General features: G+C 44.3%; 2 protein-coding genes across 3 annotated transcripts; both read right to left on the bottom strand.

Moving 5' to 3' along the window:
- Positions 1 to 3208: 3208 nt before the first annotated feature.
- NT5DC3 (5'-nucleotidase domain containing 3) lies at positions 3209 to 54641 on the bottom strand. 2 transcript variants are annotated; one of them, XM_029206265.1, is made up of 14 exons: positions 54393 to 54641; positions 36193 to 36377; positions 30220 to 30294; positions 29717 to 29772; positions 24045 to 24135; positions 22959 to 23096; positions 21156 to 21216; positions 20633 to 20735; positions 20387 to 20488; positions 17878 to 17959; positions 16525 to 16611; positions 11550 to 11690; positions 6269 to 6333; positions 3209 to 3517 (listed from the first exon to the last, which is right to left on the bottom strand). In XM_029206265.1, exons 1-14 carry the CDS (start codon positions 54592 to 54594, stop codon positions 3265 to 3267), a joined length of 1641 nt encoding a protein of 546 aa, XP_029062098.1. In that variant the 5' UTR covers positions 54595 to 54641; the 3' UTR covers positions 3209 to 3264. The 2 variants fall into 2 exon arrangements, with proteins under 2 accessions (XP_029062098.1, XP_029062099.1); XM_029206266.1 differs by lacking the exon at positions 16525 to 16611 and having other exon boundaries at positions 54393 to 54437.
- Positions 54642 to 56832: 2191 nt separating this feature from the next.
- LOC114885260 (putative tetratricopeptide repeat protein 41) lies at positions 56833 to 119647 on the bottom strand. Its single transcript, XM_029204891.1, is given in 8 exon segments — positions 56833 to 57779; positions 80476 to 80915; positions 81043 to 81191; positions 88752 to 88891; positions 96393 to 96591; positions 113089 to 113266; positions 117150 to 117219; positions 117221 to 119647. Coding segments are annotated over 4 exon segments (1164 nt in total). The 5' UTR covers positions 117938 to 119647; the 3' UTR covers positions 56833 to 57779; positions 80476 to 80915; positions 81043 to 81191; positions 88752 to 88891.
- Positions 119648 to 123314: the final 3667 nt, after the last annotated feature.

Genomic DNA, 123314 nt, shown 5'->3' on the forward strand with positions numbered 1-123314 from the left:
CTGCAGCCTGTTTTCATAAGCCACGCTGCACTGGACCACAGGCAGGCCCAGTCCTAGAGAGGGGCCGCAGAAAATGGCCCGCAAAGCTGAAAGTATTTACTGCCTGGCCCTTTACAGGAAAAGTTTGCTGAACCTTGCATTAGGGAAACTTCACTTCCTTTCTTTTCCTCAATCCACTAGGGTATTAAAGGTTAGCTGAACTTGGAGCCAAGCTCCCATATGCTAACGCAGAGAACTGGTACAAAAGGAAATCAATACTAAGAGGGCAGATCATCGGTTGGCTCCCTAGTAGTTGAAGAGAGCAATCAAGGAACCCTGCCTCTGGCCAAATTTAGCCTGAGAGCACATTCGAGACAAGGGCTCCCAAGTGCGTGCAGCAGGCGAGCATTCGGCTGAGTGGAATCCAGTTCCAGTATTTAGCACACACTCTACCGCTTTAGAGGCCTTTGGGGACAAAAAGAGAGGGAACGCTATTTAGGTCACCCAAAGCTAAATTAGCTAGGAAGAAAGATTACTTTTCATTTCTCCTTTGCACTAATTAAGAGGCCCAATGCCTTCAAAGCGACTAGGAATTTAGTCTGAGATGTGCCTGAATCAGTGACATGTGGTTTATGTTGGATGGCATTAACGGAGCTGAAGAGAATTTTTGAAAGGGGGAAAAAAAAAAAAGAGGCCATGCTAGGAGGAAAGTGGGAGCTCTAAGACAAACTCCTAAAATATATTAAAAGCCAGGTTTCATCTATTAAAAACAACTCTGGAAAAACGAGTTGTGCAGGTTCCTTCCAGGGCAACCAGCTACAGGGACGTGAGCCTTGGGGGGCAAGGACTGCCCCTGGACTGTGAATTTTTGCTCACATCATTCAGAGAAAATCAGTCTAACTGATGCTAAAAACAGAAAATATTTTTTTAATGTGCAAACTAATTTTATTCCGTTCACTTTCCAAACTGATGTTTTAAGTGGTAGAAAATAGACTCCCTTCCCTTGTACCCACATGCCTTCGTAAGTGCGCGCACCAGAGGACAAACCGGGAAGAACAAAATGCAGTGCGTCGTGCTGAAAACCAGCTGAGTCACAACAGTGACAAGTTAAGACTGAGCACAGACAAGAATGCCTCTGTCCTGGCCCCAGCGCGGGTTCACATCTGCCAGGCGCATGCTCAGTTGGGCCCTGCGCAGAGAGAGCTCAATACCGCCACGTACCATGGCCCACAGACCGAAACCTTAATTGGTAAAAAGTCGTAAAACTCATTATTCACACCCAGAAAATCTATTTCTTCCCCCCAGGCTTGGGTCACCTAACCTAGATGTACATGAAAGCAGGTTGTAAGAATAGTTGTACTGCATTCTTGAGTAAACAAGACACCCTTATCGCTGGCACCTAGGAGCTATCTAATGAATACCTGATAAAAACTAAGAAAATGTTTTAAAATAATACCTACTTCCTCACTCAGCTTCTCCAAAGCAGAAACTAGCAGCCCAAAGCACCAGTGTATCCTCTGAGGACCCCAACACTGAACATTTCTGGGCACCACCTGCACCCCCGAAACGCCAGTCTTCCAATGCACTCGGATGCGTAAAACCCCTGAGCGCTAACAAACAGCAAACAAAACGCCTCCTGCTGTCTGAAAAAGGAATGGACTCTACTGCATTTCAAATAAAATTTAGAAGGGAAAAACGGGGGCTAATTGGGCCTATTGGGTCTAGAGAATCACCTTCACTATTTTAGTTAAATACAAGAAAATATCACAAGCACACTCCCATTATAACAAGCAGCATTACAATGCGTGCTGTGGGACTCATCTAATTTCCACACTGGGGCAGGTATCCTGTGGAAGGCCAAGCGAGCATTTCATCAACAACTGGCTCCATACACGAATCCATTAAAAACGCTGAATACGCGAGCCCTCTCTCCACAAGCCCCCTTCCTCCTGTACCTGCATCCTTTAGGTTTAAGGATGCGTGTCCCTTGCCTTGTCCTCAGAAGGAAATGGGAACACTCAGCCAGCTAGGTCATTTCCAACTCTGTTTCTCTTAGCTTCAGCGTCCTTTATCCTCGCCCACCTTTAACACAGACACCTAAAGAAAACCACCCAAACTCCCCAAACAGACATACAAACATGGCAGGAAAGCAATCTAAGAGGAGGAGAGGGTGGAAGATGGCTAAGAGGAGAGGGCCACCTCCCTCCCCTCCTGCTAGATTCAAGCCCCTCTCCTCGGCTGACAAGTCAGGAGAGACAGGCATCTGCTCGTTTCCCTCCAACAAGGACGGTTTCTGGTAATACACGTTAATAAGACTGCAACACAGCCAGTAGGGGTCACGGCGTGGCTCTTCATTACAAGGACATTTTTTTTGTTTCATTTTCCATCCTCCAACGATCACATTCAAGCAATATACCGGTAGCAGTTTCAGCTAAAATAAATTCCTTGGAGACCCAACACAAATGCACTGGCATTTGTCTTCTGACCTGTTTATTTCTCACAGCCTCATTCTACAAAGTCTGTTCTGCTGGCTGGAAATTTAACCAGAAGCTCTTCTCTCTTTGCCCACCTCTTCTGGGGAAAAGAGTGAACCTGCCCATCACTTGGGGCACAATGGTCCTTCCCCAGCAGGGGGCAGGACACGGGACACGGATACTGAGGACAATCAAGGCCAAGGACTTGCAACTCCCCTTGTTCTTTCTCACGAAAGACTTCCAGAGAGGCTGAGCCTGCTTTCAAGTGAGGCACCAGAGTGCCAAAGCCCTAGTACCAGAAGATATCTGGGAACCGGCTGCCGTCTGGGGACCAGCTCTGCCACTGACACAGTGGTATGCTATCGCAGCGCTCGCTCAAGCACCAGCTTTCTGTGAGCAGTTCACCGGTGCACACCACTGGGCCCCTGCACTGCCTGTGAATGTTCACTTTTTCCATGCGTTTTGCATGGAAGAATCAAGAGTTTCAAAACGTCACCTGCTGGAATCCAGAGATGGTATCAAGAAGCCTCCCCGTCCCAGAAAATCTGACGCCGGTCGCGGTACCTTAGTAAACAAGAAGGGCGATCACAGGGTGTTGACAGGAAGCCAGCCGCTGTCCCCACATGTACAGGAAGGCAGTCCCTCTGGGCTGCGAGCTCCTGTCTTCACGAGCTGGGGGGTATCCTCCGTAATGTACAAAATAGGTATCACAAGGCATGTCCGTAAGCACAGTCACGTCCATGCAAAGTCTGCCCGGTGCGGGGCCGCCGCCGGTCCTGGCTTTTCGCGCCCAGGGTGCCTGGGCCGCTGGCTACTTGGCCTGGGCCTCCTGCAGGAGCGGCAGCCTGGTGGCCGGGGGCCTGTCAGACCAGGCAGGAAGCTCGTGCTGCAGCGGGGTTCTCCGGGGGTAGAACGTGTGGCTGACATCATAGCTCAGGAGGCAGCTCAGGGACGCCATGTAGATGTCGGCAAACCGCGACAGGCGCCGCAGGAAGTACGTGGGGTTCTGGTCTGTGCGGAACAAGCTTCCGAACTGGGTGTTGAAGGAACCTTTGGTCATTTCTCTGAAGAGGCAAGAGACAGTGATTCCCAAAAGGTCTGCTTTTAGCTACCGAAATCGAATAAAATCAAAATCACTGTTTCCCAAAGAACAGACACATGTATACGTATAACTGAATCACTCTGCTGTACACCTGAAACCAACACAACATTGTTAATCAACTCTACCCCAATGTAAAATAAAAAGTTTAAAATAAATAAATAAGCTACAAGGATATATTGCACAGCACGGGAAATATAGCTAATATTTTATAATAACTATAAATGGAGTACAATCTATAAAAAATGTGAATCCCTATGTTGTATACCTGAAACTGATGTAATATTGTACATCAACCACACGTCAATAAAAAGATTTTTTTTTTTTAAATCACTCTTTCACACGTACAGGACTCAAATTAGCCTAGAGCAGCTCCGATTTCTAATCGAGAAAACAGTCTGTCCATTCATCCATCAACCGGCTCTGATCACATTCCCCACTTAGGCCAGCCAGAGAGAACACTGCCGAAGGCTCCAGCGGCAACGCGTGAGCCTCTAAACCTGCACACCCCATTTCCCAAACAAAAACAGAGGGTGCGGGAGCTGCTTCTGAAGGTCCACAGAGATGCAGAATGTTCTCAGAGTCTCCAAACTTCCTTTGTCTACGGAATGGGACAAAGGCCCCCTTTTCATCAGGTTATATTGAGAACTAAGTAAGGAAAGAGAAATAAAAGCATATCATAAACTCAAAAGTACTTTATGTCTGAGAGATTAAGGATTATTTTATAGTGATGTAAACACATCTCTACCATCCATTACAGAGCTTCAAGCACCTCCTTAAAGCCTGGATTACAGGCATCTTGCAAGACTGGTCACCCTACCCCAGGCTCTAAGCCCCTGCAGGTGTGCAGACACGTGTCTGTGTGTAAAACAACACCCCGTCACACATACATGGGATATGCACACCATCCAATCCAATGGCCAGGACCCCTACACACAGACTGTTCCAGCAAACTGGATAAATGCCATTTGACTGTTAAAAAATCAGTTATAAACACAGCAAAAAACATAATCCTTTACACAACTGTGTGATAAAAGCCACTAGTTGGTAGAGGCCTTCCTTCGTCATATGGTGACAGCAGATGCTACAACAATAAAGAAGAAAATTGAAAGACCTCAATTAGGTCTGCAGGTGGAGCAACATAAATGGTTTTTATACTTTCACTGAAAAATCTCATTGAGATGTGAGGTTGTTAGAGATGCGAATTCAAAACAAAATCTCTGCTGGGTGAAACGATTCTTTTCTTTAATAATTTGAGGTCCCTGGAGTGTAGGACTCAGGTCTGGCCTTGAGGGGCAAGGGTCCCAGAGTCAAATGACATTATATGCCCATCACCCTCTCACCCAACATTTTAGACCAATCATCACGATGGAATAAGCCCCCGACAGCCAGCACGCTGAGAGGGAAGAGGAAGGATTGATTCAATACAGCCGTGGCTTCTGCTGCCCAGAGGGATGGACTCTGCCCCTCTCCACGCACACCACAGCGCCCCCCAGGCTGCCCACTGCTCAGAGGCCAGAACCCAGGAAGTGAGCACTACTAACAAACCTTAGGGACAGCTGTGCCCGGGAGGGGGGTGTGGAGGGAACCACAAGAGCAGAAATGGTCACATCAACAGTGTTTACATGCACAGCGTCCATCCTCTTCTACAGGAAAGCACAACTGTCCACAGGGTCTCTTAAGAATAATCGTTCCCTTAAAATCAACCTAAATGTCCATTGACAGATGAATGGATGAAGAAGATGTGGTACATATGTACAGTGGAGTATTACTCAGCCATAAAAAAAGAATGAAATAATGCCATCTGCGGCAACATGGATGCAACTAGAGATTATCATACTAAGTGAAGTAGGTCAGACAGAGAAAGACAAATATTATATGGTATCACTTATATGTGGAATCTAAAAAGATAATACAAATGAACTTATTTACAAAACTGAAACAGACTCACAGACAGAGAAAACAAGCGAAAAGGAGAGGGGAGGGGATAAATTAGGAGTGTGGGGTTAATGGATACACACTACTATATATAAAACATATAAACAACAAGGATGGAGAGCACATGTAGAGCACATGGGACTATATTCAGTATCTTGTAATAACCTATAATGGAAAAGAATCTGAAGCTGTACACCTGAAGACTAACACAATACTGTAAATCAACAAGTTTAATAATAAAAAAAAAAAATCAAGAATAACTGTTCGCTTAAGACACACACCCACCAAACTTTTCTGACAGCAGATGGGTTTTCTTCACCAACAGACATCATGATACTGAGTGACTGCACGTTCCTAAAACAGCAGTGTTACAAATAAGCACCAGGGTTGTAGAAGCCCCAAGAATTAATTGTGGCTCGGTGGCTACTGTCCCACTAGCCACGCTGGGCCACCGGCATTGCCAACAACTGGACCAATGGCTGCCCAAACGGGGAAGTTAAGTGCGCTGGAAGGAGGGATGGATGGGAGGAGGGATGGACAGACAACAAACTCGAGGGCAGGCAGCAGGTGTGAGGGAGCTCACTGCTGCCTCGAGGAAATGTCACTCATCACTAATGGCAGCTGGCTCGTTCTGGATGCTGGGGGGTCACAGTCACCCCGGGCAGCTGAGAAAGACTGTTTCGAAGCCTGCTTCAGGCAGGCCTTGTGCCAGGCATGTGGGCTGAGTGAGCGTGGCCAGGGTGGGGGATTTACTCTATTCAAAACAGGCCCCTCTTACCTCATCTCCTTCCTCTCCTTTTTCCACTCCTGCAAAACCAGCTGTGACTCCGCATCTCTGTGAACCTGCAGGACACAAGCCAATTATTGAGAAGGTTCTGGGTATGAATAAACCTATTAGGTCCTGAGAATTTTCTAATGGGCAGCTCTTCTGGGAGGAATTTTATTCAGCTCTAAGAGACAGGCACCTGCAGGACAAAATACACGTTCAGACTTCCCAGCTGCCGCCTGCCCTTCTCCACCAAGTGCACGGGGCGTATTACGATGCCATTAAGCAAGGCTCCCATCAAACTAGAGATATTAAAGTATTATTAAAGGCTTTGTATAAGCACAATGCACATGCATCCACATAAAATATACGTGTATTATACGTGCGTAACGTATCCATTACACACGGATTATCCATTACACACATAAACATATACTTAATACAGGCTACCTAATACACATTTATATATATCATAAATATACGTATTATACACACACACAAACGGCAGTTAAGTGGAAACAGCAGGTGTAACAGTACATCCACAAGTTACAAGCATGTAAAAAACATGTGCATATATTTGGAAATTAACAGGGAAATTTTTCTTTAATTTGTGCAAGGGTAGTTGAATTATAGTTGGCTTTAATCTTTTTCCTTAATATTATCTTTTAAAGTGTTTAAGGAAAAAAAAAATTGTTTTTATAAAAGGCAAGAAGGCAGAGCACCTCACCCAGACAGAGAAGCAGAGAATTTTCTGGGTGGGCTGAAATGTGAGCAAAAGGCAAAAAGAAAATGACAACCGTACACACCCTAACACACGGATTCTCACAAGTCTCTCTCCAAGGCTCCTGAGGCTGAACGGGAACCCTCGAGCGCAGCCAGAGGTGCACGTGACCACAGGGGCCAGATGGGGCTCCCTGGAGTCCATGGTCACAGGGGCAGCCTCAGGACCCGGAGGAAAACACCGAACACGCAAACCATCTGCTTCTGACGTGGCAGCCAAGGCCCTTCTGTTTATCACGTACGCCCGGGTCAACAGCTTGACTAAGTCACCTGCTACAGGCCTCTGCCACTCAGACAAAACCCTGAGCTTGTCATCTGGACTTCCGGCCCAGCACCGCTGCCCACACCAGCCGGAAGCAGCCACCACTGAATGACCACTGGCCGTGTGTTACTGGAGCACCTCTGGTCCAGCACATCTGGAGGTGTTGAGGTAGGTCCTACGAGTGTGGTTTCAATCAGCGCTCACATTTTAGATCAACAAATTACTCACTATAGAACTCAGGCACTACAAAGCATGAGACTAGGTCAAAACTCTGTAGGGTGCCACAAGGAATTTATTTATATAGATAGATACATGCAGATATACACACACATGCACACATTCATATACACACTTGTACACAGATATACACGTACACACACGTGTCCATACACATATTCAGCACTGACTATGTGGCAAGCACTGTGCTATCTACTGAAGATGTAAGAGAGGAAAAGATGGAGCCCTGGCGGGGGGTACACAGATCAGGACAAAACAATGTGACAGCACACAGGATGGGCTATCAGCCTGTGGGCGGGGATTTTCCCTCCCACCTCTGCCCATACACCCCTCTGGGCCCATGAACTGCACTTGTGTCCAGTATGAAGGAGAAGCTTCTCCCGTACTTGCAGGAGGGGAGAATTCTCTGACTAGTGACCAGAAGAAAGATGACCGAAGTGAGTCTACTTGCTCCCTCCTTTTGGAAACTAGCTGCCACAGGCCATGTGAATGCCTCTCTCCACTCTCCACAGACATGAAGAGGCTCCACAGACATGAAGGCTCCACAGACATGAAGAGGCTCCAAGTCCAAGGCACTTTCTCCAGCACAGCTTTTCCAGAATGGGGGGCAGCCAAGGATGACAGATCATCTCCAGCGAAGCCCAAGGTTCCCAGAGGGACATGCTAAGGAGGAACGCCCCAGAGATCTGAGCTAGGAGCATCCCCAGAGGAGAGGGCATATGAGCTCTGGGGGTGTGCGCCTTAACCCAGCCTCCCCTTGCACCCTCCCATCCAAGGCCTACCCGCACCCACCTGCCCTTTCTCTAGCATTTATCATCTCTCCCACGTGATCCACCTCCTTGGATTGATCCATCAGCACTGGATCCTTCCCATCAGCGTTTAAACACACCCAAGGCTCTCCCATTAAAAGAAAACAATTTCTCCTGAGCCACACATTTCTCCAGCTCTGATCCCCCTACAAGGCCAAGCTCTGTAAAATAGCAATCTCAGGTGTCCGAAATCTACTTGAAAAGACTTCAAAGACTGGGTATTCATTAGTTATAATTAACCCTTAAGTGATACCATGTACTCAAGGGTGGGTAGTTAGCACGGGAAAAGACTAAGCAGAAGCCCACACCAGAGGCTCATCCTACAGTCAGCTCAGCCATCTTTAGCCTCACTCATTAGTTAGCATACTCAGCCCTTCATGACTTCAATCTACAAAAATGTACTGTACAGGCCGGCCCAGCCCTGTGAGAGCAGGATATCGCAATCTAGCCAGCAGCCTGACAGCCTGTGCCAGGGGAGGCCAAATCCAGCCCAGCACCCACTTTTCTATTGGCCTAATGAGCTTAAGAAAGGATTTTCCTCTTGAAACTGTTGGAAAAAAATCAAAAGAAAAATAATTTCATGATGCGTGAAAATGACATGAAATTCAAATTTCAGTGTCCACCAATACAGTTATAGGGATACAGCTACAACCGGTTGTTTACATACTGCCTAAGGCTGCTTTGGTGCTACAAGCACAGCTGAGTAGCTGCAACAGAGACCGTAGGACCCGCACAGCCTAACACGGTGACTAGCTGGCTCTTTGCAGAAGCCTGTCCACCCTGGGTTAATCGTGGCTCCGACGTGGTTACCTGGGAAGCCTCTACACTATACACCACGCCATCCACCGGCACTACCACCATGAGCCATACCACTTGAGAGTGCACCTCAAGGCTAGTGAACAAAAATTATTCTTCATAGCTACTTTTTTAAAACCAAAATTTCAACACTGGCATTTAATTCATCAGACTGGGCTCCAAACAACACTGCTGGCTTCCAAAAAAAAAAAAAAAAATCACAGCCAACCTCAGAGGACAAATTTCTCTCCTCAGAAAACAGTCCAGATAACATGCTATGTGCATACTATCGGAAAAAGGGGAGCTACAGAAACATCTGACACGGGATCACTGGAATAATGTATAGTTTTCCAGGTGAACACAGAGGCAGAGGAGAGAGGAGATAGGGAACAGGGAGAAGTGATGCTCATTTGGATATTGTTCCAATTATCAGCCACCCTCCTCTATGTCCTAGTGAATCCACCCTGACGGAAGTGTTCCAGACACCGAGGTGACACAGCACGGAGATGAGGGCTCTGGGGCCAGACAGCCTGGTCTAAGCCCAGCAACTTAGTTTCTCCTCTCTGCCTCCGGTTCTTCATCTGTAAAATGGGGGTGATGTCAGTGCCCGCTTCCAAAAGCTGTTGTTGAATGAAATGCCCATAAAGCCCTTGGAGTCTGGAGCATAGTAAGTCCTTACTTCTATATCGCTTGATTCTGCTGTCACTAACTTTGAGATTCTGGAAAAGTTACTTATCTCTCAGCCTGTTTCCTCACCTGTAAAATGGGGCGGCAGCATGAATGTCAATTCCCTTTTCTTCCTTCCCTAACCCCACGCCTTATACAATTAACTCTATAAATCACAGAAATCTTCCCAGCACTTCCGTTCTCTAAAACACACACTCCTTATTCATCAAACTTTTTATACAGGTCAGAGACAGGAAAACAAGAAATAAATTTGTCCTCAAAGCTAAAATGCAGCGACACCATCTACCTGCAGGCTGCACCTGTGTAGCTGACCAGCTTACCTGCGTCACAGAGAGACCGCACCTAAGGCAAGGGGTCTGGCTACACCCAAGAGCTCTAAACCGCACAGCAAAGAAGCACTTCAGTGCAGCGCTTGAAAGCAGGGACTTGGGCACCACGCAGCCTAGGTTCAAGTTCTTGCTCTGTCATTTTATGACCTTTGACATATTACCCAACCTCTCAGACACTCAGTTTCCTTCTTCTAAGGTGGAAAATCGTACACTGGACAGCTGGGACGAGTTATAAGTAATGTCGCAGAGCAAGCATTCAGCACAATGCCCGGCATCTGAAGAGTAGCTATTATTACTGTATGACCTACGCGCAGACTTAAAGCTACGTTAACCCAGAACTGATGCCTTTTATTTTTGGACGGTCACCTCACAGACAAGCACAGGAAGGAAAACAGAACCAGTCCTCATGAGAGATGAGCCAAGGAGCAACGCAGCCAGAGCGCGCTGGAAGCGAGGCCTGGGCGACGTGTGAGGCCCCACGCCCTGCAAGGGTGCACCCTGGAGTGAGGACCTGCCACTCCCCGCAGCCCTGCCCGGGTCTGCTGCCAGCTGGGCCAGGCAAGGCGGCTCCCGGCCCATTTCCAAAGCAGGCCGGCAGGCCGTGGGCACCAGGCCATGGCCAGAGGCCGCAGCCAAGAGAGCAAGCATCCATGCCCCTTAACCTACAGGAGTCGGCACTCACTCACCCCGAGACCGCTGCGGGCCAGGCCAGCTGAACCGGGGGGAAAGCAAGGTGCGTCGTGAGACTGGGGAGGGGTCGCAGCTGCAACACAGGGCAGCTTCCACGGGCCAGGAAATCACTGCTGAAACAACCTTCCTCACTAACTGCCCCAAACTGGCTATGTAACTTACAGAAAGAAAAACACACCACTGAACTCCAGTGCGCCAGCCAACTGTAGGTGTTATCTTCAAAATCAGATGGAGGCTGCACACAGGGATCTTGACTCTTGCTTTGGGACTCTTCCCAGTAAGCCGTGGTGCCCAGCCTGAAGTGTTCATTCCATTTTACAGACGGGGAAACGGAGGCCCTGAACGGATAAGTCCCACCGCAGGCTAAAGACAGAAGCAGGACTGGACCCAAACACTGGCGGAGGTTCCTGAGTCCCACTGGTCTCCCGATGGGGCTTTAGTGGGGAAGTAAGGACACCAGATTTCCCACACGGGCCCCACAAAACTTTTCTCCAAATGGCTATGGGAGCCATCTTAAAAATTCTCTTTAGGGAAAATGGCAAGGCTCTTTTAGGGGCAAAATCACCCCAGTGGTTATTCTGCAGGATAATTTATGCCTCATACTTCAGGACCACAATTCAATATAAAAGTACCTGAAAATAACTTTGACCAGTGGACTAACCTCAGCCTTAAAGAAAAAGTAGGAGAGAAAAAAAATCCCAAACCTGCATCTGCTCCAGTAACCCAGTCAAGGTCTGTAGCCAGGTCATAGTTTGAATGTACTGCTCCGTGTTCATAATTCTGAGCTCAGATCTTAACTCTGGGATAATTGCACCCGTTCGCCAGCCATGCTTCAGGGTCAAGTCCTGAATGCAAAGATCACAAGAAGTCAACATTAATCTCAACAGAATTTAAACCATTTCATGACCTTTCCCCGACGCAACAGACATTCATTGAATTACGTTTTAATTTGGGAGAGCTAGCAGCTCTCCAGCAGCTTCCGGAACACAGTTCTGGCCAATGCAGCATGCCATGGACTTCTTTCTGCCTCACTGCCCTTGTCTGAGCTGTACTGAGAAAATCCCTCTGCTTTGCATTATTTCTAGGACCTCATACCTGAAGTCACCGTACCGCCAGGAGAAATTGTGTAATGTTAGTTATTAACCAAGCTGAATTCAATGAATTACACTTAATTAAAACAAATTTAGCCTCAGGCTTTGACCATTTCACCCCAAGAAAGTTTCTGCTCCGGAAATAATTGCGGCGGATCACAGACCCCACAGAAACACAGGATCTGGAATCATTAACCATGGTCTATAAAACCACATTTAGGTCAGGGGCAGAAAGAGGGTCAACTGAAATGCTACTGAAGGTCTTCATTCAATTCATCCACAGACCACTGGGGAGCACCCACCGCATGCCAAGCCTCCGGGTTATGGGGAATCTCAGACTTGGAATGATCACACAATACCAACATATATGATCACGTTTTCATTCCAAATATTGTAATCCCATGATATGACATTAATAAGCCAGAATATCTAAGTTATGTCCTGGAAAATCTAAGATACACAATCACCATAATGCATGGCTGTTAATTTTCTCATTTGACAGTTACTAAACATTACAGTTTGCCAGACCCTGTTCTAGATACTGACAATAAAGTAATGAACAAAACTAACAATTCCCTGCTCTCATGGGAAATAGAGACAAAAAATAAGCAAGTAAATACACAGTGGCAGCTGGTGAGAAATACAATGGACAAAAATCAAGCAGAATAAGAGGGAAAAGGAGTTACCATTTTATATAGAGTGATTAGGAAGACAAGGCTAATACATCTGAAGGTAAGGAGAGTCAAAGTATGCAAATATGCGGGAGAAGAAAAATTCTGCCTGGAAAAAGAGCAAGTGCAAAGGCTCTGGGGCAAGAACAGGCTGGGAGCAAGGTGTGTTAAGAAACAGCAAGGCAGGTAGCCTAGAGCAGAGTAGGAGAGAGGGCAGAGGCAGGAGGTGCCTTCATAGAGGGAGGCTGGGGAAGGAGAGATCAAGCAGGGCCTTGAGGGCAATTATAGGAAATCAGGCTTTTACTCTGAGGAAGAAAGGGGCGCTTTTAAGGAGAGAGCTTTTAAGGGTTTTAAGGAGAGAAGTGGTATGTGGCTTACTGTTTTGAAAATTCACTCTGCTATTCACCTAAAGCTAGAATCTCTGCTCTGTATGTCCTAAGGATGCCTACCTTCTTCAATGGTTGAATTTCTTTAAACCTTTCAATAGTTCTCTTTCTCCTATATGAGACCCTACATACAGCACATTCTTTTAAATATTCCCAGTGGTGACAAACTTTTGAAGGTGGATCTTATTTCTGAAAATAGGTAAAAAAAATCATTTGGAACATTCCTAAGACTAAAGTACATGATAATAAATTAGTAATAATGAAACTAATTTTCTCCTACGCCTCAAATTGGCTCTCAAATATAATCCAAAAGGGGCATCTAAATGTATTTGGAAAAACGGCAGCAATATTAAAGGATCTACATTCTCAAGAGATTCCTTTGAAGGGTAATGTTCATTGCCCACATAACTTCTGACATGTTAATGAACTGGTCTGATCACTTTAAAACAGTGGTTTTCCAACTTTAGCATGAATCTAACTATATGTTGTCTACAAGACATTTATTTTTGATCTAAGGACACACATAGGTTGAAAGTGAAAAGATTAAAAAAGATATTCCAAGCAAATAGTAACCAAAAGGAAACAGGAGTGGCTATCCTCATATCAGGCAAAATAGACTTTAGATCAAAAACTGTTACAAGACACAAAGAATGACATTATGTCATGATAAAAGGGTCAATTCACCAAAAATATATAACAATTCTAAGCACATATCAACCAAACATCAGAGGTCCAAAATATATGAAGGAAACATTAACAGAACTGAAGGGAACAAGAGACAGCTTTACGATAATAGCAGGAAACTCAATAGCTCACTTTCTACAATGGATAAAATAAGCAGACAGAAGATCAAACAGGAAACAGAGGACCTGAACAACACTAGAGATCGATTAGACCTAACAGACAAATACAGAACACTCCACCCAACAAAGGCAGAATACACATTTTTCTCAAGTGTACATGGAGAATTCTCCAGGAGCAACTGTATTTTAGACCACAAAACAAGTCTTAATTAATTTTAAAAGACGAAATCATACAAAGTATCTTTTCTGATCACTAGGAATGAGACCAGACATCAACAGCAAAAGGAAAAAGTGAAAAATTCCGAAATACGTGGAAATTAAACAACACACTCTTCAACAACCAAAGGGTCAAAGAAGTCACAAGGGAAATTAGAAAATACCTTGAAACAAATTAAAATGCAAACACAACATACTCAAATTTATGGGATGCAACAAATGCAATACTAAAAAGGAAAATTAATAGCAATGCCATTTACATTAAAAAAAAGATGTCAAAACAACCTAACTATATACCTTAAAGGAACTAGAAAAAGAACAAACTAAACTGAAAGCTAGCAGGACAAAGGAAATAATAAAGATGAGAGCAGAGATAAATAGAATAGAAAAACAATAGAGAAAAATCAACAAAACCAAGAATTGGTTCTTCAAAAAAAAAGCAAAAAAAACCCAAATTGCCAAACCTTTAATAAGATAAAAAGAAGACTCAAATTACTAAAATCAGAAATGTAAGTGGTGACATTACCAGCAATTCTACGGGGGGCGGGGGAAGGACTATAAAAGAGTACTGCGAACTGAGTACCGTATGCCAACAACCTGGACAACCTAGATGAAACAGACAAACTCCTAGAAACACACAACCTACCAAGACTGAATTATGAAGAAACAGTAAATCTGAATAGACCTCTAACTAGGAAGGAGATTGAATTGAGAATGAAAAGCCTTCCAACAGTGAAAAGCCCAGGACCAGATGGCTCCACTACCAAACATGTAAAGAAGAATTAACACCAATCCTTCTCAAACTCTTCCAAAAACTGAAGAAGAGGAAACGCTTCCTAACTCATTCTATGGGCCAGCATTATCTTGATATCAAATTTTAGTGTGGAAAGCTGTGTAGAACATAGATGGCTGGGCCCTACCCCAAGAGTTTTTAACTCAGGAGGTCTGGGGTGAAGCTGAGAATCTGCAGTTCCAACAAGTTCCCAGGTGATGCCGATGTCATGGGGACCACATTTGACAAACTACTGCATTCTTGACAAACTACTTCTCATAGTGCTAAGGCGTGTCTGTGTGTGTGTCACCTCATGGGGCCATGTACCTACATGCCTCCGGGGTAGCACACAGTTAGTAATATCCTCAAGGCCCACAGGCCACACGGCAAGAGGTACATGCTGTGATACCACGTCACCTGGCCGGGCATTCTGGGAGTGCCAACATCCTGAAGGGGGCACTTTGTTTCTACTTTACTAAGCACTTTTGTATATATTAGCTTATCTCACTCTTCTTACAAATGAAGACATCCAGGCTTGAGGGATGTGCCCATGGTCACACAGCTAATAAAGAGCAGAGATCGGATGAAAACCTCAGTTTTCCAATTCTCCCACGATTCCTGCCACTAGACCTCAACCCACTGGACAGACATGATTATGCAGCACGTGTACTGGAGTCACCTGGGAAGGGTGTCACTACACACAGACACTGGAATCAACCTTCTACCTCCACCACCTCTAGAAAGTTTGACTCCATACACCTCAGTGGGGCTCAGGCACGTGTGCTTTGAAATGCTTCCCAGATGGTCCTACTGCTCAGCCATTAAAGGTCACCGTTTCGATAGTACAAGAGCGACACAGACGTGCACACGTGTGAGGCCAATCCAGTGTGGGCCAAAATACTCAGAAATATCAAAATACTCAGAAATATCAGAGGAGTTTGACAGCCGGCCATGACCTACTCTTGTTACCTCCTGGACACTGAGCTTCATTCAGACTTTGCAAAATGTGCGCTGTGCAACCTCGCCTGGAATCACTTAACAAACATAAATTCATTCCACGAGGAACCAAGTGTGGTAATAGATGTGATTCACTCAATCCTGCGCTAATTATACATTAAATCATAATTCAAGTCCTGAGACACTCTAGTCATTCCGAGGGGCATGAAAAGCCTCATTTTCACATAATAGCTATTTCCTGGAAATGTCAGTTTTGTACTCTTTCAAAATGACTGGCTGGCAAAAGAAACCCTGACTGGGCTTCCCTGGTGGCGCAGTGGTTGAGAGTCTGCCTGCCGATGCAGGGGACACGGGTTCGTGCCCCAGTCCGGGAAGATCCCACATGCCGCAGAGCGGCTGGGCCCGTGAGCCCCCCCCCAAAAAAAAGAAACCCTGACTGATGTTTATGAGATTTTACGAAGCATTTGTATGTTTCTGACGCTTAATAATAAAAGGGAAAGGAAAGAACACGGACATTTATTTCTTACCATTACCTAAATGGAAAGATTTTTTTCTGATAAACTGAGTAAATTGCTAATTTCCATCATTTTCCAAAAAAAATAATCTATTTCATGACTCTGATCCATCCTGTTGCATAAAATATGGGACTTTAAAAAAAAAAGAAAACGTGGCCCACTCCTCACTTTTATGAAAGTATGAAAATGGTCTTAAACAAAGATAAATTCCTCAATAAGTGGGCCTAACACTGTCCCCAACAAAGAAACAGGAAAAAAGGTTCCTCACCGCCAGGTCACTGTATATATGGTCACCAAAATACAACACTTTGGATCCCCTCCATCCAGTAAGCTTCAAAAATTCATATAAATTACCCTGCAATAACAGAAAAATATAGGTGTTATATTGTATGACAAATAAGAGACCTGTATAACCCATGGCCCAATATACCTACTTTGTTTTTTAATTTCTATTTATAGTATTTATTTATTTTTTAGGCCGCGCCATGCGGCATGCAGGATCTTAGTTCTCCAACCAGGGATCAAACACGTGCCCTCTGCATTGGGAGCACGGCGTCTTAACCACTGGACTGCTAGGGAAAGTCCCGATATCTACCTTTTAAAACTTAAAAAAATGTTTTTGCTTTTACAATTTATTTTAAATATCAAAAGATAAAGATAAAGAACATTTTTATGTGAAATCTTTTAGACCTTTCTTCTAAGTCAAATGTACTTTTCAGAAGGGCTTCATACTGAGTATCTTTGTAATGATCTTTTTTTTTTCACGCTTAACGTTCTGTGACCATGTCAATAAATATTTGCCTGCCATGTAGTTTTAGCAGCTGAGACCTACCATGATTCGTTTTACCAATTATCTGAGGCTGGACATTTACCTTGTTATCTATTTTGTAAGTAACTTCATGATAAACATTCTTGTAGCAAAGCTTTAGCTACATCTTAACAATTTTCTTAGGCTCACTTCCTAGACGTGGAGGGCTGTTCAAAGCTAATCTTTCAGGCCTAAAAAATATACTTAGGGCCACATACAGCAGTTTGTTACATAGCCAACAGGAATGTATCAGTACTTTAAAAAAAAAAAAACCTGTATAGTACTGTATAGTACTGTTCTGTAATTTTATGTTATAAATATTACACACATATAAAAACGTTTAAAGATAAGATAAAAAAACCTAATTTCAGTAACACAAAACTGGACAGCAATTCAATCATTTACTCAAACGCGGGAGAGCTTTATATGATACTGAAATACATCAAAACTGTACATAAAACACAGTTCATCAGGAAATAATTACCAATTTGGGTGCGATGCCATGTGATTAAACACTTACTAAAGAGAAATTTCCAAGGTTTACTACTGGCATCTTAAATTTTATATCCTATGGAAAAAATGCTTTAAAATTTTTTTTTCAAAAACTGTTCAATTCTGAGCTAATTTACACACAGCACATTGAAAATGTATGGACTTAAGATTAAATTCTGCCACTAAGTTATAAACAGTCCATTGAAGCAAAGCCCTCGGGACTGTGCCTGGCACATGGCAAGCCTCAGCAAATGTCAGCTGTTATCATTATAACCGATCACAAAGCACAGCAACAAAAAGGACAGATGGGTCACGAGATACCTGTTTATAAATCTGGCCTTTCTGCAACTTGTAGATTTTATCCCAGAGTAAGACGCCTTTCTCATTCACCTTCCGGAAAGGTCTAACAACAGAAACAGGAAACATTATGACGTGTGGTACCAGTGCAGGCTGTGTGCTATATGAGAAACTCCACGGTTAGCCCCTGAGAACAGAAAGGAGCCAGCCGAAACCAAGACCCCACCATCACGTTCCCGGGCCTCGTGCAATACACCCCAAACTTCGGACCCCGGTATCCAAAGAAGGTTAGTGAAAAAACAGAACTCCAGGGTCAAATATATTTGGAAAACACTATCCACTATCCACTATCCCCGTTCCTCCTTAAAAGTTACCGATGGCTCTGAAAAGCCCTCCTATAAAGAAACTCTCTTTAGCCCAGATTTTCTAAACGTATCCAACCGTGGAGAAAACTTTTCACACACACAAAAAAAGCTTATAGAAATACTGCTTAGTATATTTATCCAGCTTTGTACTTGAAATGCAACCACTCTAGATACAAAATACATCAGAGATCAGAGAACTGGGCATATTATTTTATGATGGAAAAATAGGAAAAAAAGAATAAAGGCCTCATTCCTCACCCTGGGGGTGCTAGTCCAAAAAACACAAGGTTTGTTTGTCCTTTTTCTTTTTTTTTTAGGTAACACTTATTTGGATTGCTTTCCTGGTTATAAAAATACAAACTCACTGCAAAAAACTCTGGAAAAATGCAGAAAAATACAATGAAGAAAAGGAAAAACATAATGCCAGTACCCAGGTAGAAACACACCATTTCAGTGGATATCTTTCAGTCTTTATGTATCTGTTATCTTTCTCTTTTTTATGAACATAAAATGAGCATCATTTGCGGATACTAATACGTATCTTTTTCTCTCCAAGGCTGTGAGCAATCTCCCATGTGATTATGTAACCTTCATACATCATTTTTTTCAGTTGTAAAACATGTTCGCTGCCATTTAAAAAAAAAAAAAAACCTCATTTCTAATGGCTGCATAATATCCCCTCATATGGACGTTCCTTTAGGTTGTTTCTAACCTTCAACATTATAAATAACATGGGGATGAACAGGGGTAGAGAATTCTTAATCCAGGCACCCAGAGTAAGGAAGAGCGCTGTGCTGAGAAAATCTAATCCAAGACAGGGTCCTGCCACTGAGTATAAACATGACAAAGGAGGGAGGTGAAAGGAGATATGGGGCCCTTCCCCTGACCACTCCACCCCGCTGGATCTAATAAGAAAATGCAGGAGAGTGTTTTATCACTGACCAAACAGCAAGCCAGTGTTTACAGCTGTTTTTTTTGTTTGTTTGTTTTTGTTTTTGTTTTGTGCGGGTAAGCGGGCCTCTCACTGGTGCGGCCTCTCCCGTTGCGGAGCACAGGCTCCGGACACGCAGGCTCAGCGGCCATGGCTCACGGGCCCAGCCGCTCCGCGGCATGTGGGATCTTTCCGGACCGGGGCTCGAACCCGCGTCCCCTGCATCGGCAGGCGGACTCCCAACCACTGTGCCATCAGGGAAGCCCTACAGCTGTTTTTGATCAACACTCTTGTTTTTCCTACATTCTCTTGATTTCTCAGTCTCTGCACATGGTTCTTGGGTGTGCCTCTTCTTCCAGGAGTCACTGTGACACTTGAAAAAGTGGAATTTAGCATCATAAGAGGAATTTAATCCACTCAACACTAACTACAGGGCACCGGATTATTATGCTTTAAATCACCTAGCAGAGAGGGAAAGGCTGCATGGTTACCCACTGCAGAACAGAGAAATGTGGGTAAAAGTGTTTCAAAAGTAGGTCACTGTTATACAAATAGGAATTATTTTTATAATCCTAGTGCAGTTACTCTCAACACTACTGACATTTGTGCGGGATGACTCTTGGTGAACCGGTCTGCCCCGCACGTTAAATCACCTTTTAGGACCCCCGACCCTCAGTCACAAAACGCGAAGAGCACACCCCTGTCACCTTCACAACCCAAACTTTCCCATTCCTCTATTGCTCAAGGATTCTGCGGCAGAAAGACTTTAAGTTTTGGTCTAGATTTACTCCACTTGATGCAAAACCTGTATTGCAGAGAAGTTCTGCAAAATCTAAGTGCAATTGTCAGTGAACCATTTAGAGCTCTATTTAAAGAGATACCCACCAGGTGGTTTGCTGTTGCTGTTTTGTTATGCTTCACAAGGCATCTGCATCGAGAGATCTAATTTACTATGTGATGCTAAATTTGGAATTTTCATTGTTGTCAATTGTTCTCTTAAAGCCTGACTCAGAGGACTGAAGTAGCCCGAACTGAATTGAGAACCGTTTCAAGAGGTGTCAGCTGTCTGCTATGTACTCATCCCACCTTCCTTGCAATTACTTGCTAGAGGTTAAAAATCAAAAGCTATGATGTTAGATGCTTGTGATTTTCCAACTGGATTTCACCAAGACACATTACGTAAGTATTCGCAGCAGCAAATGAATAAAATCTAGTCCCTAAAAAGACAGACACTTACCTCCGCTTATCATTAAAGAAGTTTGGCTTCTCCGCCTGAACAATGACCACATCAAACAGGTCCCTCCAGTCTTTTCCAACAATATACCTCATCCCTTTGTCCCTAGAACAACATTTCAGCCAGGTTAGTCTAACACTGCAGGGATTAACTATTCTTGCAACTTTTTCTTTCGAATTTCCAGCTATCAAAATACAGGGAGTACAGGAAGTGAGCCAGAAAGTAGCCAGGAATCACAGAAGAACTTACACAAAGCTACTGGGGCTATTGGTGATGAGAAACATCTTCTTGCCGTGATCAGCCAGTTTGGCCAACACTGCACGGGTCTGCTCAGGGTAGCAGATGTACTTTTCTAAAGAGCAAGAGAAAAATGCACACAGAGTTTCAGGGTGAAGTCAGTTAATCTGCAAGCACTTCCTAAATGGGGTCCAGCACTGTCTAGGGCACTTGAGGGGAGAAAAGCCTTCAGGAAGCTTGGTTCGAGGCAGTATATCGGTACCCGGTGCATCAGTAACCAACACCCTGCCTCTTCAGTCTAAGTGGAAAAACCTAAGTGGCTGCAGCTACCAGCTCCTCTCCTTTCCAGTCGGGATTATGTCAAGTTCTGAGACAAAGGGGAGGGAGACATCTAAGGCGCCAGGATGCAAGGTCCCTGCACTGCACTCAGAAGAGGTACTACAGCCCCTGCTCAGCACCTGGAGTGAGAGTAAAATGCCTGCGTAATTACATAGCAAAGGGGAGGCTGATCTTCACGATAGCGTCCGGTACGTACCAACATCTGCTTCAATTGCTCTGTACATGATTCCTTTGGTGTGCACGTCCCGAATCGAATCCTGCCAAAAGATACGTTTTTAATCAGTCAGAGTATAACTGAGACAGTCTGAGTAAGAGGCCAAGCGAAATGGCCTTCAGGATAATGTCTGTCTGCAGAAGCCTGGCAACCTAAGCACTAAATGAAATCTAAATTCTGGTCCATTTATCACAGGTGGCCCCTGGGAAGAAACTTAAGTTGCCATGGTGATAGCAGCAGTTTCCAGTGCAATTTTCAAAAAAGCCACTTGGAGGAGGTAATTTGTATGAACAATTCTGAATGAAGTCCCACAGGATAAACAGTCATTTATATGCAGTATCGTGATCAAATAATTCCAGGTCATCTGAACAAAAGGGAATTATTGCTCTTTCCATCTTTGCACCCTTCCCTGGACCCCAGCAGCAGGTTCTGTTGGGCAGAGAACAATGATAGGATCCTCCTCTCTTCAGTGCTACCAAAGAGGCAAGGAACTGTCAAGGATCTTGGAACTCGGGCAGAGATGTGGTCCAGCCGGCAGACGTGAGGAAAAGCCACTGGCAGGTGTCATGCCTGGCAGGTCTCAGAGCACAGCCCCGTTCTCAGGTAGCTCTAAGCAAGTCTACTACATAGATGGGCACTCCTGGAGGCACATGGAAACTTTCTGGAGTCTGTAGCAGGGGACTGGGCTGAAGAAAAACTGGGCCATAAGACTTAGAAAATTGGTAGGTGCTTAACGTCAGGAATGAGCACCTCTGGACTGTAAACTCAACCTCACTTATCTTCCACCACAGGCCTGTTTCAACTGCGCATCGGCAGAAGGCAGTGGTTAAGAGCAAGCCGGAGCCCAGCCTCCTGGCCTGAAATGCAGGCTCTGCTACTTACTAGCTGGATGTCCTTGGGCAAGTTACTCAACCTCTCTGTGCCTCAATTTCTCTATCTGTAAAAGGAAGGTGATAAGAGCTCAGGGCATTCTTCTGAGGATTTAATTCGTTAATATGCATAAAGCATTCAGAAAAATAGTGCCTGGAACACAGTAAACTCTACATGTGTGTTCACTATTAGTGGTAGTAATACTTCATAGTAAAAACTGAACTTTCTAGTAAACATCTTTCCTCATGAATGCTAAGGGTTACATAACTACCAGTGATTCTTAAAGATGAAGTATTCGTGTGAGCAAAACAGAGAACCAAAACTAAATATTTAAATTTAGTTCAAATAACACCAGACTGATATTGAGAAACTGTTCATTCATCCTATATCTTCTTAAAACCCATGATTCAGGGCAGTCAATACTTAAAATTAGTCATGAACACATAATAAAAACACTGTAGTATGTACATATGGATCTTTTAAAAATACAGATATTTAAATAATAGATGCTTAGAAATATGTATTAAAAATATATATTAAATAAGCAATATATAAACATATTTTTAAGTACTGAAAAAAGTTCAGACAGCTTAAAGAATATATCTATAGACACATGTGAATATGAATGTAAATTAAAATACATAAACACAAAGTCATGTAAATGATGTGTGTATGTACGCACATGGAAATCCAGATAGCAAGTACCCTCTTCTTTTAACAACCAATTTGACTCACTTCCAATTCTCCTAACATAACATCTTTCTTAGGATTTTTCAGGGTTAAACCACAAATAAAAGAGATCCCAAGCAAAGGATGATTTCAAAGACCCAGCCGACAGGGGAGGCCAGGGATTCTGTTACTTCTGCTGCGCAGCTAGAAGAGCTGCAGCGTCATGGCACCCCACGTCCACACCACCTTGACGTCTTTGTACAGGTGCACGGGCTCATAGTCAATGTTGTTCTTCAGAAAGTACTCGTTCACACAGGACAGCAGGGTCATCTCGGGCAGGGAGAAGATGTCCATGAACTGCTTCATGGTGTTTCCGTGGGAACTCTGCAGGCAGGGAGGAAGGCTTCAGCAAGGGAGCCAACACCACAGTAGACTTTACATTCACCCAGGGGATTCTGGTCGTCAACATCTGGCTCCCTCCCCACAAGGAAAGGAAAATTCTAATAATGAAAAAGTAAAAACATTCACCTTGTTTCTTGTCATTCACAGCAGAGCTGACGTCTCACTCTAAGTGTAAGTGGGATTTCCAAGGAAATGCCCTGATTTCCCCCCAAAAGTCTAACCACCCTTCCCTTTCCTCTCCTTTGGCTCCATCCATCTTAAAGCTCACACGCTTTCATCCCCACACACAGGGGAAAGCCAGCAAATTGATTCTTGCCCATGGAATGGCATAAAAAGCCACTAACTCTCCTAAATTTGAGCACCACAGCCCACATGGGGGTTTGGAAAAGAGCCTTTCTCTGAACACCTGTGATTTATAAGACTAAGTTTACCAGGTGATTGGACATCTTCACTGCATTTTGATCATGCAAATAAGAGCGCATCTAATAGTACAAGAAGCAGAAATTCGGAGAGCAAAGAGGACCACAAAAGTTAGAAAAGCAGAGGTTTCCCTTTGGCACAAAGTGACGTGCTGCCCTTAATCTCAGGGGAGGCAACAGCTGCTGTACAATAGCCCCCAGTGACTTAATCCAGAAAGTGGGGACACACACGGGGAGATGGTGGCAAGCGAGGGGGTACAAGGAAGGTATACAGAGCCTTCACCAGGTAGGGGGGAAAGGGCTGAGAAAGGAGAAGCATGGAAGAACCCAGGAGAGACCCTAACATACCCATCTCTCTCAAATCGAGGGTCTCTCAAAACACAACCCCAAATGTCCTTGCTGATTCCCTATAAGCAGAGAGCCTAGTAGGTCAAGATCCTAAAGTTACCAGGCCACGTTTCGAAAAGGAAAAAGACAGGCTGCTTGAAGTAAATAAATAATTTCTCGTTACCTTCCCATAAAAGTCGCTCATCTGTTCCAAAGGCACGTGGGAGCCCTCGTACATTTCAATGACTTCCTCGTCAGGGACCACGCTGAGGCCTCTGGGAAAATCACAGGCGGCAGTGATTTTGATCAGTGAAATAATGACTCCATTATTTGTTCTTAATTCTCTCAATGTTTTTGCATTCACAAAGTTACTGGAGAATAACTGGCTCAGTAAGCATATAGCACTCTCAATAATAAAAATACAGCCATGGTAAAACAGATGACTTTGTGGCATTAAGACTAGGGAGTTAACACAAAAGATTATGGAACCTGTGTTCAGAAAAAACTGTCACACATTTACAAACTGCCTGTAACACAGGCAGTTAGCATCAGCTAGAGAGAGCAACAGTTTTCAGACCTCTGACAACTGCTGGCATTTTTCAACTGAAACGCAAGACGCTGCTGTCACAAAGAGGCAGGAGGTGCCACCGGTAGCTGCTATAAATAACAGGCATGATGCTGCTACTATAACTACTACCATTCTACTGGTAATGAGAGCAGGAAAAATAATAGCTAATACCACATGGCCCCTGCTGAATGCCAGAAATGAATTCCACGTAGTCATTCACTTAGTTCTCAGCAATCTTAGGAGGGAGGCACTATTATTCTTCCCATTTTCCAGCAGAAGCCACCAAGGCACAGAAAGGTCACAGACCTTGCCCAAGGTCACCAAAGTAGAAAGTGGTGGGTCAGGACTGGGTCCCAGGCTCTTCAAGCACCACATCACACGGCTTCCCTCAACAAGGTACATGGCCTCCTAATGACCTGCTTTGGGGTGAGTCTTGGGGTTTTTTTTTTAAAAATGTTTTTAATACATTAAGGAGAGAGAGGCTGGTCTGTCCCCATCATCCTCCTGCCCTCTGATACCCTACCTTAAGAAGGTGAGCGCTGAGGCAGAAAAAGTCATACACCAGGCTCCAGTGGACAATACGCCACGTCAGGATGCCTGACACCACCTCCGGGAGGAATGACCCCAAATGCTGCAACACACTGAAGGCCAGTTTCCCCATGTGTAAAAAGTCAAGGTAACGTCCCCCATCTGCCTGCTTCCAGGAGCTGCAACAGAATCTGTAAATGAATCCAACTCCTCCAAAGAGAGGGAAAAAAAGATTGTGGAGTCTGACTGGCCGGGATTCCACCCCTGTCTCTGGTACCCATGCTGTGGGCAGGTGGTTTCACGTGGGGTTTAATGGTCTCAGACTTCCTCACCTGGAATAGCCCCTCTAGAGAACTGTGAAGGGAAATATCTGTCCCCCACCCCCTGCTCTAGAGGAGAAGGCACCTGAGAAACAGACACCAATGGTGAGGAAACCACAGAGTGAATGATGGAAACACCAGTTACTAATACACACAGGTCGCTTATCACACTTGGCCAATATTAAACTACGCATAAAACATAATTTACATGTCACGTGTAACTTTAATGGAAATATCACTTCAGCCTCTTTCCTCCATTCTCTACCCTTATCTTAATTTTAAAAATAGCCAAGGGGATTCACTGATATTTTGCTTCTGATCTTGATTAACCTGAAACAACTACTGGCCTTTGAAAACAAAAGAGCACTGGACTTCCCTTTATCTTTGCTCCAGAAATCAGATAAGACACTGGGACTAAACCAGATCATTCTAGACAGTGACCTTGGAAGACAGCTCTGGCTGCCACAGCAGCAGTCAGCAGTGAGCACCCCTAAGGCTCTGACACCTAGAAAGGGAATAGACAAAGTAAAGGGATTCTGCCGGGGGAGTTATTTTTCTGTCCCCACCCTAGGGGCTGCCTGGTCCTTCGGAAGCCACTGCCGCCTCTAAGACACGTTCACGGGCCCGTGGCCACAGAAGCTGCATCTTTAAGGCCCACGTAGCCAAATGCCAGCTCAAAACATGCAGACAGAGCAGCACACAGACCTGCCGCACCCGAATGCGGCCTAAACCAGCACTGAAATCAGAATAAAACTTTACGTGGCCCTGTGTGCGTCAGAGAAATAGAAAGGGTAGGAGCACAGACCTGAAAGAGTCTGCCCTGGGTTCAAATCCCAGCTCCCTCACCTGCTGGGGGGATGACCTAGACCAGGAACAAGTAATTTAACCTCTTTGGGTGTCAGTGTCATTTTTTAAAAGGGGGGCAGGGGCAACAGCAGTACCCACCTCCTGGTGGTACCTACTGAGAAGATTAAATGAGTTGCTATAAACAGAACGGCACCCGGTATATGGTAAGTACTATCCAAGTTCTGCTGCTGTGACTACGATGGGAACAATCCTAGCTTTTCACAAGGTTCCCAGTTAAAATCTGAAAACATGGGTATGAAACAGGACTGCGGCGGGGAGCCAGCCCGCCCCCTGGCCCAGCGGTGCTCAGGCACACAGCCCACACAAAGTGGGAAAGCCGGCCCGACGCAGCGACCCTGCGGGGATCAGAGAGGGACAAGGCTGAGACACAAGCATTCTTCCCCGCCATCTGCTCATTCGTTACCCCTTTGGAGGGTAGAGAGGAGAGAAGTGACATTTTTGCCTGCCTATGCTGTTCCAAGCATGCTCTAGTCCAAATGACCAGCCGCCCTGGAGGTGGGTGCTGGAATCATGCCCATTTTACAGAGGAGTAAACACCAAGACTTTGAGCAGGTCGATAACTGGCTCGAGGCCGCACACACGTGAGCAGTGGGGCTGGGGTTCACACTCAGGAAGTGGGACTCCAGAGCCACACACACACCCCTGCTGCTTTGGCTACCACACCCCCTCTCAGCCCCGAGGCCCCAGCGACCTTCCCAGGACCTCAACCTGAGCACTCCTTCCCCTTTAAATGTCTCAGAAGCTCCTCCAGCCTAGCCCTGTCCACACCCCTAATACGACGGATGATTTATCCACAAAAGAAGGAACAAGATAATTAGGAGCCACAGGATGGGGCGGACCACAGGAGAGGAAGACCCTGTCAGGCTGAGAGGGTGAGGAGAGGCCTCAACACCAGTCAGCCATGCAGAAGGATGGGTGAGATTTCAAGAAGCAGAGGAGAAGGAAAACCACATCCTGGGAGAACACCAGCCTGAACAGATGCCGAGCAGTGCGAAAGGAGAACTCGGAGGAAAGGAATATTTGTGTTGTTGCACCTGCCCGGCATCCACTCCCTGAGACTGGCTGAAACTGCTGGGAAGAGAAACTCCCCTTCCCCCCTTGACCTGGAGCTGGGGCTGGAAGCCTGGTACTGCCAGGGGTCACCACGCGGAGGGGCCTGCTGTGAGCTAAGCCGGAGAGAAGGAACGCCAAGAGACGGAAAGAGTACTGACAACAACTACCTGGCCCCCTGGAGCCAGCTACACCTGCAACAAGCTCTGTCCCTAGACTACACAACTAGTGAGCCCAAACCGGGGTTTTTTAAAAGCCAGTTTGAGTTGGGTGTCAGTCACTTGCAACCAAGAGTCTTAACCAATCCAGGAAGTAAAGGAGGTGTGTACGGCAGAAGAGGAAGCTAAGGGTTTTAGAGAAGGTTGATGGAAAATTTAAGAGATCTGGGCTCTATCCTTCAGACAGTGGGGAGCCATCCAGGATTTCAGAAGAGAGAGGGGTTGTTGAAGGCAACGCTTTAGGTAGATCAGTCTAGCAACTACGTCCAGGATGGACTGCACTGCAGAACACCACAGAGCCCGGGAGAGATGGGATAAGCGACTGAGTCCAGGAGCAGAGGGTAGAAACATAATTGGAGGGACAGATTTGAAAGATCTGCCGAGGACTTCCAGTTAACCCTCATACATTCAGAAATGCCTGCTGTACACAGGCCAAGAGCACAGACTCTGGAGCCAGACTGTCTGGGTCTGAATTCTACTTCTGTGTGGCCTTGGGCAAGTTACCTATTAACATCTCTGGGACCAATAATAGTACCTACCTTATAAGATTATTTGGAAGATCATATGAGTTAACTCAAAACCTTTATGACAGTATCTGTCTCACTGCAAAACTCAATATTTGTTAGTTGCTATTTATTATTACTAATATTATTATTCTCGTCACCACCACCACCTCTTCTCCCTCTCGAAACACCATTAAAATGACAGCAAAAGAACAAACTGCTCAAAATCAAAGGAAATGAGTGCAAAGACATCAGCAGATAAGACATTTCAACATGGTTTTGGAAAACAAACAGTTGGTGAGAAGGAGGCACCTGACTGAGCAACATTGAGAACGGGGCCTGCAAGGGGACACCAACGAGAGGAACTGATGAACGAACACAGATCCCCAGAATCAGCCGTATCCAGCACCAAGAAGCTACTGGAGGATGTGCTCCAGCAAAATGAGGGAGTAAAGCCAGAAAGAGGAAGAGGTGGGAACCAGGAAACAAGGAAAGTAGCAAATGGAAGTCCCAGAATGAACAATCAGAGTAGATGAGAGCAGGAGGAGGTAGTCAAAAAAAAAAGTAACTGAGACATTATGTAACACATGTGAATTGCGAGGAAATAAGTAGATGCTGGATATCTGTGATGGAACATTAAGGAAAAAACTAGAGATGCCTAACTAGAAAACTAAGCAAATAAAAAATGAGGTTATTAGTAAACCTAAAAACCAAGCACTGTAAAAGAAAACGATCTCAGTGCACTACTTGGCTTAAGAATGAACAAGACCTACAGAGTCATAATGCAAACGGTGAAACAATCAGAGAGAGATCTCAACAGGGTTAGGAGGATGAGGCTGGAGAAGGGGGTGCGTGCGCAGGAGAGCCAAATCCTCAGCCCTCACAGCAGGGACAATGTCCAGAATTAATAAATTAGGAAACAGAAGTGTAAGCACATTTAGAAACAGAAAGACAAATACCAAATATATATATAAATACAAACCACACTCCTAAATCCCACCCACAAATTTAAGAATTAGAAAAGGCAAAACCCTTCATTTCAAAGTTACAAAGATTTCTCACTGAGCTCAGTACTTCTACTAATTCTATCAATAATAAACAGGAGGGCTTCCGTGGTGGCGCAGTGGTTGAGAGTCCGCCTGCCGATGCAGGGGACACGGGTTCGTGCCCCGGTTTGGGAAGATCCCGCATGCCGCGGAGCGGCTGGGCCCGTGAGCCATGGCCGCTGGGCCTGCGCGTCCGGAGCCTGTGCTCCGCAACGGGAGAGGCCACAACAGTGAGTGAGAGGCCCGCGTACCGCACAAAATAAATAAATAAATAAATAAATAAACAGGAGGAAAAGAGTCTTAATATCCAAACTACTCAATTACCATGGTGGGAACAACCACCTGCCCCCACCATCCCTCCACATCCACACCTCCTCTGCAGGACCCGCACTCAGGTGGCCACCATCGCCTTTGGAGAGCCCGTCCTCCCCAGAGTCCTCCAAAGTGCTCCATAATGGCTGAGCACACGTCCATCATCACCTGGGTCACCGTGGACTGCACTCATTGGTCTACCTGTGTGGCTTCCAACCTACATACCGAGCTCCTTGAAGACATCCTCGCAAGCCAAACCATTAGCATCTAACATGGTAGTGGCCTGATCAATGTTTCTGAAGGAGGGAGGGAGTGGGGGAATGAGTGAATGATTCACAGGTACACACACTGCAGCCCTCCCATCACTAAACACTCAGGGGGTCTTGAAACCCAAAGCCACATGGTTACTTCGGGTAAATTAAATTAACTTCCTCTCCCGCTTACCTGTAGACAGTTCCCAGCTGTATGTAATGAAAAGCATCGATCTTCATCAAGACTGCCTTCAAAAACACAAGCACACACACAGGTAAATGATGCACAAGACTTTGCGTATTTAATGAAAATGCCAGGTGTCATTATAAATCCTATCAACATCAAGTTGTCTTAAACAAAGAAGCATCCTGTATGTTTCTTTGCTTGCCGAGTTCCTCATTAAGGAAACGGCCTGTCTGCAAAAAAAGATATGACAACCACCTTGTCCTCATAATGTTGAAAATGAATGACTATTGGAAATAAGCAAGTATCTCCCAGTGGCTAAATGCATTCATGCTCTTCCAATACAGTCTCTTGAAAAAGACTTCATCCAAAGATGTTTTGGATAATTTAGTTCTTCAGCCCCAAAGAACAAAATTTAAAATCAATTTACACGTTCAGCAAAGAAAAGCATCAAGAGTACATTTGACTCCCGAGCACGTGTAACTGTAGAAAAGGATGAGAATTCAACCTACCCGCTGCACGTCATAATGCAGTCCACGGATTGCAAAGTTTGGGTCATACTCATACTTCCTGATTTCCGCGGGATACTAAGAAGGAAGAAAGGAACCGGTTTTAGCTAGTGACGTACTAAGTTCAAGACAGCATCCACCCTTGGCCCCTGTACGAAGGCTGAGACGGCTCGTGCACTTGGGTGGGAAGCTGGGGTCAGAAGGGACAGGCCACAGCTTGCCCTCTGCTTCCAGACCAAGCGCTGCCAGGCCACGGAGCACCCCTTCTGCCCTGCTTCTCTGGCCTTAACTCTCCCCTGTCCTCAGCTGCAGGGACCCCCGGTACAGCCTTCCTCCCACTCGGGCCAGAGACACCCTCTCTCGGCACCCGGCTCCCGGGTACAGCTCCAACCCTGGTTCAGAACACACGGCCTGGCTCCCCTGCTATTTCCTAATCATTAACCTGTCCCTCCTACTACACAGAAGTCCCAGTCCCCTCCTTATCCACTGCACCCGGCATCCAAGTCCTTCCCTCTCTCCCGAGATCTCAGAATTGGAACACCAGTTACCTCGCTGGTAGCACCGACGTACCGAGCACACTGTCTGCTGCTCTGCACAGCTGGCCCCACCATGCCCATTTGACAGATGGGACCTCAGAGGCTCCGGATGAAACAACCTGGCCTGGGCCAAACAGCACGGAGCGTGGTGAGGCGGGGGGTCAGGCTCTCCCCACTGCCCCTGCCCTCAGAGCGTGCACCTGCGGGCCAGAATATCGACTTCTGAGACTAGGGAGGCTGTGTCCCCAGGATCTCCCAATCACGATGCGAACTGCTTACGTAAAAAACCTACACAACTGTCAACGGGCACAGGAAACCCCTCTACATGGCTGCACAGCTACCTCCCAGTGCACGGCCAGGGTCACGCGTGTGCAAGAACATCTCCTGGAACCACCAGGCTGACCCGCATGCGGCAAGTTTCCCGGCCAAGCTGCACAAAGCGCTGAGTCAAATGTCACATTCGGGCTCGTTTATCTAACACCTGCCACGTGTGCCAAGGAATCACTCAGTGCTATTTCCCTCCTGCGCAGAAGGGTATAGAAACAAAGTTCTCCAAAATCCACACAAAACATGAAGCCAAGGCAAAATGACCTGCATCAGGCGATTCCACACCAAGCACTATACACTCTCACTTAACGGTGGAGTCCAATGAATGCGTCAAGTATTTACTGAGCGCGTACTTTGTACCAGGGCCTAGGAGTGTGGCAGTGAACAAAACTGACACTGTCAGGACTTCCCTGGTGGACCAGTGGTTAAGACTCCACGTTTCCACTGCAGGGGGCCCGGGTTCGATCCCTGGTTGGGGAACTAAGATCCCGCATGCCACGGGCGCAGCTAAAAAAACCAAAAAAACAACTGACACCGCCTCTGCCCCTAAGAAGTTTCCATTCTGTGGTGGGCAGGCGAACCATAAACATATCAACACATGGTACAGTGCCTCATAGTGATAAGTACTACAGAAAGAATGCAGTACAAGGGTTCAGAGATCTAGGGGAAAAAAAAAAAAAAAATGAGAAGCAAGGCTTCGGGTTGCCCGGAGTCAGGCAGGAGGTCCCACCAGAGGAACTGGCAGGTGCAAGGGCCCGAAGGTAGAGCAGAGCGAGGGCAGGGGGAGAGGAGAGGAGGCTGGTGAGGAAGCCTGGAGCCCAGGAGCACTAGAGGCCTCTGCTGTCACTCCAAGTGTGATGGGAAGGCTCGAGGGGGCCTTGAGTCCAGGACCGAGATGACTCACGTCTGAAGGTTCACTCTCGCTGCCGAATGGAGAACAGACTAAGGGGCAAGAACAGAAGCCAGGGGACCAGTCAGGGGGCTACCGCACCATCGGGCGGGAGGTGATGGCGGCTTGGACCAGGGTGCAGGCAGCGGGGGAGGGGAGAAGTGGATAGAGGCAGGCAGGACACATTCTGAAGGAGTGAAAAGAGAGCTCACAGCTGTAGCGACTGACTTCCTCCCAAACGTACAGTATGCGAAGGGAGATAAGAGTAATTTTGTAGTGGAGAGACCTGGTAAACACTGCCTTAGCCGGGTGGTCAAGGCCAGCATCGTCGGTGGTAAGTCATGTTGACAGGATGTGATGAGAATGGAACTCTACCTCCATGGTCTTCCTCCCCAGATCCACAAGCCCAGTCTAACCATGAGAAAACAGGGGACAACGCCCAAGAGAAGGGCATGCTAAAATGTACTGACCAGGACTCTTCACAACCATCAAAGTCAACGACGGGTCACCAAAACTAAGGAACTTGTAAGAAACTGTCAGAGCCAAGAGAAACCTAAGGAGACGTGACACCTAAATGCAATGTGGTGTCCTGGACGGGATCCTGGACCAGGAAAAGGACGTGAGGTTAAAAACTAAGGAAACCTGAAGCAAGTACAGACTTTCATCAATAACAATTCATTCACATCAGTTCTTCAGCTGTGATAAGTGCACCGAGGTAATGTACAATGTCGACATTAGGGGAAACCAGCCATGGGGTGTACCCTCTGTATTACCTTTGCAACTTTTCTGTAACCCTAATACTCTTCTAAAAGGAAAAGTTTATTATAAAAAAGAGACAGCATGTGCTGAGAGATCGGAGGTGGGACAGAGGCGAACTGAGGAGTAGAGGCTGCTGTTAGGCTTTGGATCTGAAAAACCGGGTGAACGTCGGTAACCATTAATAATCAGGAACACTGATGAGGGTGCAAATCTGGGAGGTGAAATTAAGAACTCTTCTAACACTGTCTTTCTATATCCCTTGGGGCAGACGTACCGAATGAAAATATAGATACAGTTATTACCCAATATTTATTTCAATTTTTGTAAAAACTTATTCTCGTGAAAAAAAAAAGAGAAAGGGTAATTACGAAAGGGATGGAACATTTACATTTGCTTTTGGGGAAGACGCTGAAGTGCAAACTTACTGCTCTATTACTATGCATCTCAAAAGCAGATGTCTTTCATCTCCACAAGTACTTTTAGCCTTTGGCAGGAAAAAACGGCACCAAACTCAATGCTTCCAACAGCGTCTTGGAAGAATTATTTTCCAATCCAAAACAAGAGAAAAACCTGCGTTAGCATAACTGCCTCTATTAATATGTTAGATATAATTAGTGTTAGGACATACTTCTTTTATCAAAGCAACAAACAGACATAATGGGAATGAAATAAGTATCTTAAATCTAGAAGCTTTTCTAATCATAATGATTGTGCCTTTTTCCCATCTATTTCATCTCCCTTTTCTCTCCAAAGTTCATAAATTTTTAATCTTCATGAATATTTTATTTTCATATGAACAACAAACCCACAGGGTAAAAGAAAAGGTGTTATTAATCCCACAAAAGGCAACATGAACAAACAAGAGAGCATCTCTGCCTTGGAAATACACAAATCTAAGTTCAAATTCTGGTTCTGCCTCCAGTGGTCTTGTGGCCTTGAACTACTAGCTGAACTCCGTAAGCCTCTGTAATACAGAGTGAATATCCATTTGCAGGGCTGTCACGCCGATCAGAAATAACAGTAGTAATAGCTAACCTGTACTGAGTGTGTTCTATGTGCCAGGCATTTTACAGAAATTAACTCCTTTAATTATCACAATAACATGTGAGAAAAGTACTGTGCCCATTTGATAGAGGAGGAAACTGAGGCTCAGAGACATTAGGTCAGTTACTCGAGATTACCTAAGAAATAAGTGGTAAAAGCCAGGATTCAAACTCCAGCAGTCAGGCTCCAGAACCCGTGCTTTCGGCACTAAGCAGACCACCAACAGTTGGTGCTGTTAGTTAGTATAATGACCTTCGTTTTGTAAGTGGCATCAGTCACAGCAAACGTTGCAGATGACCTGGGATTAGAATGCCAGCACCAGTGCAAGAGCCCTTCCGCTCGCTCTCCAATGGGGTGGTGGGGAGATGGGATAAGCCGCCATATAGGAGGGCAAGAGCAGGACCACCTTGCCCTTATCCTGCTTCCATCCTCAAAGTGAAGGGAAAGGACCGTGGGTTAGACCGAAGAGAAGAGAGTCTCTTGAACAAATGGAGAAATGCAGCTGGATGGCAAGTGGCTAGATGGGTTTACATCTGATCAAGTGGCCATAACTAAAGAAAGCTCGGTGGCTGAAGGGAATGTTATTTTTGGCAAGTGCCATTTCTGCATTTTGAATAAGGACAAATGAGTTTCTTAGTAAATCCACTGATAACCAAAAGCTGAGGGGATCAGGAAATACACTGCACCAAACGGTGAGGATCCAAACAGCATTTATAAAGGTACGACACGCAGAACCAGGAGGGTGATGGGCTCCCTCTGCTCCACACTGGTCAGACCCCACCTGCAGTAACATCTTTAGTTCAGAGCCTCACATTTGAGAGGGATAAACCAGAGCACACACAAGGGAGGGAGACCGAGACGACGAAAAGACGAGAAAAGACGCCAAACGAGAATGGTCGGAAAAACTAAGAATGATCCAACAGGTCAAAGAAGTCTTAGAGGGCATAATGGTCCCTATAACACCCAGCCCATTACTCAAATAGTCAAGTATAAAGCATCAGTTTTCATGATTTAGGTTTCTAGGTTACTCACACCCAACCTCCCCCACCCCCAGCCCACCTCTGTGGATAAACTCTTTCCAGATTCCACTGAAATATCACCTCCTTCGTTGTTTCCCCAATTCCCTCGGGCAGAGAAAGTCGTTCCAACCATCCTCTGCACACGCCTAGCTCTCTGTTCAGATGTCTGTAGGGCTCCACCAGGCAGAGGCTTCCTAATTTACCTGCCTACAGGATGGACTCCCCCACTAGACTGTTGGTTCTCCAAGGACAGCACCTGTATCCTACTCACCTTCATCCTCCCTGCTTCTATGACAGAGCTTAGCACAGAAGAGGACTGAGTAAAGGGAGAATGAACGCGTGAAGGGATGAATGAAGAGGAGGGATCAGTGGTAAAAGCTGCATGAAGGCAGAACTGTTCAACCCGTGGAAGAATCTCCCCAAATTCAGAACACCTGCACTCCAGGCACACTCCTCGGGATGCTGTCAGGGGTTCTCAAAGGGGACTGGTCCAGACGACCTCTGAGGATGCTTCTCATCCCGGTTCCTGAAACATGTACTCAAACTAGACTAGAGGAAACCACGTTTGGTTTTGAGTGTTTTTCTTCCTTCCTTATTATAAGCTCTCAACAAGACTACACATCAAAAGACAGTCAAATATTCTTTAAGAACGCGATTCCGTTCAGTGATGAGAGGAAAACATTGCCCATGATTTCAAGAATTCCTTCCAACCAGAACTCAACAGTCTGCCACTGCATCAGGCTCTGGGAGAGCCTATGTCACTGCTCCATGAGAAAGGAGAGGGCAAACGTCCGCGGCTGAAATCTCCACTAATGAGTAACTTGGGACAGTCTCTTTGTCAGAGACATCTAAAGACTCTTTATTAAACAAACCACTATCTTCCAGGTACAAAGTTTCAGTTAGGCAAGATAAATGAGTTCTGGAGATCTATTATATAGCATAGTACCTATAGCTAACAATATTGTATTGTATACTCAAAATTTGCTAAGTGGGTAGATCTTATGTTAAGCGTTCTTACCACACACACACACACACACACACACACACACACACACAAATAACAATAATGATAATAAAGGGGACAGGAGGAAACTTTGGGAGGCGATGGATAGCTTATGACCTTGATGATGGTTTCACACACTTATCCTGAACCTCAGTGAGTTATACACATTAAATACATATAGCCTTTCACATGTCAATCATATCTCAATAAAGTGGTTTTTTTAAAAAAACTATCTTCCAGATGGAGTCATTTGGAACGGAACCAAATCCACTCATTCATTCAGCAACAATTTACTAAGGGATGTCTATTGTGCCATGCACGAGGCCAGGTCAGCTCACTGCTAGTCTTCAAACGCCAAGGGGGAAGGGGAGGAGGTCTGTGATGTCCCCACGCTCTTACCCTGTGTTCATTGATGAGAAGGTCCCGAGCGGCATTAAATATCAGTGTGTGGAGGTGCCTGGAATAAAACACCAGCGTGTAATCATAATCAAAGCCATAGATTTCAATGTCCGACAGGCTCATCTCATTGTTTGAGAAGATGGCATCTGGATTCAACAAGTTGCTCATAATCGAAGGAACCAATTCTAGAAGTAAAGGGAAAAAATACGTTATACCCTATGATAAATAAAGGTTAGTATGATTTCGAAACAAAATGAGTAAATTAAAGTGCAAGTGTGATTAGCCTTCCCTTGAAAACGTTATGCTAAGTGGAAGAAGCCAGTCACGAAGGACCACATATTGTATGATTCAATTTACATGCTATGTCTAGACTAGGCAAATCCACTGAGTCAGAAAGTATCAATAGACTGGTGGTTGCCTAGAACTGGCGGATGGGGAGAAAGGGAATGACTGCTAATGGGCACAGAATTTCTTTTGGGGGTGATGAAAATGTTCTAAAATTGATTGTGGTGATGGCTGAACAGTTGTTTTGATTACACTAAAACCCACTGAATGGGAAACTTTAAGTGGGTGAATTGTATGGTATGTACATAACATCCTAATAAGACTGTTATAAAAAAAAATTTGCTTCAACATCACGAAAAGATTTGTTTTTGTTTAAAAAAGAATACACGCCAGTTAGAGATTTTAGTAGAGAAACATGTAGATAATTAAATATCACCCACTGTAACATCAGCCAGAAAAAAACTATTAACATTTCCTGTATTTGCCGCCCATATTGTTCTGTGTATGTAGTCTACATAGTTGACCTCACACAATATACACAGCTTTGTGCTCCACTCTAAATTTAATACCCTATCATAATGTGTTCTATCATTACAGACTTTCTAAGAATATAAATTTAAATCATTATATAGGGCTTCCCTGGTGGCACAGTGGTTAAGAATCTACCTGCCAATGCAGGGGACGTGGGTTTGAGCCATGGTCCGGGAAGATCCCACATGCCGTGGAGCAACTGAGCCCGTGCGCCACAACTACCGAGCCTGCGCTCTAGAGCCCGCAAGCTACAACTACTGAGCCCGCGCACCTAGAGCCCGTGTTCCACAAGAGAAGCCACCGCAAAGAGAAGCCCGCGCACCGCAACGAAGAGTAGCCCCCGCTCGCCGCAACTAGAGAAAGTCCATGGGCAGCAACGAAGACCCGACACCGCCAAAAATAAATAAATAAACTGATTTTTTTAAAAAACCCATTATATAAGATTCTGGTATATTGTGCCACATCAACCTTTTACTCTATGTTACACACATAGGTATTTTTCCTGTTTAAAAAAGAAAAAAAAAAACAGCATTAAGTACCTTCAGATGTTCATCTTTGCCTTTCAGATGATTTCCTTCAGATGGTTTGTTAGAAATGTGATTATCCCCAGGATACCATCAGGGTCCCCTGGATCCTATGTTAGTTTTGAACTTCTTTTTTGAGCAGTTCTGACTATTTGTGAGGATTGCTATTTTCATGATTTTTATTCTTTCTTGGAGGTTTTCCAAAAACTCATCCTACCTTACAACTTCCATGAGCCCACTGGATCCTTTTAAAAATCTAAGATGCAATATGGGAGGTCAGTGATCTTAGTTTCCAACATCTTGAAACATTTTGCTATTTTATCATTGCAGGCATTATTTCATCATTATCTAGCAATTATTCTCACCTATGATTTTAAAAAAAGACTAAATAAAGAAAGCAGGATATGACAGGAGATTGCCCAAGATGTTGCAATAGTGAAACAAATCATCGCTACAACGTCATCCTTCAGCTTCCTCATTGCCCTGCCCGAACTATCACATCATTTTCAGGAAGGTATATCAAAGAAGTCTGAAGATACCATCTCTGCAGTCATTTCTTTAGCTTTCATGGAACACAGTTGAGAATTCATAATTTTCTATTTTCCAGCATAAAACTGACAGAAGAAGACATTTCACAATTACTAGATGAGTCAGAAGATGAATGCTAAGAGATAGAAGGCAGCTCTCTAGAGTCAGGTAATGACAGAGATTGCACAATATATTTCTAAAGACAAAAAGGAAGTACAATATTCTCAACCAGTCATTTCACAGGTAGTCATTTAACACAAAGAATCTCATCGTGCAACATTTTGCAACAAGAACACAGACCTTCCCATTTTGCTAAGAGGATATGTAACAGCATTCTCTCACCCTTTATGATGTTTGTGCACCAAAATTTACCTGAAACAACTCATCAGTAAACAAATACTGAAGGCAGGTGACTTCCTGGAGATAGGTACAAAACGTCCTGTAACGCACGCACACGAAAAGTGAACTGTCCACATCTTACTACTAAAATTGAGCTATCTGTATTTTACTACTCTTCACGTTACTAAGGGCCACCTCCTGGCTCTGTCGTAAGAGCTAATATTTATTAAGCACTTACCACGTACTATATGCTCAGAAGCGCTTTCTATCACCTCATTTAATCCTTACGACAACCTCATGAGGCGAAGGCTCTACTATCCCCACGTGATGTATGAGGACACTAGAAGCACACAAATTATACAATTTGCTGAAGGACACACAACCACTAAACAGCAGAGCTGGGATTTGAACCTGGTAAGTCTGGCTTCAGAATCTGCGCTCTTAATGCTCTTCTCCAGGACTATGGGAATCAACAAGCATTTGAGACGGGGGCACTTATTTTCTCAATAAAATGGAGTCAATCCTTCCTCATTTCAGTGCTTACCATAGAGTCTACAGTGCTTCCTCCTTACCTTCTGCTCTCTTCTTTCTCACATTATCCACTTCTCAGGGGCCACCTGAAATACCCAAAAAGTACTACTTTCACAAGGTGACAACTCCAATCGGGGCACCATGCCAGCCACAAAGACGTATTCTGAGGCTTTCAGAAGGCTCCTTATAGCTGTGAGGCTTGGATCCCTTTGAGAACCTAACAGAAGCCATAGAATCCTCTCCCCACAGAAAAACACAAATAAAATTTTGTGGAAAACTTCAGGAAGGCTGACCCCTGAAGCCTATTCATGGTCACCAGGTAAGATGCCAAGTTTCTCTCCCACTGACAACCTAGATATGACCAAGTCTACTGAAAATCCAAATAGCCAAGATTCACCAACAATTCCATTTCTTCTTAGTTTCCTTTGTCAAAATCAATGAGATGGTAACCTTGGGCTTTTTTTTTTTTTTTTTTTTTTTTTTGCAACTAAGATCCATCTGAGGATAAGAAAGACAGTAACATTTCAAGAAACTTGAAGGCAGACAGTTCACAAGAACTAGTCCTCAGGAAGGGAGAAGCCAGTGGTCCTAAGCTCTTCAGCATCCAACACTGAAGACCATCTGGCCTTACATCATCAACGGGCCACCGAAGAGGATGTCATTTTCCGAATAGGACCACATGGCATTGTCTGTACGAAGTGAAGCGGGATCGCTTACAGAGTGACCAAAAGCTCTTCTTTCACAAATGACCTTTCCAAGGAAGTTCTCATGGCCTGTTGACCTTAGAAGTTTCTATTTAGAAAGGTGCTGACAGTGAAGTCTACGTCCCTTTCTGCTACCTGAGAAGTTGTGAAGCCCTCAAGAAACACGACTGTGCTGGAACATGGTGCTGACAGTCAGCACATCTCCAGAAGCTGCCCAGGAGTGTACTCCCCACTGGAGGGAAAGCTCAAGGTGTATCAGTCACGTGAACATCATCACCGGAAAGCGTGCATGTTTAATTTGTCATCACTCGAAATAAACACAAGGAACACCAGCAGCTTAAAAGGATCTCAACATCCCACGCAATCACTTCAAAAAAGTGCTAAGGATAAACGCGAGTCATTACAAGGCAAAAGGAAAGAACGCCAACCATTCAGGGAAATACGGTCTGTCTAAACTGAGGACTCCAAGTATAAACAGAAGGGCCCTTGACTAGTCAGTTATGTACTTCCCCAAAGCAGACACAAGAGTGGGTACAAATTTAGAGAGCGAATTCCTTTTGCTCCTAACGGATGATGGCAGCAAGATTACACGAGGACAAAGACATGGAGAGACAGCTCTGCCGCTCTGCCCAAAGCTCCGACCAGAGCTGGGTTCCAAGGCGGCCACCCTGAGCTGGGAGGTGAGCGCCCTTCCTGGGATCAGGCGGCAGACTGGGCGCCCCCTGCGCTCGCACCAGCTTCCGGTTACCTGCTCATCCCACAGAGCACTAGGACACGCAGTGGACCCCTTACAGGAGACATCTGTAAGCTTCCTGGGATTCTGTGCTTGCTTATTTTTATTGTGGTAAAACACGCATAACACAAAATTTACCCATCTTAACCATTTTAAGTGTGCGGTGCAGTGGTATCAAGGTGATTCACACTGCTGTACGACCATCCCCACCGTCCAGCTTCAGAACTCCTTCCATCTTGCGAAAGTGCAACTCCACACCCATTCCATTAAACACCAGCTCCCCATTCCTCCTCCCCCAGGCCCTGGCAACCACCCTTCTATGTTCTGTCTCTAGGAATGTGACTCCTCTAGGTACCTCGTATAAGGAGAATCATACAGTATTTGTCTTTTGTGAGTGGCTCATTTTATTTAGCATAGCATCTTCAAGATTCATTCATGTTGGAGCACGTGTCAGAAGTTCACTCCTTCTAAAGGCTAAAGAATATTCCACTGTATGTATGTCCACATTTTGTTTATCCGTTCATCTGTGATGACACATGGACACTTCGGTTGCTCTCACCTGTTGGCTATTGTGAATAAAACTGCTATGCACGTGGATGGACAAATACCTCTTTGAGCCCCTGCTTTCACTTCTTCAGGGTATATACCCAGAAGTGGACTTGCTAGATCATATAGTAACCTGATTTTTAATTTTTTTTTTTTGCGGTACGCGGGCCTCTCACTGCTGTGGCCTCTCCCGTTGCGGAGCACAGGCTCCGGACGCGCAGGCTCAGCGGCCATGGCTCACGGGCCCAGCCGCTCCGCGGCACGTGGGATCTTCCCGGACCGGGGCACGAACCCACGTCCCCTGCATCGGCAGGCGGACTCTCAACCACTGCGCCACCAGGGAAGCCCCTGATTTTTAATTTTTTGAGGACCCACCATACTGTTTTCCATAGCCACTACACCATTTTCTGTTATGTTGGTTTTTCGGTGAGTTTGTTTTTGTTTTTGTAAGGTCACCACAGAAGAATTCCTTCCTTGCCTTAACTTTATCTTTACTTCTGAGTATGAATGAAATCAGAACTTAGGTATAGAAGTCAGACATTTTTCCACCTATTCAAGGAAAGATTTTTAAACCATGTAAAGATCTGAGTTTGGGAAATACAATTTTTGATAAGTACTGTGTTCCCTGTAATGTTCAGAAATGCACAATGACTCTCCCTTAATAAAGGCCCCCAGACTAACGGAGCAGTGTGCGGGGACAGTGCCGAGTAGAAATCCATGGCCTGAGTCATGTCAAGGAATACTCCTAATGTCCTCAGAAAGGCAACATGACTGTCCCTCGGCCCTTGGGGACACCACACTGGGAAGCTCTAAAGGGATACATGCCCTACTCTCAGCACCATTCCAGGAGCAGGTCAGATAGTCAGGAGGAGAGGCATAAGGGATGAGTCAGACCAACTGAGGTCCTCGAGGGAGCCTGTGGTAGGCAGTGACTGTGGGCCCTGGGCGTGTGTGCTACCCAGTGTGGCTGGGTCACCTCGTGCTGACTCACATTCTCTCCTTCCAGGCACATGGGGAAGATTACGACCCCTGCTTCACCCCTAACCACCCCCAGTCCCGCTCTGGCCAGCTCTGGCCAACAGATTGTGGGCAGAAGTGACACGAGTCACTTCCAGACCAGAGCACACTCCCTCCCCTGCTGTATCAACCATGGACACATGTGCTATGCAGACACCACAAGATGGAGAAGACTGGAAGGCTAGGCCACCACATTGAGGGCAACTGCCCTGGAGAAGTGCCTGAGGCCCCAGGAAACTGCAGGAGTGAGAAGTAAACTGTGGTTATAGCTGCTAATCCTAAAGCACTGGGGTTGTTGGCGTCGCTTGTCACTGCGGCATAAGCTAGCCTAACCTGACTGACACACCGTCTGTTTCTCCAGTGTGCTCGACTGCTCTGGGAAACCGCCCCTCCCTACCACTCAGACTATGTGGTCCTGGGGAGGTTCTACTCCTGACTCTGGGAGGAGATCATGTGACCCAAGCCTGGCCAAAGAGCACCCCTGAATTCCCTCACCAACACGATTCATTTGGGGCAGGCACCTCCAGCCAATTATTCTCATATGTCCCCTGTAGCCACAGAGAACCAATGAGGCCAATCAAGGAAATTTCTGGATTTATAAGAGAATTTCAAGAAAGAGACATTCGTTTCTTCCAAACATGGACCTAAGAGGATATAAATCTGGAGATATGAGGGACCACCTCTAGCAACCTAAAAAAGAGGCCAGTGGGGAGGAGGGCAAGGTCAAGAGACGGAAAGGAGCCACCCAACAACATCAACTGAACTTGGATCAAGGCAAGCTTGAAGCTGGTACTACCTCTGGATTTTTCAACTGCACAAGCCCATAAAATATCTTTTCAATTTTTTGCTTAAATTAAATCAGTTTGACTCAGGCTTTTTTATTTTTATTGCTTGCAGCTGAAGGACTCCTCACTAAAAGTTCATTTCAAGGATATTCAGCCACTCAAAATTCTCACTGCCTACAAATTTCAACTTTTAACATGGCATCAAAGGCAGTCCCCACGCAGACTTCAGTCTGTCTTCCCAATCTCAAATCCTCCTTCATATGCCCTATTTTCAACAAGGTGGGCAATCTACGACTCTGTGTTCTCCAGAATATACTGTAATTGAATACTGATGAATAAAATTCACCTGGAATAGTCTATCTCTAACTAAACACTGCTTAGCTATATGGAAAGGGTGTCAAGTGAGATGTTCCTTCAAACTATGCTGCAAAACAAACACCATGTGAATCAAAGAGTTCAGCTTTATTTCTAAATATTAAAAAGGTGGGAAAATATAGACTACTATTTACTTCATCTCAGGATAGAACATAACTTTCCAAATGTAAAAGCAATAGAATAAATCAAAACAGAAAAATATCAACAGATTTACAATATAAAAATTTTAAACATCTGTGTATCAAAAAGTATCACAAATTTGGGGGGAAGGGTTATATTAGACAAAATTAAAAGATAAACAGCAAAGACTAATATCCTTAATGTAAAAAAAGAAAAAGCCGGGGCTTCCCTGGTGGCGCAGTGGTTGAGAGTCTGCCTGCCGATGCGGGGGACACGGGTTCGTGCCCCGGTCCGGGAAGATCCCACATGCTGTGGAGCAGCTGGGCCCGTGAGCCATGGCCGCTGAGCCTGCGCGTCCGGAGCCTGTGCTCCGCAACGGGAGGGGCCACAACAGTGAGAGGCCTGCGTACCGCAAAAAATAAACAGAAAAAGCCATACAAACGCAATAAACAAAAAGATAAAGACTATATCTCACAAGAAAGGAAATTAAATGGCTAATAAACGTTCAACCATTCCAATTATTTTTTAAAAAATCAAACTAAAACAATTAGACAGGGACTTCCCTGGTTGCACAGTGGTTAAGAATCCGCCTGCCAATGCAGGGGAAAATGGGTTCTATCCCTGGTCCGGGAAGATCCCACAAGCCATGGAGCAACTAAGCCCGTGCACCACGATTACTGAGCCTGTGCTTTAGAGCCCGCGAGCCACAACTACTGAGCCCGCGTGCCACAACTACTGCAGCCCGCACGCCTAGACCCCGTGCTCCGCAACAAGAGAAGCCACCGCGATGAGAAGCCCACGCACCACAACGAAGAGTAGCCCCCCCTCGCCGCAACTAGAGAAAAGCCTGCATGCAGCAACAAAGACCCAATGCAGCCAAAAGCAAATAAATAAATAAATTCATTTTTTAAAAAACAAGACAATTAGACAGTTAAGAGTAGCTCTCTCTGAAAGGTGGGATTATCAATGGTTTTACTGTTTTTATTTCAGTTACACTTTTTTCTATTATAAGCTTGTGTCACTTGGCTAAGAAAAGACACCATTTTTGTCCAATGAGACTACAGTGGTGTCTTCGTTGCTGTTGTTGCTGTTATTTGTATGCGGTTTTCTTTGGGGGGTGGGGTTTCTACCCTTTTTGTTTTTAATGATAGAACATAGAGTGGGTGTTGGTGCTGGGAATGGGCAGCCTCACTCCTTGCTGTTTAATAAGAGTATAAATCAGTTCGAACTTTCCAGAAAGCAGGTGGCAATAAGTACCAAGAGATGCAGGTAAAGATTTATACCCAAAGATTTCACTGCAGCTATATTAAAAAGCAAAACCTGGGGGAAAACATGCTCCATGTGGAGGCCCAAACATACGCATCTCAGATATCTGAACTCAGGAACCAAACATGTTAACAGGAAAATGTTCAAACAGAAAAGCTGAAATGCACTTGAAAATCACTGAAGTTCAATTTTTTGGTAATGGAAAAGCCACAGTCCCAGAGACATTAAGATGTCGTTCTTCCTTAATTAATTAGACTTTTTCTTTTTGGAATATGCCGTAGACATCAAGCTGTTCTCCTAGAAAAAGAATATAAAGATATGAAGCCCCTGAAGAAGAAAAGGAAGAAGAGAAAAATGGGAAAAAAACCTTTTTCCCAGAGAATTTTAGAGCTTCAAAAAACAGAAGAAAAGCCTCCTTTTTGCCCCGTTTACAGTCAGCCCTCCATATCCTTGGGTTCCACATTCACGAATTCAACCAACTGCAGAATGAAAACACTCCCCCCCCAAATTTTTTTTCCAGAAAGTTCCAAAAAGTAAAACTTTCCCACATGCCAGCAACTATTTACACAGCCTTTACACTGTACTTACAACTATTCACACAGCATTTACATTTATTATTATAAGTAATCTAGAGGTGATTTAATGTATATGGGAGGATATGCTTAGGTTCTAAGCAAATACTATGCCATTTTATATAAGGGACTTGAGCACCCGTGGATTTTGGTGTCCTCGGGGTCCTAGGAATGACTATGCTACCACAAAGCTTTCTTTGAATCTTCCCAGTTCTCAGTGGACCAACAAGTTACCCTAGTGGCTAATAATTATGTGCATCTGCAATGTGCCAGGCGCCATATGAAGCAATGTGAATGGACCCCACTTAGCATGAGACACTAGTTATTATCCCCACTTTACAGGAGAAAAATGAAGATGAGACAAGGTTACCAGCTCAAGGTCACATTTCTTAGCTCGTGACATATTTCTACGTTCCTACATCAACAAAAGTTAGAGCAGATTTCAAATATTTATTTTCCATAATTTGATCAAATCTTAACTTCTGCTTATATTTCATAACACTCCTATATTTCATGAATATTAATATTCAAAATATTTTATGAATTAGTTCATATTCACTTAACACAGATTCAAATTCTCTTTTTAAAGGTCACATGTAGATTGAAAACAAGGTTCAAGATTTCTTTTAGAAGTATACATATAGGGGCTTCCCTGGTGGAGCAGTGGTTAAGAATCCGCCTGCCAAGGCACGGGACATGGGTTAAAGCCCTGGTCTGGGAAGATCCCACATGCCATGGAGCAACTAAGCCCATGTGCCACAACTACTGAGCCTGCACTCTAGAGCCCGCGAGCCATAACTACTGAGCCCTGTGCCACAACTACTGAAGCCCGCGTGCCTAGAGCCCGTGCTCTGCAACAAGAGAAGCCACCGCAATGAGAAGCCCACACACCTCAACAAAGAGTAGTCCCAGCTCGCTGCAACCAGAGACAGCCCATGCAGCAACGAAGACCCAACGCAGCCAAAAATAAATAAATAAAATAATTTTTTTTTTTAAAAGTATATAGACTGAAAGTACATGAAAAATAAAAGTGTAGGGACTCGTATCTAAGGTGAAGCAGTATTTACATCTCCCCGACTGTTTCCACAAGTGAACTCAAGATTCCACAGCCAAATTTTAAACCTTAAACTTCTCATCTATAACTATCAATTAAAAAAATAACAAGAAAAAGACAAACCCCACTATAGGCGATTTCTCTCTTAGCAAACTTCACCACGTTACAACTTCCTTCTGTGAAGTAACACTTGGGCAAAGGCCAGTCAGTTCTGCCACTGACAATTTCACATTCTCTGAAAAATGTGAATTTGTTTTGGCGCAACTGATATGTTAGGGAACAATCTGACCATAACACAAGTTTCACGTGTATATTTAGACTGTTGTTTCGTGCAAACAAATGTTATTGGATATGATTATGTCCACGTAATACTCTTTCTGCTGATAATTAGTTACAGTCAGGGAAAGAAAACTGAGGAGCAAGTGTGACTTGGGATCAGACAATTCATAAGAGCATACTACTATCAGACCTTACAGATTTTAAGACAGCTCTTTTTATACAGATGGCCAATAGGCACACGAAAAGATGCTCAACGTCGCTAAGTATCAGAGAAATGCAAATCAAAATTACAATGAGGTACCACCTTACATCAGTCAGAATGGCCATCATCAAAAAGTCTACAAATAATAAATGCTGGAGAGGGTGTGGAGAGAAGGGAACCCTCCTACACTGTTGGTGGGAATGTAAATTGGTGCAGCCACTATGCAGAAAAGTACAGAGGTTCCTTAAAAAACTAAAAATAGAATTACCATATGACCCAGCAATCCCACTCTTAGGCATATATCAGGAGAAAACCATAATTCAAACAGATACATGCACCCCAATGTTCACTGCAGCACTATTTACAATAGCCAAGACATGAAAAAACCTGAAGGTCCATCAAGAGATGAATGATAAAGATGTGGTACATATATACAAGGAAATACTACCCAGCCATAAAAAAGAATGAAATAACGCCATCTGCAGCAACATGATGCAACTAGAGATGGTCATACTAAGTGAAGTGAGTCAGAGATAAATACCACTTACATGAGGAATCTAAGCTATGACACAAATGAACTTATCTATGAAACAGAAACAGACTCACACAGATAGAGAACAGACCTCTGGTTGCCAAGCAGCGAGAGAGGTGGGGGAGGGATGGAGTGGGAGGCTGGGGTGAGCAGATGTAAGCAACTATACATAGAATGGATGAGCAACAAGGTCCTACTGTACAGCACAGGGAACCATATTCATTATCCTGTAATAAACCATGATGGAAAAGAATGTTGAAAAAAACAATGTGTGTGTGTGTGTGTGTGTGTGTGTGTGTGTGTGTGTATATAGAGAGAGAGATGGATATATAGATAGATAATTGAATCGCTTTGCTGTACAGCAGAAATTAACATAACATTGTAAAACAACTATACTTCAATTAAAAAGAATTTTTTAAAAAAATAAAAGCAACTAAAAAAATAAAATAAAATAAAAGCAACTATTTTTAGCCAGAAACTGTTTTCCCCAGTATCTCCAAAACCCGTTCAGTTGTTACCCACTTTTACTTCTGCAACAACCCAATGAAAGATGCCAAGATGAAACCAAGTATCTAAGGCATCCTATCCTTTTCTCCACGAAGGTGAACATCTATGGCGTTCCCTGCCCAGCACGCCCCAACCCTCAGATAAGCAATGGCCCTTCCCCATCTCTGAACACACACATTCTGGGCTCTTCCAGGACACTGCCCCACCCCTCCAGCCACAGCTGTTCAGACTAGAACACCTGACTTGCACTGGGCCACTTCCAGGGTCCCACCTCAAGCCAGGATAAACCAGAGTCCTTCCCTCATTTCTTTGTCTTTACTATATAGCTTTATTGAGGTACAAATGATACATAATAAATTGCACACAGAGCATACAGTTTGATGAGGTTCGACATACATACACACCTACAAAGCCATCATCAAAATAAAGATAACAAGAGTACATCTAACGTCTCCAAACATTTCCTCACACCTTTTTTGAATCCCACCTCTCCCTCAGTCCCTCGATCCCCACTCATCCCCAGGCAACCGCTGTTCTTCTTTCAGTCAGATTCTTTTGCATTTTCTAGAACTTTATATAAATGGGAAGCATACAATGTGTAATATGTTTGTAAATTGATTTTCCCACTTACTAAACCCTCAGGAATTTTTTCAATAAGCACCCACTATGTGCCAGACACTGTACAGAGGCTTGTACAGGGATTATTAAAAAATAATAATAATAAAGCAAAGGCAGGCAGTGGGGAAGACCAAGAAATATCACTCTGACAGTTGGAGACAAGAGAAACTTAACACCGGGCTGGGCGGAAGTCATTCTACTGCGTTTATTCATCTCAAAAGAAGCTTTCATTTTTCCCAGACTTTAGATATTTTGCACCATCTCCAGGGAAAAGCAATCTATGACAAATAGAATTAGTCATCCAAATAATTAATAATACACATGACATTTATACTACTCCCACTAAAAGTTAAACTTATATCTTACTACTTTGTAACATCTGTAATTCTGACTGCTGCATAGAGATCCATCAGGCTTCCTAAAGTTCCAAACATAAAATTATATGCAACTGCACTTGAAATAAAATTATATACGGTAATGGTTTAATGACACCCTAATCTTAAGTCATTTAATAAAAAACAACCGTTCAAAAGAAAAGTACATTTGTTTCAAGGGAAAATCTTAGAAAATTTAGTCATATCAAAAGATCAAATACTAGGCAAAACTATCACAATTTTTCATCAAAGCATAGAGGAAATAGAGAAGAACAAATATCAGTGCCTTCCATATGCCATGCACTGCTTCCCTCCACTTTGAACCAGCAGAACCACGTGTGGCCTCCTGTGGTCAGGACCAAGTACCAACAAGGGATATCAACAAACACGAGTGAATGTAAAAGCGAGCTTCCAAAAATAATGAAGTCAAAGGGGAGAGCTGGGATGACACACCATCACCATCTTCTTGGAATTACCTACTCTGTGACTCAGGCCATCCAAAATAAAAACTGGCAGCCTTGTTATCACATGGCAAACTCAAGCAGATGCCAGGTGGCCACTAGCAAGGGCTATGGAAAAGGGATTCCTTCTCCAAGCAGAGGACTGGACTCCATGACCTCTAGAGGCCCCTCTGGTTCTCCATTTTAGGAACTTCTCTCCTACGTGAAAATTATTATGTGGCATGTTTCTCCCTTATGCCCTTTTGCTATTTTTTCCTATAGCCATGGATCATCAATACCACACACCTAAACAAAAGATTTCTAAAGAATGTGTCAGGCTACTGTTCTAAGATACACAGAAAGGAATAAAAATAATACAAACAACACCCACAGCCCCACCATGCAGCTTAGGAACTAAACCCTCTAAGATGTCACCTGCATTCTCCTCCTGCAGGGGGCGGGGGTAACCACTACCCTGATTTGGGTGTATAACATTCTTCCTGCATTTCTTTAGACTTTGACCACATGCATGTGTATCCCTACAAGTGATCTACAGTATGTTCTGTGTTTTCAAATATTTTATAATTAGCATATGTCTGCAACTTGCTTTTTTCCACTCAGTCTTGCTTTTGTCAGACTCATCCATGTTGACTGATATATAAGCACAGCTTAAGTTCAGAAGTCAACATACATCCTCTATGAAGGCCCAGTTAGTAAACACTGTGGGCTGTGCGAGCCATACAGTCTCTGTTGCACCTGCTCAACTCTGACATCATAGCACAAAAGGAGCCAAAAAATATATACATGGAAACGAATGAGTGTGGCTGTGTTCCGATAAAACCTAACTAGAGGCTAGATTTGGTCCGTGGACTGTAATTTGCAACTCTTCCCACAGTAAACATTATTTCCTTTCAATGCCATTTCGGTACCTGTCTGATACTCATACTTGCTGGTTTTCTTTGGTTTGCATTTGCCCGAGACGCCTTCTCCCATTCTGTTAACTTCAACCTTTTCTACATCTTTGTTTTGGGGTGTATCTCTTTAAACAGCACCTAGCTAGACTGTGTTTCTTATATCTGATCTGACGATCTTTTAATCTGAGTTTATCATGATCACTGATATATTTGGAATTATTTCCACCATCATCCTTCATGATATTTCCTGCTTTTTCTCAGTTTCTTTTACCTCCTCTCCTGCTCTCTTTCGGACTGATTTCTATATTGTCAATGTATGTTTAGATTTACTCACAGGTCTACCAATTTCTTTGCTCTCCCTTTGGGGCTAGGTTGAAGGTCTATTCATCCAGGAGGAGTTTGCATTTGCTTCTATCAGGAATCCCTGGATGCTATCACCAGATACATAAATATTACATGAAATCTCAAGTTAAAAAAAAAAAAGGAACAAATTCCAAGTGAGGGACATTCTACGTAGTATGTGAGCAATACGCCTCAAAACTGTCAAGGTGGGCTTCCCTGGTAGTGCAGTGGTTGAGAATCTGCCTGCTAGTGCAGGGGACATGGGTTTGGGCCCTGGTCCAGGAAGATCCCACATGCCGCAGAGCAACTAAGCCCGTGCACCACAACTACTGAGGCTGCGTTCTAGAGCCTTCAAGCCACAACTACTGAGCCTGCGTGCCACAACTACTGAAGTCCGAGCACCTAGAGCCTGTGCTCTGCAACGAGAAGCCACCGTGATGAGAAGCCTGCGCAACGCAACGAAGGGTAGCCCCTGCTTGCCGCAACTATAGAAAGCCCACATGCAGCAACAAAGACCCAACACAGCCAAAAATAAATAAAATTTAAAAATTAAAAAAAGAATTGTTTTAAAAAAGGAAAAAACTGTCAAGGTCATGGTAAATAGGGAAACTCTAAGACACTGTCACAGCCAAGAGAAGCCCAAGGAGACATGATAACTAAAGGCAATGTGCTATTCTGGATGGGACCTTGGAGTAGAAAAGGACACTAGGTTAAACACTAAGGAATTCTGAATTAAATATGGACTTTGGTTAATACTGATACATACCAACAATGTATCAATATTGGTTAACTGGGACAAATGTACCTAAAGGGTTCAGCACCCAATTCCGATGTGAGTTTTTTCCCCAGGCCACCAATTCTTCGACACAGCAGGGTGTCCTACAACACAACTCACTTCTGACACCTCCTGGGGAGAACATCAGATCCTACAGTCTACAGGCTCAGTCCCACAAGACTGCCCCCTGCCCAACTTCAGTTCCAAGTCCAGCTGGTCACCTGTGCCTCTGACAGACCGGCTACAGACTGGAGGTTCCACTGACCCCCCTCCACGGGGTCAATTAATTTACTAGAGTGGCTCACAGAACTCAGGGAAACATTTTACTTTCTAGATCACTGGTTTACTATAAAAGGATACAACTCAGGAAGAGCCAGATGGAAGAGATGCAGAAGGCACAGTACACGGACAGGGCAAGGAATTTCCATGCCCTCTCTGGGTGTACCACTCTCCCCAAATCAGTCTCCACGTGTTCACCAACACAGAAGCCCTCAGAACCCCATCCTTCTGGGTTTTTATGGAGTCATTTACGGAATCTTCATTACACAGGGAAAGATTAAATCATTGGCCATCGGCAATCGATTCAATCTCCAGCCCCTCTCCCCTCCCCGAGGGGTGCGGGTCAGAAGACACGAAGTGCCAACTCTCTAATCACGGGGCTGGGTTCCCTGGCATCCAGGCCCCACCCTGTGGTTGCCCTGAGGTATTCCGAAAGTCACCTAATTAAAATAACAAAAGACACCTTTATCATCTCTGTACTGTACTTAGGAAATTCCAAGGGTTTTAGGAGCTCTCTGCAGTATTTCTGATTATAAATCTCAATATCACAGTCCCATAGTCATGAGAGAGGAAAAACTGCATATGGGGTTTAGAGAAACATGCAATTTTCCTGTAAATCTAAAACTGATCTAAAAAATACAGTTGATTTTAAAAAACTTTTTTAAATTTTGAAAAAAAAAAAAAAAAAAAGAGGGTGGGAGAGAAAGGGTAAAACAAAGAGCAAAAGTCATCCCTTTCCTGAGCAGGCTTCATTCCGGGAACCTCTTCACAGAGAAGACACCTGAAGGGCTTGTTTAGCTTAAGGCAAGAGATCAAACACCAGGAAGCAATAATCAGGAAGGGAGAAAACAAAATTCTTTTGTCCTCTAGTAAACTGGAAAAAAAACCTGTATATTTTTTTATGAGCATCAGTACTTCTGAGCCCTCACTCCTACGAACACAGTGTCAAGCATTTCCTGCATCCCCTGGGACCGTTATTTATCTTCCCCAAGCTGGACTGTCACTTATCTGTTTACCAGCCTCCCCATCCGTGCAACTCGGGTCCCTCTTGCTTGGCCTGGGCAGGCGCTCAGCCACTGTGGGCCCCTCCCTCTCACATGCGTCCATCTGTGAATCAACAGCTTTTAAGCCCACTGGTACGTGCTTAATAAATGCTTGGTGAATGAAGGCAAGTTGGGCATGTGTACAGACTTCAGCTAAAGGAGGGTAGGGGTGGTGCAGCCCCAGACAGGGTGAAGGAAAAAAGTCCCTGAGTTCTCAGGGGTGAAACAGGGACTACGTGGGCATGTGCTGGGGGCGTGGAGACAGGATGGGGCACCCCGGCATACTGATTCTCAGACCCGTAACACTTGAAAAGGCTCACATATTATTTAGTTCAGTGGCTTCACTCTACAGAAAGAAGACTAAAGAGATTAGGTGGCTTGTTCAGCACCACATGTGGCACTGCCCTAAGCTAAAGGAGACCTAGACCCTAGTGCTAACTAACTCACCTCCACCGTTACTAAGCGTGTCTTTATTTAATAACCAGCCGCAATAGCTACTGTCTCCTGAGCATCTGCTGGATGCTGAGCCCACACTAAAAATCCTCACTTTATCCCCACATTACAGTTGGAAAACTCAGGTCAGAGAAGAGTAACTTGCCACCAAAGTCACAGAGCTAACAAATCTCAAAATCTCCCTCAAGCGGTCCTACTCCAAAATCCCCCTGGGATTATCCCACACCAAAGGCCAACTCTGGCCTGAAGCTGATCTTTATCACCCAACCCTTCAACTGTCTCCTTTGCCAGGCACTGTTCTAAACACCTTTCATGGATGGACTCGCTCATTCCTCGCCACAACCCTATGATGTTGGTATCACCAGTATCCATTCCCATTTTACAGATGAGTAAACTGGAGCTCTGTGATGTTCCCAGAGTCTCACAACCTGCAGCAGCAAACCTTGTCTGTAAAATGTGATTCTACCAAATGTTCTCTCCACCAAATATTCTCTCCCTATCTCTCCACGCCACCTCTACCACCACCACCCCCCCAAAAAATATATCAGTATAAAAATTTCTATTCTAAATCTTCCCTGAAAAAAGCACCACCAATGGACTATCACTGGCCCTTTACACCAGTTCCCAAACGGTCAGCTGCTACTGCAAGGCAGTGCAGGAAACAGGACAATGGGTTAGGGGCTGAGACAGACCCGAGGTCAAAGTGTGACCTTGGCCAGGCTTCTTAAACTTGAGTTTGGCCTGTCTCATCTCTAAGATGGGCATGTGGCACTTCCTTCCTAGGTATGGGGAAGAATTCAGGGAGACAATTTATGTGTCTGACATTAGTATTTACTGGGTCCTCTTTGCGTCCCTCCCTGTTTCCCTAACCAACAATCAAACCAAGCTCATTTTATGTTCATCTGACCACTAAGTGGTCACTCCCTGGAATCACCTCCTCGCTGAGGTTAGTAGATAACTCAGAACACTCCCAACCGAACCCCTCCAATTTCAAGAGCAGCAAATCCTACCCCATCCCCTAAAACAAAGAAAGAAGATAAATCAGCCTCCGGACACTGCCACCTGCCCAGCAGCGGAATCCACGGTAACCCGCCGCCTGCCGGACTCCGGCGGTTACTATTATTGTTGTTTATTAATAACAATACCGAACGGTGCCTGGGGGTGACCGTCTCCCAAGTGATGTCCGTGGAACCCCCAGGAGAGCCCAAAGCGCTTCCGATGCAGATTTCTGGCTAAAAATCCCAGGAATTTATAAAACGGCTTTCCCGACAGGAGAAAGGCAAGAGTTGTAAAGTTTCTGGAGGCGCATTTTTCCGCGTTTCCCGGAAATCGCACTGCAGAGGCGATGTCGCCCGTGGTTGGGGACAACCGCGGGTCACGATGGGGGGGCTCTGGAGGTCAGCAGCGGACCCACGCGGGTCCGAGGGTGCCGGCTTCCCCGATGGCCATATGGGACGGGACCTGGCGCCCCAGCCCGGCGGGGAGGGGCCTCCCCACGTACCGAGGGTGCGAGAGGGCGCAGCCTCACTCACCTGCCGTGCTCCTCTTCGCCTCCCGGTAGCGCTCCCAAAGGTAGCGCTTCATGTCCGGGGCGGTCCCAGGTGCTGTGCATAAGGACCGTGCGGGGCCCGCGCGCGACCGCCCCCGAGCCGCAGTCCGGCAGCCGCTCCGCAGGGCCGCCACCGCCCTTGCACCAGCCCCACGAGCCGCCGCCGCCGCCGCCGCCGTAGCCATGCCTGCCGCCGCCCGCCACTACAGTCGCCTGCAGGTAGGTGCTCTGCCAGCGTTCTGCCCGCTCGGCGGGACGTCCCTACGTAGGAGCACGTGGGAGCGCGGCCCGCCCCCCTCCGGCCGCTTCGGGGGCGGGGCCTTGGCGGGGCGGGGTCCTGGCGGGGAGGAGTCTTGGATGGGCGGGGCCTTGGAGGGGCGGGGCCTAGGCCGGGCCCGGTGTGGGCGGGGCAGCAAGGGCCTGGGCACCCCGGGCAGTCGCGGCCACGCGCGGAGCCTGCTACAGCCGCTTCTTGACCGTGTGGCGCGCCAAGGTGGCTGTGCGGTGGCGCGAACGTCCCGTCAGCAGAGGTCACATGGAATAGGATGACTCTGCTGGCCCTGGACCATGAGACTTGACCCTGGGGCCGCCCGCCGAGCTCCGCAGCACCTTCCTCCCGCCGTCTGTGACCGTCCCCCCACCCTGGCTGTACTGACATGGTGTTTGTGACTCCGGCTCCAGGAGGCGACCTCTCCGCATTAATGGCCTCAGCAGTCTGCACCTCCCCTTGATCGCGGGGTCGGGTCTGGGACGTCCCCCAGCCCCTGGCTTGGATCCTTCCAGTCCCACGGATGAGCCAGCAGCTGGGACCAGGACCCACACGTGGTCTGATGTGCCTGAAGGGCACCCCGACTGCACAGCCTGGAAGGCCAGTGACCCTCCCGAGATTTCTGCCTCGCGAGGGAGGCCCTCGGGACAGCACTCCCCCTGCTCATGCCCAAGCTGACCAGCACGGTGCACCTGTCTTCTCTCAGACCTGCGAGGCTGCACCCGTTCTGAGCGTTGTGATTCCACCAAAGCCAAATAAACAGCAACCCCCAGCACGCGACATTTCTGTGTGGACTAAGTCAGACTTGGCTCCTGCGGGAAAGTCTGATGCGGCCCGCCCAGAACCCGTCTGGGAATCATTGGACTGCGAGAGCTTGCCGAGCTACCCCGTGGTTACGGTGGAGCAGGGCGCTGGTGGAGTGCAATGAATAACCCTCAAGGCTGGTTGTCTGCCTGGGAGACCACACTGCCATCTGTGAAATAGGTGGGGCACGATTTAAGACAAATAACTCAAAGCATTAGTGTATGCTTAAGTTGTGGGCTGGAGGGATCAGGAGATGTTTTCATGGAAAAAGGTGGGCTCTGGGTTAGACCATGACAGACAGTAACTACTATTTATTGAAGGCTTGCAATGTGCATTTTCTCATGCAGTCCTCTCAGTAATCCTAAAAAGTAAGCACCATAATTTCTCCCATTTTATAAGTGATGGAACTAAAGCTAAGAGAAGTGACATAGCATTCATATATATAGATAGATAGATGGATATAAAAATTTATTTTATTTTATTAATTTTTGGCCGCATTGGGCCTTCGTTGCTGCGCGGGGGCTTTCTCTAGTTGCGGCGAGCAGGGGCTACTCTTTGTTGTTGTGCGCAGGCTTCTTATTGCGGTGGCTTCTCTTGTTGCAGATCCCAGGCTCTAGGCGCACAGGCTTCAGTAGTTGTGGCACGTGGGCTCAGTAGTTGTGGTTCACGGGCTTAGTTGCTCCACGGCATGTGGGATCTTCCCAGACCAGGGCTTAAACCCGTGTCCCCTGCATTGACAGGCAGATTCTTGACCACTGTGCCACCAGGGAAGCCCAACATAGCATTCTTAAAGTCACACAGCTGAGCCCATTCTTCCACTTGGATTCCTAAAGTAATAGGTTGGATTTAGTTGGTGATAAGAGAGAAAGAAGCCAGTAAGTAATCCTCAACAGTTAATAGGTAATATCTTACAAATCACTGACAAAAGAGAGGCAATTACAATGTTTAAAACAGATATGGTATCAAATCCATGGACTCTAGTACTTTAAACTTACTTTATAGTTTTAGTACCACAGAAATATGAATCACTTAAAAATTGTTCTTTTTAGCTATAATCCGTTAAAATATTTTAAGTGGCTAAAAAATAAATAAAATCCCAATAACCTTGATTATCACCTTGATTATTTTCTTGATTAGAAAATATCTCATCAAAGAGTTCTAAATAGGGCTTCCCTGGTGGCGCAGTGGTTGAGAGTCCGCCTGCCGATGCAGGGGACATGGGTTCGTGCCCCGGTCCGGGAAGATCCCACATTCCGCGGAGCGGCTGGGCCCGTGAGCCATGGCTGCTGAGCCTGCGCCTCCGGAGCCTGTGCTCCGCAACGGGAGAGGCCACAACAGTGAGAGGCCCGTGTACCGAAAAAAAAAAAAAAAGAGTTCTAAATAAAGACAAGTAGAAAAAAATTACTGACACAGAAGAGCCCGTGATAATTTTTATTCTTTATTAGTATCATTTGAGGACTTCATCAATTTGTTTCAAACTGAGATCTTCTCTGCAAAAAACACTTCTGAGAAATTGAACTGTAATCTGGGCTATGAAAAAGCCACTTCTCTGAGATGAGCTCAGATAAGGATTCCCAGGGATTATTTGTGCTAAGAGACCTTAGCAGGGGATGCTGGTAAACTGCGGTAATTTGGCGTTTTTCACTCTCGCTTTTAGCTGACAAAATCCTTTGCCATGAAAGCTTTACTGCACCATCCATTTTACCCAAAGATAAAATCTTAGAGGAACAATCTTTCATGCCATATTGCAACATTACTTTGTGTCTTCAGTCAGGTCTTTTCCTCAGCAGAAACGGAAATAATGGGTCTCAAGAACTTTTTCCCTTGTCCTGAAGCATATTTTGATTTATCTGAAATTGTATGAGGCACCAAGTCCAAGCTTTTAGCCCCCTGTAGCTTATCTGCCCTGGTGCACACTGCCGAGCTCACTGTGTCGGAACTCTGAGCGCTGTGATAGTTTAACTTAATCAAGTGCTCCCATAATGAGGCGCCATTCCTGGGACCCTCAGAATATTGCTGGCTCATGCCTTGAGGCCAACATCTCCTACCCCGGATCCACTCAGTGTCCCTCAGGAGGCTGCAAAGGATCAAAAGTTGTCAAGAGGTCATTTATAGAACATGAATAACCTGAAGCCTATTTCTTGTTGAGACATAGAATAGAAACTCACTGCAGGATCCCACTGATCGATGAATGAGCAGATCCCAGGTAGGTGGCCCTTGAATCAAGCGATCTGTACAAATAGCCCACAGCCTCCATCATGACTTGATGACAAGAGTCACTTATCAATAATTGACCTGCTGGATATTTGAAAATAAGAATATTAGAAATTTTTAAATGACTCCTGGCTTCACACATTTAAAAGGATAAAAAACATTTATAAAAGGTGGCATTGGAACATCACCTGTTGTAGTATTCCTGCCAAAAACAATTAACCTGAGTCTAATTATCAAAAAACAGATACAGGGCTTCCCTGGTGGCGCAGTGGTTGAAAGTCCGCTTGCTGTTGCAGGGGACACGGGTTCGTGCCCTGGTCCGGGAAGATCCCACATGCCGCGGAGCAGCTGGGCCCGTGAACCATGGCCGCTGAGCCTGTGCGTCCGGAGCCTGTGCTCCGCAACGGGAGAGATCACAACAGTGAGAGGCCCGCGTACCGCAAAAAAAAAAAAAAAAAAAAAAACAACAGATACAAACTGAAGCACATTGGGGCAGGGAGGGTAGGGTAGAAACTGACTTAGGCTCTTCAAAACTGTGTCATGAAAGGCAAAACAAGCCCTACTTAAATGTTCTAGACTAAAGGAGACGACCAAATGCAGTGGAAGATCCTCAACAGAATTCTGGATCAAAAAGCAAACAGCTATAAAGAACATTTACTGGGAGGGACACTTGGGAACATTTGCATATGGATTGTACATTAGATAATACTCTTATGTAATGGTTAAATTTCCTGGGTTTGATCATTGTACTGTGGTTATGTAGGGGAATGTCCTGTTCTCAGAAGACACATGCTGAAGTATTTAGAGATAAAAGTGTCACATCTGCAACTAACTTTCAAATAGTCCAGAAAAAAAATATATATGTATGCATGTGTATGTGTGTGTATATGAAAGAAAACATAAGTATGACCAAAGTGTTAACAGCTGGTGACTAAAGATAAAGGGTATATAGGTGTTCATTATACAGTGCCATGTGCCATTGTCAATAATTTAATGTAATTCTCTAAAATGTGTGAAAAGTAAAAAAAAAAAAAAAATTACAGTCAATTTGCAAGTGGCACTCATTTACTCATTTTACCCATTTACAAGACTGCTTTTTTAAAAATATTTATTTATTCATTCATTCATTCATTCTTCACTGCCACGTGCCAGATCTTTTAGTTGCTGGACCTTTAGTTGCCGCATGTGGATCTAGTTCCCTGACCAGGGATCAAACCCGGGTCCCCTGCATTGGGAGTGTGGAGTCTTAACCACTGGACCTCCAGGGAAGTCGGTACATTACTACTTTTAAGGGGCTAAATTTATACCATTGATTATAAACATAATGTAAGGCCGGTGCATGTAGGGCATCAATCTGGATACATGATAAGGGACTGCTGGGTATTTAAAGGTAAAAAACACTGGCAGATGACCCAGCCAGCATCCCTGTATTAATATTAATAATAATAAACACTGCAAATTGGTTGAGTACTATCTATCAGGCTTGTGTTATCCTGCAAGGTATAAACTATCATCACTTGTCTTTTATTTTTGTCATTTATTCTTTTTAATAGGATGCATATCCACATGATTCAAAAATGAAAATGTATAAAGGTATGAAGTAAAAACTGTCTCTCCCATCTTGGTCTTCATCTGTGCAGTCTTCTCCTAAAACGTGTATCCTTCCAGAGAATTTTTTGTGCACGTTCATTGACTTTTAAAGATGAGAAAACTGAAAGAGGTCAAGTAAGTCACTCCAGTTTGTGGTAGAACGATCCTGGGTCAGCCTCATCCACAAGCCCATGCCCTTTACTGCTATGCTAGGCTGCCTCTTCACCCCATACCGGATTGTCCTTCTGAGGATCCACGCTACGGCTTCTGTTTGCAGAGATGTTCTCTCTTGTAGCTCTGCTTCATGGGTCATAGCACAGATCTCACATTGCCCACAGCTCCTGCTGAAAATCTGAAGGGGAGTTCCAGCTGTTGGCTCCACTTAGCAATCAGGGGCTATTTTTCTTCTGTGTGAATTATTTTCATGACTCTCTATGAGGTTCTCAGTTGCCCCAACATAACTCAGCAGAAAGCACTTGTGAATTACCCAGCTTGGGATGACCATGTAGCATTGGCCTTAACAGGCCTTAAAAGGTAAAGTGGGGAAGAATAGAGTCGGAATGTCTCAGGTCTGGCTAGGCAGGAACTCATTCTCAGAGTTCCTCTGGATGCCAGTAACCAGGCCTGCAGACTGTTCGTTCTGCCTGAAGGCCCTTTAAGAGGCTCTGACTTGCTGGGAGATTGAGACTGTCACCCAGACCAGCTGCTGATGCCCTTGACAGACACTATTTCATGCCTGTGCTCCCCACACTACCTCTTGGCCACACACCGTGGCACCCTCATGAACCATCTGGACCTGTACTGATAGCTTTGACCTCAGCACTTTCTTGAACACAACCTATCTCTTTCTGGCAGCAAAAGCACAGTAGTTGCCAGGAAAGGACACTCTTAGCTCAGGCCAACCCCAGCCCACCCCATCTTCCCTCAGGGTCGGTACCAGCTGGACAGCACTACCCAGCCAGGTCAGTCCTTTCAACCCAGAGAAGAGGAAAGTCCAGGATGAGTTCATTTCCACAGGAAAGAGGTCACTGAACCTTCTTCCCACTTCAAATCTTCATTCTGGACGAGGAGAGAACCTAATATTTAATTGCAGAGTCTGTTGGTTGTTTTGTATATAACACCTCATTAAATCTTCAGAATAACCCTAGAGGCAGAGATTATTATCCCCTTTTGGCTACCAAGAAACTTGAGACTCAGAGAGTTTATGTCCACAAGCCCAGAAAATAGCAGAACTGAGATTTAAACCCAGGTCCCTAGATCCAAGGACCATAAGTTCTAGAGGTGGGAAACGAGAACACTGTTCTCTCTCTCACGTTGGTTCCTTAGGAGATTTTTCTATAAAACCACAGCTAGACAGGAACCATCTGTTATCTTTTCCATTTTCTACATCTGGACAGCCATACCTACCCTATTTCCAAGGTAGTGTGAATTGGGAATGAGACTGAGGGAAGGTCCCACTAACTAACTTCCTTAAAAAATCTATTCCCAGATTTTAAATGGTAAGTTTTCCTAGTCTCCCCCTTTTTTTAGTGCTTTATATTAAAAAATAAAGGAGTATCTTTATTATTTCCTCTGGAAAAAGAAAGATATTTTATCCAAAGACAGTCCACTGCCTTTTTAAGTAATCTTCTAAAGTACAACTTTTTCTAATCTTTATTCTACTGAAATTTAAGCCTATTCCTCTTGCTTTGTATTATATTTGCTGTCAACTAACAGGTAGATTTTTACAATGCCAGTCCTGTGTTCATTTCCTCCCCGGGGCCCACAACTATAATTCAGGTTGTTGTCACCAGGTAACAAGGAAAATCGCAGGTGTTGGTGGAGAGCCTCAGGAAGTGTCCCTGAATGAGTCCAGAGTCTGTGGACCCTGCCCAACAATGAGCTTCCCCACTGTGCTGGGAGCAAATGGGTAAAGAAGTGGAGATAATCACAGCCTACATTCTCCATCCAGAAGACAGGCTGCCAATGTGTAATCAGGAAGGAGGATTATGCAGGATTTAAAGGTTCTCTGTTGAAAGTTTCTTTTTCTTTGATAAATATGCCATGTCTAAAGTTTGTCAGAAGTCCTTCAGTTTGAGAAATTAAGCTTGTTTGCTCGTTCTTTCAATAAATGTGTGTCTATAAATAGACTGGGGAGGGAGAAAGTTGTCAATCATTGTCCCAAATGGAGTAAAAGTTTGCAGTGGGATGTTTCCATGCGTCTTCAATTTCTGCCCTACAGAAAATAAAAGGTTATGGGGGGGTAGGGAATGGCTCTTTCCCTTCACCCTCTTCACTGAGACCATCGGCTAGTCTGCTCAGAGGGACCTGCCGGCAGATGACCTCTGTCATCGTCCCCAGTACTGCATGAGCTCACTCTACCAATTCAAGGGGCTGAGCCGTTGCAGACCCCACCTTTGGGTAGAGGGAACAGATTCATTGTTCTCTCTTACACAGGCTGTTTTCCCTACCATTCCACCAAAATTGATAGTTCCCTGTGACCGATATGTTGCTAAATGCAATCGTCTGTTCTAGATCTGGTGGTCAGCTCTCAGCCCTCTCCATTTTTTTTAAATCAATTTTTACTGGAGTATAGTTGCTTTACAATGTTGTGTTAGCTTTTACTGCACAGCAAAATGAATCAGCCATACATATACATATATCTCCTCCCTTTGGGATTTCCCTCTCTTTTAGGACACTACAGTGCATGAAGTAGAGCTCCTTGTGCTATACAATATGTTCCCCTCAGTTGCCTAATTTATACCTAGTATCAATAGTGTATATGTGTCAATCCCAGTCTCCCATTTCCTCCCAACCCACCCCTTTCCCCCTTGGTATCCATACATTTGTTCTCTACACTTGCGTCTCTATTTCTGCTTTGCAAATAAGGTCATCTATACCATTTTTCTAGATTCCACACATATGCATTAATATACGATATTTGTTTTTCTCTTTCTGACTTACTTCACTCTGTATGACACTCTCTGGGTCCATCCACATCTCTACAAATGACACAGTTTCGTTCCTTTTCATGGCTGAGTAATAGTCCATTGTAAATATACCACATATTCTTTATTACTCTGTTGATGGACATTTAGGTTGCTTCCATGTCCTGGCTATTGTAAATAGTGCTGTTATGAACACTGAGGTGCATGTGTCTTTTTGAATTATGGTTTTCCCTGGGTATATGCCCAGTAGTGGGAATGCTGTGCCATATGGTAGTTCTATCTTTAATTTTTTAAGGAAACTCCATACTGTTTTCCATAGTGGCTATATCAATTTACATCCCAGTGTTAAGAGGGTTCCCTTTTCTCCACACCATCTCCATCATTTATCGTTTGTAGATTTTTTTCTTTTTTTGGCTGTGTTGGGTCTTTGTTGCTGCGTGTGGGCTTTCTCTAGTTGCGGCGAGCGGGGACTACTCTTTGTTGCGGTGCACGCGCTTCTTATGGTGATGGCTTCTCTTGTTGCAGAGCACGGGCTCTAGGCGCACGGACTTCAGTAGTTGTGGCACACAGGCTCAGTAGTTGTGGCTCACGGGCTCTAGAGCGCAGGCTCAGTAGTTGTGGCACACGGGCTTTGGTGCTCCATGGCATATGGGAGCTTCTCAGACCAGGGCTCAAACCTGTGTCCCCTGCATTGGCAGGCAGATTCTTAACCACTGCACCACCAGGGAAGTCCCAAGAGTTTTTGATGATGTCCATTCTGACCTGTGTGAGGTGGTACCTCATTGTAGTTTTGATTTGCATTTCTCTAATAATTAGTGATGTTGAGCATCTTTTCATGTGTTTGTTGGCCATCTGTATGTCTTCTTTGAAGAAATGTCTATTTAGGTCTTCCGCCCATTTTTTGATTGGGTTATTTTTTGATATTGAGCTGCATAAGCTGCTTATATATTGTGGACATTAATCCCTTGTCAGTTGCTTCGTTTGCAAATATTTTCCTCCATTCTGAGGGTTGTCTTTTCATCTTATTTAAGGTTTCCTTTGCTGTGCAAAAGCTTTTAATTTTAATTAGGCCCCGTTTGTTTACTTTTGTTTTTATTTTCATTACTCTAGGATGTGGGTCAAAAAAGATCTTACTGCAATTTATATCAACGAGTGTTCTGCCTATGTTTTCCTCTAAGAGTTTTATAGTGTCTGGCCTTACATTTAGGTCTCTAATCCATTTTGAGTTTATTTTTGTGTATGGTGTTAGGGAGTGTTCTGATTTCATTCTTTTACATGTAGCTGTCCAGTTTTCCCAGCACCGCTTACTGAAGAGGCTGTCTTTGCTCCATTGTATATTCTGGCCTCCTCTGTCATAGATGAGGTGACCATAGGTACATGGAGTTTAGCCCTGGGCAGCCGTCTCCTTTCTTAGCTTCCATGATTTTACTGATATTCTGCCTACTTCTAGAACCATTCCTCATCTCTTGCTACAACTTTTTCCTCTGCTCATCCCTTAAATACTGTACAGCATTCTCCCAAGTTCTATCTCCTGCCATCTTCTTGTCTTTTATTCTTCTTGGCTCTTTCAACTGTTCTACAGGGTTTGGCCACCATGTGTATGCTAAGGACTCCCGAATATTTTTCTCCAGCTCAGTCTTCTAGCTCCTAAGCACTAGACTCATATATTCTTCTACCTACTGAACACCTCCACTCAGCTAAGAGATTCAAATCAACGGGCCCCAAATTAGCTCATCATGGCTCCCATCCCACCTCTCAACCTTGTGCTTCCTGCCGACAGCTCCATCCACCCAGTTGCACCGGCAGTGGATATAGCCATAAACTGGGGAATGCCTCAGACTGTTCCTTTTCCCTCCCCTGCTACCCAATCACGCACTGCTGGATTTACTGACTAAATCGCAAATACACCACTTTCTCTCCATTTGTCTTGTCCTCTCTTAGTTAACACAGGAGAGTCTCCATTCTCCTCTCGACCAATTCCATCCTCTATTCAGCCACGAGAGTATTGGATCTAAAATGCAAATCTACGGACTTCCCTGGCGGTCCAGTGGTTAAGACTCTGTGCTTCCACTGCTGGGGGCGTGGGTTCGATCCCTGGTCAGGGAAGTAAGATCCCACATGCTGCACAGCTCGGCGAAAAAAAAAAAAAAAAAAAAAACATGCTAATCTACCACCCTTAGTGCTGGAAATTCTACAGCACCTCCTCTGATGAACCCTTTACCATGGCAGACAAGATCTGCCATGCCCTAAACCTTGCTGACTTCTCCAATATCACCTCCCAACCCTCCCATTCCAGAGGTTCACACCCCCCTGATTCATCTCCCTCGCCTTTGTTCATGCTATTGTTTCTTGCTTGAAATGCTCTTCCTCACCTTCTTTACCGGACAAACGCCTGTCAGGAGTCACAGCCAGGTCACTTTCTCTGGAAAGGCTTACTTGTTGCCTCTTTTATATGCCCCCCACACCTTCTAACAATGTCTGTCACCACACATATCACATTGGATTTCAGTTCTCTTTTATGCGCTTATCATCCCAACAAGACCACAAATTCCTGGAGCCCATGAAGGGTAGAAAGAGCACAGGATTTAGGGTCAGAGGACTGGGTTCCAAGTCGTAAGTCTACTACTTACTAACTGCGAAGTTCTGAAATGTCACTAGGTCTTTCTAAGCCTCAATGATTCTATTATCTAACTGATAGGATTCTCAGATCACCTGTACTGGGCTAAGTCATATGACATACCTGCGATTTCCTCAGCTTTAAGATAGCTGAATAATCTCTAGAGTCCCTTCCAGGATTAAAAGTTTTCTAAGCTTATAAGGAATATTTGACATTTTCCTGCAACCAAGAGAATTTACAAATACATAACCTGTTAAAAATTATCCAACACACACAACAAGTAAAAAGTAAGCTCTGCTAACAGACATAAAATAGACTGCTGGATTAACCCTCTACTTATTAAATAGGGCCCTCTATTTCCTCTGCAAAACTTTCTACCTGATTCCCAGGGCACACTAAATGCCTGCAGCTAGCAGGTTCATCCCTCCTGTGCTGGCATACTTCTGCTCCTAACTAGCATTGCTTCTAGCATGACCAAGAGTCAACTGAATTTGTTAGTCTAATTTTGGTAATTGAATTTAGTATGGTACAAACTAGGAAGATATGAGGGTGAAATGAAAGAGTTGTTTTCTATGAAAAACAGGCTGAATGCTTTGGAATTCTTTCAACTTGTGAGCGAACAAGAAAACCATAAAAGATTTAAGGCAGGAAAAGGTAGCAATCAAAAGTATCCTGCCCAAGGTGACATGATACTATACATAGAGAATCCCAAAGATGCTACCAGAAAACTACTAGAGCTAATCAATGAATTTGGTAAAGTAGCAGGATACAAAATTAATGCACAGAAATTTCTGGCATTCCTATACACTAATGATGAAAACTCTGAAAATGAAATTAAGAAAACACTCCCATTTACCACTGCAACAAAAAGAATAAAATATCTAGGAATAAACCTACCTAAGGAGACAAAAGACCTGTATGCAGAAAATTATAAGACACTGATGAAAGAAATTAAATGATACAAATAGATGGAGAGATATACCATGTTCTTGGATTGGAAGAATCAACATTGCGAAAATAACTCTACTGCCCAAAGCAATCTACAGATTCAATGAAATCCCTATCAAAGTACCACTGGCATTTTTCACAGAACTAGAACAAAAATTTTCACAATTTGTATGGAAACACAAAAGACCCCGAATAGCCAAAGCAATCTTGAGAACGAAAAGTGGAGCTGGAGGAATCAGGATCCCTGACTTCAAACTATACTACAAAGCTACAGTAATCAAGACAGTATGGTACTGGCACAAAAACAGAAATATAGATCAATGGAGGAGGATAGAAAGCCCAGAGATGAACCCACGCACATATGGTCACCTTATCTTTGATAAAGGAGGCAAGAATATACAGTGGAGAAAAGACAGCCTCTTCAATAAGTGGTGCTGGGAAAACTGGACAGGTACATGTAAAAGTATGAGATTAGATCACTCCCTAACACCATACACAAAAATAAGCTCAAAATGGATTAAAGATGTAAATGTAAGGCCAGAAACTACCAAACTCTTAGAGGAAAACATAGGTAGAACATTCTATGACATAAATCACAGCAAGATCCTTTTTGACCCCCCTCCTAGAGAAACGGAAATAAAAACAAAACTAAACAAATGGGACCTAATGAAACTTCAAAGCTTTTGCACTGCAAAGGAAACCATAAACAAGACCGAAAGACAACCCTCAGAATGGGAGAAAATATTTGCAAATGAAGCAACTGAAAAAAGATTAATCTCCAAAATTTACAAGCAGCTCAATAACAAAAGAACAAACAACCCAATCCAAAAATGGGCAGAAGACCTAAACAGACATTTCTCTAAAGAAGATATACAGATTGCCAACAAACACATGAAAGAATGCTCAACATCATTAATCATTAGAGAAATATAAATTAAAACTACAATAAGATACCATCTGACACCAGTCAGAATGGCCATCATCAAAAAATCTAGAAACAATAAATGCTGGAGAGGGTGTGGAGAAAAGGGAACACTCTTACACTGCTGGTGGGAATGTAAATTGATACAGCCACTATGGAAAACAGTATGGAGGTTCCTTAAAAAACTAAAAATAGAACTACCATATGACCCAGCAATCCCACTACTGGGCATATACCCTGAGAAAACCATAATTCAAAAAGAGTCATGTACCAAAGTGTTCACTGTAGCTCTATTTATAATAGCCAGGAGATGGAAGCAACCTAAGTGTCCATCATCGGATGAATGGATAAAGAAGATGTGGCACATATATACAATGGAATATTACTCAGCCATAAAAAGAAAAGAAATTGAGTTATTTGTAGTGAGGTGGATGGACCTAGAGTCTGTCATACAGAGTGAAGTAAGTCAGAAAGAGAAAAACAAATACCATATGCTAACACATATATATGGAATCTAAGGGAAAAAAAAAAAGGTCATGAGGAACCTAGGGGTAAGACAGGAATAAAGACACAGACCTACTAGAGAATGGACTTGAAGATATGGGGACGGGGAAGGGTAAGCTGTGACAAAGTGAGAGAGTGGCACGGACATATATACACTACCAAACGTAAAATAGATAGCTAGTGGGAAGCAGCTGTATAGCACAGGGAGATCAGCTCGGTGCTTTGTGACCACCTAGAGGGGTGGGATAGGGAGGGTGGGAGAAAGACGCAAGAAGGAGGGGATATGGGGATATATGTATACATATAGCTGATTCACTTTGTTATACAGCAGAAACTAACACAACATTGTAAAGCAATTATACTCCAATAAAGATGTTTAAAAAAAAAAAAAAGTATCCTGCCCAGAAGCATCACAATTGCCTAAGTTCTTACCTTACAGAAACCAAAACTAGAAATTGTGTGTGATGCATTTTGAGAAAGGTGACATCCAATTCCAATCAGAGGACCCATTAAAAGCAAAGATCTTAACTCCAAATTTTTAAGTTTAGGTAAAGAATTACATATATATGCTTAAGTTAAAATGAAAATGTGAAGTTTGTCTGTATCACTTAGCTGACTTTTTGGATTAAGGAACCCCCTGCTATAGAGAAGAGGACTCTGGCTGAGCCAAGCATTTTAAAATCAAATGAGGAAAAAAGGACTGACTCACCCCACTGAAGGTCACCCTGTAGAGCCTTTGTTTAATTTCTTCCTTCTACATGTGACTGAAGTGCTTGATATGTCTTCTATGAAAGAATCCCAGGGAGAGGGAAGTAAAATAATGTTCATCTACCATACTTCATCCAAAATAAACAATTCCGTATAGAACCCTCAGCTGATAGAACAGAATATGAAAAGCCACATTTCTGCTTTTTCCTCCCACTGTAATGATTTCTCAGTAGGCGGATCTAAGCATTTATCAGAGAAGGAGAAGAAAAAAAAAAGATTGGTCTGTGTCAGAGGTAGTAGGGAATATACATCACAAAAACCCTCTTTTCATGTCAGGATTAGTACTAAAATCTCTAGAATTAGCAGTTTCATGAGGTTAAGATTTGTTCTTGAAACTGGATCAAAGAAGCTGAAAGGAGATGAGGAAATATTTCAAGGAAATATTGAACAGAAAGAGATTTCACTTTTGAATAAATGCCTCATGAAAATGTGATCAGAAGGAGAAACAAACTTTAGGATTATCACCCTCTCACAAATCCACCATTTTCATATGTGCTTAGTATAATCTCATGCATTAAAATGTTGTGAGTATAATTAAAATCTGAATGATCATTGCTGGAAGCCCACTATTTTTATACCCCTTGGAAGATTATACTGTATTCTATACATTGATTAAATGTAATAATAAAAGATTAAGGAAGGTGCAGGTGCCAAAACTTTCAAGCTAGCAATTAATGTCATTAATCTGTAATCTAAACTGATATCTAAAAAGTCACCTAGGGACTTCCCTTGTGGCGCAGTGGTTAAGAATCCGCCTGCCAATGCAGGGGACATGGGTTCGATCCCTGGTCCGGGAAGATCCCACATGCCACGGAGCAACTAAGCCTGTGCGCCACAACTACTGAGCCCGCACACCACAACTACTGAAGCCCCTGCACCCTAGAGCCCACGCGTCGCAACTACTGAAGCTTGCGCCTCCTAGAGCCCGTGCTTGGCAACAAGAGAAGCCACCGCAATAAGAAGCCTGCACACCAAAACGAAGAGTAGCCCCTGCTTGCCACAACCAGAGAAAGCCTGTGCGCAGCAACGAAGACCCAATGCAGCCTAATAAATAAATAAATAAATAAATAAATAAATAAGTGACCTAAAAATTACTGTTCTCATTAGGCTAAAATACAATTTAGGTCACTTCTTTTAATGTTGTTAGCCTGGATCAGAGCCATCACTTCTGTTGGAAAGCCAGGAAAATTGTGTAACCCCCCAGAAAGAAACTGTTTATCCACTTTCCTCACCCTTCCTGCATTGACAGAGTACTTACGCACAGCTAGCACTCTTTGTGATGCTTTGAAGATACAAAGAATAAATAAGTTCCCTGCCCCTGGGAGTTCACAGTCCGTTTGAGAGGTCAAAACACAGTAAAAAGAAATAGAAATGAAGTCAAAAAAGGGTTCTTTGAGGGCTTCCCTGGTGGCGCAGTGGTTGAGAGTCCGCCTGCCGGTGCAGGGGACATGGGTTCGTGCCCCGGTCCGGGAAGATCCTGCATGCCGCGGAGCAGCTGGGCCTGTGAGCCATGGCCACTGAGCCCGCGCGTCCAGAGCCTGTGCTCCGCACCGGGAGAGCCCACAACAGTGAGAGGCCCGCAAGCGTTCTTTGAGCTCCTTCATGACTCTGGATATACAAGATGATTTTAGCATGCTGTGTGAGAAATCTCTTGTGATGATGATGCTAGAGGAATGAAGGACCCTATGTTCCTAACACTCCCTCACTTTGCAAAAGCCTTGCACTGGCTTTCAATTGCTTTTTTTTTTTTTTTTTTTTTTATTGGGGTAGAATTGATTTACAATTTTGTGTTACTTTCAGGTGTACAGCAAAGTGAATCTGTCATACAAATACATTTATCCACTCTTTTTTAGATTCTTTTCCCATATAGGCCATTACATAGTATTGAGTAGAGTTCCCTGTAGGTCCTTAATAGTTATCTATTTTATATATAGTAGTGTGTATGTGTCAGTTGCTCTTCAGGTAACATCCCAAATCCCTGAACAGGCCTCGGGGCCTGTGACATCTCTCTGACATCCTCCTCATGCACCCTCTCCCCCCCACATCGGTCTCTGCATACTAGCCCCACTGGCCCTTTTTGTTCCTTCCAGATTTGCAAATTCTGTCCTCACTGCCTAGATGACTCCTTTCCCTCCCCACCACTTTGCTCAACAAGCAAATCCACCTTCACATTCAGTGGCAGCGTCATTTCCTGAGAAGCACCCCCGACCCATCCCCCTCCATCTAACAGATCAAGGTCCCCTGTTAGCACTTGTATTTTGCCATGATAGCACTTTGCACAACTGTGGTGCAGCCACTGTGTGTTTAGTTGTCCAACCACAATCTCTATGGTGGCATTTTCCACAATTGCAGCTAAACAGTCTTGTATTTAGTTGTCTGACAGCTGTTGGTGTCAGTGTGAGCTCAGTGAAGGCAGTGTGGGTCTCCACCTGTCCTGCTCACTGCTATATCCCCAGGAACCAAAACAGAGATTGTCACCTGGCAAAGATTCTCTCATTAACCAAACTCTACTCAGGCTCTCTGAACTCTTCTTCAGCTAGGCTTGACTTTTGGGTTTCTATGTTCATCTCTACGTAGTCCAATTTTAACAAGAATCCTGCTGGGTTTAGCCATCCTCAGTACCTGATTACCCTCGATATCTAGTCAAGTTTCTCATTCTCCACCATCCCCCAGGTGATGTGTGATCACCCTGGCCTGCCTTCAGCAAGAATCCTGCTAGGTTCGTTTAGCCAGAATTCCCCTTATCCTTGGTGTTGCCTCTTAGTAATTTTCTATCCACTGACCCCCACCCTACTCCTTGGCTACAAATTCCCACTTGCCCATGCCCGTATTTGGAACTGAACCCAGTCCTGTACTAATGTCTCTTTCCCCCTATTGCAATAGTCTTGAATAAAATCTGTTTTTACTGCTTTAAGGTTCAGTAAATATTTGTTGAAAGAATTAATGAATGAATTATAATACACGTAATTAACATTAAAATACCCTTAATAATAAATACTTGCTTTTCTAAAGTGGAAGGGTAAATCTGAATTAACAAAGTCATTTTCTCCATTATATGTTCATTCCCATGGCAAATTTTTACTGAGAACCTACTATGTGCCAGCCACTGTTCCAGAAGCTGGGCATACAATGGTGGAAAGACAGATCAAGTTCCTTCTTTTTAGCAAGAAAGGCAGATTTTTTAAAAAACTAATAAGATCTAAATAGACATTTCTCCAAAGAAGACATACAGATGGCCAATAGGCACATGAAGAGATGTTCAACATCACTAAGTATTAGAGAAATGCAAAACTACAGTGAGGTATCACCTCACACTGGTCAGAATGGCCAACATTCAAAAGTCTACAAATAATAAATGCTGGAGAGAGTGTAGAGAAAAAGGAACCCTCCTACATTGCTGGTGGGAATGTAAATTGGTGCAGCCACTATGGAGAACAGTATGGAGGTTCCTTAAAAAACTAAAAATAGACTTATCATATGATCTGGCAATCCCACTCCTGGGCATATATCCAGAAAAGATGAAAACTCTAATTCAAAAAGATACATGCACCCCAATGTTCATAGCAGCACTATTTATAATAGCCAAGACATGGAAGCAACCTAAATGTCTGTCAGCAGATAAATGGATACAGAAGATGTGGTACATGTATACAAAGGAATATTACTCAGCCATAAAAAAGAATGAAATAATGCCATTTGCAGCAACATGGATGGACCTAGAGATGACCATGCTAAGCGAAGCAAGTAGGACAGAGAAAGACAAACATCACATGATATCACTTATATGTGGAATCTACAAAAATAATACAAATGAACTTACTACAGAAACAGACTCACAGACACAGAAAACAAACTTATGGTTACCAAAGCGGAAAGGTGAGGGAGGGATAAATTAGGAGTTTGGGATACAAACTACTAATAAAATAGATAAACAACAAGGACCTACTGTATAGCACAGGGAACTATATTCAATATCTTGTAATAAACCATAATGGAAAATTATACATATATATATTTATATAACTGAATCACTTTGCTGTATCCCTGAAACATTGTAAATCAACTATACTCCCGTTTTTTTAAATGGCAAAAAAGACTAATAAATAAATACATAATTTTAGGTAGTGTGCTATGAAGGAAAATAGAGCTGAGTGAAGAAGTAATGAGGGTGGGCGTGCATTTACACAGGATGCACAGGGAATTCACTTCACTCTGAAATTGTAGACAGGCTTCAGACAGCCTTGCTGAGTTCTCAATGATTCTAAAGAGTTTCCAAAACAATCTCCTAAACAGAATAAGACCATGAAAGGGTAATTGGCCCCCAAGCCTTCTTCAGTCTTAAATCTCCACTTGCCCACAGACAGAACTGCCTTCAAATCAGTGCACTGCCTCGATTCTCCTACCACTGCCTGTTTTCTTACGTCTTCACCTCCCATCCCACCCTTTCTCATAGCCCCCCTGCCAGCTCCCAATTGGTCTTCTCCACGTCTTTGTTTATTCCTACCTTCCTACCTTCATTCATGCATATCCCCTGCCTAGCAGTGCCTCGTCCTCGGCCAACTCACTCCCTCCATCTCCCTTAAGCATTCCTCCCGGGAGGCTTTCCCTGGAAAACCTCCTGCTACTGATCACTGTCTCCCTTAAATGTAAACATGGAAGAGTAACTCTGCAGAGAACTTCAAAGAACCCTAGATCCTTAGTTACAGATGGAGCGGAGAGATAGACCTGGGCCAGAGCACTTGTGACTTGGCAAAGGTCACATAACTGGCTATGGCCAGGCAAAAACTAAAACCCAGTTCAGCCTCCTCCAACCAGGCTGTGCTTTAAATCTTTCATGTGTTATATATTTTATAATAGGTTTGTTTTGCCTCCTAACAAAACAAGAATTTGCTTAAAGGGAGAAATTAACTTCGTTTGTTTTTGGATCCCCCACATACGGGGGATCCCCCAGGACGGTTCTTTGAGCACAGGGGACAGAGTTCCCATCTGTCCCATCCCATTTGTCTATTACCGCATCTAGAAAAGACCAAGACAAATTGTCATTTAGATTGAAATACAGGCCATACGGCATTCATAAAATTCACGTTGGAGGACCTAGGAGACCATTTCAAAGTAGTAAGCAGCCCCTGCAGAGCACCTGAGGAACTGCTCCCACAAGGAGAAAAACTCAGACAAAGGAAAGTTTCTTACAAGAGCCTCCAATCCAGAGTCACAAAGGCAGATGCAAGCAATGACTTGTGATTGGGTGATTGGGCTGCCACTCACATAGGCAGCTTCAGGCTGAGTGCTGCGGGGGCGGGGTAGGGTGCGCAGTAGGAGGCTTGTTTATCTTAACCGGGTGAATGAATCTCCCAAACCACCCCAGACCTACAAACTGGTTAGGTTAAGATAACACATCCTTATAGTCCTGTCATGCATTCCAATGTATAAAGCACTAAATCCTCACTGAATAGATACAGTGTAAGTGTCATACACCATAGCTCTTTTCTTCCCTCAGTGCAAAAATCCTTAAAGAGGATCGCTTTGATGACTAACCTTCGGTAACGCTTTTACTACAGAGGCCCCAAAACTTCTTTAAAAATGACTAACGATGAGTCCCAGCTACATGTGGTTCTGGCTTCCTTCTTATTCTATGAGTTCCTCAGGCACGCTCCATGTAGATAGACATTTTCCATTAAAGGTAGATAAAGGGGATCACGATATGCCACCCCAAAGTAGGCCACACTGACATTAGAATTATTACAAGCCGAGGCATTTGATTCCTGAGAGCCCTTATGTGCCTAAAAGCAGAGCCTCCCAAAAGGACTCAAGTGTTATAAGTCCCCTCCCCGGGAGAGGGGGCGGGGGACAGGAAGCCAGCACCACACCCAGACAGACACTGCCACAAACTACCATATCATCTATTCTCCTAAGGGCCTATTTATCCTTCCAAAGAGTCATTTGGTTTTCCATGAGGGCCTTTTCTCCCCCATCCCTCTCCCCTGCTAAGTTAGTATATAGACCCCAAGTTCAAGCCACCCCTTGGAGTTGCTCATCCCTGAGTAGGTGTGTTAAGTGTGATGCACACGTTAGTAAACTTCTGTTTGATTTTTCTCTTGTTAAATCAATCTTTTCTCAGGCTAATTTTACAGGGCCCCAGCAGAAGAACCTAGGAGGGCAGAGGAAAAAAAATTTTTTTTCTCCCCTACAGTTTTGGTGACAAAGGTGGGATTCTATCATCTAGTACTCCTTGCTTGGTCCAGAAGCTGCTGTTAAGAGATCCTGGGCTTCTTAATAAAAGCCGCAGGAGATAGAACTTCTTACCAAAGTCAGCCTCTCAAATTTCTGCCTGCAGGGTCAGGTGGAACAAGGGTGGTGAAAGTCTGCCTTTTCAATTTAATTTTCAGGCTCAGCCAGGGACCCTAAGAAGATGGAAGAAACATTTTTCCGCCCCTACATAGGAAAACTAAAAATATGTCAAAGAACAACTGATTCCAAGGTCTCCATAAACTTAGTCTACCTTTCCCTCCCAAGGCTCTCATCCTCCTGTACTGAAGACACCCATCAGCTCTCACCACCAGGGACTGAAACAGAAGCACAAGAATTCTGCCCTGACAGCTGACTTAACCACGCACGATGTTCCTGTGAGCCTGGAGCGGGCCTTATGTGAAATGAATCAACTTCAATCACCAGCAGGTGGGAAAAACTATAAAATAATGGCGAGAAAGTGCTCCTTACAGAAAAATACTTGATCGTAACCACGTTGAAAATTGACTGTAAAATGGAAACCTATCATAAAGAATTATTTAAGAAGTCACCAAAACACTGTGATTGCCAGAGACTCTCTTATCGGAAAGTAAATGAATATATTATACTTTCACCACAGACAAGCCACCAAAACTAGTAACAAAAAATTAGGCAAAGCAACCAGATCAGGTAAACTAGTCCCTTTCTCATAAATGTTCTCTAGATTTGCATCTGCAATTTCTGTTTATAAACAAAATCTTTACTCAGCCAGGACACGCTTACTGGAAAAAAAAAAAGTACACACACGCGCACACACACACACACACACACACACTACTAAATCTGTAGAGTGAAAATAGAAAATATTCTTTCCCTGCAGATATCAAGTATCTTAAGGCTTTTTTGTGACAGCAAGTGACTAGGCTGACAGCAATCCTGTTTTATTGTAATATGGATGACAAGCATACATGCTGGGGGAAGTGGTTGATTTAGGTCAGGGTTTCCTAGTCTTGGCGCTGTTGACATCTTGGGCTGGGTAATGTTTTATTGTCGGGGGCTGTCCTGGCCACTGTAAGATGTTTAGCAGCCTCTCAGGCCTCCACCCACTAAATGTGCACTCCCCACCCCCAGCCATGACGATCGAGTTTCTCCAGACTTTTTGTCCTGAGGGTCAAAATCAGCCCGGGGTTAAAAAACACCCTTTAAGGCTGAAGTAGATTGTGCCCTGTGGCAATGAGATTTCAGGAGCCCTGACAACGTTTCAAAATTTTTCTAGTTGTAGCATTTATAGAAACTGAGATTTCTAGTGTAGCCTACTTAAAGAAAGAAACAAGGGCCGAGAGGTCTCTGTCTGACCCTCATTGAACCCTCACTCTATTTGAACCCACTCACTGGAGGCACAAAAGTTGGCAAGTGCTGTCTGTGGGAATCACATCCCTGACTACACCTACCGCACCCTCCAGCTGTGGCCTGTCCCCAGCCTCCTATCCAAACATTATTTGCAGCCTCCAATTCAACTCTCATTCTCCTCAGTTCCCAAGTCTGGCAGTGATGCTCCAGCCAAATGACAGAATTCACGCGTGGCAACCATTTGCAGCACAAGCTAATGGGCTACTGAGTCAAATAAGTACTGAGGCAGTAAAACGTGAGGTCCTGCTACCCTGGTCCCTGGCAATAGCAGAGCCTGGAAAGCAGGACCTTTCTCTCAGAGACCCCTGAGTTCTTCAACAGTGACCCTGGAGGACCACCCTTAAAATGTCAGTAAATTCCACCTAACCAATCTAGTACCAGGGATGAAGAGACTCAACAGTCACTATAAACCACAGGTAATAATATCAACATTCTGGTGGAAGAAACTCAGAGACAGAATCAGAACTCCTCCCACGAAGGGAAACAGAACAGTATGACAGAAGCAACAGAGACCAAGAGGAGGCAAGAGACCCAACCCCAATCCTCCTGATAAGAATTTAAGGCCACAATTTTTCATTTCAATTTTTTTAACTTTCGTTTTAAGTTTTAAATGTTTATCTTTAATCAGAAAATCTCTGCACCAGATCTGAGGCACTGAGTCCCATGAGTAAAATCAAAAGTGGGCCCATCGTGTTATTTCTGGTCACATGTTACTTTAGCAACACAGGAATAAGTATGAAAAGGCTACTGCTATAGAAACTGCATCTTGAAACAGAACTGGAAGGAAGAAGGGAAACCACACTGACAGGAGAGGGGTGTGGTTGGGCATGGTGCTTTGCCTACAAAAGAATGAAAAATGGGATGGAAAGGACTTTTAAAAGATATCTTTCTGTTGTGGTACGAATGTTTATGCCCCCCTTAAAATTCTGATGTTGAAATCCTAACCCCTGAGATGATGGTATTAGGAGGTGGGGCCTTTGAGAGGTGATAAGGCCATGAAGATAGAGCCCTTACGAATGGGATTAGTGCCCCTTATAAGAGAGACCCCAGAGAGCTCTCAGCCCCTTTCTTCCACTATGTGAGGACACGGTGAGAAAACAGTTGTCTTTGAACCAGGAGATGGGCCCTCACCAAATCTGCTGGCACCTTGATCTTGGACTTTCCAGGCTCCAGAACTGTGAGAAATAAAATTCTGTTGTTTAACCCACCCAGTGTACTTATAGCAACAGACTAAGACACTTACCTAATGAGGGAAGGTAAATAAGCCGCAAAAAAAAAAAAAAAGTTGAAAGTATGTGGAACAGGAGTTGCTTGCTTCAAAAATGAAGGCTTTTTTTTAAAAATAAGCAAAGTATGCAGGTGAGACGGAGGGAAAGTCATCTGCTTCTAACAGAAATACATCAAAGCAATTACCTAATTTACACAAGGCATCACTTAGGCTAACGTTCAGCTGCTTCCTGACGAGTGAGGAGCTGGCCAGAGTGCCTGCATTTTCCTTTATTTTTATCACTGGTTTATAATATTCAATTGCTTGCTTCCTTTGAATCTAGAAACGAGAAATCTAATTAAGGCTTTGCATCCAAGAAACATGGCATTCATCCATTTATCCAACAAACATTCACGGAATGCTGGCACTGGGGCTGCGGTTCAGAAATGAGGAAGACTAACCCTTGCCCTCAGAGAATTTCCCGGGGTAGGAGGAGAGACTGGAGGGTGAAACGGAGGACCAGCCACCTGTGAAGGACACTGAGTGCAAACCTAGGGGTTTGGGACTTTAATATTGAAGAGTTTTCATTAAGACAGTGATGTGATCCAACCTGCGTTTTAGAAAATTCACCTGGGTGCAAGTGCGGAGGATAAACTGAAGCAGGTGAGGCTATGGGAGGGGAGACCAGTTGGTCCGGAGGAAGAATGATAAGGGTCTGAGCTAACGCAGTGGCCACAGAGGTGACCGAAGGCCTGCTAAGTCCTGGCGTCACACGGAAGGTGGTGGTCCTGGTGCTGGGAGCGCTGGCATCTGCGCGTGCAGTAGGATGATGAGGTTAGGAGCTTGAGCTCTGAGGTCAAGCGTGCCTGGTAGTGACGCGGTGGTTAGGCACCACGGCTCTGCAATCAGACTCCCCTGGTGCTAATCCTGGCCTTACCATTTGAAAGCTAGTCAAGCATCCTAATCTCCTAAGCCTCGGTTTTCTCGTGTTCAAGATGAGGATGACAGAGCTGTTGTGAGGATTAAATGAGAAAATGTATGGCGTGGGTTTAGCATGGTGACTGATAATAAATACCACGAAAATGTGTCGTTAAAGATGGTGTCTGTACGGGGTGAGATGGGAGAAGATGCATTTTGTCAGGGAGAGGGGTGGATGTTTTCAGGCTTGAGAATGTTGACTCTGAACTGCCCGAACGGAGACGCCCAATAGGCAGATGGATGCACGCGTGTATAGCTGATGATGGAGGTCCGAGAAGGGGACGGAGACGAGACGCCATCGCCTTAGGGAACGCTGGCTGAAGCCCCGGGCACGGGTGAGGTCGCGGCCCCGCGGCTGATACATGTAGAGTCCAAGAACTGAACCCAAGAGAGCACCACCATCTGGACGAGAGTCGGGAAGAGGAAAAGGAAACCCACGAAAGAAACCGAGAAGGCATCATCAGAGAAGATGGCCATGAGGGTGGGTAGCTCGGAAACCAGGAGGGCATATCTCAGGAGGGGAGCCATGGATGCTGTCAAAACCTCCAGCAGCAGACGACCAACAAGATCAAAGTGCAAAGAGACACAACGAGGATGTTCCTGATGATGTTCATGGCAGCAGGCGAAACGGAGTTGGGTGGAGGGAGAGGCGAGTGACGTCAGCGGGAAGTGAGGCAATTGAGACACCTGTCTGGAGGGGACACGGATGAAAGGACAGCTGCTGCTGAGTGGATACAAAGGTGAGAGAGAGCGATGACATTCACTGATTTCACTGAGAACATATCCCCGTTCCTCTTAAGCCAGTTTGCTCATTCTTCTCTGTCCTGGGGGGAGGGGGCGCCGGGGGGAGGGGGGAGTTGGGGGAGGGTTACTTTTAATTTTGTAATTTGACCTCATGAATCCATCCCTACCTATCCCCACCCTCCAAGGCCCCTTAGGACCCTCTGATCATTTCCCTAGTTCATGAGAGCTGTCTTGAGGGCCCCTGGCCACCAAGACAAAGGATCTCCACATGTTTGAGTGGCACAGCAAAAATCTCCCAGTCTTAACCAATGTGGAAGGTGCGGTCACCTAAGGACAACCTTCAGTAAGGATAAAGGCTTCTCGGTCGTTTCAGAAGGCTGACCGTTGACAATGAGGTCTGGAAAGAAGACTGCCAAGTACGGTCAGCTCCTCTGACACAGAGGCCATGCACGTTGAACGGCGGCAGTGTTAAGTGTCTGGTGAGTCACATGCTGCCCTCCCTGGACTCATGGTGGGGCAGCCCAGGCCGCAGAGATGACTCAGTCAGTAAGCTACGTGTTTAGATTTCTCTTTTATGAGGCAATGGTTCTACTGTCAAGCTTTTTGCTTCTCTAAAGAAGGTCCTGTTCTCTGCTCACAGTGCTGACCTTAAGAGGAACAAAAGTAGGCTTACGTAGTGTCAAGTGCCTCAAAAATTCCCTGCTGGGGAGCAAAATAATAATACTAAGAACTCAATTTATCAATTCAGTGCTCCAGGCGTTCTTCCAAGCCCTTTACATAGAAGATCTCTCAGTTCTCACCATCATCCTGCAAGGAAAACACTACCACCACTCTCGTTTTACCAATGAGGAAACAAATGAGACACCAACATGCTAAGTATGCGCCCAGGTTCTCACCGTTACCAAGCGGCAGAAACAAAATTTGAATCCAGGCAACAGGACCCCAGAGCCCAACATCTCAGCACTACTATAGAGCACTGGTAACTCTACCCTTAGAAACTCCTTTATTGGGGCTACTCTTTTCAAGGTAAATATTCTTCGAAAGGGTTAACACTGACCTGCAGTTCTGCGTTAGAGATGAGTCACATCACATTTGCCTCGGGAGCAAAAGCCAGAAGACAAGAGGTCACCTCCCTGGTGAGAGGGAAATTCTCTCAAGGATGGTGGAAAGGGAAAAGTGAAAGGCAGGACAGCCAACAGGGAGGGGAGAGGGAGGGGCTACAAAAACAAACCCTCACAACTTTACAATTTCACCTAGAGCGTCCCTGGCCCTTCAGCCAGCTGAACTGGCTGTGCAAGTGTGCAGGCTGGGCCAAAGGAAGGGGATGGTGGACTCTCTGTGGACTCACAAAGAACTTTCTCTCATACCAACCTGTCAAAGGAAGAAGTGGTCGAGCTTGGCAAATCCTAACACAGATTAGATCCGGACGGTAATACCTACAACCCCTCTTTTTTTTGTTTGTTTGTCTGTTTTTTGTGGGGGTTTTTTGCGGTACGCAGGCCTCTCACTGCCGTGGCCTCTCCCGTTGCGGAGCACAGGCTCCGGACGCGCAGGCTCAGCGGCCACGGCTCACGGGCCCAGCCGCTCCGCGGCATGTGAGATCCTCCCGGACCGGGGCACGAACCCGCGTCCCCTGCATCGGCAGGCGGACTCTCAACCACTGCGCCACCAGCGAAGCCCAACAACCCCTCTTTTAAACACAGACGCTGACAGTCTCTCCTGACCAAACTCTACTCGGGCTCTTCTGAGCAAGTTTCAACTAGGCCCCAACCTTTGGACTTCGGTGTTCCTCTCTGCATTGTCCAACCAGCGAGAATCCTCCCCGGCGCCATCCCCCAGGTGACATCCGGTCACCCTGGCCTGCCTTCAGCAAGAATCCACCCCCATCCGCACCCCTGACGTTTCCTCTTAGTAACTTCCCGTCTACTGACCCCGCATACCCCGCTGCTTTTCCATGCATTTGGAGGTGAGTCCAATCTGTCTCTGCCGCTGCAGAACCCCTTTGCATGGAGAGCCGAGGAAAGCCCCACACGTGGCGAGTGAGTGAGAGGTCTTCCCCGGCGAGAAGGGGTGGCACGAAAGTGGGGTCTGAGGCACTGCAGGCTCTGGCCTAGGTCTTGCAGAAGACAGACCAGTGGGGTGTGGTACCGGAGACACAGTCCACAGAGGCTTGAAGTACAATGCATACGTCTTCCTCACAAGGCCTGGGGTGATGCTGGGAGACACTCACGATGGCGTTGTCCTCCTTTTTACTCTTCCTCCTGCCAAAACCTCTAAACGGTTTGTGGGCTAGGAGCTCCTTTCAAATATATCATGGTCAGTGTCCTGACAAATAGATCAGGGCAGAACTCTCAGGCACGGTGAGTTTCTCTGCACAAGGCTGGAACCAAAGAAGTGAGACGCCCCGATGAGTGACCCCTGACCTCCCTGTCACTAGTGGGGTTTTTTGAAGGGACCAGGGGTGGGGAAAGGAGCCACACTACTTGAAACATTTCATAAAAACTTACCTTTCACTATGTCTCAGTGGGAAAAACAGTAAATCCGCTAAAAATTCCATAATTTCTCCAACTAGGATGTTTTTCTCACCAAACTTCTCCTGATATTTAAGCATTCTTGAAATTTCATCTTTGCAAGAGAAGCGTTTCCGGCAGCAGATCTGAAAATAAAATGCATGTGCGTGACTTACTGGGCACGATACATGTTGGCTACCTTCATTGTGCCACCAAAAATAATGCTCATAAACGTCCTTTATTCTATACAGGATGACACAAAACAGCAGAGCAGTTTATATTAGCAGGGACTTGAGACTTTCAAAGTGATCGATAAGACGTGTGTACTTCTTTATAAGAAACCAGGGCGCCGTTCTCAACCACAGCTCTATGGACATCTGGGGCCGGAGAGTTTGTTGCGAAGGGTCCTGTATAATGTTTGCCATCTCCCCTGGCCTGTACCCACTAGTTGCCAATAACGACACCCGCAGTCGTGACAAGCTAACGCGTCTCCAGACATTGCCAAAGGCCCCATAGGGCGCAAGCCTGCCCCTGGGTTGAGAGCCACTGAATCAGAGGATGGAAACGTTACAATTCATCCTTCCTTAACCCAATCAGTTAGTTGGGAAATGGATTAGCGAGGATGGGTTAAGTATATTAATCATAACCGTAACAGCTAGTACAGAAAATAAAACATTTTCAAGCAAAAACACACATTTACATCAGAACACCTTCAGTGTATTTCATGGTAGCCTGGCCACAGGTGTTGCTGTCCAGTAAGCTGGACATTTCAGTAGCACATTGCAGAATATGATTTTCTTTTAAGTACTCCTTAGATGCTGACTTTGCCAGGTTGTTCAGCACTCTGCCTGCAGGGAATAAATTTTGGCAAAGAAGATGATGCTCAAGGCTTTTTTTCCACAGAAGAGTTAAGATGTCACTAGGCAGGTCATTTAATATCATTTCTTCCTCGCTGCCAACAGCTGGGTTTTTTCTTAATAAATCAATTACTGACCTACATTGCATGGAGTTGGTTTTTCTATAACGAATTTGTGTGTGTGCAGAAGTTATAGGGCTGAAGAGCTGAGGCAATAGACTGAAACCAAATCCAAGTCTGTTTTGCAAATGAACAGGTCAGAAACAGAGTGAGAATACGGATGTAGTGAAACCAGCCATCACCATGGTAACCAAGTCCTAGAGAAGGCAAGCCGGTACAGCCTTGCAATAAGAAACAATAAAATGGTACAGCCTTACAACAAGAAACACGTGGATAAGCCCCATGAGCCTAATTAATAAGTAATGGGCTGTACCTAGATACACACTGCCTTGGGAATGTACCCTTTGCAAAGGCCTAAATTTTGCTAGTTATTGAAAGTGAGATATTCTAACAATAATAGACTTCTAAAAAGTAGACAGTTTTATGGTTTTCTAAGCCATACTTTCTTACGGAAAGAGATAAAAACCATAATCATATTTCAAGAAGGTGTTACTAGAGCATTGCTAGCAGTAAACAAAGCAGATTTAACTCCCTGTGCTAAGGAATTTAGTATTAATTATAAAGGATTACCATTAAATTATCACAAAGCATCTTTCCCATCATCAATAGTACCCCATTCATTGCCCAGTGCCCACTCCAGGGCCTCAGGCCTTGCATCTGCACACCAGGGAGGGACAGCCATGTACCTGGTCTCCCTACGTCCATTCTCCATACAGCAGCAAACGTGACCTCAGAACAGAAATCAGGCGATGTCATCCCCAGCCTAACTCCTGCAAGGCTTTCCCTCGCACTGATAATAAAATCCAAATGTTTCCTGGGGCCCGAGGCCCTGAAGGATGTGAGCCCAGATGCCTCCTGTCCTTTGTTCACAAAGGCTTCTTTTTTTTTTTTTAATTTTCTTATTTAAGTATAGCTGATTTACAATGTTGTGTTAGTTTCTGGTATACAGCAAAGTGATTCAATTATTTATATATATATATATATATATACACATGTGTGTACTTTTTCAGATTCCTTTCCATTATATGTTGTTACAAGACAGTGAATATAGTTCCTTGTGCCACACAACACAGCAGGTCACAAAGGCCTCTTTTCATTGCTAGGACAAGCCGAGCCCTCTCCCACCTCAGGGCTCTGCACACGATGTTCCCTCTGCCACGAATGCCCCCATCCCCACCACATGTGGCTCCTGCAGTCTGTCACGTCTCAGCTTCAATGTCCCCTCCTGGAGATGCCCCTTGACCACCCTTTCACAGGTGGTCCCTCCCCCTGCTTATGCTCTACCTCCATCTCTTGTGTCTCTCACTGCATTTAGTACAGCCTGTAATTACTGCATGTGTCCGCTCCCTTGTGTGTCATGTGTCACCTCCTTTCGGAGGCAGCATTGGTGACTCTGTCCTGTTCAAGCTGCTGGACTCAACACAGTGTCTGGTGCACGACAGGTGCTCAGTAAAGAGTTTTTGAATGTGTGAGCCCTGGTCAGGCTGGAATCCCCTCCCCTCCCCCTTTATCTGTTTGCCTAGACCCTGAATCCCCACCTGACCCTCGTCAAGAGACCGGAAGTACAGTGCACTCCCATCAAAGCTGCTGCTAGGGCTTCCCTGGTGGCGCAGTGGTTGAGAGTCCGCCTACCAATGCAGGGGACGCGGGTTCGTGCCCCGGTCCGGGAAGATCCCACATGCCGCGGGGTGGCTGGGCCCATGAGCCATGGCCGCTGAGCCTGCGCGTCCGGAGCCTGTGCTCCGCAACGGGAGAGGCCACAACAGTGAGAGGCCCGCGTACCGCAAAAAAAAAAAAAAGCTGCTGCTAATGACACTGATCTACCTCTGAGCATCCCTGTTCACCAGCAGCCAGCCCCACCTGCTGTTTTCACCCCCTTGGAGAACCACACTTGTCTATACCAGGCCAAGGTCTGCCGAAATCCTTGGAACTCTGTGCTTTGGACAGCCCGGCTGGCTCTAGAAGGCCAGTCCCAGAACCCACAGAAGTGTCCCTGGTTCCCACACTGGTTTCCTCTCCTCACCAAGGTCCCAGCATGTCCATGACCAGCCCTGCCTACATGAGGATGACTTAGAAGCTAGCCTCTATGTATGGAGGATTAGAGCTTTATAAATGCCAATGCTAGAAGAGATGCCACATAGCAAGGAGTAATGCTGTCAGGCTTTAGGGTCAGATAGGCCTAGCTTGGACCCCCAGCTCCAGAGGTGCTAGCTGTGGGAGCTGACGTAGTTGATTTCATCTCTCTGACCTTCAGTTTCTTCATCTGTAAAGTGGGGTAACAATACATACCATGTGAGGTATATTTGAAGGTAAAAGAGCTTGTGAGCATAAAGTGCCTTGTACATTGTAAGCATGAAACGAATGATAACCTCCATTCCCAAGGACACCTCTTGGTCTAAAATGGCTGTTGCATCACCAGCCATCACAGCCACAATCCAAACAGCAGGAAGGAGGAAAGAGAAGAGGGAGGGCACACCCTTCACTTCATGGAAACTTCTCAGAAGTTATCCATAGCACCTCCATTTACATCCCATCAGCCAAAACTTAGGATGTGCTCATATCTAGCCTCAAGGGAAGCTGGGAAATGTAGTCTTCTTTCCAAACAGTCCAGGAGGGGGGTGGGGACATTACTTACTACAAAAGGGAGACTAGATATTGGGAAATTATAGTCTCTGGTATACCTCACTTACCCTTTTCTTTTAAATTTCAAATCAGCAGTGTTTTCACCTATTTTCTTCACTCCTGCCTATGCCAGAGGAAGGGATGCCTAACCTCCTTACCAAGGACCTGCCCCTTCCCAAGCTCTCGAAGTCCTGTGTTCCTCACAGAGTCCCCACCAGCATCTCCAATCCACCTCTCTCCCTGGCTCGTTTCCTGCTCCACACAAACACATAAATCCTGGATGAAACCTAACCTGAACCTGGTACTATCTTGACTTTTCATCTTTCTCCTTTTACTGACACACTTCTCAAACAGGTATTAACACATGTGCTTCCCCATTTCATTATCACACACTCACCTCTTAAAGCCCTGCAGTTTGGCTCCTGACACATATACCCCCTTCCATCTCAGGGGTTACCACTGACCTTTGCTCACCAGATCCAGGGGCCTTCTTTCAGTCCTCACTTGCCCAGGCCTCTAAGGAGCAGTTGATGCTGTTAGCCACTCCCTCTTTGATTTGGGGAAACTAGGATATCCTTATTCTCTTCCAATCTCTTACTCCTGTACAGGTTTTTTCCCTTTCCTCCTTTTAAGGATAAGTAATTTTCCAATGACCAATTCCTACTATCATTCAGAGATCTTGTTTCCTCATGGTTTTAGCATTCACATGTATGTAGATGTCTCTCCAGTCTCTTTCCAGACTTCTAATCCTATGTTTCCCCAGCTGGCTGGATACTCCCCTTGGGTATTTTTTCTGAACTGCAAACTCAGCAGTTTAAATGTTAAAAATTCATCATCCTCTCTCCAAATCCAGGTTCCTCTTTGAATTTCCCCACGTCCATCATCGGACTCAAATCCTCAGGGTTTCCTTGATTTCTCCCCATGTCATGGCCACGTTTCCAATCAGTCTGAGTCAGGCAGAATCCCCTGTCACAGGGAGGATGACAGCTCCCAATCTACCACCAGCCCACAGAGGTCCTTTGACCCTTGAGTCTCACTGCCCACATTGCCAGGAATACTGATCGGCATGTCAAATGCAGCCATATAGTGTCAGTATCCTCTTTATGAAGACATGTCTTTTATTCCCCTCTTACTCCAGGCCATCTGCTTCTTGAGGGCAGAGACCCCATGGTCCAAGAATTGAGTTCTGTGCTTCATGGTTCTTCAGTAAACGTTTGTCGATATGCCCAGTGATTGTGAAGCATTCTTAGGTCATGGTCTGTACTGGCCACCACCTATGGAGCCCTGACCGAGCAAAGCTCTTAAACTGCATAACCTCAGTGGATATCTGCAGAAACCCTAGGAAATAGGGATTATCACCCCTCTATCACAAGCAGGGAAACTGAGGCTCAGTGAGGTTAAATCAATCCCCCAAGCTCACGTGGCTAGCCAGTAGGAGAACAAGGGTGTCCAACCCAGACCGGCCTATCTCCAAAGCTCTGCTCTGCACATGTTCTTAACAAGTGAGCCTCTGACGCATAAACAGAGGCCCCCTTCACAAAAGTATCCTTTGGTTTTCCTGCAGCCTGATGCACCTATTGTGAAATACTAGGGGGAGAGTCATGAGACTTACTTTTTTAACAAGCATACTTGCTCTTATAAATCAGGGTTTCCCAGCCTCAGCACTACTGACTTCTGTGCCATCTAATACTTTGACATGGGGGGCGGCAGGGCTGGCCTGTGTAGTGTAGGACGTTTAGAGCATCCCTGGCCTCTGCCCACTAGATGCCGTTAGCAAGCTCCCCGCCAAGCTGTGACAACCAAAAGGTCTCCAACATCGCCAGATGGTCCCTGACAAACAAAATTGCCTCCCAGTTGAAAACCTCTGCACCAAAACTTTAAAATAACCTAATCTGAAGAAATCACAAAAGTGGTTTGGCACGGAATGTATGTAGCACAAATAATAAGCTCTTTCCCCTCAAGAATGTTCAGTACATATTTCAAAGAAGTGGTTATTACCCAAAATCGTTTTAGAACTTCTCTTTGGGAAGGGCCCTCAGAGCCTAAAAAAATTATTCTAATAGTCTCCATGATGGCTAATCCCAAAGAACTGTTGCAAAAATATTTTGAGAATACAATCATAAGACTGATGCCTCTGGAAGGAGTGCTTTGAAGTGGGAAATCCTCTCTGAACATCTCAGCTTTGTCATGCTTCCGGTGCAGCCACCTTCTCCCTTCACCCCACCTACTCCACAGGTTACGCTTCATCACAGTTGGAGATGCTGGCGGTGACTGGGAGCTCCATGAGGGCAGGAACTGTGCCCGCCTTGCCTACTGCTATCATCCCAACTCCCAGCACAGAGCTCAGGCTGGGCAAGGCCCTCAGGGAATGTTAGCCGAGTGGAGGACTGAGTGAATGGATGAGTGAGTGACTCAGTGAGTGAATGAGTGAACGGTTGAGTGAATGGCTGAGTGAACAGATGACCAAATGAGTGAGTTAATGAATGAATGAGTGAATGAGTCAGTGAATGAGTGAATGGATGAGGAAATGACTAAGTGAATGAGGGAATGGATGAATAAATGAATGGATGGATGGATGAATGAATGAGTGGTCGACTGAGCGAATGGCTGAAATCAGGCATTCAGTGATGACCTAATAAAATAATGGGTGCTTTCCAGAAAGACACATGTCAGTGATGAAAATCTGGACCTCGTGGGGAAAAAAGTATTTGGTGCAGGGGGAAATTCCATAATCAAAATAAGATATCAGAGAATCACTGGACTCTACTCTCTGAAAATGCAAGAGTGGTCAAAATAGCTTAAATCAAACTCTTATTATCTCTCACCTAGGCCTCAGTTACTTTTTAACCCACAGACGGTAATAACCAAACAGCTTAAGATCTCACTATGTGCCGCGCATTGTTTGAAGTGCTTTGTGCTACCGCTCACTTCACCCTGATAACAGCCCCATGAGGCAGATCTTAGAACCCTCAACAATGAGAACTCTGAGTCAGAGGTTCAAATTTTTGCCAAAGTCGCAAGCAGGAAATGCCAAAGCACTTTAAATCTGGGTCAGTCTGTAAATAGCCCAGGCTGATGCACTACCCCACACTACCTTCTAAGGACACAAAGTACTGGCAAATTCAAATTGATTCGTTGATTCAGTCGTCACATTCACTAAGCACCCGGAGGTTGTAAGACACCGTGGTACACACAAAAATTGGTAAACAAGCATGGCCTCTGCAATAAAGGGATTGCGGATCTTGAGTCTTATAAATCTCTTTAGATAGAATTCCTTCTAGAAAGATGTATGTTGATGGAGCAGAGACAGAGCTTTATGAACATTTGAAGGCCTTTGTTTTAAAACAAAAATAGCTTTGTCTTGGGTTACATTACCTGTGGCCCATAAAATACTACAATCGGTAAACATTTATAATTTTTTAAAGGACAGTTAAATGTCATCCTAAGAACAGTTACAGTTATATGTCATGAGTGAAAGTTTCATTGTATTCAACAAGCCCAAAAGTTTCTATTTCAGGAAAAGTAAATCAATAGAGGGACAAGATAATCAATCAACCTTCCCCAACATCTTTATGAAAATTATAACCACCTAGAGGGGTGGGATAGGGAAGGTGGGAGGGAGGCTCAAGAGGGAGGGGATATGGGGATATATGTATGCATATGGCTGATTCACTTTGTTGTACAACAGAAACTAACACAGCCTTGTAAAAGCAATTCTACTCTAATAAAGATGTAGAAAAAAAGAAAATTACAACCAACTCTTTAAACAGTATTTTATTAGTTTATTTCAACCCACTACTCTCGTTCCCATCTTGTTTTATGAACATTCCTTTTATCCCTCCGAAATGACACCTGTTGGTATTCATTCATTCAATCGTGACTCCCATCTATTTACTGGTTGTCGTCACTAATATACAGTTTGGGACACGGATTAAAATCAAAGCTTCCTCACTGATGAACATAAGTAATAATTATTTATTATTCATTATTCATTAGTTCCTCTATTTGTGGACTAAATTATAAACAAACAAAGGTAAATGATATCTGAAAATACCTAACACAAGTTGAATAACGTTTGAAGGATTTAAAAAACTATTTCCCAATTTACCTGCACTAACATGTTCTCAACACTCAAGAATAACTCTTCTGCTTCATTGGTCTTGCCCAGAAGCTTCAGAAATCTCACAATAAAGGACATTAATCGGCATCTGTCAGTGGCAGTAACCTCAAAAAGTCTGCGTTCCAGCACTAGAATGGAAAGAAAAGTAAATAATCCTAAAGCATATTTGGAAGGGAACAAAGAGTGCTTACCACTTAATCTTGATACAAGTTAAATATTAAATCCATTTTCTATATTTCACTGTTTCTCTCTCAAAGCATCAGCACTTTGCTTTTATTAAGGTTTACATATATTAACAAGTATCTTAAACTACCACGTGAAAAATAAGTCAAGGCCTTCAATTAATCCTCATATGTAAATTTGGAAAACCAGAGAGTCGAAAAAGAGTATTTCTCTAGCTCAATCCATATATTGTTGTCATTTGTATTTGGGAGTGATTTTCAGGCAAGAAATAAAAGGCGTTTAAATTTCTTATACAATTCTGCCCTCTGCTGCAACTGTCTTGAATTACTAGCTTCAGCAGAAAGAACAAAATGTTAAAAGAACAAAATAGGGAGCATACCTGTGTGTGTGTGTGTGTGTGTGTGTGTGTGTGTGTGTGCAGTTATACCTTATCATATACAAATGAAAATATACAGAATTTTTGAACTTGAAGACTCAACTAAATACATGGTACCACAAAGTCATCATTTTCAGAATTTCTCTTTCCAAACATTCCAGTATCTAAACTTCTACGTTTGTCCATTTGTTACATTTCAAACTGTTGTGCCTAATGTGTCTGACACCAGTATATTCTTATTCCTCATCTGTTCCTTTGGACAAACTGTAGGCAACCCAGACCTTGGCTACCCTCTTGCTTTCTTTCCGCCAACCTGTGGATCCCCATTCATGCACGGAATAAATATTCAGTGAACACCAATGTGTCAGGCAGCATTCCAGGCTCTGAACACCAAGCACAGCAGACGAGGGTGCAGCCCTAAGCATCAGGGAGGCCGCCAGGAGCCTCTGAACCATAGCTATGGTGCCTTGGGTTGGGAAGCAAAAACTAAACAGAGCCAGGGGAGAGAGAGCACTGAGGGCCAGAGTCTGCAGTGTCTGCAGTGTCTGCAGTGTCTGCAGTGGCTGTCTGAGCAAAGGGGCCTGAGGTGGGTAAAAGAACTGAAGGGTGGAGCTAAGTGATGCGGGACCCTAAGAACCAGAAGTGGCTGCTCAGAACAGGCAGAAAAGGGCAGTGTGGACACAGAGCTAAGGGACAGGATCCTGTCTAGAAGTGGGACTTTCGCACATTCCAAGAGGGTTACTAAGTCCAGACTCCTGTCAAGAGCTCAGGTTGGGATGGATGGTGTTCATCACTAAGGGGCCATTCAGCACCCACACCATGCCTGGTGTTGCTCCAGGCACTGGGGGTACAGCAGTGAACACGGGAGGTAGAGCCCTGCTTTCAAGGAGCTTATACTCCAGCAGCTGGGAGGGTCAGAGGCAGGGGAGAGGGGAGCAGAGACAGACAATTTTAAAAAGAAACAAGACAAAGTCTGGTAGCAGTAAAAGCTATGCAAAGAATTAAAACATGTTAACATAACAGAGAATGACTAAGTACAACGTTAGATTGGGAGGTCACCCTGAGAGGGTGACACTGCAGTGAGATCTAAATAACCAGAAAGAACCAGTACTACAATGAGTGGGAAGAACATTCCCGGCAGAGGAAACAGCTGGTGCCAAGGCCCAAAGGCAGAATGTACTTGAAGGACAGAAAGAAAGCCAGGGTCTTACAAAATGATGCTACCCAGCCACGGAGGGGCCAGATTGTATAGGGCATTTTAGGCTAAACTGAGGAGTTTAGATTTTAGTATAAGTGCAACAGCAGACTAGTGGAGTTGTCTTAATCTGTGAAGTGACATGATCTGGTTTACATTCTTAAAAACTCATCTTGGCTACTATGCAGACAATGGACTTTGTAGGAACAAAAATGAAAGTAGGAAGACCAGTTCAGAGGCTGTTATAACAGGCCAAGGGAGAGGGGATGGTGGCTAGGGTTCACTAGAGGGATGCTAGTGAAAAGCCGAGGTTAGTATGACACCTCTAACCTCTCCTCTTCAACATCATCCTGGGAGTCCTAGCTAGTGCAATAAGACAGGAAAAGGAAATAAAAGATATATAATATATATATATATTAAGGGAAGCCCTTAAATGCGTATTCTAATCACAACTGTGTATAACATCCCTGACAGCTTAGAGAAGGGCAGTGATGGTGGAGGTGGACACGTTTGAGAAACATTTACGAAGTAAAAACTGCCAGGACTCAGTGATGAAACGTATTTGGGGAGGGGATAAAGGAGAGAAAAGTGTCAAGGATTACTCCAAGGTGGTAAATTGAGAGACAGTCCCTGGAACAGACCCTGTTTTGGAGGGATGTTCATGAGTTCAGTTTTAGATGTGTTGGGTTTGAGGAGCTTTGAAGACATCACTCAAGTGGAAAGTAGGTCGTTGGGTATGTGAATCTGGGGCTCAGACGATAAGCATGCCTGGGGAAGTAAATGTGTGAGTCACATACACATGAACAATCACTAAAGCCATAGACACAGGTAATATTCTTACAATGGAATTAATGAATGAGAGAAGAGCCTTAAGGAATTCTAACACTTAGAAGCCAGGTAGAAGAGGAGGAACTAAAAAAGAGACAGAAAAGCTACAGCCAGAGAGATGGAAGATGAACCATGGGAGTATATACCAGTAAAACAGAGACCAGAATGTTTAGAAGAGGAGGGCCAGGTCAAAAAATCCATTGACGGGGCTTCCCTGGTGGCGCAGTGGTTGAGAGTCCGCCTGCCGATGCAGGGGACACGGGTTCGTGCCCCGGTCCGGGGAGATCCCACATGCAGTGGAGCGGCTGGGCCCGTGAGCCGTGGCCGCTGAGCCTGCACGTCCGGAGCCTGTGCTCCGCAACGGGAGAGGCCACAACAGTGAGAGGTACCACAAAAAAAAAAAAAAAAAAAAAAAAAAAATCCATTGACGCTAAGAAGTAAAGTCAGACAAGGACTGAAAATGTTCTTTGGATGACCTGTTCGTGATCTTGCCTATTTTTACTGAAGTGTTCATCATTTTCTTATTGATTTTAAGAGCATTTTTACATATTAGAAATATTGCTATTAATCCTTTGCCCGTTGTGTGTGTTACAAATATTTTTCCCAGTTATCACTTGCCTTGTAGTTGTGTTTCTGACTTTCTCAGAGTTGATTTGTGTTGTTTTGTTTTACATATGGGAACTTCATGTGTTTATTTAGACAGATTTATCAATTATCTTCTCTTTCATGATTTACTCTTTTGTCTTCTTGCTTAGACTCATCCATATTTTCTTATAGTTTTCTTTATATAGAATTTCACTTTCTTATATTTAACTCTAATCCTCCTGGAATTTATTTTGGTGCAATGTTTCAGGTAACTTAACTATATTTACCAAATAGTGTATCATTATCACAGCACTAGTTATTCCATAATCGATCTAATTTGAAAAGCTTCTATCATTTACTAATTGCTTATATCTGCACCTGAGTCTGTCTGAGCATTCTATTTTGTTCAACTGAGCTATTTTTGCTGCCAGTAGCATTTTTTAAATTATTATTATTGCTTCATAATATGTTTAAGTAACTTGAAATTCAAATTGCCCTCATTATTTTAAACTCTTACTCTCGTATATTTTTTCTCCAAGAATTTTGGAATCATTATGAAAATTCAGAAATGTTTTCATCCCATTGGGGTTTCAGTTAGAATTGTCTTATGTCTATAAACCAATTGGGGAAGAACTGACAGCTTTATAACATTGAGTTGCCCCATCCTAGAATATGGTATGTCTCCCTACATACTGAAATCTTATTTTCTGTAATTCTGAAGCTTTTTTATAAGAATAAAGATTGTGCACATTTCTTATTAAATTTATTCTTAGATATTTCATATTTTCTGTGGCCATAGCAAATTGTGCCTTTTATTCTTTTAATTTTTCTGTAGAGCGATTTTGTCCCATTTACCCAAAATATTTAGAGATTCTGGAGGCAGCAAGGGCAAAGATTCATACATTAATCATGAAAAGCTGGTGTTTTCCCATGTACTACAACCTTCTGACAAGATCCTGGAATGTAATGCGTTTATCCTTTGCCCCAATAGGAAAGCCGGCCGCTTAAAAACAAGATGATTCTCCTCGCCCCACCCCATCCGCCACCTGGAGGGCAGCCAGCCAGCCATCTGTCAAGACGGAGCCAGGCTGGGGCTCATCCTTCTGCCACATCTTCTTCTCACCTTTGACATTGTCCAAAAATGCAACTGCAGCCAGAAATGGGTTTTCTTCAGTTTGATGTGACCCAGGGCTCCAGCCAAAATCAAAAGTATCATGTCGAAGAGAACCTATAAAAACTGACCTGACCATTAAAGTTGTCTTCTTGACTCAAAGACCTCTCTACTGGCCTATCAATCAGAGGTGCAGCTTCCCCAGCCAGCGCTGCTGGGTAGGGTAGGGGTGGGTCAGGAAGCATCAAGGGAGAAGCGAGTCCCAAACTCAGAACTGCGCATCGTTCCACGAAGCCAAGGAATTAGGCTTCTTGTTCTTGCTGCAGCCACCAGAGGGAGCCAAACCACACAGTCAGGAGAGAACTGAGAACAGGGCATACAGAGCAACAGCCTGGTGGACCAGGAGAGATGTCAGACTGTCTTCCACCCGCAGTCAAACCAATGCCACTGGGCACTCTTAGAAAACTCTCACTTTTAAAGGAAACTACCAGAAGCAGGTAGGGGTCAAAAGTATAAGTAGCTTATTTACCTTTCAGAACAGAATGCAGATAAGGAAGAAGGAGCCTCAAAAAGAGAATTCTTAATCATCTCCCGCATGGGGAGGGAGGATAGGCACTGTGGTTGCAAGGATGCTCTGAGGTCCCCATGAATCGGAGCTTTCTTGCTACTTGGAAGTGTGCCTACCTGGAAAGCTCCTCTCCACCAGGCAGCAGGATCTGGCCCTTCCTTCCTCAGGTCACTTCTCCCCACTGGTGGATTTGGGGAAAGGAATCTCTGTCCTGCATGCACTCCCCAGCTGGGCCAGTCTTGCTTCGCAGTCATGGCTGGCTCTACCTGTGCTCTTGGCCCTAAACCCCTGCTCCCATCAGGGCGCCTCGTCCCACCTGGGCCTGTGCTTCAGAAGGCAGTGGCTTTCCGAGGCTGCTTGCTGTCCCCTTTCTGACCCACACTGCCCTAAATGTGCAACACGATGGGTTCTCCCTCCTGCCCGCAAATAGTTTGTAACAGACTTGCTAAAAATGTAGGGGCATCAGAGCAGAGTTTCAACATGGCACAGAGAAGAAAACCATTTAAAATGGAATATTAGACGCTCAATTGAATGCATTTAATTGATATCCATCCTCACTTTGGGAATTTCTAACTCCCTAGTCTCCTGGTTTTCCTCCTATCTCTGTAACCCCTCTTTCTCTTCTCCTCGCTGCGTCCTTCTCTGCTCACCCCTCGGAGTTTTGTCCTAGGCCCACCTCCCTTCTTCCTGTCCCTGGATGCCCTCATCCCCTCTCCTGGCTTCAATGCCCACAGTATGCATGTATCCCTGGCCCGGCTGTCTTTCCCTGAGCCCAGAGAATATCTCTTCCCAACATTCTACCATCACTCCAAACTCAGCACAGATTCTGTCCCCTAAAGCTGCTCCTTTGGGAGTGTTTCCTGTTTCGGTTGATGGCCAGTCGTTCAAGTCAGAACCATGGGAGGCACCTCTGACTCCCTCATCTCCTGTACCCACTTCATGATCAAGTCCTGTGGTTCTACCTCCCAACCTTCCCCTGCGTCCCCATTGCCTCCCCCTTGTCAGAGCCAACATCGCCTCTCACCTGGGTCATTACCCCTATCAGATGTCTGGCAAGCCAAGCTTGTCCCTTTTTTTATTTCATTCTTCACACCGCACCCAGAGCGAACTTTCAAAACCAAACCTGGCACCATCTTGCTTAAACCCCCGATGACTTCCCACTGCTCTTCAGATCAGAGCCAGATCCTTAGCTTGACCCTCCATACTTGGGTGCCTGCCTGCCTCTGCAGCCCCGGGACTCCCTTCATGCCCACCTCTCACATGCCCATAATGGACTTATTCAGTCCTTCATGCTCACCACTCTTCCTCCCGCCTCTGGGTGGCTGTTTCCTCTGCCCTTTGTCCAACTAGCTCTCACTCATCCTCCAAGTCTCAGATGAAATGTCACTGCTTCGGGGTGATGTCCACTGTCCCTGAGGCCAGGTCACACCTCCCCGCTCTAGGCTCTGTGCCACCACTGTGTAGCACTCCCCTCAGGCCGAATTGCTCCACAGTGTCTATCTTTTACACGCCAGCAAAAGCTCCATTAAGGCAGGAACCATGTCTATCATGTCCATCGCTGTATCCCTGGCATCTAGCATCATGCCTGGCATAACCTAGGCACTCAGCAAATACGGTTGAATTAAGTTGGAGGAGTGGCAGCATTTGCCCAGACCTTTCAATAAAGAGGGCAGCTCTCCTGAAATCGCAGACTATAACACAGGATTTCTCGAAAACCTCATTGGAAGAATATTCCAGCTGCACCCAAGAGGGCAGATTGACTCCAGGTTGTGTGCAGCTGCGTAACCATGAACGATGGCAGAAAAACAAATGTTTGAGGAGGCCCAGGCAGCCAGCTAGACCTCCTATGGTTATTATATGGGATTCCTGCTATAATTAAACCTTGTTCTGATGAATCTAATGCATCTTCTATTGCTTAGGTGGTGATACTTGGCCTTGTGGTTTGTACTTTTAGCAACCCCAAAAGGAAAAAAAGGAACCTACACAGTCCTGGAGGGACTTCAAGGATCCCCTGCACCCCCAAGCCCCGCACACACACGGCCATGGGCTGACTCTGCCAACCCGGTGGGAGGTAAGACCCAACGGTGGACACAACTACCACACGCAGTGACGTAATGACAGCTTCACTTCACAAAGATTGACCAGAAAGGGGAAATGAGGGCCAGGTAGAGATGACAGAATGGACATGAGAGGCTCTATGGAAGTAAAATCTAAGGACTTGGCCTTGATTGAACATGAAGGGTGAGGAAGACGGAAGGTGTCAAAGGCAGTGATGGAGGCCAGGACTCCCTGCTAAGCAGGCCCTGGGAGCCGGGGTAACACAAGAGACTAACCAGTGGCATCTTAGTTGATTGTACAGACAACAACATGCTTGCAGAATCACCAGAAGGGCCCTGTGGATGGCTCCAGCCTGGTCCAAAGGGACACATTCTGAACTAGGTCCATTTACATCTTGAAAACCCTCACACATTGAAATGTTAGGCAATTCCCTCCCACTTTCAACCCAACCCCTGGCCCCTTCCATCACCATGACACCCATGTGATGACAAGCTACTAATAGTATTATTGCTTGATCAACGTGTAGCATTATCAATTAGAAGCATTATCAGGAAGGACTTCTACCCCACCTTGGAGATCTGATCTTCACCGGATCTGAATGAACCGGTGTCGAATGAATATATGAATGGATGTGTCTTGCTCAAGGGGACCATGGAGACCTCAGTGCAGCGCTTAGCAAAAGGAAAAGCGAAATCTGCCGAACACGATATAAAAACGAGACTTACCTAGGACTTGAGTGAAAGCTGCACAAATCCTCCCAGCAGCCGCACATCTTCATGTGCCAAGGCAGCTCTTGATACACTCTCCAGAAAGCCGTTTGCCTTTGGAAGTATCTGACCAAGATTCGGTGGAAATGTGCTCTCTTGTGATTCGTTGGGTTCTGAAAGGCATATGGACCGCTCTCTCTGGCGGGGGTGATTACACCTATTTAAAAATCAGTTACAGTTACTTTGCTATACAGCAGAAATTAACACAACATTGTAAATCAACTACACGCCAATAAAATACTTTTTAATTTAAAAAATTTTTAATAAAATAAAAATCAGTTACAGTAGAACACATCTGACTTTTTAGCCTATGAAGACACTATAGCAAACAGATAACAGCTCAGTGGCCATAATTAGAGACAACAAAAGTCAAGGTAGCTGGAAAAAACCCTGAAATATTAAAAATGTATCCTCTTAGAAGGCAGTCAGAATTCATCAAAGAATTAGTTACAGCTATGATCACTCCCTAGACTCTGAGAAACTTTGTCAGCATGTTGACGTTTCATGTTGTCTGCCCCCTCCCCCAAGGACATATTTGTAACCTACCTTTCAGTTTTAAATATACACCATGGTTACTGCTTAAATAAGCACTTTGAAATATTTGAGGGCATGCATTTTGGAGAAGTTAATCTGCTGCCTGCATCTCATATACGGCAAGGGGTAGCCGAGCAAACTGAAAGCAAATTGGATTTTGGAGCCACGATTACTGCACTGCGTTTCCAAAGGGAAAAGGTTCCAGTGGATCGTAACACCCAGAAACAACCTTCTCTAAAACAAAAGGGTTTTGCTTAACTTAGTCTTGGCGACATATATTCTTGAAAACTGAAATAGAAGTATTTTTAATTTCCTGCTTGACACTTTTCCTTGCAAGACAAATGGGACGCACAGCTGGATGACAGCTGGATAAGCCCAGCTCTTCAGAAGAAATATAACAAAAAGGAAGCCCATTGTTCAAATTACCATTCTGCATTGCCGCTGAAATGAATTTTAGGTCATCTACCCACTTGGAGAGGCGCCATGCTAGCTTGTCTAAAATGTTCAGATCTGCCCAGATGACATGTGTGGTGCTTAAAAGACAACTCCCCTCCCCCAATGGGTGGGGCAAAGGCATTTTGTGCGTAGTAAATCGGTAAAGTGGGTGGGGAAATGAGAGAAAAAGAGAACTGGGACAAATATTACCCTGACTCCAAGATTTGGAGTGTTAAACACAACGCTTAAAGTATACAAAAACATTTTCGTACCAAACACTGCATTTAATGTTGTCTTTTTACAACATAACCTCTTGAGGAGGATATGGAAACCCCTGTGCTGGTTAATTTTACATGTTCACTGACTGGGCTAAGGGGGGCCCAGATAGCTGGCAAAACTTTACCTCTGGGTGTGTCTGTGACGGTGTTTCTGGAAGAGATAAGCATTTAAATTGGTAGACTGAATAAAAAAGATTGCCAGCCCTCACCAAAGCAAGCGGGATGAGGGCCTGAACAGAATAAAAAAGCAGAGGACAGGCGAATTTGCTCTCTGCTTGAGCTGGAACATTTATCTTCTTCTGCATTCAGATGTCAGCACTCCTGGTTCTCGGACCCTCATTCTCGGACTGGGACTTATACCACTGGCTCCCCTCGTTCTCAGGCCTTTGGACCTGGACTACAGCTGTATACACCGCGGGCTGTCCTGGGCCTCCAGCTTGCGGAAAGCAGATCATAGGACTGTTCGGCCTCCATAACTGCATGAGCCAAACCCTCATAATAAATCTCCTTCTATAAATCTGCGTATCTGTATATTGTCAACAACAAACTGGCACTTGCCATTAGCACTTGCCAACTACCTCTACAAGGATCAAATCGTGAGCCGCTGCAGCTGCTGGCCATCAACACCCCCTGAAAGGAGCTCAGATCAGGAATGAGGCCCTCTGTGCTCTGGGAAAAACTGGCAGAACAGGTCATCAGATAGTCAGCTATTTTCAGGAGAAGATTTTATGAGCCCAATTCTTGCATCTCCTCGTATCTAGAAAAGCACTAAAATCCTTCATGGTGACGTCTGCGCCTCGTGACTAGCAGTAACCTTCATGAGAGTAGCAGAAACCTTCTGCAAAGAATGTGTGCTTGATTGCATGTACTCCTCCTTCACCAAAATCACATATATATTGACCTGACCCCCACCTCTTTGGAGCAGTTTCTCAGAGCTATCTGAAATGCTGTCTCCTGGCCTCCAAAATGAGGCTGTCTCATTTTGCCCCAAATAAAACCTAACTTGCACCTCTCATGTTGTGCAGTTTTTTAAGTCGACAGTTTTATGGCGACCATGAAAGGACCCAGAGTGGATTTCTCTCCTTTGCCTGAACTCTGCAAGGGACCAGAGCCTTGGTACCCGCAGAGTCCCCTTGCACCCATCCGCCGCCTCGGAGAGTCCAGACAAATTTGGGTGAATCTCTCCTGGTTCTCGGATCTCCCATATTGGCTGATGATCCAGAGTTGTAGTTGGCGGTGTAGAGCAGGTACCTGCCTCTCCCAGTTGAAAGATACTGGCGGGGAGGGCAGGGGGCTAGTTGAAAGATTCCGGGCAATACCCACCCAGGTGAAAGATACTGGGGGGGGGGCACTGGTTGAACGATGCCGGGGTTTGCCAGTTGTAGGAGACTGAGTGGTGTGTGCTGAGTGGTGGATCAGCTGAGAGGCTGATCTGATGCTTTTCCTCAAATCTGCTGCCTTAATAGAATTTGTCAGGATAAAAGTGAAGATATTACATGAGAGCTTTGCTCTGAAGAAAAGGGACAAGTTTTCTCCTGGCCAGTTACTGCTTTCTCAGGCAACTGAGAAATTTACGGGAGTGATGGACGCAGAGTCCTCATACCGTGCAGTGGTCCCATAGGGAAGGCCACTCACTAATTAAAACACTTGCTCGTAGGGGGGCTGCAGGATAAGAATTGGCCATTCAGGCCATCATCAAAAAATCTATGAACGATAAATGCTGGAAAGGGTGCGGAGAAAAGGGAACCCTCTTGCACTGTTGGTGGGAATGTAAATTGATACAGCCACTATGGAGAACAGTATGGAGGTTCCTTAAAAAACTAAAAATAGAACTACCATATGACCCAGCAATCCGACTACTGGGCATGTACCCTGAGAAAACCATAATTCAAAAAGTGTCATGTACCACAAGGTTTACTGCAGCACTATTTACAATAGCCAGGACATGGAAGCAACCTAAGTGTCCATCGACACATGAATGGATGAAGAAGATGTGGCACATATATACAATGGAGTGTTACTCAGCCATAAAAAGAAACGAAATTGAGTTATTTGTAGTGAGGTGGATGGACCTAGAGACTGTCATACAGCGTGAAGTAAGTCAGAAAGAGAAAAACAAATACCGTATGCTAACACATATATATGGAATCTAAGAAGAAGAAAAAAAAAGGTCATGAAGAACCTAGGGGCAAGATGGGAATAAAGACACAGACCTACTAGAGAATGGACTTGAGGATATGGGGAGGGGGAAGGGTAAGCTGGGACAAAGTGAGAGAGTGGCATGGACATATATACACTACCAAACGTAAGGTAGATAGCTAGTGGGAAGCAGCCGCATAGCACAGGGAGATCAGCTCGGTGCTTTGTGACCACCTAGAGGGGTGGGATAGGGAGGGTGGGAGGGAGGGAGACCCAAGAGGGAAGAGATATGGGAACATATGTATATGTATAACTGAGTCACTTTGTTATAAAGCAGAAACTAACACACCATTGTAAAGCAGTTATACTCCAATAAAGATGTTAAAAAATATATATACATGTGTGCTTGATTACATGTACTCCCCCTTCACCAAAATCACATATATACTGACCTTCCCCCCACCTCTTCACAGCAGTTTCTCAGAGCTATCTGAAATGCTGTCTCCTGGGCTGTAGTCCTCATTTTGCCCCAAATAAAACTTAACTCGCACCTCTCATATTGTGCAGTTTTTTTAAGTTGACAGTTATCATCTACATTGTCACAACTCCATCTGTGTCAGCTACGGTTACAAACTGGCAAGCCTGCCAGTTATGACACTTAGCATTTCTGCTGAGCAGTCTTTACTAAGATTTCCAACATCAGATTTGCACGTATGGGTGTGAGAGGGTTTTCTGTATGGTTGCTGTCCTGCCACACAGTCACACACACATGAGCCAGCCACTCATTACTCACCTGACTCTCAGATTTTTTCCACTGTAGCTGGATTTCCCACTGGATCAACCAACTCTAAAGAGATCCTTAAGACCACGGAGAGAAATGACAGCAAGGTCTACCATTCAAAATTGATTTCCTATGCTAGGACTGGGGAATGAGCCCCCAATACCTGCGATCTTTCAGCAGAGGCAGCTGTTCAGACCCAACTGCACAAGCGTCCTGCGAGGTTTAGCCCAGTTTAACCAAGCTCTTCCCGTACCTGTGGCTGAGCTCCCTGGGCCTGAGTGGGTGTCAGTGGGCAGCAATGGGAGGAAGAAAGTCACCTGGAAAAGGAGCAGTGCCTGGAGAGGAGGACCGGGCTTTCCTGCACAATCCTGGAGACGTGGGGATAGCCAAGGGCACAGCCGTGGGTGGCTCTACCTGAATGATTCTTCCCTGGGCACAGAGACCTTGTTTCCACCTCCTTGTAGGTGGGGGAGGGCACAGTAAACTTGAAGTTCACTTTCTTTGCAGAAATGCAAACTCTAGAGCAAAACAATGGGACAGGACGATATGCTGCAGCACCAAACCACGGGTGTTTCATTCCCAACATCTCCTGCTTCTCTCTCTGCAGCCCTGCCTCCCCATCACTGCTGCATTCCAATTCACTTAGAAGAAGGTTGTTACAGCAGAAATGAAGAGAGAAAAACTCAGGTTTCAAGAGACTTCTGAAGCTCATGGTAGAGCCAATGGCTCACGAGAACAAGCCTGGGCTCTCGAAAGCCTGATTGTTGAATATCAAAAGACAGATTCCTGGCCAACTCCTGGAATAATTTTTTTTTTTACCACAAAAAATAGACTCAATTACAGGAAGATCTAAAGATTATTTTCCCCACACAGGAAGAAAAGAGATTTTGCTGAACTCAGAAAGGCGTTAAAAAAGAGACACAGAGAGAGAGAGAGAGAGAGAGAAAGCAATCAAGTTGCATAAGTGGGTTTCTGAGAAGGGGCCTGTGCCCTCCCCTGAACCCAAGGTAGCTTGCAGCAGGGAGAGACTGGCCTCTGGATGCTTCTGAGACCCGATAGTAGGGAGGACCTGAGCTCTGCTTCCCATCGGAAGCCTGGAAGGCAGCAGCTTTGCAGATTTCCCAATGCCACCAGGAAGAACCAGAGAGGAGAAATGGCTGTGGGGACAATGGGGGAGACGTATAGGGCCTGGGCCTCCAAGCGGTGCAGTGAGTGGTGACATTCTCTTTTGGGAATGTTGAGTACCTACAAGACTGTAGGCTCAAGAAGAGTGCAGAAGGGAGCTGAGGGGTGCGTGTGAGGATGAGGGAAGGTGGCAGCAGATGGCAGCACAGATGGAACAACCCAAGAACAGACGCGACCACAGGAATCCCCGAGGATGCCAAAAATGGGGGCACGTCGGTGTCTGTGGACCATGTGGAGCCACGACCACCTTGGTGGAAGATGGCAGGAACAGATGACAACCAAGGACACTCAGCACCAAGGCCCTCAGATCTAAGCACAACCCAACAGGGACACAGCAAGGTCACAAAGCCTCACTTGACTGAAAAAAATCCTGAATTGACTGAAAACAAACTAAACTGATGAGATTAACCTGAATTAACCTAGTTTCTGCCATCAGTGGGACTGTAGGCTCAAGAGAGATAAAATTGAAGTACAGAAATAATAAAGGCTCATTCCTTAGACCCCTGAGAAATGTGACTGAAATTTGTACTTAATACATCTCTCCTTACAATCAATACACACACCTCCCTAGATAGGGCTGCCAGGTTTAGCAAATAAAAATATAGAGCCTCCAGCTAAATCCAAATTTCAGGTAAACAATAAATCAATTTTTGGCATAAGTATATCCCATGGAATATTGGGCCATATACTTATACTCAAGATTATTTGTTACTTATCTGTAATTCAAACAATTTTTAGTATAAGTATTTCCCATGCAATATCTGGGATTCACTTATACTAAAACGTTATTGGGGGCTTCCCTGGTGACTCAGTGGTTGAGAGTCCGCCTGCCGATGCAGGAGACACAGGTTCGTGTGCCCCAGTCCGGGAAGATCCCACATGCCACGGAGCGGCTGGGCCCGTGAGCCATGGCCGCTGAGCCTGCGTGTCCGGAGCCTGTGCTCCACAACGGGAGAGGCCACAACAGTGAGAGGCCCGCATACCGCAAAAAATAAAATAAAATAAAAGGTTATTGGCTGTCTGAAATTCAAATTTAACTGGGCATCTTGTACTTTCTCTGACAATCCTCTCCCTAGACCCTCCTCCCTGGGTGGAATCTTTCTACCCGTGGAATCATACCAGGTTGTTAATATTGGCTAACGCCTACCTTCTCCTGAAGCCACAGTATCTGAATTTGCCTTTTTTTTGTTTCAAAGTCCAACTATAGTCTTCAGTCCAGCATTTCAGAATCAATTCCCAGAGCTCCTGAATGGGGACCACCCCCAAGTACTCCTTCAGACACTGAAACTCATTTCAGTAGATTCTGCATTCTTTCAGTTCATTTGCCAGGACTGTGAGTTTTAAAGGACTCAGGTTTGGTTTTTTCCTCAAGCTGTGTCTGTTCTGTCAGAAGGGGTCTTTGCTGGGAAGGGGGAGATACTGTCTAAAGATGTGTAGTTTCGCTTCTTCATCTTCTGTGCTGATGCGCTCCACCGTCCTCACGTCTGGGCGGGCACACAGCGACTTGTAGGACAGGCTGGAGGAGACAGTGCTCATGATAAACTTGCAATGAGGAGACAGCAAGCCTGGCAGCCAGGAAAGGTCTTTTGCCCGACAGAAAGAGTCAAAGGCAGTTGAAAATGTCACGACTTTAAAACTACTTTTCTGATGGTTTTTAAACTTAAGAGTAGGTGGTGGAGAAAAAGGAACCCTCCTACGCTGTTAGTGGGAACGTAAATTAGTTCAGCCACTATGGAGAACAGTATGGAGGTTCCTGAAAAACTAAAAATAGGGCTTCCCTGGTGGCGCAGTGGTTGAGAGTCCGCCTGCCGATGCAGGCGACACGGGTTCGTGCCCCGGTGCGGGAAGATCCCACATGCCCCGGAGGGCGGAGCGTCCGGGCCCGTGAGCCATGGCTGCTGGGCCTGAGCGTCTGGAGCCTGTGCTCCGCAAAGGGAGAGGCCACAACAGTGAGAGGCCCGCGTATGGCAAAAAAAAAAAAAATAGATTACAACATAATAGTGTGTGTAATTTCATTTACATGAAGATATCCACAGGAAAAAGAAGGCTTAACAGTGGTGAGGCTGTGAGTATATTTAATTTTCTATTTTCTTCTTCTTTATCATATTTCCTATGAGAAACATACATGCTTACATAATTCATAATTATGCATGTAGAAGTTTTAGAGAAAATGCTTCACAAAGTAATGACTGATACTAAGAAGCATTAGAGGTTCCATTGATCCAATATCACTTCAAACAGAAGAAAAACTAAAGATAGCAACCAATCAATGGGATTTGGTGCAAAATCAGTATAGACAAGGCAGATCAAAATATACAACCTAAAGACCATAGTAGGGGCCCAATAAATGTCTGATCAAAGTATAAAACAGAGGGGCAGAACCGTGCAGGAGTAAAGGCCAGTTTCTAGAACAAGGCTGCCCACGCCTGAATTCCAAGTCCACCATCATCTTAGGACCTTCAACAAGTCATCTAATATCTCCCAAGTCCAGTCCCCTCTGTGCAAACAGGGATGATGGTCACAATCTCTCTATCACAGGGTTGTTGTGAGAATTAAATGTTAATATCTCTAAAGTTCCTAGAATGGTACCTGGCCCACTGTAAGTGTTATATAAGTATTTGTTCCATAAAATATTCAGCAGTAGCTAGCAGCAGTGCTGGCTATAACTATAGATAGGCAATGCAATGGAATGGTGCTGTGCACATTCTAAATTAAGGGGTTTTCTTTTTATTAAATAGTAATAAAATAGGTATTATTTTAAAAAGAGATTACCTTCTCTCCTGAAATCCCATAAATGCCAACCAATTCTTCGATTCCATCTAGTACAAGTATACATGGCTTTACACTGATGGAAGCAATGCACACTTCTACAAGAAGTGAAAAGACCAAGATATTTGCATCTTCATTGAGAATATCAGTCTCAAGCTGGGTACCTACAGCACAGAAATGTGCTCAAATCAGCTGAAAATGTTTCCATCATTGCTAAAACATGTTAATGGGATGAAGAGGCAGAAGGGGTTGGGAACAATGAGTGCTACTCACAGCTGTACAGCTGACACATATACTGATATGTGTGATTAGCAGCCTCAAAATATTCAGCCCAAAACAGGTAATGATATTTACCACCAGATGTCTCCTATGTATTTTCAGGGTTTTATATAAAAAAACATTCTGTATGATCCAAAGCACTACTATCACTTTCCAAAATGCAAATGTTGATCATCACAAAGAGTTGGATGGGAAGAAAGAGAAGTCAGGCTATGTGACCTGCAAAGCTTCAAAAGATCCTTAACATCAGGTGCCTGCTCAGGGGGTCACGGCCACCACCCTGGGCGGTCCAGCAGTGCACACACACAACACCTCCCACCCACCACCTAGCTTCTTGGGTCCTGGCCCTTTTTTTTTTTTTTTTTTTTACTGGCCCATTTTTAAACCTAACACAACCAGTCCTAAATTTCTCAGCCCATAGTAATGGACTCCAGAGCTTGGATTCTGGAAATTCCCAGGGAGAATTAAGTTATGAAGCAGCAAAGAATAAAGGAAGTAATTTGAGAGGACCAACTTGCAGACTGTGATTAAGTGACATAGTAGCAGCAATCCCAAATTATAATCAACTACCTAATATTCTAAGAGTACTTTATTACATACAACTTCCGCCTTGCTTTTAATTTTCAAAAGCAATATTTTTCGAAGAAATTTAGGCATGTTAGGATCTAGAAAATCAAGTTATGCAAAGAAGCTGGAATGAATTAAATTTCTCAGATGTATGAAGATGCTGTTAGAGTCATTGAGAGTAATTAGGTTTAACAAATATTTATTGGTTGCCTATTATGTACAAGGTTCTGTGCTAGACGCCTAGGAGATAGACGAGATAAAATGATCTATAATATAAAGTCAAAAGCTAAAGGAAGTGGAAATGGGGTCTGTAGACACAGTTTAAGGCAGAATATAAGTCTAAAGGCTACTGGAGTTTGATGCAGACCCATCACAATAAAGAAAATCTTCATGCAGAAGACATTGGGAATGAGCCTCAGAGAATACACAGGTAGAGTTGAGGGCAAGGGTATCTCAAGCAAGACAAGGCAGAGATGAAGGCCTGGAGGTAGGAAATCCCATGAACATTCAGAAACCAGGAAGTCACTTAGAGCAGTGGTACTCACCAGCGGCGTTCAGGGATTCTAGACATCCCACAACACAGCCAGTCACACACAATGAAGCTCTGTCCCGGGGTCTGACTTTCAAACGTTCTGTCAGACAGTCACATGGTGTGTGTGTGGGGAGGGACTTTATAATCACTAACCTAGAAACAGCTCTATTTTACACATAAATGCAAAGTGCTTTTCGCATGGGTTTAAAACACGCTGAATTTTCTAAGAACGTAACTACCATGTGAGACTGATAGAAGCTTATATGTTGTTTTGTCTGAAATGATACCAACATTTGTTCACCATTTCAGAAAATCACACCCTGAGAGAATACTGCCATGATGTTTGTGCCTTGAATACAGCACACCCACGTCAGTCTAGACCATAGCTATTGCTTTCAGGGTCGTTTACCACACAGAGGCAGGCACCAGCCTACTCCACTGTGTCTTCTGTTGGAATCATGTCTGCGCGTTTACATGTTGAAATACATATTATTTTATAATAAATTACTTTCTCTGTCTTTGTCCATTATATTACAGTAGAGAGTTGCACTGATACTTTTTTTTTTTTTTTAGCGGTACGCGGGCCTCTCACTGTTGTGGCCTCTCCCGTTGCGGAGCACAGGCTCCGGACGCGCAGGCTCAGTGGCCATGGCTCACGGGCCCAGCCGCTCCGCGGCATGTGGGATCTTCCCGGACCGGGGCACGAACCCGTGTCCCCTGCATCGGCAGGCAGACTCTCAACCACTGCGCCACCAGGGAAGCCCTGCACTGATACCTTAATTGAGGTATCATTATGCACAACATAATGATTCAATATTTGTATTCATTGGGAAAAGATCACCACAGTAAGTCTAGCTACCATCCGTCACCATACAGAGTTATAAACGTTTTTTCTGGTGATGAGAACTTTCAAGATTTACTCTTTAGCAACTTTCAAAAATGCAATACAGTATTGTTAATGAAACTATAGTCACCATGCTGTACATGACATCCCCATGACTTATTTTATAAGTGGATTATTGATTTTTAAAGATATTTTTATATCAGAAAATGACCACAAAATCAATGACTTGAAAGTCATATACGAATGTGAGATATAAAGGAGAAGGCATCAAAAAAGGCAGAGTTTCAGCTTGTGTCACACAATTAAAAATATTTTTCAAGAATGGGAAGAGAAAAATTAATCTTGATGCTTCATCCTTTGAGTTTAAAAAAACATTTAAAATATGGGCAATGTTGAGATGTCAGGCCTTCGATGACAGAATTTTAGAACAAAAGGGGTTATGCAGATCCTCTAGTCTCATCTAAACCCCTCATGTCACAGATGAGGACACCTTGGCCTAGAGGTGAAGGGACTTGGACACACAGATGATCAGGAGCCTTTAAAACACTTATTCTTCTAATAGCTTTTCTTCAAACAACAAGGAATTATGTAAAGACTACTCCATTTGAGTTTGCAAGCTGTGTGGGTCAACATTTCTTGCGCAGTCACAGGTGGGAGGTGTGGATTGTCTGTCTCACAAAACTGGTGTAGAGGTTAAATAACAAAACGGAGGTGAACGAACCTCAAAAGACTTACACAGCCTGACAATCATAAAATGTAATATCACTAATAATAATCAGAAAAAAAAAATTCTAAGAAAAACGTATTCAAGGATGATTCTTGTGGATTTCTATCCTTGTATACGAAGGAAAACATATGTTCGGTGTTTTTAAAATCACATTTTGGGTGGTTAGAATGATTTCTCCTCAAAATGATGTTGAAGACAAAGTAAGTCAGCATCACTAGTATTAGAAAATGATCCTCAACATTTCTCTTTATTCTGGCAGAACCAAACTGTCTCTACTAAATGACAACAGCCTGTTGCCTAATTTAAATGGTAACAGCTTAACTGTTTACACACCCAGTTGGGATAGCTAAATTAATGGGGAAAGAAAAAAAGTTAATTGATGCAATTCCATGATACTTAGTAACAAAGTGGCTTAGTGATTGACTTTTTCTCTTTTTTGGGCACTGTTGTCCTATTGCCTCTCATTATTCAATATGGATTTATTGAGAACCTTCTATGCGTCAGGCTCTGTCTGTGCCAGGCACTGAGTATGACAATGGCCAATAAAATAGACATGGTTCCTGAACGCACAGGACTATAGAGGGAGACAATAAAACGTAGAATGACAGGACCAGGTGTGAGTCACCCGAGGGCCCAGAAAGGCAAGCTGACAGTATTTGCAGGGAGACATCCACGTAAACTAGAATACACTGGGACTGGGGCTATCCTTGCCACCTGATCAAAGTTAGGGGTGAGGGAGAGAGGCACCCATCAGCCCCCCTTCTAGAGAGGGTGACCTTTAAATAGGGCTGTAAGAGATGAGAAGGATTTCTCTGACCTGAGGAAAGTGGAGGGCATTCCAGGAGAAGGGAACTGAGTGGGCAGACTCAGAGGGATGGACATGACTGGCTGCTCCAAAGAAACCATCCCCTTGGAGCAAAAGGCTGGAGAAGTCAGCCGAGCCCAGTGCACAAGGGTCTGGCAAGGGCTGCCAAGGATTCCTGCTAGTATTTCCACCCGTTCCACATCAATGACCTCTCTGCAGACTCTCCTGATAATCGATGCTGGCAGAGGACCCCGATGGAAATCATCCAAAAGAGAGAAATGTCCCTCTGTTGGCTCAAAGGGGCAAGACAGTTCAGTAATGAGGAGTCAGGGCTTTGAACACAACAAAGACCGGAGTTTGAACTCCCTGCTCTGCCCACGTGTAGCTGTGTGACCCAGCCATCCGTCCCATCGCTTTATCTGGGACGATAATGCTGTCAAGGGCTTACTGAGAGCATTAAATGAGATGTCAATATTTTATGGTATGTGACACTTAATCATACAGTAAAATTTACTGACTAGCATTTTTTCCTCTTAAAAATTAAGAACCTGGCTATAGACTATAACATGGTTTGAAATGCTATGTCTGCATGATAAGTTAAAATGGAAAATTTATAATTTGTGCTCCAAAAGCTTATTTAGAATTTGTCTTGCACTGTTTTGTATAATGCAGAATAATGATTTTATTTTTACAGGCTTGTAGATCCTAACATTTACATATCTTTATTTTCATATGTATAGTTGTTTTACTTTAAATGACTAAATAAGCTATTTTATTTCAAACACAGTTGAGTTGGTTCTAATTATTGAACTGTCTATGCACTGTATGTAGCAAGCATCTTTAATCTATTGTGTACAAGTGGAGAGGGTAACTATTTCACAGAAGCATAACTGTACTATTATATCAAGAAAGACCTCTTGGGGGCTTCCCTGGTGGCGCAGTGGTTAAGAATCTGCCTGCCAATGCAGGGGACATGGGTTCGAGCCCTGGTCCAGGAAGATCCTACATGCCATGGAGTAGCTAAGCCCATGTGCCACAACTACTGAGCCTACGCTCTAGAGCCGGTGAGCCACAACTACTGAGCCCACGTGCTACAACTACTGAAGCCCGTGTGCCTAGAGCCTGCGCTCCGCAAAAAGAGAAGCCACCACAACGAGAAGCCCGCGCACCGCAAGGAAGAGTAGTCCCCACTCAACACAACTAGAGAAAGCCCGCGTGCAGCAACGGAAGACCCAATGCAGCCAAAAATAAAAAATAAAAAAAACGAGAGAGAGATGCTGATGAAGCCCTTAGCCACAGCACCTGGCACTTGAAAAGCCTTTAATAAATGGAACTCCGGTACTTCCCTCGTGGCACAGTGGTTAAGAATCCGTCTCCTAATGCAGGGGACATGGGTTCGAGCCCTGGTCCGGGAGGATCCCACATGCCGCGGAGCAACTAAGTCCGTGTGCCACAGCTACTGAGCCCGCACTCTAGAGCCCACACGCTACAACTACTGAAGCCCACGTGCCTAGAGCCTGTGCTCCACAACGAGAGAAGCCACCGCAATGAGAAGCCCGCGCACCGCAACGAAGAGTAGCCCCCGCTCGATGCAACCAGAAGAAGCCCGTGCACGGCAACAAAGACCCAACACAGCCAAAGATAAATAAATAAATTTATTAAAATAAATAAATAAATGGAACTCCTTGTTAGTCAGGGCTGCCACCAGGGTCCGGAGTAACAGGGCAAGGAAACATGTAAGTAGGAAAAGCGGTGGCTCTACTTTGACCTTCTGTGAAGCCTGTCACAGAGGGGATGTCAGCTGCAGGGCAGGCAAGGGCACTTGGGTTGGGAGAGCTGGATACGGGTGGGCGGGCAGTTCTCCTCTTGCTAGGTCCCTTTATCCTGGCCAGCGAGGGTGTGGGTGGGGAGCAGAAATGTCAGCTTCACCCAGGGGCGTTTCAGCATCCCCGCTAGGGAGGCGCCCAGGCTCAGAGCCCACGCAGGAGCTGCAGCTGTGGACAGCTGAGGCGGGCACGGGAAAATGCTCTCTGCAAAGAAGCTGAATCTGCTCGTGACCTCCCAGGCCCAGCTGTGCTCTCAGGAGCCGCTCCTACTCCCCTGCCCACGTCTACCTCCCCGGGGGAAAAGCCAGCTTCGTAGCTGAGGCAGTGATGCTAAATGATGCTGGAGCCAGCCGGCCCTGCTTGTCCTGTTGCTTAGATTTTTTCAGTGAAAAGCTTCTGGAAATGCAGAGGAGTCCCAGGTCCATGAGTATCACTGCATAAAGACTCCAGCCCTGTTCCTCACGTAATTTAATAAATATGTGTCTAGTGATTTTTCATTGATGTAAGTTCCACGTGGGCACTTACCAGGCTTACCTAACTCACTACTGGATAGTTAGTGACTGGCACAGTACCTGATCATAAATAGTTGATTGAGTGAATGAAATAAAATAAACAAACCTGACACTCAGGTTCAGCAAAGCAAGAGGATCAGTCTGAAAACCTATTGAAATAGAAAACCTATAGCAGGCTCATTACATAGTAGTTACTCCATAAGAATTCCATCTCCATGACTATGAGTTAGGAATCAATGCCTTATTGCTTTAGTCATCTCACCATCAAATTTGAATGGCAGGATTGGATTGGATTTGATGCCCCACTTTCACCTTTGCCCTCTTTCAGTCTCTCGTCAGCCAAGCCACCAGAGTGAACTTATCAAATGTCATATAGGTCATTGCCCTGCTCAAAAGAAGTAAAAGTCTAAGTCCTTACAATGATGCATGAGAACAGACAAGACCCTCCTCTCATCCCTTACATCTCCAACCTCACCCCATCACCCTCCCTACAGCTCTGACTTCCTTCCAGCTGTCTGGCCTCCCTGCCGTTCCTCCAGCCTCAGGACCTCTGTGTTTGCTGTTCCCTCTGTCTGGAATACTCTTCCAACTCACATTGGCAAAGCCTGTTCCCTCACCTGCTTCTAGCAGTTACCCAAATGCCACCTTCTCTCCTACCAGATGGCCTATTCCCTTTCAGGGTTTCATCTTGCTCCATAGCACTTACAGGCATCTAGCCTACTACATATTTTCCATATGTATCATGTCTGTTGCGTGTCTCCATAATACAAGCTCCATGGAGGCAAGGATGTTTGTCTTTTGTTCATTGCTGTATCCCCTGTGTCTAAAACATGTTTGGGCACTTAGCAGGTAAAAACCAATGAAGGAAAAATACAAATATAATATACCCCCATAAATAAGCTAGGGTCTTAATGATTTCTTCTCAAGAACAAATAGAAAATGAAAACATTGCAAAGCAAACTGTGGCTCCCTTCAAAAGAAAAAAAAGAGCACGCTATTGCTCTAGATGGTTGGTTATTAAGAAAATGCTTTGAAACTCCAAAAGAACACCCTTTCCCGTTAGCTGCACACACTATTCAGGAACTTACAATACAATTCCAAATGGCAAAGCCCTGCTTCCACACAGCTAATCTCAAAGAACTTATTTAATTGCTGTGTTTTGATTGGGCACAACTGGAGTTGTGTAATTGCAATAAAATTTATTAAATGTCTCATCCACTCTGAAATACTTAAAATTATAACCTAAGTGAGATATAATTCACATACCAAAAAAATCCACCATTTTAAAGTATACAGTTGGTTTTAGTATACTTAGTATATAGTAAATATCATCACTATCTAATTCCAGACCACTTTCAGGACCCCAGAAAGAAACTCCAGACCCATTAGGGGTCATGTCCCGGTTCCCCTCTACTCTCATCCCCTGACAGCCACTAACCTACTTTCTGTCTCTATGGACTTGCCTATTCAAACCTAAGATTTTTAACAGATGACATATATTTCATACTCTTGTAGTTTCAAAAACCTTGACTGAGCGCCATGTTGTTTTAACCAATTGTCTTCCTCTTGGCATGGGTTCCCAGAACCACAAGAATGTTCGTAGCTCTGCACATCATAGTGGGTGCTGAGACCGTGACAGACATGGTGGAGCAAACCTTGAGCCACCCTAGCCACTGCGAGTTTATTTCAAATCCCCAAACTCTCACAGAATAAATGAGATCTGTAATAAGAACTGGAGGATGAGGATGGAAGAAAATAAAATGATCCCAAGAACCTCCCTATTTCTAGGGTTGAGACTGGAAAGGACACCACAGACAAACCCAATTCTTTCCTCATGCCCCAGTCTCTTCATGCCTGTGGGTGGCGAACAGAGCATGTCAGCACCCGGAGTGGGAAAAGATATGGGGGTTTTAATGCAGACGACGCTGGATAAAACAGTGAAAGAGTGCAAACTTTGGGTAAGATAACTCGATTCTCACAAACGCAAATAATGCTATGGCCCATAGTCGGCAATTAACAAGTATTGGCCAAATATCTTAATGTAATTAATAATGAGCTGATGATGTATGTGGAAGCTCTTTGTAAATTATACAATACTGTACAGATGCATTATTCATATTTCCTAATCCAGTTTCTTCTCCTTAAAATCATTCCATCACTGACAGGAATGATTTAGACCAACTTTGATCTATGGGATTAAAAAAGAAGGCAAGCTCTCTGCCCTCCAGCATTTATAATCTTCTTGAGGAGACTGAAGGGAAGTAACTTGGCAGTTGCAGAGTGATAACTGATAAGGAGATTCTAACCTGGGGGTGACTTTTAGGGAGCCTCTCTTGCAGGCAAGGATGGACATAGAAAGGGGTGAGGGAGGAAATTCCAAATTTGGGGGATCATATTCACTAAAGTCAGGCTGCTTTGCTTGGGATTTCTTGACATCTTACCTGAGAATAGATAGGCTGGGGCCTGCTGCGGCATTATTAAAATCAAATTCCACATCCTTTAAGGCAAATCTTTCCAAGATTTCAAAGGTTCTGTTTGACTCCTTGGAAATAACAAACACTTCCTTGCACTTCTCAGTGAACTCTTCGTGATAGAAACGTTCAAAGTTGTGCTTGAAGTCTTTAGACACAAAAAGATATGTTTTAATACCTTAGACTTATAGTTTTGCATTTTCCATTACACATGGTTATTATGAATACCAAGGAAAGTATCTCCCCTTCTGTGTCTATACCACCTTCTTTCTATGTTAGCACCAAATTTCATAGCCCATTCTACATTCTAATGGAAGGAAGCTATAGGCAAGCAATTTAATCTTAATGCTATTTGTACATGAAATCCTATGTAGGATTCCAAGTTATTTCATGACCTCAGAGTGACCAAGGCAAAAAAAAAAAATTGGATTTGCTACATATATCATCTTGTATTTTTAGACTGTTAGCTAAATATGAAGTTACCTAATTCAATCTCGTGGCATATGTGTATGTTTCTATCCATGGCAATGGTTGGGGGAGTGGAGTGTATTTTTAAGATAAGATGCCCAATGACAACCATGGGTACAGCTGCAACTCTGCCACTGGGCAAGTCCCTTAAATTCCCAGGTAAAATAAGTGGCAGGGCCAGACAACTGGATCTCTGAGACTCCTTCTAGTTTCAAGGCACTGTGTTTCTAAACTCATTGCCTAATTAAAGTCAAGGTGTTCTGGACTGCCAAAATGTCCTCCTGTCTCTGGAGACACCTACATCTCCCAGAGTTTGGGTGGGTTTTTTTTTTTTTTTTACATGCAGTGAGGCAGGAAAATGAACATCAGGTAGTTTAACCTGGTAAGGTCTCAAGCTATCTTATACCCCCTTAGTTAACTGGGCTGCCTTGTGGCTCAGGTTAGGGCCAGAATAACCTAGAGGACCAACAGTTTGGCCAAGGTTAGCTTCAAATTTCAAGATCTTAGATAGAATTGGAAATGATCCCACAGTCTAATGGATCTCTTTAGCTCACCCTGAACCTCACCCACTAGTCTCAGGCATCTCCAAGGACCTCAGAGTGCTTCTGAAGGTCAAGAGTATGAACTGAGGGCTTCCCTGGTGGTGCAGTGGTTGAGAGTCCGCCTGCCGATGCAGGTGACACGGGTTTGTGTCCCGGTCCAGGAGGATCCTACATGCCGCGGAGCGACTGGGCCCGTGAGCCACGGCCGCTGAGCCTGCGCATCCAGAGCCTGTGCTCCGCAAGCTGTGAGATTCTGGAACTATCTGGGTGATTAAAGGGTATCGAAGATCCAAAAGAAAAGTAATTTAGCCTTTTTTCTGAAGATTCTGTAATAATCCATCCATTCTGTACCTTCTACTGCAGACATGCAGTCCATATATTACATATTCAAAACTGAAGTCTAAAACAAGCTAATATTTCAATAATAACCAAAATCAAAGACTAAGGAGAATACTATGGAGAAATAATCTGTCTCTAACCCAAATATACAGAAAGGCTTGATTCTTGAACATGTTAGTAAATATTAATGAATGCAGTTCAGATTGAGACTAGTCAAAGAATATCACTATTAACCATACTTCAGGCCTTAGCCAAATATATACTATATTCTTCCAGGACTTTTTTTTTTTTTTTTTGCGATACGCGGGCCTCTCACTGCCGTGGCCTCTCCCGCTGCGGAGCACAGGCTCCGCACGCGCAGGCTCAGCGGCCATGGCTCACGGGCCCAGCTGCTCTGCGGCACGTGGGATCCTCCCGGACCGGGGCACGAACCCGTGCCCCCCGCATCGGCAGGTGGACTCCCAACCACTGCGCCACCAGGGAAGCCCAGGACTCATTTTTTATGATTCATTCTCATTAGCCTAATATGTGTCAGGCACTGTTTTTAGGTATTTTACACACATTATTATACACATTACCTTGAGTTCAAGGTCGTTAATGCTAACTCAGTAAATAGAAGAAACCAAGGCTTAACCAATATTACATCATTTTCTCAAAGTCACAGAACTAGGAACTAAAAAATCTTGGATCTGAGAGCATTTCTGTTGTTGGACATTCTAAAACTCCAAGCTCGTAGTAAATATTCAGGATATTGTGGGGCTGCCCAACTTCTATTCACCCTACCGTAATTCCAGTAACAGCCCCAGATTATCATTTGGGGTCCCACCTTGTCCCAACTCTCACTTCATGTTATTGTAGTGGGTCTGACTCCCTCCAGCTCCAGACGTGGCATATGACCCAAGTTTAGCCAATCAGTGCATCACATTCTCCTGGCACCAGTGACTGAGTCAGATACAAACATATAGTCCAAGTCTGGCTAATCAGAGACAGAAAGACTTAATCCTAGGACTTTGAGCCATTCCTGCTGGACCTGAACCTGGAGCTGCTACAGCCACCTTCCCTCCATTATGGAGGCGCCAAGGAGTTGAGGCAACATCAGGACAACAGAGCCATGCAGAGACATAGTGAGAAACCAGGGCCTGGTAACCTCATTTGAGCCAGTGGATGAAGGCTGAGCTGAACACAGACCCAATCCTGGGCTTTAAAGTTATATAAACTAAAATTCCCTGTCTGTTGGAGCCAGTCCGAGTCACTTTCAACCCAAAGAGTAACGACTGTTACAATATTCTTTTCTAGGACTCCAAAATAATTTGGCTTGTAGGCAGAGTTTTGTTTGACCAGCACAGGTGGGATTTCATGTCCCACCCCCAACAATGGATGTGAATGACTTTAGGTGGGTCAACGCCCTTCCATTCAGTTGACTACAGATCCATCTGCCCCCCTATCATATTAGAAGGACTATGCCTGCCTGGTCCCTGAAAGCATTTGAGAATGCACCACCTGCATTTTGCACTCCCACATTAATTGGGCCCTTACAACAGTAACTCACAATCTTTTTTGGGTCATTAAACCTTTTGAGAATCTGATCAAAGACACAGGCCAACTTCCTACCACCCAAAACACACATCTGCATATAAACATTCTCTTTTTCATAAAAATTTAGGGCATCACAGATCCCTCCCAAAGTCTGTCTAGGTGAAGAATCTCTGCCCTGCTCTGATGTTGTTCCTCCCTTTTCAATCTGTACATGTCCATGACACAGTATTTTCAGAATAAATGTAACCATTTCATTCAGAGGCAACAGGATGCCAGGCAGTGCTTCTCAAACTTTAATGTGCCTGCAACTCACCTGGTCATCTTTATTAAAATGCAAATTCTAATTCAATAGACCCAGAATGCATTTCTAGCAAGTTCCTAGGTGATGCCAAGGCTACTGGTGCACGGATCACTTACTCTCTGAGTAGTAAGTGTGAAGGCAAACGAGCATGGATTTTGGAGTCAAAAGGACTTGGGTTCAAATCCTAGAATGATCCCTCACTGGTGAAATGACATTAGGTAAGTCACTTAACTGCTACACAGCAGCTTTCATTTGTTCATCTGTAAAACAGGAATTAGAGCACCTAGCTTGCAGGGCTAAACCTTGAAGATTAAATGCGATAACGTGCAAAAAGCACATGACAATTAATAAAAGTTCTCTCCTCTTTAGATCAGGATTTCTCAACCTTGGCACTGTTGACATTTTGGGTTGGAAAATTCTTTATTATGAGGGGCAGTCCTGTGCACTGTAGGATGTTTAGCAGTGACCCTGACCTCCACCTGTTAGATGCCAGTAGTACACCCCCAACTGTGACACCAAAAATGTGACACCAAAGACGTAGCCAAAAGTCCCTTGGGGGCAAAATCAGCCCTGGTTGAGAACCTCTGCTCTATATCTACATGTTAACTGCCAGATATTTTAGGTCTTCTCTGAGCTCCTTGACTTCCTAAATCCTCTTCCATGACCCACTATTTGTTCTCAGTTTCAAAAATCTTCAAATGAAGAAATGCATGTTACAGGAATATGGTAATAACTTTAAATGCTCAAGGAATATTTTCAACCATTTAAAAATTCCTTTCACAAGGAAGACATACAAAACACATGGACCTATGACAACAGACTTAGCTATCTCCATATTTACTAACCTATATTTTCCATGATTAAAGTGGCTGGGTAAAGTTTTTCTATCATAACCAACCAGTCCTTGAGAACCAGGCTCACCCAAGTCACAGACATCTCTGTACAACCTGACAGGTAGCCCCTTGCTAATAATCTTGGCCTTAAGCTTTCCAATCTTTAATTTTTCCTCATCGTTGAACAGAAAACCTGCGGACAGCATCTCCTCCTTTTCTTCGTCCATAGGCTTCAGCAGCATGGTTCCCGTCCTAAAGTAAAAATACTGAAATTGAGACTCATTCAGAAATGCTGCTTGGATGATCTCTAACTCAATCGGACTGTGGTTGGGATTCTCCAGGACCCAAGGATAACAGTTTTTTGCAGCAACATAGAGATTCTGTTCCATTATGGATAAACTTGACAAGTCAGTTGCCTTGGAGAACATGACAGGTGAGTAGTCAGGGAGAAAGTCCCCGTATGTCTGACCCAGCAAGCAGATAAAAAAGGAAAAGCAGCTGTTCACGCAGTCCAGACAGAGCTTCAGATGTTGCTAGTGGAGACAAAAATGTTGTCTAAATAGATTGAAGGGTAAGGGCACCTGGGCCTTCAACGCTGACCACCTCAGGTCCACAGCTTTGAAACACGCACCCCGGGAATTGCAGAATTCGCTCAGCTGAGGGAAGATGTAGTTTGCCGAATAGTCTCTCTCTTCCTGAAAATCATCCAGAGTCGAGCAGATGTAAGGCTGAATGGGTTTCTGGGGCTTTAAAAGGAATTGGGCAGACCTGTCTACATTCTCATTTGCCTCCTGGCTCATTTCACTTTGCTCAGAGATGACATCACCCTTAAAACAAAACAATTTTCATCCTGGTGCAGTCACTGACCTCCACTGCTTCTATGACTTCCCCCTAATTATGTTCACTATAAACAGATTGAAATCTTTCCCCAAAATGCCTTCTTTCTTATAGATATTTGAAGGTGATGCCAACCAATGGACAGATCAGAGTTGAGACACAATCTAGTTTAAGTTAGGAGTGAAAAAGAAAAAAACACATTCTTTTTTAGGATTACAGGAAGTCCACGGATCCTCTCTTTCCCCAGAGCTTTTGCTGAAGAGCTGAGAACCACGGGTGATGAGTGGGCGCTGGTTACAAGGCTCTCCCTCTTTTCCTCAGCCCCCCATTCCACCTTCCCGGTGTTCCGTTGGCCACCTGCTCCTTCTGCCACCCTGTGAATTTGAAAACTACACAAGGGGACTTGCTAAGAGTGTGAAAAGGAAGGCAAATGCAGAAAAGGAGCCTAGTGTATCCAGCAACAGAATAAGCCAAGACCCACGACTGTGACCAGAAGCAAGAATGAAAAGAGGTATGAAGTTGAGGTCAGGACAAGAGGAACAAATCAAAATATAATAAGGGCCAGGACCAGTAATGTCCCTGGCATGTGAGAGGCAAAGAAGTCTGGATCTAAGAATCTGATGGAGTTCTGTGATCATTTTTATCTTAAGCTGTGCAGGCTCATACGACACTCCATTCACCTACACGCACTGGGAATTCAGTTCCACTGACCTAATGGAAGAACACACGCCCTCCAGCAATGATGTAGATATGCTTGCACCTTGCTCAGAAGCAAAATATTCAATGAAAACTACTTAGCTTTACGAGCTTTTTCTTGATGCAACTTATTTCCATACCAAATGTTGCTTTATTGGTTATGTTTGTTGCTTTCACCTATAGAGAAACATACCGTGTTATCACGTATAGGGCAATTTTCCATCAAGACCACCTGACAAGAATATAATAATACATTACCTTTTAAAAAAAGTGTTAACCCTTTTGCATTTAATTGTCACAATAATCCTACGATAGATAATATTACCACCCTACTTTACTGATGAAGAAACAAAAGTTCAGACAGGATAAGCAACGTGTCTAAAGGTACGTGGCTAGTAAGTGAAGAGCTAGGATCTAAAAGCAGGTCAGCCTGACTCCAGGACACATACATTATACTGCCTCCATATAATAGAGATAAGACTCTAGGTCTTGAAGATACCACAAATCAAGGGGTACGAAACACCTATGCAATAATGATACTGTAATAAATAGGCGACAATTTGAAAAAATTAATTTAATTTAATCTCACACAAACAAAATCTAAAAGATGACAGAATAGGCATCATGGGCACTTTATTAATAGACTTTTCACCTGCCATGTAGGAGGCTAGAATTAGATTATCAGACCTTGAAAATATCCATGTTTTCCTATTCCCAAATGATCAGAGGTAGTAATTTCTATCTTGGTCTCTACCAGGTCCCCAACACCTAGTATAAGGACTGGCTCAGAGTAGGTGACAGGTAAATAATTGCTGAATGAAAGAATTTAATATGTTTTAAATGAAAACATAATTAAGTATTTATCAAACCTGGAAAGGACTTCCAAAACTTATAAGCTGTAGAAGAAATCACAAAAGAATAGATAATAACTACATTTTAAAAATACTTAGGGACTTCCCTGGTCGCGCAGTGGTTAAGAATCCACCTGCCAATGCAGGGGACACAGGTTGGATTCCTAGTCCGGGAAGATCCCACATGCCACGAAGCAACTAAGCCCATATGCCACAACTACTGAGCCCACGCTCTAGAGCCTGCGAGCTGCAACTACTGAACCTGTGGGCCACAACTACTGAAGCCCGCATGCCTAGAGCCCGTGCTCAGCAACGAGAAGCCACCGCAATGAGAAGGCCTCATACCACAATTGAGAGTAGCTCCCACTCGCCGCAACTAGAGAAAGCCCACGTGTGCAGCAACGAAGACCCAACACAGCCAAAAATAAATAAATACATTCATTAAAATAAATAAATAAAAATACTTAAAGGCCAACAACAGACTTTAAAAATATTTGCCACAAATAATTTTATCTTTATTCTCAGAAAAATACTGATATCCTAGTTGACATATAAGCAAAAGATACAGATAAAAAGAAAAATACAAGAATACATATAAAAGCATATTTAACCTTTCCAGAATTCAAAGAAATTTAAAAGTAAGCAATGATACAGATTTTTTTAAGTACACATAGTTATCTAAATATTGGTGAAATTTATACCTCACATATATCTATGGAATTGTAAACTGGTAATTCTGGAAAGCCATTAGAAGGTATATTTGGAAAGTAAATGGCAATATACTTCAAAATATATTAAAGTGTTTTTAATTTTTGACTCAATGATTCTACTTTCTGGGAATCACTCCAAGGAAATAATCAAAATAGTGAGAAACTATAGTCATTAGATGTTCATTGTTTATGATAGAAAAAACAGTAAAAGAAAGAAAACTAAATGGTCTCCACAAAGGACATAACTAAGAGGATAAAAGTATAGCCACTGATGGCAAGTGGTACGTTTATTAAAAAGACAGTTACAGACTTCTGCTTCCAGCCATGATAAAATAAGAGGGACTAGGCTTACCTATCCTCTTCAAAAAATTAGAAAACTGGACAAAATATATGAATTAGCTGTTTTCAGACATTATACATCAGGCAGTACAGAAGTGTGTGATCCCAGAGAGAAGTAAACTAGAGGAGCTATATTATTATCAGAAAAAGTAGACTTCAGAACAAGTGTTACTAGGAATAGAAAGTGACATTACATAATGATAAAGTAGTCAGTCTACCAAGAAGACATAATAATCCTAAGCGTGTAGGCACCTAACAACAGAGCTTCAAAATACACAAAGCAGGGACTTCCCTGGTGGCACAGTGGTTAAGACTCCATGCTCCCAATGCAAGGGACCCAGGTTCGATCCCTGGTCAGGCAGCTAGATCCCACATGCATGCCGCAACTAAATGTTCACATGCCACAGATAAGAGGCTGCATGCCGCAACTAAAGAGCCGGTGAGCTGCAACTAATGAACCCACGAGCTGCAACTAAGGAGCCCGCCTGCTGTAACTAAGACCTGGTGCAACCAAATAAATAAATAGATATATTTTTTTAAAAACTTAACAATCACTTATTAAAAGAAAAATACACAAAGCAAAACTGGTAAAATCAAAGGAGAAATAGATACACCCTTAATACAGTTAGAGATTTCAACACTCCTCTCAAGTAATCGGTAGTTTAAATAGACAGATATCAGCAAGGATATAGAAGATCTGTAAAACACTATCAGGCAACTTCATTTTTTTGAACATTCCACCCAGCAACAGGAGAATACAGATTCTTCTCACATGCACATAGAACAAGCACCAAAATAGACCAGGTTCTAGGCCAAAGGTCAGCAAACTACAGCCAAAAGGCTAAGGCCCACCTGTTGCCTGTTTTTATAAAGAACATTTTATCAGAACACAGCCACTTCCATTCATATTAAGTATTTCATATTACAACAGCAGAGTTGAGTAGTTATGACAGAGGTCAAAGGGCCCACAAAAACTAAAATATTTTCTATCTGGCCCTTTAAACAGTAAGTTTGCCAACCTGAATTCTAGGCCATAAACCAAAACTCAACACATCTGAAAGAACTGAAATTATATAAAATATGTTCTCTAACCCCAATGGAACTAAATTTGAAACTGATAACAGAAAGATACCTGAAAAATTCACAAATTTTGGAAATTAAATATTATTTCTAAATAACTCATGGGTTGAAGAGGAAGGCAAACAAAAATGGTGACAGAAAGCAGATCATTAGTTGCCTTGCGGAGCATGGGGAGGAAATAACTGGGAAGGGTCACAAGGGAACTCCTTAGGGCAACAGGAATGTTTTCTATCATAATTATAATGGTAGTTAGGTGTAGGCATTCATCAGAACTTACCAACTGATCACTTAAAATGGGTGCAATTTATTTTATATAAATTAGACCAAAATATAGTCGATTCTTTAAAAATCTGAGGACTATATAGCAAGAGAAAAAGGTTTGTAAGTAAGGGTTAGGTGAAAAGCAGAAAAAATAAGTATAGGCCATAATAATAACAGTGCTAATAAAACACAGCTAAATATGGGAAACAGCGCAGTGAAAGGTCCAAGTTCAGAAGACCAGTTCCCAGGATTCAAGTCCTTACAGTAAGTGTCGTAAATTCACCATGCTTCAGTTTCCTCATCTGCAGAACAGGGATTACAGAATCTATATCATAACATGCTTAAAAAGATTAAACAAGTTATTGGATTGCAAAATGCTAACAACGGTGCCTATAACGAATAGTCAGTGAATGTTAAGTATCATTATTAGACAAATGCACAAGAGGTAAAAACAGGAAAGAAAAATGATATAGTAGCTGTGTTAGAATGGTAAGATTAAGGCAAATCCATTTCTCTAATCATAATAACTATAGCTATATTACTTTATAATTAAAATTAAAAATGAAAAAACCATAATTCCACAACTTGCTCCACAACTGCTGATAAAGAACCCTCCCAGTTTTTGCAGAAATAGGGGATTAATGGTGGGGGGAGAGGGGAGAGGAACAGAGGAGACCTAAATAGAAGAAGGAGTTATTTTGGAGTGGAAAGAAGATAAAGAAAAGTAGGACATGACTTTTTATTTTTCTTTAAAACAATGTAAGTCAAAAAATTTAACTAGAAACCTTTCGTTATTACTGAAGTGCAAAACCCTTATCACATGTCACAAATAGATAGTATCCATAAAAATAAATGCATTAAAAAGCAAAGTATTGAATAAATTCTATTTAGATACACTCCTCTTTTTATGGAGAAAGTAGATTAACATGTACTTATTAGAGAGGCATTTAAGACAAACTTGGACCAAACTGACTTTCTCTTGGTATAATCAGAAACACAGAAAAAGAACTGAAAGGGTCCAACATCTGTGCCAGAGAATCAAAGTTACTTAATATTTGTCCCTGGCCCACCTGATAGCAGCAAGTGTATCAAAGTGGCATCTCCCACATTGTCGGGGATACAGAGGTTGAGCATGGGCTTTGGAGTCATATAAAACCTGCCCCAAGATCTCACTCTGACACTAGTTCCTGCAGCTGTAAATCTGGAAACAATGACCACACACATGTGGCAGGATTAAATGAGACTTTGCATAATAAGCACCTAATAAACATTTTTTAAAATAAAAATTTGTTTTCTTTTAACACTGCTAAAGTGGACACTTTAAGAAAGAACATTCCCTAGTAAGGGCTGAGGCATCCTGTTGCAGTGCCCTAGAGAGAGTGTCCATGCCACTTGGACGCCCA

Source organism: Monodon monoceros, unplaced genomic scaffold, assembly GCF_005190385.1.
Source record: "Monodon monoceros isolate NGI ecotype Baffin Bay Population unplaced genomic scaffold, NGI_Narwhal_1 Super_Scaffold_6, whole genome shotgun sequence".
Classification (NCBI taxonomy): domain Eukaryota; kingdom Metazoa; phylum Chordata; class Mammalia; order Artiodactyla; family Monodontidae; genus Monodon; species Monodon monoceros.

Coding starts and splice junctions, on each gene's coding strand:
- NT5DC3 (XM_029206265.1), bottom strand. CDS start 54,594: ATGGCTACGGCGGCGGCGGCGGCGGCGGCTCGTGGGGCTGGTGCAAGG. Junction 29,773..30,219: donor TGCATTATGACGTGCAGCGG/GTAGGTTGAATT, acceptor GTGTTTTTGAAG/GCAGTCTTGATGAAGATCGA. Junction 6,334..11,549: donor GGTTACTGGAGCAGATGCAG/GTTTGGGATTTT, acceptor TGTGTCCTGCAG/GTTCACAGAGATGCGGAGTC.